At 33.1% G+C, this 142,174-nt stretch overlaps 15 protein-coding genes, 1 long non-coding RNA gene and 1 pseudogene across 30 annotated transcripts in view; 6 read left to right on the forward strand and 11 right to left on the reverse strand.

The window, feature by feature from the left end:
* Positions 10,917-15,074, forward strand: LOC109355231 (fasciclin-like arabinogalactan protein 15). Of its 2 annotated transcripts, none has more exons than XM_019598262.1 (3): positions 10,917-12,417; positions 14,094-14,170; positions 14,675-15,065. In XM_019598262.1, exons 1-2 carry the CDS (start codon positions 11,133-11,135, stop codon positions 14,165-14,167), a joined length of 1,359 nt encoding a protein of 452 aa, XP_019453807.1. In that variant the 5' UTR covers positions 10,917-11,132; the 3' UTR covers positions 14,168-14,170; positions 14,675-15,065. The 2 variants fall into 2 exon arrangements, with proteins under 2 accessions (XP_019453807.1, XP_019453806.1); XM_019598261.1 differs by having other exon boundaries at positions 10,920-12,417; positions 14,094-14,207; positions 14,677-15,074.
* On the reverse strand, positions 16,966-19,725 carry LOC109354028 (annotated as a pseudogene).
* On the forward strand, positions 24,768-31,339 carry LOC109355553 (putative axial regulator YABBY 2). 2 transcript variants are annotated; one of them, XM_019598768.1, is made up of 6 exons: positions 24,768-24,959; positions 27,245-27,370; positions 27,479-27,605; positions 29,209-29,257; positions 29,641-29,716; positions 30,954-31,339. In XM_019598768.1, the coding sequence occupies exons 1-6, from the start codon at positions 24,888-24,890 to the stop codon at positions 31,065-31,067; spliced, it is 564 nt and encodes a 187-aa protein (XP_019454313.1). In that variant the 5' UTR covers positions 24,768-24,887; the 3' UTR covers positions 31,068-31,339. The 2 variants fall into 2 exon arrangements, with proteins under 2 accessions (XP_019454313.1, XP_019454314.1); XM_019598769.1 differs by having other exon boundaries at positions 24,769-24,959; positions 27,485-27,605.
* On the reverse strand, positions 36,812-45,955 carry LOC109355235 (ubiquitin carboxyl-terminal hydrolase 8-like). Of its 2 annotated transcripts, XM_019598269.1 has the most exons (13): positions 45,751-45,955; positions 45,267-45,512; positions 44,172-44,313; positions 43,862-43,921; positions 43,651-43,743; positions 42,534-42,854; positions 42,282-42,422; positions 42,007-42,177; positions 39,983-40,246; positions 39,723-39,871; positions 38,208-38,744; positions 37,547-37,817; positions 36,812-37,129 (listed from the first exon to the last, which is right to left on the reverse strand). In XM_019598269.1, exons 1-13 carry the CDS (start codon positions 45,840-45,842, stop codon positions 37,013-37,015), a joined length of 2,604 nt encoding a protein of 867 aa, XP_019453814.1. In that variant the 5' UTR covers positions 45,843-45,955; the 3' UTR covers positions 36,812-37,012. The 2 variants fall into 2 exon arrangements, with proteins under 2 accessions (XP_019453814.1, XP_019453815.1); XM_019598270.1 differs by lacking the exon at positions 36,812-37,129 and having other exon boundaries at positions 37,588-37,817; positions 38,167-38,744.
* Positions 47,175-50,323, reverse strand: LOC109355236. Of its 3 annotated transcripts, none has more exons than XM_019598272.1 (4): positions 50,211-50,323; positions 49,645-49,911; positions 48,911-49,160; positions 47,175-47,777 (listed from the first exon to the last, which is right to left on the reverse strand). In XM_019598272.1, exons 2-4 carry the CDS (start codon positions 49,896-49,898, stop codon positions 47,415-47,417), a joined length of 867 nt encoding a protein of 288 aa, XP_019453817.1. In that variant the 5' UTR covers positions 49,899-49,911; positions 50,211-50,323; the 3' UTR covers positions 47,175-47,414. The 3 variants fall into 3 exon arrangements, with proteins under 3 accessions (XP_019453817.1, XP_019453818.1, XP_019453816.1); XM_019598273.1 differs by having other exon boundaries at positions 48,911-49,155; positions 49,649-49,911; positions 50,178-50,305; XM_019598271.1 differs by having other exon boundaries at positions 50,178-50,305.
* LOC109355240 (putative phosphatidylglycerol/phosphatidylinositol transfer protein DDB_G0282179) lies at positions 51,417-57,859 on the reverse strand. Of its 2 annotated transcripts, XR_002108639.1 has the most exons (5): positions 57,672-57,859; positions 57,212-57,313; positions 56,545-56,705; positions 55,215-55,448; positions 51,417-51,531 (listed from the first exon to the last, which is right to left on the reverse strand). XR_002108639.1 is itself a non-coding variant. In XM_019598278.1 (4 exons), the coding sequence occupies exons 1-4, from the start codon at positions 57,772-57,774 to the stop codon at positions 55,341-55,343; spliced, it is 474 nt and encodes a 157-aa protein (XP_019453823.1). In that variant the 5' UTR covers positions 57,775-57,859; the 3' UTR covers positions 55,155-55,340. The 2 variants fall into 2 exon arrangements, 1 of the variants encoding a protein (XP_019453823.1); XM_019598278.1 differs by lacking the exon at positions 51,417-51,531 and having other exon boundaries at positions 55,155-55,448.
* LOC109355239 (putative phosphatidylglycerol/phosphatidylinositol transfer protein DDB_G0282179) lies at positions 51,443-54,121 on the reverse strand. The gene is made up of 4 exons (XM_019598277.1): positions 53,934-54,121; positions 53,474-53,575; positions 52,807-52,967; positions 51,443-51,710 (listed from the first exon to the last, which is right to left on the reverse strand). The coding sequence occupies exons 1-4, from the start codon at positions 54,034-54,036 to the stop codon at positions 51,603-51,605; spliced, it is 474 nt and encodes a 157-aa protein (XP_019453822.1). The 5' UTR covers positions 54,037-54,121; the 3' UTR covers positions 51,443-51,602.
* Positions 59,221-64,950, reverse strand: LOC109355237 (dnaJ protein homolog ANJ1-like). 3 transcript variants are annotated; one of them, XM_019598276.1, is made up of 7 exons: positions 64,684-64,950; positions 64,093-64,264; positions 63,860-63,998; positions 63,609-63,761; positions 60,189-60,312; positions 59,903-60,101; positions 59,221-59,785 (listed from the first exon to the last, which is right to left on the reverse strand). In XM_019598276.1, the coding sequence occupies exons 1-7, from the start codon at positions 64,831-64,833 to the stop codon at positions 59,463-59,465; spliced, it is 1,260 nt and encodes a 419-aa protein (XP_019453821.1). In that variant the 5' UTR covers positions 64,834-64,950; the 3' UTR covers positions 59,221-59,462. The 3 variants fall into 3 exon arrangements, with proteins under 3 accessions (XP_019453821.1, XP_019453820.1, XP_019453819.1); XM_019598275.1 differs by having other exon boundaries at positions 60,189-60,281; positions 63,578-63,761; XM_019598274.1 differs by lacking the exons at positions 59,221-59,785; positions 59,903-60,101; positions 60,189-60,312 and adding exons at positions 62,517-63,081; positions 63,199-63,397 and having other exon boundaries at positions 63,485-63,761.
* On the reverse strand, positions 60,507-61,164 carry LOC109355241. The gene is made up of 2 exons (XR_002108640.1): positions 60,968-61,164; positions 60,507-60,609 (listed from the first exon to the last, which is right to left on the reverse strand). It is a non-coding gene; the product is annotated as an uncharacterized LOC109355241 (long non-coding RNA).
* On the forward strand, positions 69,131-70,447 carry LOC109354030 (AT-hook motif nuclear-localized protein 9-like). The gene is made up of 5 exons (XM_019596382.1): positions 69,131-69,302; positions 69,489-69,616; positions 69,713-69,838; positions 70,015-70,161; positions 70,319-70,447. Exons 1-5 carry the CDS (start codon positions 69,131-69,133, stop codon positions 70,445-70,447), a joined length of 702 nt encoding a protein of 233 aa, XP_019451927.1.
* Positions 71,656-75,376, forward strand: LOC109355243 (GTPase LSG1-1-like). 4 transcript variants are annotated; one of them, XM_019598283.1, is made up of 8 exons: positions 71,658-72,025; positions 72,059-72,076; positions 72,320-72,421; positions 72,505-72,591; positions 72,784-72,877; positions 73,345-73,401; positions 73,751-73,830; positions 73,946-75,376. In XM_019598283.1, exons 1-8 carry the CDS (start codon positions 71,841-71,843, stop codon positions 75,087-75,089), a joined length of 1,767 nt encoding a protein of 588 aa, XP_019453828.1. In that variant the 5' UTR covers positions 71,658-71,840; the 3' UTR covers positions 75,090-75,376. The 4 variants fall into 4 exon arrangements, with proteins under 4 accessions (XP_019453827.1, XP_019453828.1, XP_019453829.1 ...); XM_019598284.1 differs by having other exon boundaries at positions 71,658-72,021; positions 72,058-72,076; XM_019598285.1 differs by having other exon boundaries at positions 71,658-72,021; positions 72,061-72,076.
* Positions 76,655-94,902, forward strand: LOC109355244 (serine/threonine-protein phosphatase BSL3). Of its 2 annotated transcripts, none has more exons than XM_019598286.1 (21): positions 76,655-77,663; positions 84,421-84,481; positions 84,589-84,667; positions 84,771-84,850; positions 84,943-85,037; positions 85,145-85,244; positions 86,231-86,300; positions 86,960-87,061; positions 87,150-87,231; positions 88,965-89,144; positions 89,953-90,226; positions 90,299-90,548; positions 90,648-90,818; positions 91,416-91,654; positions 92,423-92,507; positions 92,593-92,691; positions 92,770-92,969; positions 93,055-93,130; positions 93,668-93,803; positions 93,887-94,026; positions 94,210-94,902. In XM_019598286.1, exons 1-21 carry the CDS (start codon positions 77,231-77,233, stop codon positions 94,291-94,293), a joined length of 3,036 nt encoding a protein of 1,011 aa, XP_019453831.1. In that variant the 5' UTR covers positions 76,655-77,230; the 3' UTR covers positions 94,294-94,902. The 2 variants fall into 2 exon arrangements, with proteins under 2 accessions (XP_019453831.1, XP_019453832.1); XM_019598287.1 differs by having other exon boundaries at positions 76,656-77,663; positions 90,311-90,548.
* LOC109353338 (protein FAF-like, chloroplastic) lies at positions 97,373-99,596 on the reverse strand. Its single transcript, XM_019595569.1, has 2 exons — positions 99,429-99,596; positions 97,373-99,244 (listed from the first exon to the last, which is right to left on the reverse strand). The coding sequence occupies exons 1-2, from the start codon at positions 99,573-99,575 to the stop codon at positions 97,598-97,600; spliced, it is 1,794 nt and encodes a 597-aa protein (XP_019451114.1). The 5' UTR covers positions 99,576-99,596; the 3' UTR covers positions 97,373-97,597.
* LOC109353619 (E3 ubiquitin-protein ligase PUB23-like) lies at positions 114,541-116,047 on the forward strand. The gene has a single exon (XM_019595951.1). The coding sequence runs from the start codon at positions 114,772-114,774 to the stop codon at positions 115,996-115,998; it is 1,227 nt and encodes a 408-aa protein (XP_019451496.1). The 5' UTR covers positions 114,541-114,771; the 3' UTR covers positions 115,999-116,047.
* Positions 126,668-128,331, reverse strand: LOC109354140 (E3 ubiquitin-protein ligase PUB23-like). The gene is made up of 2 exons (XM_019596489.1): positions 127,858-128,331; positions 126,668-127,448 (listed from the first exon to the last, which is right to left on the reverse strand). Exons 1-2 carry the CDS (start codon positions 128,312-128,314, stop codon positions 126,694-126,696), a joined length of 1,212 nt encoding a protein of 403 aa, XP_019452034.1. The 5' UTR covers positions 128,315-128,331; the 3' UTR covers positions 126,668-126,693.
* Positions 131,786-135,804, reverse strand: LOC109353265 (coiled-coil domain-containing protein R3HCC1L-like). Of its 2 annotated transcripts, XR_002108438.1 has the most exons (8): positions 135,355-135,804; positions 135,142-135,236; positions 134,973-135,038; positions 134,559-134,807; positions 134,100-134,261; positions 133,153-133,242; positions 132,315-132,660; positions 131,786-132,225 (listed from the first exon to the last, which is right to left on the reverse strand). XR_002108438.1 is itself a non-coding variant. In XM_019595470.1 (7 exons), exons 1-7 carry the CDS (start codon positions 135,621-135,623, stop codon positions 132,461-132,463), a joined length of 1,131 nt encoding a protein of 376 aa, XP_019451015.1. In that variant the 5' UTR covers positions 135,624-135,804; the 3' UTR covers positions 132,274-132,460. The 2 variants fall into 2 exon arrangements, 1 of the variants encoding a protein (XP_019451015.1); XM_019595470.1 differs by lacking the exon at positions 131,786-132,225 and having other exon boundaries at positions 132,274-132,660.
* LOC109355247 (BEL1-like homeodomain protein 1) overlaps positions 137,486-142,174 on the reverse strand; it is a 5,199-nt gene continuing 510 nt past the window's right edge. For both annotated transcript variants that reach the window (XM_019598292.1, XM_019598293.1), the window contains exons 2-5: positions 141,127-142,174; positions 139,426-139,799; positions 139,200-139,260; positions 137,486-138,723 (exon numbers count right to left, since the gene is read on the reverse strand). The exon at positions 141,127-142,174 is cut by the window's right edge and continues 27 nt beyond it. In XM_019598292.1, the coding sequence (XP_019453837.1) occupies positions 137,908-138,723; positions 139,200-139,260; positions 139,426-139,799; positions 141,127-142,038 (2,163 nt within the window). In that variant the 5' untranslated portion in view covers positions 142,039-142,174 and the 3' untranslated portion in view covers positions 137,486-137,907. The remainder of the gene's footprint in view (positions 138,724-139,199; positions 139,261-139,425; positions 139,800-141,126) is intronic.

Raw genomic sequence — 142,174 nt, forward strand, 5'->3', positions numbered from 1 at the left:
ACTAACAAAACACATAAAAAACGCGGTGACACCTTTGTTTAGTTAGAGTGGCATGATTAATGAAAAATGATGTGACTGATTGACAATGATAAAACTAAACAACCCTTATCTCCCTTGTTTGTGTCAAAATTTTGTTATTTTTGTACTCCAAAGTCCAAACTCATTTCTACGTGCTTGTAGAGTTGCAGCTGTATGATACGGAAACAGTCCACAAAAAACTCATGTGGGCCCATAAATTTCTTTTACTTCGTTCCATCTCTTTAATTATTATGTATAAATGAAAGATAACGTGAGTGCCTCGAATGGCTGTGATGTCAAATAGCAGGCCATGAGTGTGTGATAAAACAATTAGGAAATACGTTTTGGAACTAAACAGTTTAATGCTCAAGCCAGCGGAAAAAGAGTTATGTAATAAATTGGTCTTATAAATTCTTTTTACAAGCATCTTTGGTGCCGTGAGAAAGGAAATTAACGTGCATATAGTATTATATATATACATATTATAATGTGAAATGTAAGAAAATGATAGAAAAAAGTGTAAAATGACTGAAGGTATTTGTCTTTTAGTAAAATATATTTTGATTTGTTTTTTCTTTATTCATTCATTCCCTTGAGCCTGATGCCTAAACTTCATTAGGAAAAAAAATGCAAGTTTTCACTTGCTGTTCACAAAAATTCAGTCATGGCGTCATGGGTATAGGTTATTACATTTTATGAACAATAATTTTGCAATTTTTTTTTTGTTTCATGGCTACTCTTCTTAAAAAATACATTTAGACATATTAATCAAAACCCACTTTACAATATTAAGATTATGTTTAATTACATCCGAAACGAATTTATAAATCAGTCAATTAACTTATTTTATAGTAAATAAGTTATGCCTTCTATTTGATTATTTTGATAGGCTTGTTTTATTCTTCACTCATAATCATATTTATTGTTTTATACTTCATTTGTTTCTGGGTTTGAAGTAAGCCAGAGACCCCTATTTGCAATATTTTGAATCTCACAATAAATTTGGTAAGTCATCTATTCAAAATAATAAGAATAATATCTATATATTTTTCGGTGTAAAGATTTATACACACTATATTATCTATCATTCATTTAAATTATTTTTAAAGTCAATAATAATTAAATATGAATGATTAATAATATAATAACAGTGTATAAAACTCATATATTGTTAGTATATATTTTTTTCTCAAATAATAATAGTCCAAAACTTCATTTATTCTTTCCAATTATGCATTTCCCTTAAACTTATATTTTGATAAATAAGAAATACAATAACAACCAAATTTTTATTCTAAATAAGAAATAAGATGTTGGAACAATAAGATAAGAGACAAACATATATATACTAATAATGTATGAGTTTTATACATTGTCGTTGTATTATCCAATATTAATATTTAATTATTGTTGATTTTTCAAAAAACATAATTCAAATAAATGATGGATGATAAAACGTATGTGTATATATCTTTATACTGTCAGAGTGTAAAATTTACGCTCAAAAGATAATAAAAGGGTTTAGTTTTCCTAAAGAGTATATTTTGAGAAATAAATCCTAAGGAAATGGGCCGGGAGTCGGTAATTAGCCCACCCAAGTTAACACAATATATAATGAGAAGGTCTCTTATAGGCACAACTGAACAATAAAACGACATAGAGTGTCCACTAGAGAACAAGGGTTATATGTTTCAAGAAGTTTTCATCCCCAAATCTAAAGTCAATCCTATCTTAATTATTTTCTATTTTTATAATTTTTTTATTAATTAGTTGATACTATTTTATTGGATTGTGACATCATAGAACACCAAATATTAGGACAATGATCTCCATTCTCTAATCGACATCATTCAAATACCCATTTTTGTTATAAATTTTCACTTGTATTAAGTTGATCTCCAAAAAATAAACTAATACTTAAAAATCATAAACGAGAGTCAAAATAATTACTATCATACATCATAAAAATGCTAAAAATAATTATTTGATTCATATTTATAATTTTTTGGAATTATTTTGAAGTTTTCAAGGGTTAATGGACCAAATTGTTATATGCAAATTTTTGAAGGATTAAAGTAATTTTTACTCTAAATATAGTATCTCAATACTTTATCAATTATGTTATTCTCTTATCAGATAGAATACATTTCATTACCTTCTTAGCAATTATGTTATTCTCATATTAGATAGAATATATTTTATTATCTTTTTATATCACATTCGCCTATAAAATATTTTTCTTTTTTAAATAACTCATAAACACGTGTGATTGTTTTGTATAAGAAGAAGATAGTCAATGTGCAATAGTTAAAGTGATTCACAAATAACATAGTAGACAATTTTACATGTTTTTGATACTTTGATCGAATTGGTTTGAATCTTGTACTGTGAAACTTACCAATCCGTGGCTGAAACAAATGAACCAGTATGCAGAAACTGAATTGCTGCTGTATATCCAAGCATGAAGGCTTTAAGAAGGAACACTCTTTGAATTCAATGTATAACCTCTATGAATTGTTTTATTGAAATTGAATTGGATTGATTACAAAGGGAACATAATGAACATATACTATAAGGCTCTTATGCAAGAGATCAAGAAAAGAAAAGAACAGAAAAAGATATCCAAAACTGGAAAATAACAGACTTAACAGAAAACCGAATTTCAAAAAGTTTCTAAAACGGGAAAGTTTTGTTGATCAGTTGTGCAAGTGTTGCTTTGCCTTGGGCTTGCTCTTGGGCTTGTTCCTGGGCTGATTACATCACTGTTAACTTCATCATGGTTAATTTCAACACACCCCCTCAATCTTGGCATGTGAATATCAAGAATGCCAAGTTTGGAAGTAATGTATCGAAAAGGTGAAGGTGAGAGGGATTTTGTGAAAATGTCAGCCAATTGTAGAGATGCGTGAATTGGAAGAAGGTGGATAATGTTGTTGTTCAATCTTTCGCGAACAACATGACAATCTACATCGATATGTTTTGTTCTTTCATGAAAGATTGGGTTAGCAGCAATGTGTAAAGCTGAGTTATTGTCACAGAAGATGGTAATCGGTTTGGGGTGAGGAATTCCTAAGTCTCTAAACAGAAACAGAAGCCACTGAGCTTCACAGGCAGCCATGGCAAGGGCCCTGTATTCTGCTTCTGAGGAGGAACGAGATACAGTGTTTTGCTTCTTGCTTTTCCACGAAATGAGGGCAGTTCCTAGGAAGAAGCACCATCCAGTTACTGATCGTCTTGTGTCTAAACAGGTGGCCCAATCTGAGTCTGAGTAGCCTTGAATGATTGTGGTGTTTTGACTTGGAAAGAAAATGCCTTGAGCAGGGGATGCCTTGAGGTATCGAAGGATATGAGTAGCATGCTTGTAGTGTTGGTCAGTTGGAGATGCCAGGAATTGACTTAGGTATCCCACTGAGAAGGATATGTCAGGACGTGTGTGAGTCAAGTATAATAGTTTGCCCATCAATCTTCTGTAGGAGGTGGCATCATGAAGGGGAGTGCCTAGTTAAGAATGGATGGGCGTATTGTAAACCATTGGTGTAGAAGCTGGTTTTGCTGCAAGGAATCGTGTTTCTTGAAGAAGCTCCAGAGTATACTTTCTTTGGTAAAGCATTATGCCCTGTTTGGATCTTGCCACTTCCATACCTAAAAAAAATTTAAAGTCTCCAAGGTCTGTGTTGCTGAATTTGTTGTGCAAAACAGATTTGGTGTGATTGATCTGATTTAGATCATTGCCTGTTAAGATTAAATCATCAACATAAACCAAAATGGCTGTAAAGCCAGTGTTAGTGTTCATAATAAAGAGAGAATGATCAGAGAAGGATTTAGAAAAACCAATTTGGATCAATGTGTTGGTGAGTTTGTCATGCCATTGCCTACTTGCTTGCTTTAATCCATAAATGGATTTCTGAATTTTGCAAACAAGGTTTTGATCTGGAATGTTGAGACCTGGTGGAGGCTTCATGAAGACAGTTTCTTTTAAGTCACCATGAAGAAATGCTGTGTTGATGTTCAACTGTTGCAGATGCCAGTTATTCAAGGCAGCAAGACATAGGAGGACCCTTATAGTGGTTGTTTTCACAACTGGACTAAAGGTGTCTATGTAGTCTACCCCCTCGGTTTGAGTGAAGCCTTTGGCAACCAGTCTCGCTTTGTATCTTTCTATATAACCATCTGCATGATGTTTGATTTTGAATATCCACTTACACCCTATAGCCCTTTTGTGAGGTGGTAGAGGTGTTAGGATCCAAGTATTGTTCTTGGCTAAAGCATTCAGTTCAATGTTGATAGCATCCCTCCAACACTCAGACTTAATTGCTTCAGTGTAATTGGTGGGAGTTTGGTTGATGGTTATTGACAGGGAAAATTGTTTGTGGTTGAGTGACAGATGATCATATGAGACAGAGTCACTGATAGGATATTGGCTTCTGGTGTCAATGTGGTTTGCTTGGTTTAAAAGAGAACAATGATAGTCTCTTAAGTAGGCAGGAAGATTCTTGATCCTTTGGGATTGTCTAACTTCTGTAGTTTGGTTTTGAGGTGTGCTCATAGCTCGGTTAGATCCAGGGTCAGTAGTGATGTTAATGGGTGGATCATTGTTTATGGTTCGGTTGGATCCAGGGTCAGCAGTGATGTTGATGGGGTGGACCATTGTACTCAGACACTGAGTATGAGAATATGTCTGTCTGGCTAATTGGCAGGATTGGGGCATCATTGTTGTTAACAGATGATTCAGTACTAGGTTTATTGTGAAAGGGGAAAATGTGCTCAAAGAATGCTACATTTCTATATATGAATACCTCATTGGTCTTGATGTCCAGTAGAATAAATCCTTTTGTTCCCTGCTTGTAACCTATGAAGATGCATTGTTTGGACCTAGGAGCAAACTTAGTCCTATGAGATACTAAGGTTGAGGCATAACACATGCTACCAAAGACCCTTAAATTTCGAATATCAGGTAAAGTTTGATGCAGTTCTTCAAAGGGTGATTTGTTGGACAGAAACTTGGTGGGTTGCCTATTAATTAAATGTGTTGCATGGGCTACAACATAATTCCAAAAACAGGTTGGTATGTTGGATTGAAAAAGAAGGGCTCTAGTCACTCCAAGTATGTGTTGGTGTTTTCTTTCTACAATGCCATTTTGTTGGGGGTGTTTCAACACAAGATGTTTGGTGCTCTATTCCTTTGTCAAGGTAGAAATCCTTAATTAAGAACTCTCTTCCATTGTCACTTCTAATGGTTTTTATCCTATGATTAAATTGGTTTTCAGCATAGGATACAAATCCTTTGACAATGGGAGTGGCCTCAGTTTTCTGTCTCATAAAGAAGATCCAAGTGAACCTAGTCTTATCATCTACTACTGTCAAAAAATACTTGTGTCCAAAAATAGATGGGGTAGATATAGGTCCCCATATGTCTATGTGAATCAAGTCAAAAGCAGAAGTAGATTTAGTTGTGCTAATAGTGTATGGCAATCTTTTCTGTTTAGCTAAGTAACAAATATTACAAGGATCAATTGTTTTATTACAATGTATGAAAGGAAAAACAGATTGCATATGATTCAGTTTGTCATGAGACAAATGGCCTAATCTAGAGTGCCAAACATTACAATCATCATAGATAGTGTAAGCATTGATATTGTGAGGTGCAGTGTAATTTTTGCTGGAGTCATTCAACACATACAAGCCTCCTTTAAGATCAGCTGTACCAATCATCTTCAAGGAGTGTAGGTCCTGAATTTGACAGTGATTAGTTGAAAAGGTTAATGTGCAGCCTAGGGAGGTTGTGAGTTTTGATATTGATATAAGATTGAAATTGAAAATTGGTACATATAGAACATTGGTAATGTAAAGTGAGTCAGAGAACATGATGGTTCCAGAGTAATTGGCAATCACATGGTTGCCATTTGGTAAAGTGATGGAGAGAGGTTTGATCCTCGTGTAATTGTGATAAAGTGAGAGGGTGTGACAGACATGGTCTGTTGCCCCTGTATCAAGAATCCATGAGTTAGACTTACCTATGTTAGATAAGCAAGTGAAAGTTTTACCTGAATTTGATTGATCACTGTTGGACACAGATGTTATGGTGGAATTGATCAAGTTTGTGCTATGTATTCCTTGAGTCAGTGATTCTTGAATCAGGTCTTTTAATGCATTGTGTTGGGCTGGTGTAAAGAGGGATCCTGAGTCAATTTTGTCTTCTTTCAAGTCTGTCTTTAATATGCTTTCTGGCTCATCAATACATTGATCCATGCCTGAATAGCAGTTAACATTGTTTGACCCTGTTGAGTAGCTTGGGGGGAAGCCATGCTTCTTGTAACACACATCAATGGTGTGTCCTGTCTTCTGGCACTATGTACATATCTTCTTACCTCTTCCTCCTGCAATAGTTCCAAATCTTGTTTGTGTGTTGAATCTTCCACTAGACGATCCTCTGATGTTCCTTCCCCTGCCTCTTTGTCTACTGTCATAGTTGTTACTAGACAGGTTAATGGAAAACCTTGGTTCCTCAACTAGCATTTGTCTTTCCTGTTGGATCAATATTGAGAACACCTTGTTGATGGGGGGGGGGGGGAGGATCCATGAGCATAATTTGTGACCTTACTGAAGAGAATTGATCATTCAATCCTCTGAGAAAGCAAATTATATTTTCATTTTCTCCGTATGTCTTTATAGTGGGTATTAGTGCACAATGACACTTAATTTCACAGCAGCAAGGTGGTATGGGCTCATAGTTATCCAATTGTTGCCATAGTCCTTTCATTTGTGTGTAGAACTTGTCAATAGAAGCATTTCCTTGTTTGATGGAATGCATTTCTCCAATGAGTTCTGAAATCTTGAAGATGTCTCCTTGGTGATATCTTTCCTTCAAATCATTCCAGATCTCTTGTGCACTGTCCATCCACAGAATGCTTTGCACAATGGATGGTTCTATTGACCTATTAAGCCATGATACTACTAAGTTGTTGCATCTTTTCCAAACGGCATACATTTGGTCATGTAGAGGTGGTTTGGGCAATGTTCCGTCAATGAATTCCATCTTGTTTTTGGATTCTAGGATCATGATCATGGCTCTTGACCAAGAATGGTAGTTTTCTCCATTCAATAATGAAGATACGATAACTGCTCCTGGATTTTCGTTGGGGTTCATGTAGTATGGGCTTGTAGGGTCAAGAATTGGGTTTATGAGTTGATTAGCCATAAAGGAGGTAGGAGATCTGAAAAAAGAAGGTTGCTATTGATAGGAAAGGTACTTACAAAGAAGGGAACTCGATAATTTTGGGTTGTAGTGATTTGCACAGCGTGATTCTTTAGGGTATATTGCTCTGATACCATGTGAAACTTACCAATCCGTGGCTGAAACAAATGAACCAGTATGCAGAAACTGAATTGCTGCTGTATATCCAAGCATGAAGGCTTTAAGAAGGAACACTCTTTGAATTCAATGTATAACCTCTATGAATTGTTTTATTGAAATTGAATTGGATTGATTACAAAGGGAACATAATGAACATATACTATAAGGCTCTTATGCAAGAGATCAAGAAAAGAAAAGAACAGAAAAAGATATCCAAAACTGGAAAATAACAGACTTAACAGAAAACCGAATTTCAAAAAGTTTCTAAAACGGGAAAGTTTTGTTGCCGAGTTGTGGAAGTGTTGCTTTGCCTTGGGCTTGCTCTTGGGCTTGTTCTTGGGCTGATTACATCACTGTTAACTTCATCATGGTTAATTTCAACATGTACATATGGTTAAGGTTGAGTTTGGTCGGATAGAGTTAGAGAAAAGATGGAGAGAGAAGTAGAAGAGAAATGGAGAGTTTCTCCCCTTTGGTTGAGAGGGGAGAAAAAAGTGATGGACCCATAAAATTTCTTTCCCTCCATTTATGAGGAGAAAGTGAGAAGAGAAAAAGAAGCCTTAGTTGAACAATGATACGTTGTTAAATTGTGTCCTAAACTATGTCGCAAACCATATCAATTAAACATGTTAATTAAAATTACAATAAAATTTATAATTTAAAATTATAACATTTATTTTTAATTAATAATAAAACAACATTTTTCTGTCTCTTTTATTTATTCTAGAGTCATTTTTGTAATTTGAATGACAATATCATTACTTTCTTCTCATTTTCTATCCAACCAAACAAAAGAGAAAGAGACGAAAATATTTCTTTCTATTCATTTTCTCTCATTCTTCTCTTATACCAAACATCACAAAAATCTAATATATTTCTCTTTCTCACATTTTTTCTTTCTCGCCTATTTCTCTCTTCTCATTTTCTCTTGTCAACCAAACAAAACCTAAATGATTATAGGTTGTACATTGCAAATCCCCTCTCCCCCTAAACCTTCTTTTTAATAATAGAATAAAATATTTTATCATATTAGAAGATAATTTATTTCTTTAACTCTACTTAGTACTTGACATGTATTTTATTTCTCTTCTTTTAAAAGTTTTTATTTTAAAATATATTATAAAAATAAAAATAAGATGCATGTCAAAAACTAAATGAAGTTAAGGAAAATTATCAACTCTAAAGATGAGATACTATTCTCTTTTACAAAAGCATTATAGAGTGGGGGGAAATCGCATAAGACAAGGCACACGGCACACCTAAACAAAGGCATATATAAAACAAGTGAGACGTCCATTCTCACAAAATTATAAAATACATAGGTATAACACGACAATCAAAAGTAAGCACACTCGTTTTGACGAAGTATATTGTTTATACTTTATAGCAAAATGATATACAAAAATTATTTAACTTATAAGTGTGTGAAGTGATCTAAATCAGGGATAATTTTGTTAACTGGTTGGTGTTGATGAACTTTTATTAAAAAATATCTGTAATCCTCCAATGATAAAAATATGCAATGGAGTCTCAAAATTCTTAAATGTAAAAAGATGCAAAAATATAACAAACCGTGTGATACTTTTGGTTAAAGAATTAATGTCTGTCACAGTTTTATACCATTAATGTAATAAACTTTTGAGATTAAAAATAAAACAAAGGACCAAAATACATTTATAAAAAAGATAGAAACATATAAGACAGAATTAATGGGCATAATTTCCACTTCTCTAAAATGAAAACCAAATATTAAAATGATTATAAGTGTCTAAATGATTAGTGGCACCGACAATTTTGCAAGAGGAGGGATGAGATGGAACAAGACACACATCATGAGAAAGGAAGAAAAAGATATGTGTCCCAAATCATTTTCCAATCAATCCTAATGAAGGAAAACAGAATTTTTTTTTATAAATTATATATTATATTTTCATTGATTTTAAATATAATTTAGAATATATTTTGGAACAATAAATTATTGATGGAGAAGGGAGGGAACAGTACTTTATACTTTCTGCCTAAGCACCTCTCCTACCTAACTGTTGAAGGCGACAGAAGACCAAACTCATTTAATATTGTGATAAAAAGAAATAATTGTTACTGAGACTAAAATATAATGAACTCTTTTACCACACCCCTTAACTATACTGATTATAGAAATATAAATACCTGTCTAATCTATCCCACTCGTCCTTTATATCTAAAATCATTACTCATTTTAAGCACTTTTTAGGTACAAAGTACTTATAGTATAGTCATTCCAGACACTCTTTCTTTCTCCTTTCATGGCATGTGCATACTATATTACTATTGTCTTCGCTGTCTTACTTCTACTTTGAACTTATGGTTAATGTAAATGGTAATATCTTTACATTATTATAATTAAGGTTTAACTCGAAACAATAAATAACTATCAGTTAAGAGGAAGGGAAAGAAATGTAACCAGTGGGGACTAAGCATGTATATATGATGGGATATGGTGCTGTAAATAAATAACTTGATAAACCATGCATATATTATCTGAAAAAGATGTATATATTGACAATGTATGAGTTCTATACATTGTTACTTTATCATCCACTATTAATGTTTAATAATCTTTGACTTTTCAGAAAAAATAATCAAAATGAACAATGAATGATGTGTGTCTTGTATAAATCTTTACACTAACAGTATTAGATTTTATTAATAATCCAAAGATTCATTTTCATTAATAATCCAAAGATTTATAATTTCCACATAAATCAAATTTCGAGCTTTTTAGAGATTAGGACAGGACCTCTTTTGAACCTTTCATAAGAAAGATAAAAGTGAAAACGAAGTAAAGAAAGCTCAAATAGATACACTAACAGCCCTATGGTAAGGGTGGGAGATATGTCACCCTCCATATATTTAACATTTTTGTTCGATATATCTTTAAATAGGTGAATCCTTTATTTTCTTTCCAACTTCTCTACCAAATCTCTTCAACTTTTTATCTAAAGTCTATTAAATAAATTCCCACAAACAAATAATATTATGTATTGTTTGAATGGTGGGACCCATCTGCTACCCCACTTCGATTTAGTTCTTGCTTCTGGCCCCACCATTCCCTTCTTCATGTTTAATAAAATAATGCCACGTGGTCAATACTTCCACAGAGCAACCGACACTCATTGATTTACCCAGCTACAACTAGATATATAGTAGCATCATACCTGATTTACTTAATTGAGTAACACTTCTTAATATCTTCATAATCAATTGAATAATATTAGTATAAGTTTGGTATAAGGATATAATGTTAGTGGAATAGTAGTGTTAGAGAATGAGATGTTTTGAAATATGAAATGGAAATGTAAGTATTATAGAATGATTGATGAGAAATAATATTAATATATTAATATTTGTCAATAAAAAGAATGAATCATAAAACATGTTTTACTTGAAATACAATTTACCTAAATTTTTCATTAGCATGTGAGCAAGTGTGTTAGTTTAAGACAATTGCGATTAATGATTAGACGCTTAATCATAGTCCAATTATGAATGAATTAACAAGAAGACAACTAAAAGGCTTTGAATGTGATTAAGAGAGCAAAAAACATGAACATATTATTAACCCACCAAAACCAAAGCAAAAACTCAAAGTGCACATAAACAAAGCAAGTAAGCAAAACAGTATCTGGCAGAGACAAACACATAACATACGTAGTTAGCTTTCTTGAATTTGTCTCTCTGTCTATTTACCTTGTTCTTCTGCTGTGTCCATTTCCTGAAAATGGCCATGGATGCCATTACCATCATCCATGCCATCTTCACCATTCTCTTCTTCCTTCCCATTACCACATTCTCAATCTCATCATTGTCTCAGTCTCAGTCTCAGATCAACTCTAACTCTATCCTTGTTGCTCTGTTAGACTCTCATTACACTGAACTCGCTGAGCTTGTAGAAAAGGCCATGCTGCTTCAGAAACTTGAAGACACTGTTTCAGCTCACAATATTACCATTTTCGCCCCCAAAAATCAAGCTTTTTTTGACCCAGATTTCAAGCGTTTCCTTCTAGAACCTCGAAATCTGAATTCCCTCCAAACTCTTCTCATGTCACATATAATCCCGACCCGAATCGGATCCAAAACCGGGTCAGCCCGACACCGCACTCTCGCCGGCGATCACCACCATCTCCGCCTTCAAACCAATTCCACAACCACCGACACTCAGTGGACTGTCGACGGCGCTTGTATTACACACCCCGACGCCGTGACTCGACCCGACGGAGTTATCCACGGCATTGACCACCTCCTTGTCCCACGCTCCGTCCAAGACGACTTCAACCGCCGCCGTAGCCTACGGTCAATATCCGCCGTGAAACCCGAAGGAGCACCTGAAGTGGACCCGAGAACCCACCGCCTCAAGAAACCAGTCCCACCGTCAAACCCCGGTTCTCAACCGGCGCTACCAATCTCTGACGCATTAGCACCAGGGCCAGCAATATCTCCGGCACCTGCGCCGGGTCCCGGAGGGCCTCACCACCATTTCAACGGCGAAGCTCAGGTGAAGGATTTCATCCAAACCCTACTCCATTACGGCGGTTACAACGAGATGGCGGACATTCTCGTAAACCTGACATCACTCGCCACCGAGATGGGGCGGTTAGTATCGGAGGGTTACGTTTTAACGGTTCTGGCTCCTAACGATGAAGCAATGGCCAAATTAACAACAGACCAATTGAGTGAACCGGGTTCACCCGAACAAATCATGTATTACCATCTCATACCGGAGTATCAAACCGAAGAGAGCATGTATAATTCTGTTAGAAGGTTCGGGAAGGTTCATTATGATACACTCCGTGTGCCACATAAGGTGGTAGCTCAGGAGGCTGATGGGTCGGTTAAATTCGGAGACGGTGATGGTTCGGCTTATTTATTCGACCCGGATATTTATACCGACGGCCGGATCTCTGTTCAGGGGATTGATGGGGTGTTGCTTCCTTTAGAGGAGGTGAAGGATGTGACCCGGGTTAAAACGGGTCAACCCGCTAAGGTTGTGGTCAAGCAGAGAAGAGGTTAGTTGCTTTTGATTCACTTTTACTTTTATTGTTTCTTTGGGTGTTTTTTAAGTCATGGAAAAAAGGTGATAAAGATGTGGTTTGTTTGGTTTGATGCAATTTTCTTGAGTTTAAGTTTGATGAATTGTTGAATTATTTGCTTAGATGATTGTTCATGCCATTGGTTTTGACTTTTGACAGTCAAAGTGGATGTTAGTTCTTATAGCCTTGTTGTTGGAGCTTGGAGGTTGAAATTGTAATCACTAGAGTTACAACTTACAATTGTTTAATTTGACCTTGGATTCTTTGGAGGAGAATAAAATTACAGAGTATTGATATATAGGGTGTTTTCGAATAATTGTATATCTGAGAATTTTTTCTAAAGTGTGGAGACTTGATGTATCGTTGAGGTTGTAGTGTTATGTTATTTTGCTTGTTCTCATTTGGTTCATTAGGTGTGTTAGGCTTGATCGTTAGAAAATGCAAAGAATTAATGTGGAAACTACAATTCTTTAAGAAACTGAGTCAAGACTTTAAAATAGTGGGTTTGGCTTCTTTAACGAACAAACTATAAGGAAGTGGTTTCCTACATATGTTCTATATGCTAGTTGGTTGTCTGAGGGAAAGTATCACAAACCATGAAATATAATTATGAGATGAGTGAAGTTTTCCCTTTATCTTTTCCTCCAAAATCCAAGTCCAAATAGACCTATAATGAATTCTTTTGAATCAAAAGTGGCACCTAGAAAGTTTGAGCTGATCATGATGGAACAAATGTTAGTTGGCTCTGATAATGAAATTTTATTGTCCTTTGTTTGCTTATTTTTCTCACCAGTGACAATTATCTTTCATTTAGTAACTACAAATCATATTTACATGGTACTCTCATGGTTATAACTTCTTGCTTCTTCTAGGTTCGTTTATGAGTTGAGTTTTGGACAGGAAAAAGCGAAAGGTGAGGCTTAGAGCCATGAAATACATATGGGAGATTGGAATGTGAGATGTCATGCTTTCATAGAAAAATAGGTTTCACTAAGAAGATTGGAATGTGAGATGTCATGGTAGAAGATTTGAAAGAAAAAAAAATCGCGGAGGAAAAATAACAGTCTTGAATATGAAAATATAAAGTAGGGAGTAATTTTGGATTTCCACCTTTTAGGTGGGAATTGTGGATAGAGTGATAGACATTTCATACCATCCTCCTTCCTTCTATTATTTTTCATTCAAGGGTATTTTTAGATGATCAATCATATTCCTTCTAATATTTTATAACAATCAAGCATGGTAACCAAACATTGAAATAGTACTTACCATGCATCACATTCTTAGGAATGTACTCAAGTGGAAATTAATTGAAAGTGATGGCATTCCACACAAAAAATGAAGAGGAAAGTGGTGAATGACATATGACAATAATAGATACAAAATTAGCTTAGCTATGTGTTAATCATCTTGTTAGAATGAGTCTTACGTTTGTTTTTCTTGGTAGATAAACATCAAAGTCTATCTGTCTTGTTAAATAATCCAGTCTTCTTTTTTTTTGTATATCTCCTTTGACATGCTGATATATATAATATAAGAAAAAAATATGTGAGATTTGGTAAGGTTTTGTTGCTTTTTTTATTCATTATAAAATGGTAAATAAACATCACTTCCCATAGTTTTTTTAAGCTCAAGTTTGTTTGAAATCGCAGGAAAATTGATGGAAGCAACATGCTGGATGCTAGGAACCATTGGACAGCATTCTAGCTTCACCTCTTGCCAATAAAGAGTCCCTCATATGGATGCTAGCAAGACTCGTTAAAAAAGTGAGATTTACTTCTTATTTGAGTTATTTCATGTTCCTTTATAACTAGTTCTTCTTTACTTTGAGTAAATGATTAAGTATCAAAGAATATTTTTATTGCTCGTGCATGACAACTTTCATCTCTTTCTCCGTATGTTCCACATAGACACATTTATGTGGGTTTGGTGGTTGGTCTGAAACCCCAATAATGCAGGCCATTAAGTCTCTGAGCTAGTGACTGTGACACCCACTTGGTATTTCTTTAGGTTAGGGGGTGTTTGGATTAATACATTTATGAGCTTATTATTTGCCATCAAATTTCTGTAAACAACCTCACCGCTTACGGGGTAAGGCTGTATACATCTACCTTCCTTAGACCCTACTAAATCTCGTGTTGTGGGCCACCCTTTTTATTATTTGCCATCAAATTGAATTTTAGCTTTCTTAATTTACTTTAAGATTGTTTATTTACACACTTTGTCTTAATGCAGATACACATGTTTAATGGAAATTCCAAAGATGTAAAAAGTCAACTGAATATGAAATCTATGTTTCTTGAGTGTTTAGCAGATGCTGCTGCTAAGGGTTTGGTTTTCCCACGTTTTTGTCATGTTTTTCTTTCTTTCTATCTTCTTCTTAATGAAATTGGGACATAAGCTTCTCAAGTCTCCTCATAATGCAATGCATATATGTGTAATTTAGATTCAATTCTTACCACCATTACAATTTGTTAGGTGATTGTGTTGGTGGGGTGAAAAGGTTGTGTATTCAGAAAAGCAGGGAACCTGTATCAATTCAATAAGTACTTTTACGCAAGAAATGGAAATGGAAACACATTATAATAAAATGATTCTTTACTGTAATATGACATTTTATGCCATTCAATTCATCTTTCTCTTGACCCTTTATTGTTCCTCTTTTTATCGAGACCACTCATTAATGTGAGGATAGTGCATAGATATTAAACTTATGATAATAATTAGACTCAGAAAAATAATTATTTCATATAAGGGACATGATTCAAGGATGTGTTCATGGGTTTATGATCAACTACTTGCATATATAAGTAGAATAATGGTGGTAAATGTGGTAAGCCAACACATTGATGTCTCTGTCAAGCTCAATAACATCACAAAGTAATGGGAGGGGAATTTACACATGGCTTATAAGTAGCTTAGGAAAAAATTCAGGCAATGTTTGAAATAAGATCAGGGATCAGATCAACCTACATAGATATTGATGGTTCGGAATCAAATACTTGCCATGTGATAAATCAACCCTTATGCCTAAGAAATCATTTAGGATGATTCCCATATCTACTTCTGTCTATTTTTCAGTTTTATATTTTCTTGGTGAGTAAGAAAGATTTGGTATCATTCAGTAAAAAGAAATCACCTTTTTCTGCCAATGTGGAGTAGTTTGAATATGCCATATTTCTCTTCCCACTTAGTAGTTAGTAGGGCTAAGGAATCACAAATATATGCAACCTTACCTCCACAAGCAGAGATATTATTTTCAAAATTTGAACTCATAACCTCGTGATCACTAAACAACAAACTTATCGTTATATCAATTTCACCATGCACTTGAGTAATGATCCTAAAGCATATTGGAAACAGTAAGAACTTTTCTTAATTTTGGATAACATGTAGAAGGTAAAATGTTGCATTATAATCCAGCAAGAGGCCAACTGTTTTAAGAACCTTCAATCTTCTTTTTCTTTTCCCACCTAATTAACTTAGCCTCTAAAGCCAATGTGGCCAAACTGTAAAATTGGAATGAGAGATTTCCTATTTCCTGCCCAATATCCTCAGAAGTAGTACACCTCCATTAAGATAAGACAGAACAACAACTATTTAATATAGCAGGTGAAAGTATTATTAAAGAAATAAAGTGGATGAAAGAAAACTAAATGTTTATGACTATACCGGGTATTTTCATGACACCAATCAAACAAACCAGTATAAAAGCTCTCTACATTACGTTTTATATGGTTTAAGACATTAGCAAACTAATTTAGGCTTGTCCAGGATTAATTATCCCAAAATCTTACAGTATTAAGTAAAGGAATTTGAATAGTTTTATATATCTAATATGTTCCTTCACCTCACATATACCTAGGATATTCTATGCAAATTTTTGTTTAAAGAGCAGACATTGAAAATTGAATTCCTGATCACAATAAAAGATTTGATGGCATGTGAAGAATGAAAAGGATTATAGAAGCTATGATTCATTATTCAACACAGAATACTGGTACTTGTGTCATAAACCTGGAAACTGTTGAGCATGGGTATACAGAAAACATTCTGGAATAAAATAATCAAGTTGAAAACAACAGCATAGTGATGTACAACAACGTGGGTACTTGCTATAAACTCAATCAACATTTCCAAAACGGATTTGTATTGTGTGAAGTCAATGAAACTGTATATGAATTCAACGACTTGTTTGTTACTTGTGTTGTAATAAAATAGTAAGAAACATAATCACAGTAGGTGAACTTGATAATGAACCCAAGCATATGCCTCCTAACTCCTAAGAATATAAGTGGAATTCTTGTTCAATAGAGAAAATTAAAAGCCATGAATATGTGTTTTTCAAGAACTTTACACTGAATACAATTGGTTACCTGATAATGTGTATACATTATTCAAAACTGGAAATTTTTGCAAGTACTGTATGTCCATTGCGAGAACTTATTAAAATAGGTATATATATATATATATATATATGTATATATATGCATGACATCCATATCTTGGTATCACCCCAGCAGAAAAAAAGAGCTTGCCTTAAAATGGGTTGGTGGGGGGAGAACTTAGTTGGTTGATGTCAAGTTGTTTTCCTATCCAAAGTTTACCATCCTTCTCCTCCACTTCACTCACTGCTCTAACAACTTTCCCCTGATTGTCCTCTAATATCTGCACAATTTTACCTTCTGGGCTATACTTAACAATGGCTGCATGTGGCCATCCTCCGATATGAAGCAGGTATTGAATCTTGGCTGCTATAGGGAGCTTCAATATGGCTTTCCTAATCTTTGGGTAGAGACCATGAAGGTAAGCATACATATTCCTTCTACAATGAAGTGCCACCCAAAAATCACCATTTTCATTGACTCTCACATTGTCAGGATATCCCGGGAGGATGGCGAAAATCTCGGAAGTCCCAGCTTTATCTCTTTTCAGCCAGTATCGACGCAACCTGTAGAATAAGAAGTGATGTAGAGAAGGAAGTTTTACATTAACATGAATTCATGACATAAGACTTCTAACATGGGAAATGATAACCTTCCTCATGCAGACTATAACATTACAGATGGTTCAAATATGGATAAATAGGAAAGAACTATGCAAAGGGGTGAAACTCTTAAGTATCCCGTGAAGCAAGCAAAATCTCTTGCTATTTATCAATGTATATGTATCACTTTAGCTATAACATTAAGGAGAATGTTAACAACTGCTCTTGAGGCATTGTTTAAGAAAGCAAAAAATAGTGATTTCGCATTGGGAAATGATATGTTTAACATAAGAGTGGTGCAAGACTTTGTTTTCCAATGCTAATTCACTCTTCTTGTATTCCTTAAAGAGTGACCTTAGGGCACTCTTTAACAAGACCCTAACATTAAATATGTAGTAAAAGTAGGAAATAGTGATTGCCGACATAAGTAGGGTGATAGTGTGAAACACATCTGTAGTATAAAACAAGAGATTTGGCTTGCTCTGTGACTCTGTGAGCACCTAAGAATTTCTCTACAAAGAGTCCTGCATTATACATAAAATCGAATGCCCATTACAAGATTTACCTGCCAACAACCACTTCAGAAAAGACAAAGAAGGACCCATCCTTGCTCAAGGAAATTCCATTTGGAAATTGAATGTTCCTTTCAAGAACTGTGGTTTCCTTGGTGGCAGGGTTGTATTTCAAAACCCTGCCACTATCATCCCCGGAGAATACCAGCTGAATGAAGTCCCTGTACAGATGAAACAATAATATTCGTATTTCAGAATTCAACAGCCCGAAATATGCATCTGCAATATATAAATCACCTGTTTTCTTGTCAAATCTGAGTCCCAAAGGTCTTCCACAGATGTGCTCAGTTTTCACATAACTAAATGGCGATGCATTCGCTACACGACTACATAGTTCTGACCTGTGTTTAAAATGGAGATAGAAGATAAATCATCACCATTCAATCATACGGTATTGCATACATATGCAGACACGAAATCGATGAAGAGAAAATGTTTAGAATAGACATCACTCAATTGATCCAAAATTTAAAATTCAATAGCCACGAAACACACTATAAAGATTCGTGCTCAAACTTTTTATGAAGTAGAGACTGTAATATGTAAAGTCGGTCAGTTATATTACAAGGAGGCTGCATCTTGCAACAATATGACAGAATATGAAGTGAAAAGTAGAAAATTAGAGTCCAACAAAGAGAAAAAAAAGACTGGAAGAATTGCTTGTGTTCATCATTCCATTAGCATCTTCAAATTATGAATATAGGGATCAAGTAAAATTATGAACACAGTTATGATGGATTTGAAATAGTCTCTATACTGATTTACTTTTCATCCTTAATAATCTGATTTTACCATTTGATCAAAGAAGAACTCATTTTACCAAATCAGCAGATAATTGCTATCAGAAACCAATGAATTATTTTAAAACGTTATTGTGGCTAAGAGCCTAAGGCACTAAGATAAAGTGAAGTCTTCATACGATTTAACGAACTCTTGCTAAGCTAAGTGATTAGATTGCTCATCCAACACAACTGATTGTGGTATGATCAAACCAGAATTATAAAAGCTATAAAGACTGAAGAAATGCAGTATCTTAATCATGGAAGTAACATATATCACCATATCTGTAACAAGTTAACAATGTTGTTGATTTCAACCTTTTTTTACATTCAAATATTTCCCACAACAAGTTTGATATCGTCATTCATCTCTTTTATTCTTTACTTTCTAATAGTCAAGCCAATAAATGTATATATACATATAAGTAAGCCTCAAGTTAATTTGAGTAATGAATTTATGACCAAAAGCAAATAAGGCCAGTACTATGACAAGAAGAAATCGTAGTTGATTCTAATAGACGTGAAGAATGAAAAATGGAATGGAAAAATATTATATTTATCAAAGAGAAGAGAAATGTGACCTGTTGGGAGAGGTAAAAGCAAAGGGAAGCCAAGAGTTTCCATTCCAGAAGAGAACTGTGCTATCAGCAACACCAGTGTAAGGGCCACGACCAAGAGGGTCAAAGACAAGGCTTTATGGTCCATGAACTTGGTTAAGGAACTTAATCTCTGACTTTTGCAACAAGTTATGTTTGTCTTGGTCCGTTGGAACATGGGACCATGGGGGCATGTCAACCTTTTTAGCCTCGAAATTAAGGAAGTTGGTTATGGGGCTGTGATGAAATGGGTCAAGGCCACAATAGAGAGCGAACAAGAGGGACAGAATGGCTAGAACCCGAGGGAAAGTCGTGGCAGAAACAAAGAAAGAGAGGGGGTTAAGGTTGAAGTGATGGGTGTGTGAATGTTAACGGTTAATATTGTTGCACAGAATCCATTATTTGATGAATATGAGGCAAATGAGAAATTTATTATTATTTTATTCAAAATAGTATAAAATATTAGCCGTTAAAAATATACTTATGATACTTGTTTTATTCCCTCTAATACTCAACCTTCTAGAAAATCTAGATTGATAAATGAGATAAATGGTGGGTTGGTGATGTGAGGCATTTGCTTTGTAAGCCACTGCCATCTATGGTCAACAATGACTCAATGCTCATGTATTTAATTTAAGGAAACTTGTACTTTTCACTTAATCATCACTTAATCATCACTTAATCATCACTTAATTCAGTCATTGCCTAAAAAGTCAAGCTTATAATTTTTAAAAATAGAGCTTATAATGTTGAAAAATTAATTTTAAAAATCTATTTCAAGTATTTCAAATATTTCAAGTATTTCCATCAAATTTTATTAATACATAACACTAAAAGTCTAAAATACATACTCGTAATTATAAATAAAAAATTATAATTAATTAATAACAATTCTACCATGTAAAATAAATAATTATAAATAATAAATATTTGAAATAATCAATATTAATTTCACCAAATTACATATATAATTAAATAAATAACTATGAATTTAATATTAATTATTTATTTTATTACAAGCTGTTATATTTAATAATTTATAATTGTTTGTTGCTTAACAGTGTGCTTATTTAATTACTATAATTAATAATTTTATATTGATAAATAAATAACAAATAAAGTTAAAATTTTATTAGGTTAGTAATTTTAAAGGATTTCAATAAAATTAATTAAAAGAAAAATTAATATTTATATATTATTAGTGTAAAAAATTTATACGGTCATTACATAATCCATCATTTATTATATATTATTTTTTTATAAAATAAATGATAATTAAAAGTTAATAATGAATGATGCAATGTAAATGTATAAAACTTTTGCACTTTCAATAAAAATATTTTTTCCTATTCAAAGAATGATAGCTAGCATAGAAAAAATTCATTTCCTACTTATCTAATTAGTTATAATATGTAATACTTATGCGTAGCTTAAAGATTTAACACAGGTTGTACGATAAAACCATCAATATAAAGATATGTGTGTTTCATACACTAAAAATTTGATTGGAAAATATAGTCACCGTATCAAATACGCAAAAGACAGTATATGGGCTCTGATTAAATACGATCAGTTTCAAAATCCAAAATGGGCTTGGGTCTTGAATCAAATCGGTCACTCATTTTAATCCTACATTTCTACATGTATTATAAGACCCACACTTCATAATGAAATTTTATTTTGAAGCTTCTCATATGGATCACCTTTCCCGAAATGGTGTTCCCAATTCTGTCCCACATCATTTATATTTAAACACATGGATTTAATATTTATTTTTAAAAAATAAAATTAAAATAAAGTGTTATTTTTATTTGTTAATAAAGAGTGATTGGATTGAGATATAGAGACAGGAACGGAGAAAGTAGAGTTTTGAAGAGCTTTAACGACTCATTTGGTCAATTTTCTTGGTAGACTCTTTTGTTTTTTTTTTAAGTATTAGAGTCATTTTCTTAAGTTTTGTGTGTGTTTAAGTTGGTCTTGTATGTTTTTCTTAAAATAAGTCTTCTATGTTATTTTATATTTTCAAAATGATCATTGGGATTATTTCCCGTTTCAAATGATGAGTTTATTTTCATATTAAATTTGCAGTCTAAACTTCATTTTTTTAATGCTGTAGTTTCACAAAACTAATAGATTGCATCACTGAATATCCTACATTTTGATTACAATTAAATTTAAAGATAATGATAACTTACATAAAGAAGTGGTGCATATTCAATAACATAAAATAAGACATTAGTTTCTTCTTCTTTTGCAAATAATAGATGTTTAATGTCTGAAAGAGTGAAACTAAACGAAGAACGTGTTGATGAACATGGTTTAACGTGTCTTGTACCCATACATAGCGGGGGAAAGGTATCTATCTTCTTCTTAGTTACTCTTACAAGTTATAACTATATATAGCAAAACCCGGAAATTCTTCTAACCTATTTCTGTCTGCTCCTAACTTTTGTCACATAGGAAGTATAATAGTTGTAAATTTATAACATAAGATGTTGATTTGACAAGCTTATACATGTTGTTCTTCAACTATATGCCATCTCTAACTCTCATCAAATACTAATTTTCAGCTCTATACCGTTTAGGTTTGGATCTAAATTTCCTTTAAGTTGGCATGATTATACATCTGATCCCTTACTTTTATGACAAACAATCTTATTTTTCCCAAAAAAAAAAGTTATAATTTTTAGTCTTCAAACTGTTTAATTTGTGTATTAATGTATTATATTATTTGTTTCTTCATTAAATTTAAGTTAGTTAAGTCACATATTTTGTTTATGAATTACACTGTCAGCATATTATCAAGACTTATATTACTTTTGTTTGAAAGTTAATTATAGTTAATAAATCAATGGTAAATGATTTACTGACAATATAAAAAACAATTATACTGTCAATGTATACATATTAAATCATTTGTTTAAATGCCTAACATACTATCCTTTGACATACTAGCAGAGTTTGCTAATTAGCCATAAAATGAAATTTGACATACCTACCATAAAATGGGTAGAGAAATTAATGGTGGTTTAGTTAAAAATTTGGAAGGGTAAAAATAAAAGAACTGAAGTGTGCCCTGGTTAAAAATTAAGCTTATTATTGGAATGAAAAAAAAGCCTAAACACGTACTATTTAATGAGGATGCATGAATCCCACGTTTAGGACACGTCCATTTGGAAATGCATGATTGTGTAACAAATGTCCTTCAAAAATGTTTAAATAAAAATGATATATTCTCGTACAAATCATATACTATACAAATCATATACTATAAGAAAAGTAACATATGTTATAAAAATCTAATATTGATTAGTTTATAATTGACATATGTCACTTTCTTATAATGTACAAAAATATAATTTAAAAGTAAAAGTAAGTTTGTATTGAAAAGTGATGAATTTAATATTTTGAGAAGTGCTAAATTTGGATTTTGAAGTTGGATTTGCTAAACTTGTCTTTCTTAAACAATACTACGTACTACAGTTGTTAACACAATGAATGTATAAGTTAGGAACATGTTATTTGCAAACAATACACAATCATCACGTATAAGCACGCACAGAAATGGACTAAAGTCATTTTCCATAGTTTGCCATTTCTACTGTCTTTTCAATGTCATGAATAGTATCCTTAATCCTTATATAACTTTGTTGACTTAGCTACCATGTAATTTAACATTTGAATTTTAGAATAATTTGATTTAGACAACCTTAGTCGGCGCTCAAACTTGCTGTTTCTTAAACCCGAGCTTGCATCGAAAACTATTTTTAATCCTTTTGGATTGGAGAGATATTATACAGATACATCATAAGTATGTAAACAAAGAATGCCATATTATTAAAATAATACATAAGGGGTACTTGAACCCTATGAAAAATATGTATTTTTATTGTATCATTACTCACAAAACTCTGAAATACCTTCATATAATTCTTATGCATAAATCTAAAAATAATTCATAGCCTCTTCCAATCCCCACTCTCCTAGAGTAATTCAGTATCAAGTGTATTTTATTCAATATCAATACAATAAAAATTAAGGGTTTTTTTTTTGTCGAAAAAATAGTATCATTCCTTTGAAACCACAAAGGTCACACCACATGAAACCATATAGTTAACTCGTCAAAAGTAACATCATTGCCATGATTTTCTGAAAGTGTATAAATATTTTTTGGTAACGCGAATAATATCTCTTTACTTTATAGATAATGAATTAATTCCTTTCATAATGCATGAATGCTCATGTTCACAAGTATCATTTACATGAGTCGAACTATTAACTTTTTAATCATCTTAAAAATTTAACAGACCTTATACCACTATACTAACATATTTTTCATATTTATTTTTTCATATACAAAACAAGATAAATGTATTATGAATCTAAAACTGGAAGCATTAATATCTTGCTCTACTCGTCAAAGCTAGTTTGGTTAGAGATGGGTCATTGCCACCCACTCATTCTCTCAATCATCATATCCATTCCCTTCTTCTTTCCCTTTTTCCCCACTCTCTATTCCTTATGTCTTTCACTTACGCGCTCTCACACGCTATCTTTCTTAGCAACATTAATTCCAAATTAAGATTTCCCATAATCAAAGTTTTAATTTAATACCCACTCATCTTCACTTCTTTCTCCCGACCAGACTAGTCCCATCCCAACCTTTGAAAATGATAACACATCTCCCATACTTTCTGTAGTTTAATTTCCCATGTTACAGATTAATTATGATTCATATTTAAATCTCTAATACTAGATTTTATGTAATAGATTATGATTGCATTGTTGACGTCGGTAGAACTATTGTATTTTTCATTCCAATACTTTTAATATTTAGATTATTTTAATGTTTAGATTAGTAAAGGATGTATTTAGATTATTTATTCCTATAAATATTCATTAACCTAAAGTAATACTCTTGTAATTTAAGATTGTAATATCTATATACTATCAGGATAAATATTTATATAAAGTTAATATATTATCCACTATTTGTTTATATTTTTTGAAGAATTAGTAATAATAAAAATGAATATGATTGATGAACCAATGTCAATGTGTAAAACTACTCATATATATTGAATAAAATATCTCTTTATCATAAGATATTATTTTCTTAAAACAACTCATTATTTGACATATGTCTTATTTCTTCCCCTAGAAAATAAGTTAATACACATGTCAAATAGTTATTCGATTATAGAAGATAAATTATTCCTTATGAAATGAGATATATACTTTATTATCATATGTATTATATTGTAAGCAGTGGTCTTATCACGTTTTCCCATCACAAATATGCATATCTCCATCTATACATAAAAGGAAAAGGAAAATAGATAGTTTCTTTTTCTCTTATTTGTATGCTAAATCTGTATCTTATTTTCTTCTGTAAAACCATGATCATTATTTTTCATTGAGATAAGTAAATTCCCTCTTCCCTCGTGATCTGCCTATAAATCTAGTAGCTAAGCTAACTCTTGAGAGGACAGTCACAAAATAGAAAACAAAAATGTCAATGGACATGATGGCAACTGAACGTGTTTGTTATGTTCACTGCAACTTCTGCAACACCATTCTAGCGGTACTTACTTACATCATCTCAATTCTCTTCTTCCTTCTCTCTCCCTCTTTTATTTTTTCTATATTACTTCCTCTAGTTTATTTATTTATTTATTTATTTATTGTAGCATCTCTTTCATAAGCTAATTTGGCAATAAGGGTATTCTATATATCTTGTATATATCAATCAAGATCATGAGATGAGTGAAAACAAAGTATATAAGGAAAAGCTCTTGTGGGTAGTAGCCATGAAATTAAAAGCAAAATTCACCTCACATCTAATCAGAGTGCATGTATAAACTTCACTCTTTGGAATGCAACTCTTAATACCCCAATTAATATAAGGGTAACTTCCCTAGCTAGGAATTAATTATGGAATATTATCACCACTGAAATGAATTTCTTCACTGGTGTGTGCTTTAAACCAATAATTCAACCCTTATCTTATATTTTATGCAAACTGGAGCTGAGTTTTCTTCTTGATTACTACTACTATGACAATTAGAAGTTGAAGTTCATATGCAGCCCCAAGATACGTTGAACAAGTTAGGCATATCATAGTTTGAGAGGTTAACCAAGGAATTGTATGAGCCAGGAAGAAACAATTTAATTAAGATGGTTATGAACAAAATGCATACACAGGCATAAAAGCTTCAAGAAAACTGAAGGCTGTGATATTACTAGGGCTATTCCCAGATATTAGGGTTCCCCTCTTCTCATCTACTTTTAAAAATAAAATCTAAAACATGAATAATAATTTGCACAATATATATATCTTGCTAGCATCATGTATGATCTTCTATGCTATATTTTATATAAAATTTATTTTTTATTTATCAGTTTTTTTTAATTGTTTACTTTCTGTACTTTTGTGCTGGTACACACAGCTCACAAAGATTAAATCTGTATATGAATCCATGTGGTGGCAAGCAATATAGTTTCTCTCTCTTTCTTCATCAGTCTTTGATCCCTTAATTTCTTCTCATCATGATTTTCCAGTGAAGCAACTTCTTTTATGATCGTACACCATCAAGTTCTTTCACAATTTCGGACTTGTTGGTTCCCTCAAGTACAGAGGCTGTGTCCTCTCTTTCTTTCTACAAGAACTTGTGGACATTGTTAGGAAACCCATTTCAGCAACAAAACAAGCTATATTCATCCTCTCTTTCTTTCTCTCTCCTTTTTAACAGTTGAAATAGATCAGCGATCTTTGATATTCAGAGATCAAATTGGACTGTAATTAATCTGAGTAGAGATGAAAAACTCAGTTAAGGGGTCCAAGTTAAAATTCTAAAAACGCCAACTTTTATTTTATTGACAAGGTTACTCTGAACACCTTTTTAAAGGGAACCCAACTATTTAACATTTAGGTTTAGCTATGTTTTTATTTATTCTGATAGACAAATGTTAGTATGTTAGTTTTATGTTATGGATGAGACTTAAATCCACAATCTTCTTTACTTCATTCTTTAAACCTTTCACCCTAACCATAGACTACCGTATCACTCCCCATGTTTCCATTGAAATTAGCCCTTTTTCTTTCTCTTCTCCTCAAAGGGAGATCTTAAAACTGTAAAACAAAGAGCAGTGAATTTAGTCTGCTTCATGATAATGATCTCACTCTTCCCTTTATTTATTCATAGCATACAAAACATTTGTTGATAGCACTAAGTGGTTAAGAGTGTGTGATGGCCTTTATGGTTTCTGTTCCAGTCAAGTCATTTTCACCCTCTCTCTTTCCACCTTGCTATGATATACAATTTCTATCTTTTATCATCCTTGCCTTGCAGTGTCAGCAAAAAGTGATGCGCACCAACACCAAGGTGTAACATTGTGAGAGTATCCTAACTTTTAAAACCATTACACGTTAAATGTATTGAATATGCCACACCACACTGATCTCAGACCCCATAAAAGTAGACACCTCTCAGAATGAAATGACAAAAGATTACTGCACTGACTTCCCTAATTAGCTTCTTTATTTATCATCTTCAACCTCTTTCTTTTGGCAACATTGCATTTTGTTTTACCCCCTCATTGCCTTCCTTATTGCAAAACTCACTTCTCCTCCTGCATAAATATGTTCTACTTTGACAATGAAGCTCTGTCAGCTCTTACTGCTAGTCCTAATTATATAAGAAATTTAAAGCAGCATCAAGTGTGTGACAGATCACTGTGTTGTATATATATGTGAAGGTTATAAACAAACTTGAGAAATCATATTCTTCTACTGATTTTCTTGCTAGTGAAATTTGCAAGTGTGATGTATATTTGTTTTGTTTGGTATTTGAAAATGTGTAATGGCAGGTAAGTGTTCCACATAGCAGTTTGCTAACCATAGTGACGGTTAGATGTGGGCATTGTTCCAATTTGCTATCAGTTAACATGGGAGCATCACTTCAACCATTTCCTCTTCCCCAAGACCCTCATCAGGTACTATTTCACACTCTTTTTCTTGCTCTCTTTCTCTTTCTGCACATATTCATACATATAAGGGATGATCCTATACTGTGACCTTATTGCACTTAATCTGTTGCTAAGTCACAGAAACAGCACCTAAGCATTGATGAGTCAAGCAGCAAGGAACTGGGATCATCTTCAAAATGTAACAAAATAATGGCATTTGAACCTGTAGAGCATGAACAACCTAGGATTTCTCCCATTCCTCGTGAGTAGTCACACAATCTTTCTCAAATTATGTTATCTGTACATCATATTACATTAACCCATACAACTTCTTTCATACATCACAGTTGAATATTAGCTCATACAACTTCTTGCTTTTGAAAAAGACACTATAGATAACTAGTATGAGAAATTGTGTTTCTCTCCTTTCTTTTTCAAGATATGTTGTTGAGTTTTGATGTATAAATGAGATGTAGAAATGCCATTACTCATATTTCTCTCATTTTGTATTTAACTTTTTGATAGCCTCCAAAATCTTATCCGAATGCACCTATGACTGCATCAGTCACATTTTCCAATAATAGTCCACAATTTTAATAAACATAACCGCAATTTAAAACTTCAATCTCAATTTGAGTGAACAAACTACAAGCACATAGCTATGTAGGCTAGTAGGCTACCCTGAACATTTTAGTTATACACGGCCAGAAAAGTTTAAAAGAGTGGCAGAAGTTAATTAATATAAACAATCAGAGAAGAACAATCTCATGATTTAGGCAACTTGTTTTTTCTTCTACATAAGAGTGGGTGCCCATGTCTGAGTAGCAAGTTTTATTAGGTATAAGAGGTTCCAATTTTGAGCATCTTTATTTTATGTTCATCAATTTATATGGCCCACACCTAGATGGTGACCTTTCGTAACAAAATTGACCCATCCTTAATTCATTGCTGTCATGCAATGCCCTAGTTAATTAGAACATCATGCACTTATCCAAATGTAACTTCATTTTACAGTTACAAACTGCAGTCACCATGTATAATAGCTCATCATGGTAATAATTGTTATTGGTAGTTTGGTACTAGTAGTAGAAGTACTGCACTCTCCATTATCATCAGTTATTTAATGGGTCTAATATTTCGCCCTCTAAAGTGACATGTAAAATGATGACAATTTTCCACAGAAATAAGAGCAAGATAACTCAAACCAAACCTAGGAAAGCAAATAAAGGAGACCCTTAGATAATAAAAGATGGAAATGTGGAATTTCAATGTTATTTGGGTGCCACAGAAACATAAATATGGTCCTATTTTTAATATTAAATCAGATCATATATATGGTCCTTAGTACCCGGTTGTACTGCCAGCAAGTCCAACTATGTAATTGTGTTGGATTTGGAGTTGAAAACCAAAATTCACAGGTTAGGAATAAGCTTATCTTGTTCACCATGATAAGTTCATGCACAGGACTCTTTAACAAATTTCTCCTATAAATAATACTTAACAACCGTAAGCATAATAACAACATTAATCATAACTTGTGCAGAAAAACCAGGTTTAGCAATTTTTGCATCCAATTAATTTATATTTGCATAAAATTGCAATATGGTTTAATTTGTGATAATCCTAATAAAACAATTCTAACAAAATGGTTTTTATTGATGATTTATTGTGTTAAATAATGTTCCTTAATTTTTTTGGTGTTAAGTAAGAAATGAATTCCTTTTGAGTGTGTGATATCAAATATTGTCCTTTAACTTTGTATGATATATTGGATTTTACACCATTTGATTAACTCATTATTTATGATGTTCTATAAATTTTATTATTGTAATATTCCTAAGTGAATGATTTCATAATTGTCGCAGCCCCTGAAAAGAGACAACGTGTTCCTTCTGCTTATAATCGGTTCATCAAGTAAGTAATCTTTTGAGTTTACATGTTACTAGGTATTTATTTGATACATTTCTATAAATTGAATATTAAAATAATTTAGCTACTCGATTAATTGGCTACTTTATTTTCATGTGAAGAAAAAGAAAAACTTAGTAATAAATAAATAAAAATGACGTTTTGAGAATAAAGTTTAATTTGTTGAGGAAATTAAGGTGGTGTTTGGTAGGAGGAATATTTTTACATTCACGAAATCTCACATGGGAATGAAACATTATCTAGCATTGCATTTCCAACAATATACTAAAAAACCATTAACCTTTTGCATATATTTGTATAATCTGTATTTGGTTGATTCCATTGAACAAACACAAATAGCAAGGCTTCTATACTGTATGGTTTTGCAGGGAAGAAATCCAAAGGATTAAGGCTAGTAATCCAGATATCAGCCACAGGGAGGCTTTCAGCACAGCAGCCAAAAACGTGAGTCTATTCTTAATTACCATTTCACCATTTCTTTGTCCTCTAAGGATGTTGTAATTAAGTAATATGTGCTGACATAAAACAATTTTAGTAATACGTTCATAAATATAAACATGCATGAAAGCTGAAAGATAAACTATAAAGTACTCACATCTCTCTCAGGAATATGTGAACCGTGTTCGACACATAATACTAACACTCCTTTTAACACATGTATGAACCAATAAGGATTTGTTGTCTGTCTCGAACTATGTCTTGGATTAATGAATATATATCATTTACAAAATTAAATATTTTTTATTTTTTATATTTTTACTTCAATATATTAATCTTGAATATAGTTTGAAATACAGTTTGGGACCCTATATCCTTCTCCCTCCCATCCAAGTAGAACATATTATATTAGGTGTTAATTTAAATAATTTTTTTATTAACTCTGATATTTACCCTGCTGACATCCCAAATTAGCTTGGACGCCCCCACAAACACTTGTATAATATGTTTTTTAATTGTACAACAACATTAAACATGTGAAAAAATGATGCACATAAAAAATAACAGATAATCACACTGTTGTTTTCTGATATTCTTTATAAAGAGACAAAATGTCTTTCTTACACTATAAAATGACATCTCTAGGTTTGAGACTCTCATTATCATAGGGACATATTAAAATATTGACTTCTAATTTAGATATTTTATAATACTCATCTTTATAGAATGATAGGCCAATTCCCTAGTGTTATTTTGAGTTAGAGGATTCTCTCCAATATTTGAAAGGAAAGTACATCAAAATCAACATAAAACACAAAAGAATGTGACGTTTTTATTCTTTAGATGTAATTATATGTTACTTTTATCCTTTAATACAAGCGTAAAGAGGAAAATTATCTATGCAATGCTGTTGAAGATTCTGAATTTTAGGGTCACTTTCTTGCCCCAAACATGAGAGAAACACCGAGGCATAAATTGTCTTCTATAATTGATACACAATACATTATATCCATTCTTGCATTGTTCATTATAGTATCAACCCACAATTTCCAATTAGATATCCATGGCATAAAAATAGTAGCTACTGTCTAGTCTTTTAGATGTGATTCTATTAGATATAAATATATTTTCCCTTGGTCTATCAGATAGTTCCTATATATGTGGTAAAAGTAGCTACACTGTATTATCCTTTGGTACCTTGAGAAGTGTCTCATCTTATATATATGTATGTAAATATATGCAGTGGGCACATTTCCCTCATATTCACTTTGGATTAAAGCAGCTGGATGGTAAGAACAAGCAAGCAAAGTTGGACCATGGAAGTGAAGCAGCTCAAAAGTCTAATGAATTCTACTGATATAAATTGGAAGATGTGAGTATAGAGCTTCCTTTTTCTATGCTTGACCTAAATCAGTGAAAATTTGAGGCTGAGCAATTTTCTCAATCGTAAAACTGGATGGTGGGATGATACTCTTGCAAATTAACTTCATCCTCTCACAAATATTGAATAGTAGTATATGTATTTCTTTTTCTACATAGCTGTGATGAAATGACATTGCTATTCTTGTGATTGCAGTTATTAGGTTGAAGAACTTGAACACTTCAACCTAAACAATACGTTCCTTCTATGATTTTCTTGTGCGTTTCTGATGACTAATTAGAATCCTCTCTAGTAACTGAAAGAGACGATAATGAAAAATTCAAATATAATAACAATTAGAACTTCTTTCTCCGATATGAGAAAGGATTTTGACATGTTATATATATCAATCAACCATTTTAATCTGAGTGTCAAACAATGAACCAAGAGTATTTATCCTTTACAAGTGGTGGAGATCTCTAACATTTTTTCTTTCAAATAAATGCAAACATGTGAGACATTAAATGAAATAAAAGTAAATGACCTTTGAAATTGTTCACATCATTAGGTTTTTGGTCGCTTCTTTATGACTAATTAATTAGAGTTATTTTTTTATAAAAATCAAAATAAATTATTAAATAAGAATAAGGGAATTCAAACCATTATATTTCAAATATTTCATTCACAACACAATTATATATGTAAAATTTTAAACTAAGTGTTGCATTTTATTAATTTTATTGCATTTTGATTTATGTAGTAATAAGGGAAGAAATCGAATAGTTCATAAGCTTAAATTTGCATAAAATTAAGTTAAAGCTAAAAAAAATAATTCATATTAAATTTGATAAGCTTGAGTTTCAAAGTAAAACAACTTTTTATCTAGTTCAGTTTCAAAGTGAATCAACTTTTATTGAGTCAAGTCCAGCATTATTTAATGTAACTCAACTCAAACTTATTGTTTACCTATAATATAATAGTTAGATATAACAATATGTCAACATATTTCATTTTAATGACTCGTTTAATGAATAGATAAGAAACACAAGATAGAATAGTTTGTCATATCTTATCGCTATCCAAAGTTTGGCAAACCTAAAAGGATGAAGGATTTTGTTTGCATTTCCTGTCTTATTCACCTAGTAATTTTTTTATAAACCAAGTTAGAAATGAACAATACAATAGTATAATATTTCCTCTCCTGTCATAGTTATCTGGTGAGCATCAACCACCTAGAAGTAGGATACCCTATCATTATCCTATCATTTACTCATATCCTATCATCTATCTATCCCACTCTTTTTAGTCTATCATATGATGAGTATCAAGATTATATATCCCCATTCCATCTAATGCCTCAAGCCAATAAGAAAACTTCATTCATATAAAAAAAATTATAAAAACATAAATTAATATTTTAATATTATTTCGTAAAGTTTAATATTGTTCATATTACACTCATGCGGCATGATGTTCCAAATGAGTGTAATATCTAATTAAAAAATAGCTTCAGATTTTACCATCTCCATCTAAGAGGAGGACCACATGGACAGAGTATTTTTTTCATTTTTGGTTGACGTTTGACCATTTTTCAGTCACCCCGAGGGAGTACCAACCATGCTACATGACTCATTAGGTGCTTAAATAAATGAAAGGGGTGAAATTTTATTTACCTCTTTCATCATTGGTTCTTTTTCTACTTTCTCTTTATTTTGAGTCCTGGACGGTGAAGTGACCATCTTGATCAGTTAATGGTGCACAGCCCTATTAAAGGAGCAACAGTGTAGTTGTTGCATGCATGCCAACCCAATTGTTTATACAAGGGAGTGAGGAAAATGTCTAGAAAACCCTAATTTCCTTTCAATAATTCAACATCCTAGGGAGTACAGTGAAGATTGAGGACTTAATGAATGAAGTTCAGGAGGTTGTGGGTTCGAGTTTCACCATCGACAAAAAAAAAAAGGAGTTATAAAATTGTTTGATAATTAGGATGAAGGAGGTTGAGAGTGAAATCTTACACACAACAAAATACTAACATATTTACAATGGCTCTGATAAAAATAATAATAATTCAACATCCTACTAAAGTCAAACATGACCCAAGTTAAATGTAGCAGTAATTAATAACCATGAGCCAGGCTAGAAAAAGGCAGAAAATAGTATACTACATGCATCAAGAAATATATATTAATTATAAAACGAGTTGCTTATTAAGAGTCGAAGGTCTTATAACCTACTATCTTAAGTTTTTAATTTAGTGTGATAATAATGGACTTTTTTTAGTATGATAAGGGTATGTGCGTTATACACAAGGGAAAAAATTTCAATGGCAGAGTTACAATCACTGAAAATCTTTATTTAGTTGTGTATGTTTTCAGGGGAAAATTAAAAGTCTTAAAATTTATAGTAAAACACAAAAATTCACAAAATCTTCATCAAATTATTTAAATTTTCAACTGTGTACATTTGTAGAAGTTGAAGGCTTGTATCTATCGTAAAATGTCAAAATGCGCGTGACTCTTATTGATCATTGTTCCAAGGTAGCAGAATATTGAGTGGCACCTGCATATAGAGTTTGTTGTTTCCAGGACACCAATGAAATTATGAATTACTACTATTACTACTATTACTAATACAGTGTTTGCTTCAGTACTTGTGGTGTGACATATACAATGTTTGACACACCACATGCAAAACATGCACTCTAGAGTGAGTGACTAATATATATAGTACTATTTAGTGATGTCCTAAATCTAATGGGTCATAGTTGTCTGTTAATGATGATGCTTGGTCCTTAATTCAAGGGATGCACATGATATTAGATACATGTTGCTGCAGGTGTGTTCTCCGTATTACTAGCCTACAAATTCTCTCTCCCTTTTGTGAGTGACATGTGGGGTTTTACGTTATGATCAGATCAAAATGAAAGAGTCTTGACAAAACACATACAAAACTTAAATATTTTTTGTTTTTCTCTTATGGGTACCCTTCACATGTATCATGATGAGATTAATTTTCTAACTGGGATTGTGGTTAGATAAGATTCTTATGGAATGCAAATCTCTAACCTTGCAAATTTAATTGTCCAAGGTTGCAGCAATTAACCAATTTTAAGTTAATAACAAGTAACTAACATTACTGATATTTACATTGATTATATTCACTTCCCTAATGTTTAAAACACAAATTGTATAAGTGTATAAAAAGAATAAGTGATTTGTGTAACTTTCAAGTAAATCTCAAAAGAATGTTAATATAATTTACTGAAACAATGTTGTTCAAATTTTAAAATTAGCATGGGAAGATAGAAGGAATATGTGATAATGAAGTTGTAATTGTGGGGCGAGAGAGAAGATAAGAAGGAAAATATAGTATGTAGTGTAGTGGGAAGAAGTTAAAAGCAGAGAATCTGAAAGGTCAAATCAAAGAGGTGGATCCATGTGTGAGTCTGAGCAAGTGGGTCTTGTCTGAAACAAAGAGAGATGGGTGACTTAACTTTATCTTTCACTGCACAAAACAATAAATCAATGTCTCTAAACCTATTCGGACTGTCATGTCACTTACAACCTTGCCAATTACGATGAGGGCCATACCCATATCCCAATCATTTTCCCACAATTCTTACATTTCTTTAAATATTTTCCTATTATATTCTTTACCATTTTTTACTTGTTAGAGTATATTTTATTAGATATCTAGTTAGCTTCTAATTTTTTTTCTACCTAACCCTATTAATAGTTATTCCAAGGAATAAATTATGCTCTATCCTATAGTTTTTATATTTTGATATATGATATGTTTGGATCCATGAATCATTGAAAAGAAGGTTTTGAGTGTTGTGAGTTTTCTATAGTGTTCTTTTGCCTAATAGACCAGAGACTATTTTTTTTACAAATAGTCAATTGAAAATCCTTCTATTTTTATCATGCACATAATAATTCAATGGATCAAAATCCGAAACGTTATACTTAGTTAACTAAGAAAATAAAACGACTCGACAATGATATTTGAGCCCAAAATTTGAGGTGACAAATATAAATTTGAGTGCCACACACATACAAGTACACTCCACTCATACATTATGATCAGGAATTATATGTGGCATTGAACTTTGCCAGTATAATACTTATGGATAAATACAAACTTTGATCTGGTAACCTTATAATCTATTTATATATTACAAAATAATTAAATCTTTTGATCAGTTATTATATCGTTGTGAAATTTTCATTTTAACAATACCTTATTTTTTTAGGAGAGAATGTTTTAAAATATACCATAACTATTAAACAATATTGAAAATATAATGAAATTATCATACTTATAATATAGAGCCAAAGTATAAAAATAAACAAAATAAAGAAGAGGTGAGTGAAACAAACTGGGCCCATAAGAAGCCATTTAATTTTAATTTGGGGATTAAATTTTACCCAAAATACTAGCTTTAAATCCCAACTTTTATGGATTTTATCAAAATGTTCTTAAACTCCCTTCTACTTTCTTTCCAACACCACTATCTAGATTCTAGAGTGAGGATATTCTACCTCATCCGAGAGGGAAGTACTTCACAAACAAGGGGCAAAAATGGTATGATGTGTCATTTTTAACCATTTAGGTATAATGTGATAATATATTCATCATTAAATATAAAAATAAAATAATAACTTATATTTCCAATACATGAGATGATCATTTTCCCACTATCTGCCACACACTCAATTCAAACTAATCAAAGCGTATCCCACTTAAAGTCATTGTATGTTTTTTCCTTACATGCTTGTAGGGAATGTCACTTTTACCCCATACATTATTTCCTTAGGGTTAGTTTGGGAGTTGGTTTTTGGAGGGGAAGGAAGGGAAAGGGAAGGCTAGGGAGTCATCTCACAAGTGTATTTCATGGCTCTCAAGCCTTCCCTTTCCCTCCAAAAGTCAACTCCCAAACTAAACCTTAAGGTTATTTGCGAATTGAGTTTATCCACAAGTGGATTTCAAGAGTCACAAATCTTTCATTTCCCTCTAAAGTTCAACTCGTAAACATATTCTTAGATGCACGAGGAAAGCTCTATGATTTATCCTAAAATGCGAAAATCAATCCTCAATTACATACATGGTATGCAGATGAAAGATATACTTGTTTGGCAAATGAGGCTCCTATACTATGAAAGAGGAACACATGTTTTCAACTTAGAGCCACAGAATGTTGAGCAGAAAGTAAAGTCAGTGGTCCAGGATTCGTGCCCTAAGTACTTTGGTACTAAAACAATGAAAGAGAGGTTCTGCCACATCTTAACACCAATTTAGAATGAATTAACACTTGTCAGAAATTACAGTACTACTACTCAAAATCCAGTGCTTCTATAAGAATGGCAATGTCTGCATTTTTTTTTCTTCTTCTTTTCTCCCTTAGATGTTCTTCATACTAGTGCTTTCCAACTAATAGGTAGCTGTAGCAAGAGGTTGGTGACAAATTTCCAAGAAATAATAAAACCAGCTCTTTCTTATATTTAGTTTTTGCAACTCAATAGTTTTTTTCATTCTACAACAATTATGGACATCAAATGGTGACCCTTTCATTTTTATGCTATATTTTCATTACACAAGAAATTTAAAAAAATATAGAGAAATGTAGTGTCACATATGATGTTCATAGCAAATGTTCAAATTATAGAACCCTTAGCAACTTTTAAAGATCAATTATTTAACCCAATGTATTATTTAACCTCTTTGGTTGTAATCCTTACTTCCTTAGCACTCCCTCTTTACAATATCCCTTCTTCCACACTCTACAGATCAATTAGTCTAGAAATTTAATAAAATGAATGACAAAGAATGCTAACTTTGTTAGGTATAGGTATACTTTGTAAGACTACCAAAAATAATGTTAATCAATGGTACCTAGCTTCAATAGGGTGTTCCAACTATTTGCTACTCTACCTTTGTGTTTAAATTTCAGAAACCCTTCTGTAGAAAAGAACATAGGCAGCTCCAGACTTAATCTTTTCCTTGCTGATGGGATGAACATGGCCATCGTCAAAGTCATACCATTGGTCGCCACCATGCTACACGAGCACAGGAAATGCAAGAGCGTAAAACAATGAGGGTGAACATTAATTACAGCAAAAAAATGTGACCACTCACATAAAACAAAAACCATACACAGTTTCATAATGATAATAGTAATGTCTCTACTAAATAAGAACAACTTTTCACATTGTGAAATTTGCATAACAAGCCAATCGATAGAGGGATAAAAGTCAATCAGCATTCCACTTTAACAGATATTTTTATGTCTAATTTAATCCAAACACAATTTAGATCACCTTTCATGCAATAATCAAAAGATTTTTTAGACCACTTCAATAGTTTTTATTGTTCACCAACTTTAGTTTGTTCTATGGGTAAAATAAAAATCCTTATAACAAGATTATAAGCTTAGAAACAAAAATGGAAGTATTGAAAAAACGAACAGCACTTACATGGACAAATGCTGTATAATGACCACCTCCCATACTTCCATAATGATTACTGATAGCGTAAAGCGTGTAACGGTAAGATTTGCCATTCCCATAGGCAATATAAGCTGACAAATCGAGATTATCCACAGGGAAATCAACATATGTCTCCAGCTTGTTCTTCATGAAACGACTGTATTGAAATCTCTTAAGATGAATGACCAAAACCTCAGGAAGTCTCCAAAGATCCAATTTCTTACTAGCTTGACAAGGTTTTTTACAGCTGGGACAGTACCTAACAATACATAAAAAAACCCACCTCAGAAAATAGTAACATTTCAGTCAAAAAATACATAAAACTAGATGCTGTGAACTTGAGAATGCCATGCTGAATATATGGAAATTCTAGAGTCTATACTTGGATACACAGTATCCAATTCTAACCTGAGAAAAAGGTATAATCTAATGACTACTGCAGTGATAAACGACGACGACGATGATGATATTACTGAACTTCACAGATAATATAAGCTAAATATAAAATGTGTTAATGTGCATTGACTGATTAAAAAGCCAGCTAAAGCTTAAATGCATAGCAATCTAGTATAGAACCTCTATCAGATAGAGCAGAGTAAAACTAACACCGATTAAAAAGCTTTTGCCTGATTTTGCAATGGGAACTAACCACATGTCTTCTGGTCCAAGAGGTTCCTTTTGCAAGAATGCTTCAAGGCAATTGTATAGTGAAATTGACTCTTGAGGTCTTTTTGCAAAAAAGCTAGACTTGAAAACCTCGGGCAATGGACTAAAAAGTTGGGGTTCATATTGTTGAATCCGTTTATCTGACCAACCTACAAGCATGTGCAGCCTCCTTGACTCCGCATTTATTACAAGTGGTTCGTTCATTAATATCTTGGAACCCTTCACAGTCCCCTTTTCATCTGTTATGTAAAACTGGAATCCTTCATCTGAAGGAGAATCTGACCCTTCCTCATTTGGACCTAAACTAGGAGTTGTGATCCCCTCCATTTTTACAATTTCTTCAGTTTTTATAGATGCGTCAAAATCTTCGGATGTCTCTTCAGTTGAAATTCGAAATAGACTGAGAAACTTTAAATAGAAATTGTGGAGATCAGATCCATCCGTAATATTGCACAGCCTTACCACAATAGGAATTCCAAATGCCTTCCAATTTGGAGTCAATTTCCCATGGATGTACTGTCTGACAAAATTAGGTTCGAAAATTAGGAGGATTGTTGGTTACAGATTTAACAAAATTCAGAATAAACAAGATTAGGTTCGAAAATACAATGAAATTTTCAAATGTACTGAACTTAAACAAACATCATAAATACCTAATATTAACATTAAAATTCATCTGGACAAAAATATTTACTTCAAAAATAAATTAAACAAATTCACTCAGTTTTTTTTCGATGCCTAATTCCGACCAGATTTGGTTCATAGAAAATACAATTCGCAGATTGTTCAAGAATCAAGAGACAGAGTCATTATTATACAAGCCTTCTTCCATGAAAAATAATTCATGATGTCCCCATATGAATTACCAAACCCAAATGGTGGATTGACATAATTTAAAAACAATAAAAAATGCAAAAACAAAAAACCCAACAAAAGCTGAGAGCGACAACTCGCCCATCAAAATATGCCTAGATCAAATTAAATAACCTGGTTTGTCCTAATCAATGACTTCAAAAAATTATTGGTGGCAAGTGTTCAAAACAGTTACTAACCAGTGTGTTTGAGGTATTTTCTGCACCGCAGTTGTATATGTTTCCAGTTTTCCTATGAAAAGATTTGGCTGGACAGTTTCTAGGAATTTGATATTAATGCTAGCTAAAACAATTACTTTGGGGTAAAACTAATTTTATAGATGTTAATAGAAACTAGCTGATTAGACTGGACTAGTTTCAAGAAATTTGATTATAATGCTAGCTAAAACAACTTAGGGTAAAACTAAATTTATAGATGTTAGTAGAAACTAGCTGTTTAGAGTGGACTAGTTTCCAGAAATTTGAATGTAAATTTGTAATGCTAGGTAAAACAACTTAGGGTGAAACTAATTTTATACATGTTAATAGAAACTACCTCATGTCACTCCCGAACTCTTTAATTTTGTATAGCAAGCAAGAAAAGTTAGAAGAAAAACACTAATGAAGTATAACGTGTATTAACTTACTCCTCCAATCGCTGATTCATAAAAACAACCAACGGAGCATCCCCACTATCTTTCTTAAATCGGTAGGCAACTAGTCTGTCAGCATCTCTGATTAAATACAATGAATCAGATGGATCTTCAAGAAAACGTATAATGCAGTTGGTGAATACCTGCAGCATGGCCCTAGCTTCAGAGGTATTCTTTGATAGGATTGATACATATTCGCAATGAAACTAGAACGGAACTAGCACCAAATTTGAGTTTAAACCGAAAAGATATACCTCAGCCACTAATATGGTCTCATCAGCCCCCAAAGAACATGCAATGCCTAGAGCTCGAGTCAAATCTTCAAATCTTCCATTTTTTGGGACAGAAATGGTATATGGTGATAATTGAGCAATACCATCAATGCAACTATTAACAACAGTCAAAGTCATTGTTCGTATTGCTGTGGAAGGCAGAGGTAATGATAAGTACATGAATGGATCAAATGTCACAGAGACCTTTCTACAAACAGGACAAACTAGCGTTGATTTATATTGACCCTGCATAAAATGATGAACATGATCAGTGAGCCAAAAAAATTTACTATTACAAATAAAAAGGCAACCAGTCCTCTTGACCACACCAAAAACGAAGTTTCATCTCAATTGCAAAAATAAAATATAAAATGAACTAGAAGGTTTTAAGTAATATCTCTTGGAGTGTGGCAGCTCCGGGTAAGCAGATTTGATCTTTGATCAGGAAAGATGAGAGTCTATGGATCAAGTGGGTTCATGGCTATTACTTAAAAGGCACTGATGTGTTGGAAAGCTCTTGTCCAGTGACTGCTTCATGGCGCCGGAAAGAGGTTCACAAAGTTAGAGACAGTCTTAAAGATAGTTTTCAAGGTGATGGTTGGAAAATTAAACCAGATGGAAAAACACAGTATCCTCTGGATATTCATGGCTGAAATAAGTAGTAGAAAATGCACTTATCAAGTACGATTTGGGCAGGGAGCAACATTCCAAGATACTCCTTTATGACTTGGTTAACGGTAAGGGCAGGATGCTCACTAAATGCAGAATGACTAGGCTGAACATTGCTATCAGTGACAATATGTGCCCTCTACTTGGAAAAGAACAATGAACACCTCTTCTTTAAGTGTGAATTCTCTGATGGTGTCATGACCCAGATCTTTGGAAAACTTGGTATCAGAAGCTGGCATGCTGGTTTTCGACTTTGGAGAAGACAAATACAGCATATTTGGAAGTATAGGAGGATAAGAAGAGTGTTATTTGCTTACATCTCTGCTGCAATCTATCACATTTGGAAAGCAAGGAACAGGAAAAAATTTCAGCAAATGTCTTCAAAAGTAGATGATATAAACAGAATGGTTGATGAAGATGTTAAAGTACGGGTCTGCTTCACTGATATAAACAGAATGGTTGATGAGAATAGGATCTAAGTAAAGAAATTTTTAATGTTTCTATGTTGTAATTGACAAGGTATGCCTTGTTTGTTGGATGGAAGGGAGTTGGTCTATTTACTGAATGGTGAATAGATTCTTCATACCTTCCAGTCCTCAATTTTATTTGTTCTTGGTAGTATAGTATATATTTACCTAAAAAAAGGTTTTCACATTATTCTAATTCTTTGCAATTAGCTGGTACTTGCTATCATGAATTTTAATCTGTTTTAGATGCCATCATTGGTCAAGATCAAAATATCACATAAAGGTCAAAATGACTATCACAAGGACATTTTAAAATAACACATGACTTGATCTTTTATTTTTGAACAGTTATCGAAGATCCAATGGATTTGTTTCTCTCACCTCTCACGAAATTCCACTCCTCTCGCTATATACATGCACAAAGAAGGAGGCTGATGAATATTTTCCAAAGCAATTCATATTGTACCTCAACTAAATTCACTAATTAATGTTGAAAATAATAGAATTGAAACTTCAACCTGGATTTCTTTTGAATAATTTTAGTTGACCTGTAAGTGTTGCCCTAAATAATGTTATGTCTGAATTCATTACATATATTTTAGGGTATAGATACCACATGCTAAATATTGTAAATTCAAATCCATGACAGACGACAAAAACCTGTTACTTATTCCAGTCCAATCACTTGAATCACTCGTTTGAACTATTTTAAGTAAATGTCTATACTACAATTGTAAATTTGTGAGTAAATCATAAATGTTCAAAAGAAGGTTCTATAAATATTTACTTTATAACCACCAAGAAACTATAAGGTTACAAACATACTTAAGTAATTAATCCTGCAATCACAATAATGAGATGGATACATACTTGACACACATCAACAATTATAGAATCATTGCGAGCCAGATGATTATGCCAATATTCATCAGCAACCTCTTCATCGGGTCGACCATCACCATCCTTGACTTCAACATAAGGCTTGCGTTTAACACGATTCAGATCTTCATGAAGTCCGTCCAATAAGAAAGCAAGAAGCTCCTGCAGTTAAAAAACATTGTAGACAGTGGGAGGGTGTGTGAGAAATGAGTCTTCTAAATATAAAAACCTGTTGCAAAAAGAATGAAGGAGCTAGATGCACTAACTTGGGAATCATGCTGATTAAATCCACTAAATTGAGGTGCAAATCTATCAAGCTTTGATTTGAAACTTTTTGGCACCAAGGGACTCGCTCCTGGAGCCCATAACTTCCTGAGTAAATCTCCGAATGCCAAAGCTATCTCACCCTGTCAAAGAAGCATACACCAAGAAAAGAATAAAAAAGTGAAAGATATCTTATGCACAGAAGTTTCCTGAAAGAAAATTTAGAGATATGAAGCTAAAAAATTATAACATACTTTCATGCCCAATGGGTTATCGTGATTTATTTCTCTTCCATAATCCTCAACAAAATAGTCAACAAGCTTTGGTGTGTGCGCTAAGCACTGTAGGGCACTGTTCATGAAGCAAGTATTTCCTAGGTTCTGCAATCCTGTTAATCCCAAGGAACCAGCTTCACCATGACGTAAAGAGAAGGTCAAAGAATCGCCATTCATAGCACCAGAACTACCATTCATCTTCAGAGAAGAACAGCCATTAAAGCTTGCTATTTCATATTTTTTCCCTTCCCTACATCTCAATGAGTCTGACAACCCATAAACTTGCAACTCAAGAAAAATCTGTACATCATGCAGTCACATTAATATGAAGCATTTATTTGAAACATACCCAATGACTCATAAATATTAACTGCAGGCCATAGTGAGATACAAATGACAAGTTATTGTATTGAAAAAATGAAAAGAAATAAAAATTCTGAAGAAAATTAACTTACGTCATTTGAAGCATACGTAAAACGACACAATACAAGAAACTCAACTTCCAAAAGAAATATGATTTTTGACCCTAACATTTAACACATGATAAAAGAACAGTCACAGACTAAGGATTGACACCAAAGCAGGAAACCAACAAGAAATAATTTAAATCACAAATATCAATAGAGAACTTCTGATAAAGGGGAAATCTTAAAGGGAAGCCCAATGCATGAGGCTCACTCCTGGCAGGGATATATATATATATATATATATATATATATATATATATATATATATATATATATATATATATATATATATATATATATATATCCCTGCCAGGAGTGAGCCTCATGCATTGGGCTTCCCTTTAAGATTTATATATATATATATATATATATATATATGCAGCCTTACCCCCACAAGTAGAGATGTTTCCAGGATTTGATCTCATGACCTCCAAACAATTAATCATGTGAAATGAAATAAACGAATAGACCACAGACAAAAACGAAACAGAAAAGAAATACAAGAGGACCAGTGAGTTGTTAGATAAAACCGTGGCAGAATGCCTTTCTGCCTATCAGAGTATACCACAGCCTTAGGATCCAAAAAAACCATCCGTTTTAATTAAAAATTATAACATAACGACACTTACCTCCTCACATTGCCTTTGAAAGTCAGTTGGGGCCTTGCTTATGTCATTCACAAAAAATAAGGTTGTCTGGCCTGAAAAGTCCCAAATACGTATCTGTGCAACAACAAGGAAGAAAATTATCAATTTCATGCAGAATCAATAAGTTTGCTAAAAAGTATATACGCTTTTTAAATATTTGAAGATTGGAACTGCGAATGGATAATTATATTACCATCTCGGTGTCCACGCAGAATATTTTGCAGGACCTTTTAAAGAGCTCAACTGCATTGTCCTAGAATGAAGGGGGAAAATAGTTAGAGTTATTAAGATTTGAAACATCTTCCGTCTCAAATCAATCAAAATGATTATAAAACAAGAATGATGAAATGCATTCATTAAGTATCTATATAAGCATTTCATGAAAAATGTAATAAATATTTTGACAAATAAATGAAGATGGTCAATCCAAAGGCCTTACTTATTAGATACCTCTTGGACAACAGCAATGCTAAAAATAATAAAAACATAGGAGAGAGACTTACCCTTTTGCTTATTCTTACTCCCAAAGAATTAGTTTCTTTCTGAACAGAAAGCCTGAGTTGTAAAGGATAGACATCTGACATATCATCAGCAGTAGCTGAAAACCCTTTCTCATCCTTCGTAGCATTTTTTGAATCACTATGCCTAAACCAAATATCAAAACATGTGATAAAGAAGATACAACTAACTATATATTCTGAATGCCAAAAAAGATTCACGAATTGCATCTAAAATCATGAACTCTTCAATGCTAAACATTAAAAATGAATACTAGCAAATTATTAATAGCAATAAACCATAAATATCTGAAATACTTGCACGATAAACATACCATCCACTACAGGAAATTCTACTTGAGTATGAAGCATAAATATTACACTAAAACAGAGACACGTGAGAAAATAAAAAAGGGCCCCATTCCTTAACTATTATCCACCAAAATAAAGGGCCCATTCGGCATGAAATGGGCATTTAAAGAAAATATGTCATTATAATTACAGTTTGTCAGCTTAATCACGACTCATGCCACAAAAAGTAGTCATCAATATGCAAGCACCGTAAATAAATTCTCAGATGCTTTTACGTTATAGTCCCAAATAAATGCACTCTAATTAATGTTTAATGGACAAAGTAGACTTGTATCCCATAGCAATAAAGTTGTGATCGAAAAGGCCACAAAAGTAACATAAACTTCTGACCACCTTACATATACTATTTCGTGTGTTATCAAGTAAAAACCCCAATTTGATCAAATATTTAATGGAATCATATGCTTGAATTTCAAGTATGGTAAACATGAAACTATTTTGCCACGTAAACAGAAATCAATGAAGGCTTGTACATCTAAGACTTGAAATTGCATGTAACTTTGTCTCCCACTTAAAACATAATTGATGAAAGACAAATGTCAAAAGTGGCATAATCTTGAATACACAGCACAAAATTGTACCAAAACAATGAAAACCACATCTGATACCAATAAATTGCATCAAAGAACATTCTAACTAAAACATAATGCAGATACAGTTTAATGCTAATACCATCATTGCTCATAGCCTCAAACTGAATTTAAATAGAGTTTTTCAGAAACCACTCACCACTTAAGTGCCTGCAACCACATTTCCCCAGAAACCAAAGCAAAATCCTGGCCAGAGACACCCACTTCGTCATTTTCGCGATTGTTGGGCAAATCCTCCTCCCTCCTCAGATTGAACACAATATCTGAGCTAAAAATGTTATTAATGATCTTCATAGGACCTGTCGAACCTGGCGAAGCATTATACAAAATCCCCTTCTTTTCATTCAAATCTGCAGGCACTGAATCCTGCGCATCCTTCCACCACCTAAATTACACATAAATCATCCATCAAACTATATTCAATATTAATACATTTGAATGAACATGCCCCAGCACAATTCCTATCACAGAAAATAGGTGGGGGCACAGCAAATACATTAAAGAGGTGATTTTTAGCATCAGAAAATGGTGGGTCGGTTTATTAGAATTGAATTGTGAAATTTGGAATGAGAGAAACAAAAGTTAGAAATGGGGTTTGGAAGAAAATGAAGAAGAAGAGTGACCTGTGAGGAACCAAATAGAGTCGTTGGTCATTGGGAGGTTGAGTATTGTTGTTGTTGTGGGAACAATCTTCGGATAAAGAAGAAGAGTCCATTGAAGAGGGAGAGAAATGAAAAATAGAAAATGCTTGAGAAAATGGAGAACATTAATACTTGTTGTTCATGATGGAATTGCAGAGATATGTGAAGAAGGTACAAAAACGAGGATAAAACGAGGAACATTAAATAATATATAGTATTATATACTTAGGCTAAAATGACATTGCACATGATATGTACAATGTGGAACACATGAATAATCACCCCAAGTCAAAACAAGCATCCAGTTGTTTTAATTTAATTGGTCTGGTGTAAAATTTTATTATATTATGCATCTATTTCTTTAACTCTAGAGCTAATCATTATTAACATATATGAATAATAAATAATATGTTAAATAAATTATTCATTTATGTTATTTTATTTCAAAGTTAATAATTATTAACATAAAATAATGTATTTAGCATATAAATCAACTCTTTTTAATAAATAAAAAATAGATATTGAAAAGTTGTACTTTCTAACCTCAACTCAATTAAGTCGAATTCAGTGTGATTTTAGATACCAGAAGCTTTCGGTGCTAAAGGGGGAAAAACCCCTTAAAACTATGGGTTTTGTTATTCTTGAATCTTAGAATCATTATAAAGAAACTAAAAAAGATATTATTCATACGAAATTGATGTAAGTACTACTCTTAAAAAGTAACAAAACCCTAAAATTATCATATCAAGTACTACTACTAAGAATATGCTGAAATTCCTAATAAGTTGTATATCTTAGAATATTCTTAAACCTTTTTTTATTATTTGAAGAGGGGGAAATGGTGAATGAAACCAAACATGGTGAATTAAAAATCAGATGAATTGCAGGTCCTATACTGATGTATTAGCTGTTCAACACTTCAACAAACTTATTATTTTAACCTTAGATTAGATCCATGTATTAGTTAGTTCATAGTTGTCCACGTGTCGGACAAACTCTTGCTAATTTATAATTCAACCCCATCAACTACTCTAGGACAATATTATGGACTTTCATTACACATTTAAACGTATGATACTCTTTAATGTGCTAAAAGTTTAAGAAGCTCAGTTATCTATTAAGTATGTTCAACCTCGTTATATAAATTTAGATCGTGTATCATGAGGATCAAGTACCTTACAAGAGTCAAGACATTAAAACACAGGAAAATGCATTAGAATCTGGAAGACTTCCCAGAGATTCACCACCACATAGAATATTCTACTTTCATGCTGGTACATCCTACCTATATATCCATATATTTCAATCTATGTATCAATATCCAACTACAAAATCATTCTGTGATGTTTCAAACACAGTGGTGCCAGCCATCCTGTGTACTGATTAATGTGGTTAAATGGGGTTGGTCTCAATTGGAGTATTGTTTTTCATAGGTATGAATGCTATTGTCTTTCTCATAAACACAAAAAACAGCTAAGACATCTCACACCTTTAACAAATGCATGCACAACACCCATGTAGATGTGTGCAACTCCAAATGTTGATTTATATAACAAAGCTACCAAGAAAAGTTAATTTCCATAGATATGATAACATAAAGATGATGATATGACAAGCATTGATGTCAACATAAGCAATTTAAAAAGTCAATTGTAGTAGCGTGAACCAGTAGTATCATAGACTCGGCCACCCGGATATGGGCCTCTAGGCTCAAATCCTTTATCTCTTGCACCCCCAAGAAATCTGGCTCGCTCTCTGTAAGGATCAAAGTGATCAGCAGAATAGCCTCTTGGCACTTCTCCACCACCAGCTGAAGCATTCACAGTGTTGTAACCATGAGGGTCTCTGGGCGTCATGCCACTGCCGGGGTAAGGATCCCTTATGCTTTGCTGGTACTGCTGTTGTCTTGCTTGTGATTCCCTTTGAAGAAATTCAGATCTGCGACTCGCATGCTGAGCTCGCAGTGCTGCCAGTTTTTCTTCATACTGAGTATTGATTGCATTTATTTTCTGAAAATGAAAAAAAAAACATATGGAACTGAGATATGGTTTTTGATCAAACTTGGGAATATATTTGGAACTAAACATCAACAATATTATTTGGTGATGTTACCCTTAGTGGGCTGTGAATATCAAGTTTGAAAGCATAGAGACAGATTTCATTAGCAAAACAAGGCAGGAGAGATGTGGATCACAGCACTAGATTTAATGCTGCCAGGTGAGTTCAACTGAAGAATAAAAATGCAGCACTTATTCAGAAGTGATTGATTTCATACACCTAATTCATATTCAAATTGTACACTAAAATGGATATGAGTCACATATCTAGGATAGAGTATCAACTATCAAGATCCAACTACACTAAAAGTTGGTTCGTAATTCAAATTATGCAAAAACAGTAAAAGTTTGGGGGCTGACATGCATTGTTTGAATAATAGTAGACACTTTTAATTAGCCACACTTCCTCTTCAAAACAAGCAAAAAGCTCAACAAATCCCAAAGGTGTTTTACCAGAGTACAATTAAGTTCTGAAAGAGAAGTGAATATAGAGAGGTAAACATTCATAAAGGAATGAATACTGTAGGATAGAGCAGGCATGCATTGCTCTTCTTTTTCCTTGTTTGTATTTTGTTTGGGGGTCATTGCAATATTGCTCTAATAAAGTAGACTCAACTTCTAAAGACTATCATGACTGCACAGTAGCACAAAAACATGTATAACAATGCCTTCAACAAAGCACAACCGCCTAACCTCTCAGCCAGGTAAATGTGCACCAAGTCATGTAGTAGTCTATAGATACGGCAAGTTAGGAATACGCTTGCACTCTGGAATACAACTGATTATATGTTATGTGTTGAAGTTAAACATAAAATCTTCAATTAAGTAGTTTATACAAATCTGGATACCCACAAAGCAGTTTAGACTCCAGATGGCTCATTGTGTTTCTACCCTTTTCAGTGTGCTGAAGCCAAAAAGGTCAGTCAACCTAGTGGGGTCTAGATTGAATACATCAAGGATGTTGCATGGTTATGGGCTCATCAACCGAGAAAAGAAAGAAAAAGACAACGGTTGAAGGATGCATGAAAGATTTTGGGTAATTCAAAAATGCTAACAAACCATTATTGTGAACGCTTAACACAAACCTCTCTGTGCCTGGCCTGTTCTGCATCTTCAGCATCAGTCAGCTCTTTGGCTAGTTTAACAACGTCATCATTAAAATTCTTCTCAAGACCTTCAAATTGTGATGAATAATTTCCCTCATATCCAACATCCCTATCTCCCTCACAAGCCTGAGATCTGGAATCACTGTTGCTCTGGTTCTGCAAAGCCAACTTAGGATCAGGCCTCTGCCTCTGATAATAGGACCTTGAAGCATCACCCCCCTGACCTACACTAGAACATGCAATGGCTCCATGAAGTTTAGCAGTTCAAAAACCATTTCCATGATATGAATGGAAAACCAAGATATCAAGTTATAACCTCACAAGATTTGTATGAAACAATGAATCATATGAAGAACTGCTTCACTAATAATTGTCATTTTTATCTAATCCAGATACATGCCTAAAGAGTGGATGCTTGGAAGAACTTCAACAGAATTTTGAGCTTATGATAACAGCTTATTTCAATTAGAGAAGCTTATGAAAATAACTTATGACCTTCAATAAACTCTTTTTAACTTATTTCATAAGTTTAACATAGAAGCTTATGAAAATAAACTCTTTTTAACTTATTTATAAAAAAAGTATTGAATAGGCACTAAGCTAAGCCATTTACCCAAACAAGCCTTAGATGATTTAACATAGATTCATAATGTGTGTATAAATAGGCCTTTAATACGAAGGTTTTACAAGCAAGGTGATGATATGAATAGCACCTGCCTTCATTATACATAGAAGACGGCATTGAATTAGCCATCTTTGATTCATCCACTTCCCATCTCCACTGACCCTCTGGCTTGGAATTGGCATATGGATTCTCTCTCTCGGGAGTGAAGGCCTCGAGCCGTTCTTCAAAATTACCACCGGACTTGGTTTCCACCCTTTGACCGGCCATATGCTGCTGCATCTGAGCAGCAAAGTAAGTAGTATTCGAAGACGGATCACTATACTGCCCCTCCTGCTGTCTCATTGTTAAACAAGTCCTATGTTCCAAAACACAATCATGCCACAATAAACAAAACCAATCTCAACCACACCAATCACACTGTAGAATAATGCAGAGTTTCATGCAAATTTCACATGGTAAGTTATAGAACCCTAGAGATTGAGAAACTAATTTAAATAAAGTCACAAACTTTTGCAAGAGCAAGGGCGTGCAATTCAATGGTAAGAAATTAAAACCAAAAAGGATGTAATATTTGAATGGAAAATAAGAGAAATCTTAGCATATAATCAAAAAATAGCGTACCGAATCTCAAAAAAATGTGATTTCGAGAGTTACCCAAACGAAACTACAGAGGGATTATCGTTCGGCAAAGGAATCAATTGAATCCCCAAACCCTAATCTCGGTACTGGAAGCACTTATTCTATTTCGAATGTTCACTGCTGTAATTTTATTTTGAATAAATAATTTGGCAAAGAAAATTATATTTTTTAATTTTAAAAAATGTGACAATTTGTAACTTTCAAAACTTTCATTGGAATATTATAAAAAATTAGAAAAGTAGTTGTGCCACAATATCCATACGTCATTCGTTTAATTAAAAATCAATTTGAGTAATGCACTCAATAATACACATATTAAATCATAAAAATATATTTGACAATAATACTATAAATTGTTCTCATAAATTGCCATTTTTGTTTAACTCTTTCCCAATAGGCTACAACAAGTTCTAATAATTATTTGGTTCAGGTTGGTTTCCCTCCACGTGTAAAACCATTGCCTATATGAAGCATAATAATAAATCTAGACAAAAAATCAAATGAAATTATCTGACATAAATTACCATTATTAATCCATTTTCTACAAAAAGAAAGTAGGTTGAGGTAATAAGTAACTTCTACTTCTTAAGTCAAGGAGACTTTTGGTTGTTTAGATGTTATGATCATCTTAAGGTAGATTCACAACAATTCCAAGAAAAACCTATAATTGCAATAAGAAAAGTTCAAATCCTAAAATAAAATACTATATAACATTGTGCTCTCTGATTGTTTCACTATTTTTTAAAAAGAATTAACCATGTGATGACTATTGAAGAGATGTTAATATCATAATTGTGGTAATTTTGATAAGAATCTTCATTTTTTTAATATGTTAAGACTACCTATTATAAATATATATAATCACATATTACAATTATCATTTCATAACAATCATAAGGTCACAGATCTATCAATTGTTTGATAATTTTCAAAGTAAACATAATCTTTAGTTTGTAATTGGGCCTCTAAACCTAAAAATTGTTCATAATTGAGTCATTGTATAAGGGTTCAATATTAGGGTAAGATTTCAAATGTTGAACTTTACACATTAATGTTGACCTATAATTTCTCATCCAAGTACTTTTTTTCCAAAAACCTTCTGAAATCCCAAGGGAAGTCACATTTGATGACCTTTCAATTTACATCTTAAAGATTAATTTTTCAAGTGTCAACCTTTTCTTATTCAGTTTATACAATCATATACAAATTATAATTCTAATCTGAATTCATAAAAAGGTTTTCTGTCATTGACACAACATATGTTTATGTCATTGATATGACTGTTCATGTTCATTTTTATTCCAAAGATTACTTTTGAAAGATGACACACAACATACTTTACAATAACACAGTCATACAACGAAGCAAAGTAGGCACCAGATGAAGATCAACCGTGGAAATGACACTTCAGATATCAGACACTAATGATCCAAAAACAATTTTGAAATTAAACTTGATGCAAGTTAACAACTCGCCATTGTCATCCTTCAGCGTCATCTTCAAAGCATAGGGTCCCTGCAAAAAACAAATATTAAGATGGAATCAAGGATATGTACTTAACCAAAACAAAAATTGTTCTCAGATACAAGAATGATTGAAACAAGAAAACACAGTTCAGGAAAATTTTATATCATGACTATAAGCCCAAAGGCTTCTGTATGACATGTGGCGGCAATAAGCATATATTGCAGGATTTTTCTTAGATATCAGAGTTTAAATGCCTCTTGATAATCAACTGTAAGAATTATCAAACCAATTGTAAATGGCTAATAAAATGGCTAGAGATTAACACTTCTAGCTTAGCTTCATGAAATTCCATAACAGGATTCCGAACCATAAAAAGAACGGTAGATGGAAGCATGAATACCTGATAATAACTTAAAAAGGTAATTCAAGTATAATCAAGTGTAAATGTATCACAAAAAAGGGGTGTTCAAGAATTTAATATTGATTTAACGTCTAAGAAGAAAATTGTAAAACAAGGTTGAAGAGGTAGGGTCTACTACATAGATCAATCTACAGCATATATCAAGTAAAAATGACATGAAACTGAATCAACAACATTAACCAACCCTTACTCGGCATTAATCAATGCAACTGGATTTAAAAAACAATTCTTTTAGTAAAACCGTTCAAAAGAAAAGGTCATTTATACTGGTTTCTCCTAAGATTTAATAGGTCTTCCCTTACCACTCTTAATAGAACTATTTTAAGCTTTTAAGTTTAGGAGAGTTGTTTTGTTCATGACATGATGTCAGAGCCTCAGTGACCATGAGTTCAATCCTTATGGCCTCCATTATTCCAATAAAAAAGTTGAATTTCAACATGTGGTAAAATGAGATTGTGCATTATCTACACTGCATTATCTACCGGATGCATCTTGCCACCAAGATTTGGTAATTAGCATCAGGAAAACTCAGCACCACAGTAAAGTGTGCAGCAAAGGCAAACAACTTAGTGAAAAAGAAAGGGGGTTACAGATGATATGATTGGTCGACTCAAAGCCCACCCCCAAGAAGGGTGGGGTGTAAAGAAGGTTTATTTCATGATAGGATATATTTAGAATGTCTTTAGCATTGCTAAGAGTCTGTACTTGACAAGAGAAACTAACCGGTGGAGTAATTGAAGGCAATGTTTGGGAGTGAGAAATCACAAAATTGCCATTAGAAACGGGACAGGTTACTTCCTGACATAGATCAATTCTTTCAGTGTGGACAGGCACCCCAATGTATGAAACTCCGATTACCACCTCCCCACCAGAAATAGCTTTTCCTGCATATAAGATAGACATAAACTCCATTTATAATTTGTTAAAGCAAATAAGTGAAACACTAAATGATGAAGCAATAAGGAACAAATACAGTACTAGGATCAATGTATATGAGAACCAAAATATTGTGAATAGATGGATTATTATGTTCATAAAGTTCATTAGTACAAAAAATAAATAAAAAAAACAACAATCAAATGTAAGGTGGTCAACTAAAACAATGTAATTATGCATGTACAGTAATCATTAGTCACCACATCAGACTACTATCATGCATTTAAAATAAGAGAATATAAGTTATCTCCTTCTAGTGAAAGCAGGACATATGTCCTATTTCATCATTTTCTATAAAAATATTTCTAAAACAAAACAAAATAATACACATGTCATACTTGTATTGACCAGATGAGATAAGTTATTTCATTGTATGAGGAGTTTATTGTCTTAAAATAAAGGGTGAAAAATGAAAAATAAATAGAAAAAGTAGATTAAAAAATGGAGAGATTACCCGAAGAAGCTGAGATCTTGAAGTTAGCCGGGTTACCACTGACAACAGGATTTGGTGATATTTCAATTCCAGACACTTTCACATCATAATTTCCCTTCTTATCTGCATATACATTTTTTTAGCAAACAAATAAATAGACAAAAAATTACCAAAATCTAAATCAAATCTGAACAAACATGACCCCAGCTTCCAGCACTGAAGCACACACATGACACCACAAAATCACACAAAAATTAAACTCAACTTAATAGAAATCCACTACATAAGAGTCAAATCAACTACATAAGAGTCAAATCCACTAAAATCCCTCAGAATTGAAGAACTATGCAATTTCATAAAAATGAAATTAAAGAAACACAGTATAAGATCCTAATGTTGAGTTTAAGGAGATTAAATCCCACAATAAAAAATATAAAATTAAAATAGTAATAAAAAGAGTGAAAGGTAAGGGTGGAAGTACCGCAGTATTTGAAGGTAACCTTAGCTTGAGCGAGAAAAGAAGAGAGGAAGAGGATTGAGAAGGATAGAATAAGGTAGAGGTTGGGAAGAGAGTGAAATGCCATCGATTGCACGAAGATGAAGAAGAAGAAGAAGAACAACGGAGAGAGTTTATGCTAACTGTTCTTACTAAACTCCAACACCAAACATACACATAGTCAAATAAGAATATTAATAATTATTTCAAAGTTAAACAATGTGAGGATGGGAGAATAAGACTAGTCTCAGTCTCTTATTATTAATTTGAGTATTTAATAAGTAATTAATCTCTAGGCATTGTTCTGAATTAAAAATTTGACATTTTGATACTATAAATTGTTCTCATAAATTGCCATTTTTGTTTAACTCTTTCCCAATAGGCTACAACAAGTTCTAATAATTATTTGGTTCAGGTTGGTTTCCCTCCACGTGTAAAACCATTGCCTATATGAAGCATAATAATAAATCTAGACAAAAAATCAAATGAAATTATCTGACATAAATTACCATTATTAATCCATTTTCTACAAAAAGAAAGTAGGTTGAGGTAATAAGTAACTTCTACTTCTTAAGTCAAGGAGACTTTTGGTTGTTTAGATGTTATGATCATCTTAAGGTAGATTCACAACAATTCCAAGAAAAACCTATAATTGCAATAAGAAAAGTTCAAATCCTAAAATAAAATACTATATAACATTGTGCTCTCTGATTGTTTCACTATTTTTTAAAAAGAATTAACCATGTGATGACTATTGAAGAGATGTTAATATCATAATTGTGGTAATTTTGATAAGAATCTTCATTTTTTTAATATGTTAAGACTACCTATTATAAATATATATAATCACATATTACAATTATCATTTCATAACAATCATAAGGTCACAGATCTATCAATTGTTTGATAATTTTCAAAGTAAACATAATCTTTAGTTTGTAATTGGGCCTCTAAACCTAAAAATTGTTCATAATTGAGTCATTGTATAAGGGTTCAATATTAGGGTAAGATTTCAAATGTTGAACTTTACACATTAATGTTGACCTATAATTTCTCATCCAAGTACTTTTTTTCCAAAAACCTTCTGAAATCCCAAGGGAAGTCACATTTGATGACCTTTCAATTTACATCTTAAAGATTAATTTTTCAAGTGTCAACCTTTTCTTATTCAGTTTATACAATCATATACAAATTATAATTCTAATCTGAATTCATAAAAAGGTTTTCTGTCATTGACACAACATATGTTTATGTCATTGATATGACTGTTCATGTTCATTTTTATTCCAAAGATTACTTTTGAAAGATGACACACAACATACTTTACAATAACACAGTCATACAACGAAGCAAAGTAGGCACCAGATGAAGATCAACCGTGGAAATGACACTTCAGATATCAGACACTAATGATCCAAAAACAATTTTGAAATTAAACTTGATGCAAGTTAACAACTCGCCATTGTCATCCTTCAGCGTCATCTTCAAAGCATAGGGTCCCTGCAAAAAACAAATATTAAGATGGAATCAAGGATATGTACTTAACCAAAACAAAAATTGTTCTCAGATACAAGAATGATTGAAACAAGAAAACACAGTTCAGGAAAATTTTATATCATGACTATAAGCCCAAAGGCTTCTGTATGACATGTGGCGGCAATAAGCATATATTGCAGGATTTTTCTTAGATATCAGAGTTTAAATGCCTCTTGATAATCAACTGTAAGAATTATCAAACCAATTGTAAATGGCTAATAAAATGGCTAGAGATTAACACTTCTAGCTTAGCTTCATGAAATTCCATAACAGGATTCCGAACCATAAAAAGAACGGTAGATGGAAGCATGAATACCTGATAATAACTTAAAAAGGTAATTCAAGTATAATCAAGTGTAAATGTATCACAAAAAAGGGGTGTTCAAGAATTTAATATTGATTTAACGTCTAAGAAGAAAATTGTAAAACAAGGTTGAAGAGGTAGGGTCTACTACATAGATCAATCTACAGCATATATCAAGTAAAAATGACATGAAACTGAATCAACAACATTAACCAACCCTTACTCGGCATTAATCAATGCAACTGGATTTAAAAAACAATTCTTTTAGTAAAACCGTTCAAAAGAAAAGGTCATTTATACTGGTTTCTCCTAAGATTTAATAGGTCTTCCCTTACCACTCTTAATAGAACTATTTTAAGCTTTTAAGTTTAGGAGAGTTGTTTTGTTCATGACATGATGTCAGAGCCTCAGTGACCATGAGTTCAATCCTTATGGCCTCCATTATTCCAATAAAAAAGTTGAATTTCAACATGTGGTAAAATGAGATTGTGCATTATCTACACTGCATTATCTACCGGATGCATCTTGCCACCAAGATTTGGTAATTAGCATCAGGAAAACTCAGCACCACAGTAAAGTGTGCAGCAAAGGCAAACAACTTAGTGAAAAAGAAAGGGGGTTACAGATGATATGATTGGTCGACTCAAAGCCCACCCCCAAGAAGGGTGGGGTGTAAAGAAGGTTTATTTCATGATAGGATATATTTAGAATGTCTTTAGCATTGCTAAGAGTCTGTACTTGACAAGAGAAACTAACCGGTGGAGTAATTGAAGGCAATGTTTGGGAGTGAGAAATCACAAAATTGCCATTAGAAACGGGACAGGTTACTTCCTGACATAGATCAATTCTTTCAGTGTGGACAGGCACCCCAATGTATGAAACTCCGATTACCACCTCCCCACCAGAAATAGCTTTTCCTGCATATAAGATAGACATAAACTCCATTTATAATTTGTTAAAGCAAATAAGTGAAACACTAAATGATGAAGCAATAAGGAACAAATACAGTACTAGGATCAATGTATATGAGAACCAAAATATTGTGAATAGATGGATTATTATGTTCATAAAGTTCATTAGTACAAAAAATAAATAAAAAAAACAACAATCAAATGTAAGGTGGTCAACTAAAACAATGTAATTATGCATGTACAGTAATCATTAGTCACCACATCAGACTACTATCATGCATTTAAAATAAGAGAATATAAGTTATCTCCTTCTAGTGAAAGCAGGACATATGTCCTATTTCATCATTTTCTATAAAAATATTTCTAAAACAAAACAAAATAATACACATGTCATACTTGTATTGACCAGATGAGATAAGTTATTTCATTGTATGAGGAGTTTATTGTCTTAAAATAAAGGGTGAAAAATGAAAAATAAATAGAAAAAGTAGATTAAAAAATGGAGAGATTACCCGAAGAAGCTGAGATCTTGAAGTTAGCCGGGTTACCACTGACAACAGGATTTGGTGATATTTCAATTCCAGACACTTTCACATCATAATTTCCCTTCTTATCTGCATATACATTTTTTTAGCAAACAAATAAATAGACAAAAAATTACCAAAATCTAAATCAAATCTGAACAAACATGACCCCAGCTTCCAGCACTGAAGCACACACATGACACCACAAAATCACACAAAAATTAAACTCAACTTAATAGAAATCCACTACATAAGAGTCAAATCAACTACATAAGAGTCAAATCCACTAAAATCCCTCAGAATTGAAGAACTATGCAATTTCATAAAAATGAAATTAAAGAAACACAGTATAAGATCCTAATGTTGAGTTTAAGGAGATTAAATCCCACAATAAAAAATATAAAATTAAAATAGTAATAAAAAGAGTGAAAGGTAAGGGTGGAAGTACCGCAGTATTTGAAGGTAACCTTAGCTTGAGCGAGAAAAGAAGAGAGGAAGAGGATTGAGAAGGATAGAATAAGGTAGAGGTTGGGAAGAGAGTGAAATGCCATCGATTGCACGAAGATGAAGAAGAAGAAGAAGAACAACGGAGAGAGTTTATGCTAACTGTTCTTACTAAACTCCAACACCAAACATACACATAGTCAAATAAGAATATTAATAATTATTTCAAAGTTAAACAATGTGAGGATGGGAGAATAAGACTAGTCTCAGTCTCTTATTATTAATTTGAGTATTTAATAAGTAATTAATCTCTAGGCATTGTTCTGAATTAAAAATTTGACATTTTGAATCTTTGATATATGAAATAATATACATATAAATCTTTGATATATGAAATAATATACATATAAATCTTTGATATATGAAATAATATACATATAAATCTTTGATATATGAAATAATATACATATAAATCTTTGATATATGAAATAATATACATATAAATCTTTGATATATGAAATAATATACTTATAAATATTTTGTTATTAAGCATATATTGTGTTATTGTGGTAGGAGAGGAGCGTGAATAAATCTGATGTTGAATTAATCTCGTTTATTGATTTGTAGCCACATTCTCCCATAGATAGCAGCTAAGTTAAGGACTTCATATCTTTATTCACCATCAAGTATTTATGGTAGAGACTAGAGTGCATAAAACTCATTTTTTTTAAGTTTTTTACTGAACTATTTTTTCTTCAAATGCCTCTTAAATTTTATATGTTAATTAATAAAATTAACATGTATAAATTTTATTATTAATATGACAAGAAAGAAACTGATATTATCAGGAAGAGCAATGCAATAATGGATGTTAACCCAATAATGATGATTTGAAGAAAACCAGTATCAAAATATAAATAATTTGAGAAAATAATAAATAAATTGAGTTAAAATGTGTCACACAATAATATTAATATATAAAAAGTAAAATTAAATAATAGGTTAAAATAAAATAGATGTATCAAGGCCAAATTTCATCAACAATTAAGATTTAGAGATAATTAGAAAGAGAAATAGATGGTATTTAAGCTACGGGTGCTGGGACCTCTCTTGCATAACATGAAAATTTAATTTAGAACAAAACCTTCTTTAACGGAATTTTTAATTGAAAAAATCATTCGAAAATAATTGATTTTTTTTCTTGAAGATGGAACATAATGTAACTTTGAAATACTGTTTAATGAAGAAGAAGAAAATCATCTATATCGGAATATATAAGAATTGAAGATAACTTATTTCCTAAAAAATATGAGAAATAATTTATTTCAACCAGTAAAAGTATACTATTTTATATTATTTTAAAAATATTTTCATAAAAATAATAAAATATAACATTGTGTTATGGTCCTTATAAGAAGAGAGTATTATTCTCTAAGCACCTGCAGACACCCCCAATTATTACTTAATTTTGCTTCAAAAGCTTAATGTTTATTGGGAGAATATTCCGGGATTCACTTCCATTTCCCCTGGAGAATAAATTTAGTCAACTGGAATAGCTAAAACAGGAATGTTCCAAAAAACCACCAAAATATGGAAAATATAAAATGAAGTATATAGCATGTCCTAGAAGGAAAATATCCCTTTTTGACAACAAAATAAAAGAGTTACAGGTACACTCTTCACTTTCTCATAACCATATCAATCAAACACTACTTATGTTGTCCACACTACCGTTAAAAAAGACAGTAACATAACATCATCATTATCTGAAATTCTACTTGTGCCACAGATGTCACTACTGCTGGGCACACTGTACCCTCTGTGCACCACCAGGCATATCATCATCCTCATCATATGCTTCCTGCTGAGCTTGTTGCTGCTTCCTCCTTGACTCCTCTTCCATGTTCACGTCATTGAGTGTGGTCTCCTCACATTCATCTAGCTCCATGTCTGTTAATTGTGATGAAGGCTTTGGTGGCAGGACAGCCTCTAAAGCCTTAACCTGATCGAGACTTAGAGATTCAGGGAACTCCACGTTGAAGTGAATGTAAAGCTTCCCTTTCATGAATGGCCTCTGATACAATGGCATTCCTTCATCGTTAATTGCCTTGTATGAATCTGCATACATAAACAAGCAAAGCATAAGAAACTCTTCTCTAGCACATAATTGAATTGCTATTTTAATCACACAGCAAAATTGAGCCATGGGAATGGCAGATGAAACTATTTTCATACCAGGCTTAATAACTTCACCAGGGTTGGATTTGATAAGGAGCTGACGGCCATCCAAGTGAGACAGCACAAATTGGAAGCCACACAAAGCATCGGTGAGGGACAAAGTGTGCTCCACAATGAGATCTTCGGCCTTTCTCTTGAACTTGGGATGTTCCTTCTGCTGAAGCACAAAGACAATATCCCCAGTAACTGTGTCTGGCTGCAAAAACACAAACAGCTCCAAGTCAGTCTAATTTCATCTATCGAAGCAAATTAATGTCAATTAACACCAATACTCGCAACATACCGCTTCATCGGCTTCACCAGGGAATGTAATCTTCTGGCCATTCTGCATCCCCTTCTCCACAATAACTTCAAGTACTTTCTTCTCTTGAACAACCTTTTCTCCCTTGCACTGAGGGCAGCGGTCCCTGTCATTGATGATGTCCTATTTCATCATTTTCTATAAAAATATTTCTAAAACAAAACAAAATAATACACATGTCATACTTGTATTGACCAGATGAGATAAGTTATTTCATTGTATGAGGAGTTTATTGTCTTAAAATAAAGGGTGAAAAATGAAAAATAAATAGAAAAAGTAGATTAAAAAATGGAGAGATTACCCGAAGAAGCTGAGATCTTGAAGTTAGCCGGGTTACCACTGACAACAGGATTTGGTGATATTTCAATTCCAGACACTTTCACATCATAATTTCCCTTCTTATCTGCATATACATTTTTTTAGCAAACAAATAAATAGACAAAAAATTACCAAAATCTAAATCAAATCTGAACAAACATGACCCCAGCTTCCAGCACTGAAGCACACACATGACACCACAAAATCACACAAAAATTAAACTCAACTTAATAGAAATCCACTACATAAGAGTCAAATCAACTACATAAGAGTCAAATCCACTAAAATCCCTCAGAATTGAAGAACTATGCAATTTCATAAAAATGAAATTAAAGAAACACAGTATAAGATCCTAATGTTGAGTTTAAGGAGATTAAATCCCACAATAAAAAATATAAAATTAAAATAGTAATAAAAAGAGTGAAAGGTAAGGGTGGAAGTACCGCAGTATTTGAAGGTAACCTTAGCTTGAGCGAGAAAAGAAGAGAGGAAGAGGATTGAGAAGGATAGAATAAGGTAGAGGTTGGGAAGAGAGTGAAATGCCATCGATTGCACGAAGATGAAGAAGAAGAAGAAGAACAACGGAGAGAGTTTATGCTAACTGTTCTTACTAAACTCCAACACCAAACATACACATAGTCAAATAAGAATATTAATAATTATTTCAAAGTTAAACAATGTGAGGATGGGAGAATAAGACTAGTCTCAGTCTCTTATTATTAATTTGAGTATTTAATAAGTAATTAATCTCTAGGCATTGTTCTGAATTAAAAATTTGACATTTTGAATCTTTGATATATGAAATAATATACATATAAATCTTTGATATATGAAATAATATACATATAAATCTTTGATATATGAAATAATATACATATAAATCTTTGATATATGAAATAATATACATATAAATCTTTGATATATGAAATAATATACATATAAATCTTTGATATATGAAATAATATACTTATAAATATTTTGTTATTAAGCATATATTGTGTTATTGTGGTAGGAGAGGAGCGTGAATAAATCTGATGTTGAATTAATCTCGTTTATTGATTTGTAGCCACATTCTCCCATAGATAGCAGCTAAGTTAAGGACTTCATATCTTTATTCACCATCAAGTATTTATGGTAGAGACTAGAGTGCATAAAACTCATTTTTTTTAAGTTTTTTACTGAACTATTTTTTCTTCAAATGCCTCTTAAATTTTATATGTTAATTAATAAAATTAACATGTATAAATTTTATTATTAATATGACAAGAAAGAAACTGATATTATCAGGAAGAGCAATGCAATAATGGATGTTAACCCAATAATGATGATTTGAAGAAAACCAGTATCAAAATATAAATAATTTGAGAAAATAATAAATAAATTGAGTTAAAATGTGTCACACAATAATATTAATATATAAAAAGTAAAATTAAATAATAGGTTAAAATAAAATAGATGTATCAAGGCCAAATTTCATCAACAATTAAGATTTAGAGATAATTAGAAAGAGAAATAGATGGTATTTAAGCTACGGGTGCTGGGACCTCTCTTGCATAACATGAAAATTTAATTTAGAACAAAACCTTCTTTAACGGAATTTTTAATTGAAAAAATCATTCGAAAATAATTGATTTTTTTTCTTGAAGATGGAACATAATGTAACTTTGAAATACTGTTTAATGAAGAAGAAGAAAATCATCTATATCGGAATATATAAGAATTGAAGATAACTTATTTCCTAAAAAATATGAGAAATAATTTATTTCAACCAGTAAAAGTATACTATTTTATATTATTTTAAAAATATTTTCATAAAAATAATAAAATATAACATTGTGTTATGGTCCTTATAAGAAGAGAGTATTATTCTCTAAGCACCTGCAGACACCCCCAATTATTACTTAATTTTGCTTCAAAAGCTTAATGTTTATTGGGAGAATATTCCGGGATTCACTTCCATTTCCCCTGGAGAATAAATTTAGTCAACTGGAATAGCTAAAACAGGAATGTTCCAAAAAACCACCAAAATATGGAAAATATAAAATGAAGTATATAGCATGTCCTAGAAGGAAAATATCCCTTTTTGACAACAAAATAAAAGAGTTACAGGTACACTCTTCACTTTCTCATAACCATATCAATCAAACACTACTTATGTTGTCCACACTACCGTTAAAAAAGACAGTAACATAACATCATCATTATCTGAAATTCTACTTGTGCCACAGATGTCACTACTGCTGGGCACACTGTACCCTCTGTGCACCACCAGGCATATCATCATCCTCATCATATGCTTCCTGCTGAGCTTGTTGCTGCTTCCTCCTTGACTCCTCTTCCATGTTCACGTCATTGAGTGTGGTCTCCTCACATTCATCTAGCTCCATGTCTGTTAATTGTGATGAAGGCTTTGGTGGCAGGACAGCCTCTAAAGCCTTAACCTGATCGAGACTTAGAGATTCAGGGAACTCCACGTTGAAGTGAATGTAAAGCTTCCCTTTCATGAATGGCCTCTGATACAATGGCATTCCTTCATCGTTAATTGCCTTGTATGAATCTGCATACATAAACAAGCAAAGCATAAGAAACTCTTCTCTAGCACATAATTGAATTGCTATTTTAATCACACAGCAAAATTGAGCCATGGGAATGGCAGATGAAACTATTTTCATACCAGGCTTAATAACTTCACCAGGGTTGGATTTGATAAGGAGCTGACGGCCATCCAAGTGAGACAGCACAAATTGGAAGCCACACAAAGCATCGGTGAGGGACAAAGTGTGCTCCACAATGAGATCTTCGGCCTTTCTCTTGAACTTGGGATGTTCCTTCTGCTGAAGCACAAAGACAATATCCCCAGTAACTGTGTCTGGCTGCAAAAACACAAACAGCTCCAAGTCAGTCTAATTTCATCTATCGAAGCAAATTAATGTCAATTAACACCAATACTCGCAACATACCGCTTCATCGGCTTCACCAGGGAATGTAATCTTCTGGCCATTCTGCATCCCCTTCTCCACAATAACTTCAAGTACTTTCTTCTCTTGAACAACCTTTTCTCCCTTGCACTGAGGGCAGCGGTCCCTGTCATTGATGGTTTCTCCAGTACCCTTACATTCATTGCAAGCATGTTGCATTTGCTGAATCATGGAAGGACCAAGGTGTCTGATAGAAACCTTCATACCAGTTCCTTGACAACCAGCACACTTTGTGGAAGCACCAGACTTAGACCCTTTCCTGCAATCAATTAAAACCAACCACTAATGTAATAAACCCTGCATTTAAAACAAGCAAAGACTATACAAACAATGAAATTAAATCTCAGAGATACACACCCACTGCACTTTGAGCATATGACATTTCTAGAGAGGGAGAGCTTCTTAGATGTCCCACTGTAAAGGTCCTCCAAGCTGACCTTGAGAGGGTGAACAACATCTTCTCCACGTCGCTGCCTCCGTCCTCGGCTGCTACCGCCTGTTCACAGAATCCATAAATCCTCTAAGACATCAAAGTGTACAATTTTGAAGAATCCAAACCTCAACCAAAAGAGAATTAATTGTAATCATACCACCAAATGGATTTCCACCTCCACCGAAGAATGAACTGAAGATGTCAAAGGGGTCATGTCCACCGCCACCGCCACCCATTCCTTCCTTAAGAGCATCTTCACCATATTGATCATAAATCTCACGCTTCTCAGGGTCACTTAGAACCTCATAAGCTTGGGCCAGCTCTTTGAACTACATTCCCAAAAAGTAAAATTAAAATTGAAAAACAGTACAATAAGAAATATGTAAACCCTAGCATCACTGGCTATTGAAAGAGCATAGACACTGAAACTAGAAACTAGAACCACCTTATAACAAAATAAAAAATCAACAACATGAATTCCCACAACAACATAAATAAGCACCACCAAATGCCTATTACTTAATAAACAAGCACAAATTCTAAAATTGCCAGCATGTTTAAGACAAAATGAAAAGTTAACCCTAAATCAGTCACAAAAACATTAAATTGATTACAGTATTCAACCACGATTTGCAGTTCATCATTGGGAATCATACAATAATGCAATTAGCTGAATAACTAACCCTAAATCACTAAATTTACTCAGAATATTAAAAAATGAAACGAAATTGAGGTAAAAGAAATACACCTTTTCAGGATCACCACCCTTATCGGGGTGATTCTTAATAGCGGCTTTCTTGTAAGCTTTTTTGAGATCATCCTGAGAAGCACTTTTAGCAACGCCAAGAATTTCATAGTATCTACTGTTATCGCTCTTCTTCGGTGCTCTCCCAAACATGTTTGCTTGATTGAAAACCCTACTTTGGTGAAAGGATGAAGATGATGAAGAACAAGAATTCTAGATCTAGTGATTATAAGAGATTGAAAAAATGAGATGAGAGAAAAAGAGCCATTGGACGCAATTTAAATGAGTTTATTAATTTGAAGGTTTTATTAGTGGACGGCTGTGATTTCATCATTTGCTGAAGAAGAGTCTAGAATTTTTTGTGTGAAAAAGGATGGACCGTTGGATGTGTACAATTTCGGTTTGCTAAGAACTTATTCTAGATCCTTCCTACCAAGCTTTTCGAATTTGGAAACCTGGATGCAATAATTACTGAACCATTTAATATTTATCGTCATAAAATTTAGAATACACTAACCATTCTCTCAAAATTTTAGTAAAATTAAAAAATCACCGTTTGAATATGTACAAACTAGTTAATTTTTATACTTTCATTCATTAATCTGATTATGTCTGGATAAAAAATAAGTGTAATCTTTTAAATAAAAAATATAATAAATGTAATTTAGTTAAACAAAATATGGCATATTGTAGAGATAAGTCCAAATAATATATGAGTTAATACATCTTTATTATTTTTGGTTAATTACGATATAGTATATGAGTGATTTAAACAATATCTTTTCGAAATTATTAATGCATTTGTAACAAAAAATAATAAAGATACATTGATTTGTATATTATTTGGAATTGTCTCCACAATATACCATTGTTTAACTTAATTGTATTTATCATATTTTTTGTTTAAATAATTAAACTTATTTCTCATGCATGGATGATCAGTGTAATGCAAGTATAAAAAATCGGGGTTCATGTAGCCGTAGAAAAGTGAGGGGTGGTTGGTGTAATTTCACTAAAATTCAGGGAGTGTTAGTATAATATACTAAAATCTAATAGTATTTTTACACTATCACCACGTCATTACTATTTATATTAGAAAAATGTATATATTAATAGCATAAAAGTTTTATAAGATCTCAATCTATTATTTGTTTTTATTATTATTGACTTTTCAGAAAAAGTAATAAAAATTAATATTTGATAATATTGATTGTGTATAATTTTTTATATTGATAATGTATAAATATTACACTTTTTATATTAATTATTATTGACTTTTACACAAAGATTGTAATATCTATGCATTGTGATTATACGCAGTTATTATTCATTTAAATTATTTTTTGAAGAGTCAAATAAATAGTGAACGAGGTAGTGATAATATACAAAAAGAAAAATATATATACACTAATAGTGTAAGAGTTTTTTACATTGTCATTACACTATTTATCATTATTTTCGATCATCATTAACTTTAAAATAAAAATAATATAACTGAATGATACATTAACTATATATAAGATTGTAGCACATTTTTTCTCTTATGTTATATTAGATTATAATATTTAGTTTAAGGTAAAAGATGTGGTTAATTAATATGTTGGTGGTTGTTAATTATGATTATATGGTTTTTTGTAAAAATTAAATAATATGAAAGGCAAAATAGGAAGTGAAAATTACACCATGGTGAAAGTTACTATAAGAAATATGCCTATTGTGACATGAATGAATGTATTATTTCATTCTTTGAATGACATAACTCTTGAATGAAGAGTTATCAATGAAATGTTAAGACTCTTGGGAAATAGCTTATATATACTACTTGATGGAAGCATTATACTAACAAGAAAAATGACCAGAAATATTGTACATATCTCTGTCCATAAAGATTGTTCTATTAGCCATCACTTAAGGAAGAGCATAGTAAGAACGGGAGTGAGATAGAAGAGTTACTCTATAAACCAAGAACATCAAACAACAATTAAATGGAGGATCGTATCGCCATGGGTAAATGTTAATAATCTGTAACTATTCTTATGATGTGAAAACTATGATTTATTAAGATCCATTTACATATGACTTCAAATAAAGTTTACAATTACACCATGTTTTGCTTTTATATATAGTACATGTTTTACCTTATATATAGTATAGATATATATAAATGAGATATGTAAGAAGTAATAAATATAGTATAATTATGTAGAAATATATTTAATACATATATATTAAATAATGCTAGATACTATAGAATGGCTTATATTTAAGAATAAATAAACTTTCTAAATATAAAGGAATTCATTCCTTACATTTTATATTTACAAAAAAATAAATTTTATAAATATAAATTATTTATATTTAATATAAATGTTCGATTCCTAAAAGTAATATTTGTTGGGAGAGATACTTACATATTTTGAAATGAAAATGAATTAATTTATTATTTGATATAGTATTGTGATACCATTCATCATGCAAAACATAGTATAAAATAACTAGGAATAAATGAACTATCTAAAATTTAATTTATAAAGGGACACAGAAAGAGTATATGATACACACTATCATTGTTCTTATTTTTTTTTATGGAGTTTTCCTAATATGTGACCAAGACATGTAACTTTTAATGTGAGAATTAAAATTATAATATTTCAAGGTATTAAATGAACCATTTCTCCATGAAGTTTACTTTCATGACTGAAACAAACTTTCATTAAATTAAGCTTGAGGGTCAACAATTTAATAACTTAACAATGATTGAATGTATGTAAATATGAAGTGTTGAAGTTGTCTATAGCCAAAAAAAAAATTCTTCATAACCTACTAGTTTGGCGATTAATAACTTGGAAGTTTAATTTCGTTGGCAATGTCTAAAGTTTTGCCATATTGTATTTATTGGCAATTTGGGCGATGCCCATGGCAAGCGGCCCACCTTCATGTTTTGGGCGAACAGGGCACGAAAAATATGTTATTTTGCTTTAAAATGCCTGTCAAACATGTCTTTTTTGTTCACGAACATTATAAACGGGCGGACAGAGTGACCCATAGGCATCAATGAATACTACATTAAAAAATTGATGAGCAAAATATAACAAAAGAATTCATATTTTCACCACTCGAGTACAATGTAACAATTTTCTAATATATAATATCTTACCAATTAACTACATTTTCAGTCTATGCAAAACAATGTGTTATGTTTTGAATCACACTATGCAATCATATAATTTCAAATACGATAACATGAATATTGCAATGTTTGAGTAGTGAAATAAAAAATAAGAAAAATATATAATATCTTACAATGTTCTATGTACTAAATCATTTTTAGTTTTTTTTTTAATTTAGGGCGGCCTGCAAGCCCACCATACCCACGTTTAGGGCTGACATGACATAATATTTTATGTCCTATTTGGAAACGAGCATGCTCATGTCCACCCTAATTTTGATGAGTATTATATAGACATACGTTGGATTAGATAAAACAACCCTAATTGCCAATGCTAATTGTATCCAATACCAAGAACTAGAAAAGCGTAATGTTAATGACTACTAGTTGATGGCAGTAAAAGTATAATACAACAGTAGTACAACACAAACATTAAGAGAGGTTGTATGTAATTTGTAAAATACGATAAAAATGTGTAACAAAAAACTACAAGAATGCGGAATAAAATAATACAAACATGACATGAGAGCGTAATTTCCAACTAATTATTTTCTTTATTTTCATGAAGAAAAAATAAAAAGAAAAAAAATAGAAAGAGAGTATTGAGAAAAAAGAATAATTTGTATGTGATGTTTTTTAAATTCATGCACTTACGCTTAATATCTCGCGGATTTAGCAATTGAGTTCTACCAAATTCGCATTTTGTTTTCTATTAACCTAACCACTTTGTCTATGTGCATGTGTTTGTTTCAAAGTAAGAAATTTATGTTTGTCTTTAACTTGTGTCTAAAGTAATTATACTAACCTTAGAAAATGGCAACTCCAACATCTGATACATGTGATTAAATTTGTATAATATCGTTTAATGAATATTTGATATTGAGGTTCTTAACATCTTTTATGCTCGTGGATAAGGATAAAAGAAAATGATTTTTTTCATTAGATTTTATTGAAGAAAAAATATATTGAAATACAGAACATTTTCCTCAATAGAATCAAAATACATTAGAGGATAAGAATAGAAGAACCGTTTTTGTCAATACGTGCAGTTATTTAACTAACTCTATTAGTTAGTTACAAATAGTTAGTTAGTAGTTGGAACTCTGTTAACAGAACTAGTTATATAAATACCCTATGCTACTCATCACAGTGTTGTACCATTCAGAAACTTGTCTGTTTTTCATAGCTTCTCTTACATTCTCTAAGATTCAACCTTCACTTCATTTGATGGAGGAAAATCAAGACCATTCACCCACTCAGCCGAGGAACTCTGCTGCGGGAATGGCGCCGGAGGCGACAACTCCGGAGGTGGTGGTGGTGGTGAAGGAGGAAACAAGAGAGTACGTTGTTACTCCACCCGGTTTGTGGGTTCAGCCTCTTCCAACCGTTGAAAGGAGGGGAAGAGGAAGGCCTCCTGGTTCTAGAAAATTTCAGAGGATATCTTCCACTAGTGGTGACTTTCTTTTTTCATTCTTTCTTTTCTTGGTTGGTTTCAGTTTGCATTCACTTTCATGCATTATCTTTCTTTCTTTCTTTCTTTCTTTCTGGTTGAAAATCAATTAGTAAAATGATATAGTGGGATTGTTATTCATGTGACATATTTCTAGTTAACAAATTATCTTATTTTTCATATGCTCAGTTTCTCATGTTTGGAATTTTGATCAGTTTCTCATGTTTGATACTTTATTGGTTGAAGCTGGTATTTGGGCAGAAACATCTGTGCTTGACTTAACAGCTTATTATATGGTGACCGTGGTTCCTGGGGAGGTACAATTGTTGAAACTTCAAATTTATTATCTTAACTTTTTTCATACAAATTCTATCTTCTATTGACAAAGAATATATGCTTTTGGTCATTTTCAGAATGTGGTGACCAAGTTACTCTCACTTTTTGAAGAGATGTCCCCTGATACTGTTTCTGTACTTTCTGCTACTGGTCAAATATCATCTAGTGTCTTTAGCAGATTTGGTGGTACTGTGACATATGCGGTACAATTTTACCTTCTATCTCTACTTTGCTTTGTAACAAATGAAAAAAAGTTGAATCATCTCTTTTGTATGTGTGTAAATCTTTGTGACAAATCTCTTTCTTTTTTTATCTCTACTTTTGCTTTATATGTAAATCTCTGGTTTCATTTTTTTAATTTCTGTTATTGCATATGCAGGGTCGCCATGAGATTTTATCCTTTTCTGGACAAGGTAATAGTGTACCAGGCGAAAATGCCTTGTTGATCTGTTCACTGGCTGCACCAGATGGAACTGTTTTTGGAGGTGTCATTGAGAGATCAATGATTGCGGCTACCCCTGTTAAAGTAAGAAATTCATGACCTATATATATATGAGATATCCATATAAGACTGAAATAGACAAGGTTTAATGTATGTATACTTTTAGAAGTGATGCATCATTGTATTGGATTATTCCTATAATCATTGTGGAACTTAACCGGAGTCTCTCTTGGTCCATCAGATTGTTATAGCCGTTTTCAAGCAAATGGGCATCTTTAAACAAAGCAAGAGAGGGGACACATCTGGATCTCCAAAAACAAGAGCTGATCAAGATTCAGCCATGGCTCCACCAAGATCAGGATCTGCATAGTATAGATACAGGAATTTTATTTTCTTTCTTGCTTGTGTTAGGAGACAAAACATTTGTAGTGTTTGACTTTAAAAGGGCAAAGTTGTTCATCTAGTTTTGGTTGGTGGCACATAGAGGACCACAATTGCTGATAAGGAAAAATTCTACAACAGAAACTTTAACTGTGCCATTGTTTGCAAACGGAATGATGATTGGTTTTTTCTCATTTTGATTGGTACAAAGAATGATGATTCCGTGGAATGACTTGTACTCTGGTGTGTAAGTATGACAAGGTGTGTTTACTAAGGTCTCGTCATTTTAGTTTTTGGATCATTTATTCTCACTACATAGAATTATAATTCTATATGAATGACAAATGACTGAAAGTATATAAAATTTATAAACTATCGGAGCAATTTTTTTTGTCAAACTAAATATAATGATAATAACGTCCAATAGTAAAAAAGAAGATCCTTATCATAAATTTATTATTTTTTTTTGCTGTTTGTATTGTGAAATTTTTTTATACTTAATACTGTAGTAGTTTAGTGTGGGGAGGAAACGAGCTGAACCGAGTTGAACTGAGTTGAACCAAGCTCGGTTCAACTCGATAAGGATTGACTCAGCTCGAAACTTAACTCGAGTTCAATACGAGTTATTTTTTAGATTGAGTTTGGCTTGGTTAAAATCCGTGAATTATTTGGTTCAGTTCAAATGGTTTATTTGGACAACTCAAATATTTAATTAAAATTTGAAAAATAAGGTTATATATATATATAAATATAACCTTTTCTATATATATAATAACAATAAATATAAAAAATAATGCATGGACCATAATAAACATAAAAATTAGTTTATATATATATATATATATATATATATATATAAATCTATCAAGTCAAACTCATAAACCGAACGAGTCCAACTATATCCAACTCAAGTTTGACTCATTTATTTGATGAGCTTAATTTCCAGCTCATTTAGTTCAACCAAATTTATCAAACTAAATAACGAATCGAGTTTCGAACGAATACCGAGTTGATTCAGTTCGTTTTCGGTCTAGTTTAGTGAATGTGTAAAATACTCCATTGTATCAGCTAGTTACAATAACATAATAATATATTATATAAGCTATTATCTGAGGTGAGCATTGTTAGTTGTTAATATAAGCTCATACATCAAAACATGCTTAACACATTAGGCTCTTTGGTATGTTGTGTTGGTTTAAGTTAATAATTGTTCTGTAGTAAGAATCTTTTTTGTAATTGGGTAAATTAAATGGGGCGAGGTTGGGAAGAAATATTTGATGTGAGCTAGCAAAACAAAATTAGTGTACCTCGTCGTCGACAGTGGCATATAATATAATAGTGGGTTGGAGAAAGGAGAAAAGGAAGAGAAGAGGTTGATTGCAATGGGAAAGAACCAGAAAACAGGACTGGGTAGGTCCCTGGTTAAACAACACAACCATATGATCCAAGAAACAAAGGAGAAAGGTCGTATCTACAAGAAGAACTTTCTAGAATCATTCACCCAAGTTACTGACATCGACACAATCATCGAACAATCTGAAAACCCCCAACTTCATTCAGATTCCGATGCCGACGATCCTCATCTCACCCTCCTCCCACCTACCCTTCGCATCAATCTGTATCTACTCCTTTCAATTTCATTTTTTAATTTTAATTTACTGAATTTGATGAACTAATATTTTGTTTACGCTTATTTCATCATATCAACATCTCCGAAAGCTAAAGAGAGTGTTTTCCATAAGCTTAAAAGAGCTAGTTTCATCATGGATGTTGCCAATTGCATGATGTATCTGTTCATAAACTAAGTTGTTTTGGTCTTATCCTTCAGCTTTGTGATGATTGTTGTGTTGTGTGAGATTAGGGATCCAGGATCTGGGTCTATTGGTATGACGCCTGAAGAGATGAGGAAGCAGCAGAGGAGGGAGGAGGCATTACATGCTAGCAGTCTGCGAGTTCCACGCAGGCATGGTTTTTTTTCCTTATCTTGTACGCAATCAGTGATCCTTTGATTGGTTGGCATAACTCCTTTGTTTTATTTTCCATTAGGCCCCCGTGGACTGCAAATATGTCTGTGGAGAAGCTTGATGCTAATGAAAGACAATCTTTCTTGACTTGGCGTCGCAACCTAGCAAGGTTAGGTCCATGTTATCTGTTTTTTCTTTTCTTTGTTAACAATTGTACAGTTCTGTGTGCATCTGTGCTAACAGAAAAAGAAAAGAAGCTTTGCAAGTTTACTTTAATGCTGGAAATCATATTTGAAGACCATTAGATAGAAAAAAGTTATGTATACATTTTTTAGTTTATATTTGTAGCGTGATGTTTCAGGCTTGAGGAAAATAAGACGCTTGTCCTTACTCCATTTGAGAAAAATATTGATATCTGGAGACAGCTCTGGCGGGTTGTGGAGCGCAGTGATTTGGTATGTTGATATGGTCTTTGAAGTTTTACCTAGAAAAAAATACTTTTAGGTTGCTAAAGAATTTCTATGTATCTTTTTACTAATTGTTTTCTCCTGAGGTAAGCTACCACTTAACATAATGCCTTTTGGAATGATAATGCATAGATTTTGATGAGAATATAGTTAGGTTACACTACCACACATGCTCACACACACACTCACACACACGCAAATGTATATATATTTACATATATAAATATCTATGTGTAACAATGACGTATTAACCAGAAATTAGTTCGATGAGGATGGGCATGGTACCCCATTTTATGAATGGGAGTTTTGAATAGCTATGATTTTGATGGTCAAACAACTATGCTTATCTATGGATCATTTCTGAATGTAGAATACTCCTTCATTTAGCTGTGTTGATTTTATGTTTTGTGAAATCTTTATGACTGTGATCTCATCCTCTCACACTTTCTTACCAGCTTGTTATGGTTGTTGATTCACGAGATCCTCTGTTCTATCGCTGTCCTGATCTTGAGGTAAAGTGTTTTTCCCCAGGTCTATAGAAAATCTAAGCACTAATTCTTATGGATTAGATTTAGTGGAAATCTATGTACTGAATATTCTTTCACAGCTGCTTTAGCTTACTGCCATTAAAAAAGTCACAGCATCCAAAGGAGTCCGAAGTCCGAACTTCTATTTTTTAAAAGATGGTTACATACTTTAATTTCCGCAATTGTAAAAAGCAAGAGACAGATTTGACCTGATATTACATGTTTATAATCTGTGTAGCTTACTTTGGACCTTTATTATCTATTTTATTTTAGGAATCACTCTATCATGTGTACCAAGCATGATCTGTTTTACATTATTTTTACTCTGGGACAGGCTTATGCATGGGAGGTTGATGAGCATAAACGCACATTGCTTTTGGTTAATAAGGCAGATCTTTTACCTGAATCTATCAGGTACAAAATTCTTGTATAAGGTTTATACTGCATCAAAATCATCACTCATCTTGGTTTGCTATCTTGCTATGATTCTTATTATTTATCCTTTGTTTATCTTCTCTTTTGCATGCAGAGAGAAATGGGCAGAATATTTTCGTGCTCATGATATTCTCTTCATCTTCTGGTCAGCTAAAGCTGCTACTGCAGCTCTAGAAGGCAAGAAGCTTGGTTCATCATGGGAGGCTGATAACGTGGGGAGAACAAATAACCTAGACACAAAGATATATGGAAGGGATGAGCTTTTAGCCCGCTTGCAATCAGAGGCAGAAGAGATAGTTGAAAGGAGGAGAAATTCGGGCTCCTCTGGCACAAGGCATTCTAAGGTTAAATCTCCTGATGAAAATGCTGCTGGTAGTTCGTCATCAAGTAATGTAATTGTGGGATTTGTTGGATATCCTAATGTTGGGAAAAGCTCAACTATTAATGCTCTGGTTGGTCAAAAGCGGACTGGTGTCACCTCTACTCCAGGGAAAACAAAGCATTTCCAGACATTAATTATTTCTGACAGGCTCACCCTTTGTGACTGCCCGGGATTAGTTTTTCCATCTTTTTCAAGCTCAAGATATGAGATGATTGCTTCTGGAGTGTTGCCTATTGATAGGATGACTGAACACAGGGAATCTATCCAAGTTGTAGCTGATAGAGTCCCAAGACATGTCATCGAAGCGACTTATAAGATCAAACTTCCTAAACCTAAACCATATGAGTCCCAATCTCGTCCCCCTCTGGCATCTGAACTTCTGAGAGCATATTGTGCTTCTCGTGGGCATGTTGCCTCCAGCGGACTTCCTGATGAAACCAGGGCTTCTCGTCAGATTCTGAAAGATTACATTGACGGGAAGCTGCCTCACTATGCGATGCCCCCTGCCACGTCGAATGAGGAACTTGCTGTAGAAGATCCTGCAGGGCATGACTCCTCAGATAAGTTGCACGAGCCAGATTCATCTGGTATTGAAGATTCCTCAGATGTTGAGAATGAAGTTGCACCATCTAATCTTGAACATGTATTGGATGACCTCAATTCATTTGACATGGCTAATGGACTTGCTGCTTCGAAGAAAGTTACTATCAAGAAGTCCAAGGAGTCTCAAAAACAACATAGAAAGCCTCAGAGGAAAAAAGATCGCACATGGAGAGCAGGGAATGATGGTGATGATGGAACACCGATTGCGAGAGTCTTTCAGAAACCAGTAAATACAGGTCCTTCGAAGGTCTGATAGGTCATGCCCTTTGGTTTTTATACAACATTTATCTGTTAGATAGAACTATATGTACTCTGTTAATTGAGGTGGAGCAAGTTATAAATGGTGTTTGTTTGTAAGGCATTGCACAGATAGAACATAGGCAGTCCTACTCAGATCACTCCATAACCTGGGGTAAATGTTATGTATTCACAGCTGCTGTTATGGATGTGAGGAAGATTGTCATAATAGGGATTGAAGAATAAGGTTAATATGGTTTTTTTAAAACACTTGATATCTTCAAAATCATCTGAAATTTTGATGAATCTAAATTGAGTCGGGGAGAATCTATTTAAAAAGGCAAAAACTCCTTAGTGTTTTGCTTTTTTAATACAAAACAACCTTCCTTTTTTTATACCTCGAAGGTTATTCTTTCACTCTATGGGTAGAGAACTAACTCCTCTCGGCTCCTTCCCAACAAGTGTCGCTTTCGGGAACCGAACCATTGACCTTTTGGTCATCCCGAGGATCTAGTGAGATTTTACACTACTAGACCAATATCACGTTGGTTCAACCTACCATTTTCAAAAACCAATGCACACCAGTGATCCCATGTTCCTCACCTTCACTAGCAACCCTGGGAGGAATCCATATGGCTTTTTGGCTAGTTACCTCCTCAAGCAGTATATTTCCCAAACGCAACAAAAACTATTCACCCTTTTCTCCTAAAGCTATGCACAGTAGCAAAAGAACATAAATATTTCCAGGAACATTAGTACAACATAAATATTATTTTTCTTAGGGTGGCCTAAAGCATTATAGAACATAAAAGATAAGCAAATTATCCGTAGAAATAAGATGAGAGATGATCATGCTATTTCTATCCACCTGTATCCAAAGATTATTATTAGCCACATAAAAGAATGAGAGAGATCTTCCAAACAATATCGAGTCTAACTTTGATGAAAGTTAGAACGCACCTTCTTAAATCAATTTTATTTTTCACTGGTCATTTTCTTCATGTGATTTTTCCATGGACTGCACCAATTAATGAGCAAAACCTTGTTATCCTAAATATCATTCCGGATTAAAACAGACCTGGTATGGGGATATACACTTCTTGAGCAATGGCTTCATTCCATTAACAATGGATTACATTATGCATTTATAAGAAATGTTCCATTATACAATAGAAGGAAAGTGAGAGATGAATTTCGGTTTGTCCACTTTAGGAATAAGAATCAAGAAATTGTTGCTAATATACTTAATTAGGCTTAGCATTCTCCACATCTTATGAATAAAGTTACAAAAAGTTGTGCCCACATTTTCTATAAGGAAAAAAAGAAGCAGAATAACCATCTTCACCAGAGGCTTTTAACTTACCCATTAAGAAAGGTGTACAAAAATTGTTGATTATTTCCTTTTCTTTTCTAATATTTGTTAATCATAAAACAAGAAAGTGTACAATTATTTTTCTTCCTTTTCATTTTTAAGTATTAAAATTAATAATATGTCAAATATAGCGCGTGGTATCACGTGCTTCTGACTTGCTGAGTTGTTGACCCTTCCTAATAGTAGAAGGCCAATATTCCTTTCAATTTGGAGCCGGTAAAATAGCTTAAACAATCCCCGGTTGTCTAGGTTACTCCGTTCTCCGTTCTGCCACCGCCCACAACTTTTTCCTTACGGTTCCACTCACCGGCAGTTTCCGGTCACCAACAACAACAAAAGAATAATCTGAAAAAGATTAGAAAACCTAGACAGAGAAAAACACAACCCCTTCATTTCAGAGAAAAGTAATTAGATTTTTTTTTAAATTTTATTTTTGTTCTTTGAGTTTGTGACTATTGTCCTTAATTATATTCCCCCGTCCCGTTTCGTTTCATTTTCGTTCCTTTCACCGCTTCTTCTCATTGCTTCAAATTTCGCACGGAAATAGAAAATTGAAAAACCTAAACCATTTTCTCTCTCTATTCGGATATTTCAACGTGTTCTTTGGTTTCTACTTTGAATTGAAGAGTAGAGGATCTCAGTTAGGGTTTTCAACTCCGATACCGATTTCGTTTGAGCCGTTTCTGGATTTATTTGAATCGAATCGGAATGTTGGTTCTGGACACGGTTTCGTTGGAATTCTAGCTTCGTTCTTCAGGGAAGTGCTTGAATCTTAGGGTTAAATAATGGATGTTGATTCCTCTATGGCGTTGGAGTCCGATCACGATCCGGCGGTGCTGAACCATGCCGTTTCGGCAGAGAGGGAGAGCCAAGAGGATTTGCCGTCCGGCGGAGGATCTCCGTCGACGCCACAGCTTCAACAGCAACAGCAGCCGCTGGTGCAGCAGCAGACGGGGGCCGGTGGTCAGGTGCAGCAGAATCCGGTCGCTGGTCCTAGGCTTGCGCCAACTTACTCGGTGGTGGATGCGATTCTGGAGAAGAAGGAGGATGGGCCGGGGCCGCGATGTGGTCACACGTTGACGGCAGTGGCGGCTGTGGGAGAAGAAGGCACACCGGGGTACATTGGTCCTAGGTTGATATTGTTTGGAGGTGCCACTGCACTTGAAGGGAATTCTGCTGCTTCAGGGACTCCTTCATCTGCTGGAAATGCTGGCATTCGTATGTATTATAGAATTTTGTGTCCTTTAGTTATAATTTGGAAATGTGTGATATGCATGCTTGATGTATTTTATAGCTGAACTAGATTTAGATGCACACAAAGGCTTTTGGTTTGTCTTGTTATTATATAGGTTTCAATGGAAAAACCTTAATTGCATTTTTGTTTTATGTAATGCAAATATGACACGAGAGAATGATTTTTATGGTCTATTCGTCTTTTGTGGTATCTTTTGGTTTTCGGCTGTAATGAATTGAACGTTTCTGATCATGGAAACTATGGCTGTTATAAACAAGTTTTGGATACTTAAAAATTAATATCGAGAATACTTATTATAAAATGTTGAGATTCTTTAGAATTTTACCAATTTTGTCTGTTTTATGACTTTGTTTTCTATTATGGTTGGTGGGTAAAATAAAAAAGTTTCTAAACTTCATTTTAAAGCATTTCCACACAGCATTACTTTCTGTTTCCCTCCCCTTTTAGTAACAATTAGTCGAGGAAAATTTATGTCATTTTCCATCTTTTTTTGTTTCACTTTGGCGATATTTATGTCATAGGGAACACTTCATTCAATTGGTTGTTGTAACTTCCTTCAATATAACATGTCCAAACAATGAATTTGGTTGTTCTTTCTGTTATTTTCCATTCCATTCCACTTCATTTTGTTCCATTCCGCTCCACTTAATGAAATTTACCGTGTACAAGCTCATATGTGTACCAGAATCTTATTTCTTTATCATTTACGGTTTTCACACATACCTGAGTTGGCCCACTCGACCCCAATTCAACTTGCTGTAATTATCCTTTTCTGAAGTCTTTTTAATTTCCCTTTTCCGTATTGCCTTCCTTGGGTGTTTTATACATTGTTACTTTTTTTGCTTCAGATGCTGATTGTGATGTGTTATGAAAACATTTCTTTAGTCCATAAACACTTTGGATTGCAGCGTGAAGAGTTGTCAGTAGTGAATAAACCCAATCTACTTGATAACATTTGATTCACATAGTTAATACTTAATGGTTGGTTGTTGTGGCTTGTGATGCAATTGATAAGGCCAATAACAAGCCCGAATTAAAACATGTGTATAAAAGGGGAAAGAAGAAAGTTTGGTTGTTAAATAACAAACTTTCCCTCCTTTCCCTTGGTAGTTAAGTTGGTTAGAGAGCTATAAATAGAAGCTAAGCCTAAGAAGGGGGCAGTTATAGATTTGAGTAACTGATTGAGGAATCAGTTTAGGGGAGGAATCGTGGGATCCTCAATCTTGTAACTACACTCATACTATCTTGTAATTCTCTTCTTCTCTCAATAAAATCTTTAGAACCCCACCACAAATCCAATTGATTGTGGGTTAGGGGCATTACTTTCATTTCTGTTCTAATTCTTCTTACATAGATACCAATGTTTATTATGGGTATCAGAGCACCATTCTAGTGCCTGTTGGGGAGGTTCATTGCTGCTGCTGCGTGTTGGGTTTTGTCGTATGGTATCCACTCGAGGTATGGCTAGAGATAACGAAAGCTGGGTACAAGAGAGGGAGGAAATGCACCAAGAGAGGGAGGAGTTACGCATGAGGGTGGAATTGTATGAAGCTCGTACCAAGAAAACCGAGGAATTGCTTGCTGCCATAGCCACCAAATTGGGGGTTATGCCAGGTGAGAATTCTATGGGGGTGAGCAACGAAAACAAAGAGGAGGTGGATAGCCCTAAGCTAGGCCAGAATCATGATAGGTGGAGGAAATTGGAAATTCCCATTTTCATGGGAGATGATGTTTATGGGTGGATGCAAAAATTGGAGAGGTATTTCAATTTATGGGGCATCTCTGAGACTGAGAAGACGAGGGCTACCCTAGTGGCTTTAGAAGGAAGGGCTCTTAGCTGGTTCCAGCGGTGGGAAGGATGCAACCCCTCACCTACTTGGGACAGTTTCAAAATAGCAGCTGTGAGGAGGTTTCAGTCTTCTATGGTGCAAAATCCCTTCGAGTTGTTTGTGTCCTTGAAGCAAGAGGGGAGTGTAGAGGCATACGTGGAAGCATTTGAAAAGTATGCAGAGGCCCTCAAGGAAATTAACCAAGGGTTCCTCAGGGGTGTGTTCCTTAATGGGTTGAAAGAGAAGTTGAGGGTAGAAGTTAGGTTGTGTATGAATTAGAAACTTTGCAAGAAGTGATTCATAAGGCTATGCTCATAGAACAGAAAAATGTGGTGGTGTATAAGAAGACCAATGTGAGTTTTCCAAGAAGTTTTGGTTCTAATCGAGGGAATTCTTATAGCAAGGTAGTGACTTTAGATCCCTCTTCCACCAATACTAGTAGGAAGGAAGGATCTTCTGTGGGTAGTGTGGTAGGCATGGCCAAAAGCAATCAAGAGGTTGACAGTTCTAAATCTATGGGGGAGTACAGGAGGTTATCTAGTGTTGAGATGAGGGAAAGAAGGGAGAAGGGCCTATGCTTTAGATGTGATGAACCCTTTTCAAGGGAGCATTGGTGCAAAAACAAACAACTAAGTATGTTGCTTTTGGCTGAAGAAGAAGTTGAAGAGGGGGAGGGAGCAGGAATAGAGGTGCAAGCCTTCAATTCATTACAACTGTCCTTATATTCAATGAAGGGGCTTACTTTTTCAAGGTCTTGGAAGATAGGAGGAACCTTGAGAGAAAAACCAGTAGTTGTTATGATAGACTGTGGAACTTCCCATAATTTCATCTCAATGGACTTGGTGGATGACTTACAGCTTAAGGTGGAGGGACCAGAGCTTATGTGGTGGAAGAAGGGGATGGACATCACATACAGTGCCAGGGGAAGTGTTCCCAGCTCAGACTTTTTATGCAGAAACTTGAGGTAATTCAAAACTTTTATCTGTTTGAATTAAGAGGGGTGGACATGGTCTTCGGCTTGGAATGGTTGTCTAGCCTAGGGGAGGTAAGAGCTGATTTTGGTAGAATGAAACTATCTGTCAAAAAAGGGGGAACAAACTTCACTATAGTTGGGGATCCTGCCCTAACTAAGGCTGAGCTATCAATGGGGTCTTTTATGCAAGTTCTAATGGAGGAGGGGGAGGGATTTTTGTTGCAGTGTGATGTGTCCACACCAGCTAGGTCAGAGAGGAGGTTACCAACAAAATTAGAGGTAGTATTACAGCAATTTCAACCAGTTTTCCAGGATATTCAGTGCCGTTCTCATACTAGAAGGCAAGATCATGCCATTCATTTGAAGGAAGGAGCAGAGATCCCTCATCTAAGACCATATAGGTGCCCATACTACCAGAAATCAAAAAGCGGAGAGGTTGGTAGCTGAGATGTTAGAAGCTGGGGTTATTAGGCCTAGTATAAGTCCTTATTCTAGCCCTATAATCCTAGTTAAAAAGAAGGATGGGGGTTGGAGGTTCTGTGTAGATTACAGGACCCTTAACAGGATAACCATTCCTAATAAGTTCCCCATACCTTTGATTGAGGAATTACTGGATGAATTGGGAGGGGTCAGGGTGTTCTCTAAATTGGATTTGAAATCTAGATATCACCAGATTAGGATGAGGCCAGAGGACGTGGAGAAGACAACTTTTAGAACTCATGAGGGCCATTATGAGTTTTTGGTTATGCCCTTTGGGCTAACCAATGCCTCATCTACCTTCCAATCCCTCATGAATGAACTATTGGATCCAGGTTTCTTCTAACTCCCATCCAGGTTTTGAGCTAAAGAGGGGGGTATTATACTACAAAGGAATGCTGGTTTTATCTAGAAAGTCCAATAGAATTCCAATGATCCTATCTGAATGCCATGAGACACCTGCAGGATGGCACTCAGGATATCTAAGGACTTACAAAAGAATTGCAAGCTTCTTGTTTTGGGAGGGGATGACTGACATCAAGACCTTCATAGAAGAGTGTGATACCTGCCAGAGGAACAAATATTCAACCCTAGCTCCTGCAGGATTGTTGCAACTTCTTCCTATCCCTCCAATAGGTATGGATGGACATTTCCATGGATTTTATAGGGGGTCTTCCTAGAGCTAGAGGTAAGGATACTATCCTTATAGTAGTGGATAGACTCACTAAGTATGCCTACTTCTTTGCATTAGGACATCCCTACTCAGCCAAGGATGTAGCTACTGTGTTCTTAAAGGGAGTAGTTAAGTTGCATGATTTTCCTACTTCTATAGTCTCAGACAGGGACCCTCTATTTTTAAGTCATTTTTGGAGAGAATTGTTTAAAATGGCTGGCACACAGTTGAAGTTGAGCACTTCTGATCACCCTTAGGCAGATGGGCAGACTGAGGTTACTAATAGGTGCTTGGAGACTTACTTGAGGTGTTTTGTGGGCCCCAAGCCTAAGCAATGGGTGGAGTGGTTGCATTGGGCAGAATTCTGGTTCAACTCAAACTACAACCAATCAGCTAGAATGACCCCTTTCAGGGCCTTGTATGGGAGGAACCCCCTGTGCTAATCAGATCAGGCACTATGCCTTCTAGAGTGGAAGAGGTTAATCAGTTGTTCACTGGAAGGGATGGAATATTAGAAGAATTGAAGGCTAATCTGGCTAAAGCACAGAACTTGATGAAGCAAGTAGCTGATAGCATAGAAGGACAACGAAATTTGAGATATGAGATTGGGTATTCCTCAAGCTCCAGCCATATAAACTGAAGTCCCTTGCCACCAGGCCATTTGCTAAACTCGTTCCTAGATACTACGGTCCTTATCAAGTTATTCAGAAAGTAGGTAATGTGGCTTATAAGTTGGATCTACCTACTGAATCTAAAGTTCATCCAGTTTTCCATGTTTCACTGCTGAAGAAGGCCCTTAAGCCCCATCAGCAGCCTCAACCATTGCCACCAATGCTGAATGAGGAGTTGGTCTTAGAAGTGAGTCAAGAGGACATCACATATTGCAGGGAGGTTGAGCAGGGGAAGCCTGAAGTCTTAGTCAAATGGAAGAATCTCCCTGAGCATGACAACACTTTGGAGAAATCAGCCAGTTTACAAGCAAATTTTCCAAACTTCCAACTTGAGGACAAGTTAAAAAGTTTAGGGGAGGGTAGTGATAAGGCCAATAACAAGCCCGAATTAAAACATGTGTATAAAAAGGGAAAGAGGAAAGTTTGGTTGTTAAATAACAAACTTTCCCTCCTTTCCCTTGGTAGTTAAGTTGGTTAGAGAACTATAAATAGAAGCCAAGCCTAAGAAGGGGGCAGTTATTGATTTGAGTAACTGATTGAGGAATTAGTTTAGGGGAGGAATCGTGGGATCCTCAATCTTGTAACTACACTCATACTATCTTGTAATTCTCTTCTTCTCTCAATAAAATCTTTAGAACCCTACCACAAATCCAATTGATTGTGGGTTAGGGGCATTACTTTCATTTATGTTCTAATTCTTCTTACATAGATACCAGTGTTTATCAGCAATGATTATATCCAGTGTTGGGCGGGCATGGCGGAAAGCGGTGATGGTTCCAGGAAGAATGCCATTCGCCTTTTCGAAAAACCCATTAATTGGCGACGTCGGTCATTTGGTGAATTGGGACCACGATGGCAGTATGGCAGCACATGGCGGATATGGCACTGCTAATGGGCTTTTGAGGGTGTTTTATTCGGGTTTTAAGGATAATATTAGGTTTTACCCAAAAATTGTAAATATTAAACCCTAAATTGAAAAAGGACCTCTCTCTGCTTCAAATAATTGAACCACTCTCTCTTGTTCATCTGCTTCCTCTCTCTCTTGTTTATCTACTTCCTCTCTCTCTTGTTCGGTTGGCGTGACTTCATTCTTTGCTTCACCTGGTTCATTCGTCTGCTTCATCAGCTTTGTTCTCTGCAGTTGCTTCATTTGAACTTCGTATCTGCTTTGTTTCAACTTCATTCTCTCTGCTTTGACTTCATTCTTCAAATAATGCTTCTGCAGTATTTTATATATTATTTATTTTATAAAAGATATGTATTATATTATTTCTCTATGTTTTATATTTTATGTATGTATCATTTTTTCTATGTATTATACTTTCTAATTGTTTTTTTGTCAACTTCCATGATGATGTCTGCCATTTGTCCGCAATGCCATGATGACAGAGTTTTGGCAAAGAGAAAAACTTGCATGAAGACATATATAACACGTCACATTTAGAGACAAGTGCATTTAGAGAAAAACTTGGCAAGATTTAATTGGTTGTCTCCACATACATATGTCTCCATACAAGTCTTTCTCTTTTGGCAAATGCCTTGGGCTGCCATCCGCTCTCACAATACTGGTTATTTCTTTTTGTAAATGCCACTATCATTTAATATACTACTACCAATCAAAGGATACAAATAAGAAAACCAGATTTAGATTATCTAACTCCTGTTTGGCCACAAGTAGCAAGGTTCCACACAAGCAATCTAACTCCTGTTTCCATGTAGTGTAAATGCCTTATATTGTTATTTAACAATTGTAGTTCGTAAGTCATTTGAGCTCCACATGATTTTTATTCTAATTCTTAAAGTCCTAGTCATCCATGTGGGACGCTGTTCTTGTTTATTATTTCTGGTGCACGCCAATATGAGAAACTAAATACTGCAAAATTTGTTTAGGTGTTACTTAAGTATTATTATTCTTTATTGTTCTTGTTTATCCGTGGAATTTGGTATCATCTGCTTATCTCGTGAGTTGTGAGGGACACTGCATGATGAGTAATGATTTCTATAGAATTTATACATTTTTCTGTGGAATTTGGATAAGATGATACTGGTAAGTGTTTATGCTTGAAATCTGACTGCTATGTTTCATTTGATATGCAGGTTTAGCTGGTGCCACAGCTGACGTCCACTGTTATGATGTCTTGAGTAATAAATGGTCTAGGTAAGCTTAGAGCTAGGTTATTCTGTCCATCTGTATTAAGACTAAAGTAATGATTGTGGAGTATTATGTACTTTGCTTTCAGTGCTTATGATTGAAATAAAATGCAGGATAACTCCCTTTGGAGAGCCCCCAACCCCAAGAGCTGCACATGTGGCAACTGCTGTGGGAACGATGGTAGTTATTCAGGTAACATGAAGGTTGTCTCTTAAGCTATTCAAGCATTGGTTAATTTATTTCCTATGTTTGTTGATTAAATTAATTCTTAGTGGAATATTGCTTTGTAAAACAGGGTGGTATTGGTCCTGCTGGTTTGTCAGCAGAGGACCTTCATGTTCTTGATCTTACTCAGCAACGGCCACGATGGCATAGGTTAGACTTGTATTCTATCTTTTTTCGTTTTCTTATTCTCCTTGATGTTTCTAATAACATTTATCTAATATAGTGTGTTCTCATGTTAATAGAGTTGGTGTTCCAGGCCCTGGGCCAGGGCCACGTTATGGACATGTAATGGCTTTGGTAGGGCAGAGATATCTCATGGCAATTGGAGGAAATGATGGTAACTACCAAAATGCGTGCCCAATTACATTGTGTGCCTCAAAATTGGATATTTGCTCTCTGTGTACGTCTATTTGATGTTACCCTTGTTTTGTCCCTGTTTCACAGGAAAGAGACCTTTGGCTGATGTATGGGCCTTGGACACAGCTGCCAAGCCTTATGAATGGCGCAAGTTGGAGCCAGAAGGAGAGGGTCCGCCTCCATGCATGTACTCTTCTCTTGCCCATGGATTCTACCTTTCTTTTCAATATTTTGACTTCACAGTGTGCATCTCACTTAGATCCTTATGAACATCAAAACCTTTTCTTATTCCACATCCTTTGATGTCATAAATTATGTTGAGGGCCATGACAATTGATTGCAAATTGCATTTCAGTGATTCATATGATTGAATTTAAACCTTTCGTTTCCACTTTGTGAATTTATGCTGATATGTTAGTTACTTTGATATTTTTTGTGGATTAACTTTATTTTTTAACTTTCATTTGATATTATATTATGTGATTTTGGATGTCACCAAGAGGGTTTGCTCTTGGTTTTTTAACTATTTTCATTTGAAGATCAATGTCATGGCTTTTTTGTTGTTTGATGTTCTGTTTCTCCCACTCTTATTTTTATTAATAAATTGACTATATTTTACAAAGTCAGAGACCAAATTGATTTATCTGTAATTTTCTTCCTGACATGGCAAGCATACATTGGTTTGATAATGCCTTGTAAAGTTAAGTTGTTTTATTGGTTCTTCATTGCTTTATTCTTTCTTCACTTGGAGCCCGTTTGATAATAGTAGGATTTCCTTTATTATCTGGTTTCATTTGCATGTGAAAATAATGAGATGTCAGAGCTTGAGAAGGGCTCTATGAGTTCAAGTTTGGCTTATCAGATGGAACATTTTGGAAGTAGAGGAGAGAAACTTTAAGTGCTATAATATCCTGTAGTTTACTTGTTAATTGATTAATCATAATCCATTTTGTTAAAGTCTTGTTCCCATGAATTACATGTTTCTGTAATGAAGCAAGCTCATAATTGCTGTGCTTTTTGTGAGCACAAGAGAGTTTTTGAAGTACCTTGGTAGATATCAACAAATAACTTCTTAAACCTTTCCTTGTGTTTATTTAAGTTGGCTATCATTTTGTTCTTGAAATTTTGTACAATATGGTGTTAAGTTGCCATTTTGTCATTTACTTTGAGTAGGTATGCAACTGCTAGTGCCCGCTCTGATGGGCTTCTTCTGCTTTGTGGAGGGAGGGATGCCAATAGTGTTGTAAGTTATCCAATCAGAATTTTCTCATTCTCACTATGTTGATTTGGTTCACCTAGGGAGCTTTTAATTTAGATACAATTACCTGAGTTTGTCATTAATATATCTTTCCATTTATCTCCTTTTTATGGGTTGCCTGTATAGTGGCCCATCCAGTTTTAACATTCTCTGTGAATCTTTATATACAAGTTTAGTGGGTATGTATAAATATAATATAAGTAACTACACTACGGTTGAGGATACTGTATCCTCAAGAGTCCAAAAAACTAAAGCAATACAAAACTAACAGGTATGTTAGGCGAGCCAGCAGGACAACTCTTCTCTTTTGCAAATTGGAGATGTTGACAACCTTAAAACATCCACGGACCTAGTATGAAATTCCAATTGCTCATGCAGGCAACCTGCACTAAAAATTGGTTGCTTTCCTTCTGACCCATGATGTCAATATTTTGGCCATTTTATATTGAGTTCATACATCCGCAGATAGTTATTTTTATCAAACTCTGATTTCTGTTTTACCGGCCTATTTTCTTATAAACAAATACTGATTAGTGGATTCATGTGATTCTTTTTAATTCTATAATGCTGTTAGATATTTTATTGTGGTTTTTGTGAATTGTTTACTTCTAACTTTAGGTTCCCCCCCAAATCCTAAATTGCAGCCATTGGCAAGTGCGTATGGTCTTGCTAAGCATAGAGATGGCCGTTGGGAATGGGCAATTGCCCCTGGTGTCTCACCATCTTCAAGATATCAGCATGCAGCGGTGGGATTTCCTCTCTTTTATTTAACTCTGTTTTCTTGGTTGGTTATATATTCCAAGGATCACAATTCGCCTGATTTAATTATTCTAGGTATTTGTTAATGCAAGACTCCATGTGTCTGGCGGGGCTCTTGGTGGAGGACGAATGGTAGAAGACTCATCAAGTATTGCAGGTACTCGCTGATGTTGTTGTTTAATTTTTTTTCCTATCTGTGGACTGTTACTGGAATTCTCTTGGCCATGTTTGTCTGGATTGCATGTATTACAAATTAATTGTTGGTCTTTGTACCCTTGCTTATATTTTGCCTCCATTCTTGTAACCTTGTATTTTCATGTTTTGAGCGAAGAGTGACCTTTTAAGGCATGGCATAAGCAATAACAAAATACTTTTTACTACTAATGTAGTGTGCTAGTGGCTGTTGGTTGGGTAGCTTGCTGATACCTGTTTGCTGCTGTAGCCTTTATTTTTTGTTTACCAGTAGGCTTTTATTTTTTGCATGTCTTTTATTTTAGTGGAAAGCAAGATTTATTGATATGCTAATCAAAGCTTTACTTTTAGAAATTTTACTAATGCTTCCCCCGTCTGCAGTGTTGATGTTGATTTGGTTCACCTAGGGAGCTTTTAATTTAGATACAATTACCTGAGTTTGTCATTAATATATCTTTCCATTTATCTCCTTTTTATGGGTTGCCTGTATAGTGGCCCATCCAGTTTTAACATTCTCTGTGAATCTTTATATACAAGTTTAGTGGGTATGTATAAATATAATATAAGTAACTACACTACGGTTGAGGATACTGTATCCTCAAGAGTCCAAAAAACTAAAGCAATACAAAACTAACAGGTATGTTAGGCGAGCCAGCAGGACAACTCTTCTCTTTTGCAAATTGGAGATGTTGACAACCTTAAAACATCCACGGACCTAGTATGAAATTCCAATTGCTCATGCAGGCAACCTGCACTAAAAATTGGTTGCTTTCCTTCTGACCCATGATGTCAATATTTTGGCCATTTTATATTGAGTTCATACATCCGCAGATAGTTATTTTTATCAAACTCTGATTTCTGTTTTACCGGCCTATTTTCTTATAAACAAATACTGATTAGTGGATTCATGTGATTCTTTTTAATTCTATAATGCTGTTAGATATTTTATTGTGGTTTTTGTGAATTGTTTACTTCTAACTTTAGGTTCCCCCCCAAATCCTAAATTGCAGCCATTGGCAAGTGCGTATGGTCTTGCTAAGCATAGAGATGGCCGTTGGGAATGGGCAATTGCCCCTGGTGTCTCACCATCTTCAAGATATCAGCATGCAGCGGTGGGATTTCCTCTCTTTTATTTAACTCTGTTTTCTTGGTTGGTTATATATTCCAAGGATCACAATTCGCCTGATTTAATTATTCTAGGTATTTGTTAATGCAAGACTCCATGTGTCTGGCGGGGCTCTTGGTGGAGGACGAATGGTAGAAGACTCATCAAGTATTGCAGGTACTCGCTGATGTTGTTGTTTAATTTTTTTTCCTATCTGTGGACTGTTACTGGAATTCTCTTGGCCATGTTTGTCTGGATTGCATGTATTACAAATTAATTGTTGGTCTTTGTACCCTTGCTTATATTTTGCCTCCATTCTTGTAACCTTGTATTTTCATGTTTTGAGCGAAGAGTGACCTTTTAAGGCATGGCATAAGCAATAACAAAATACTTTTTACTACTAATGTAGTGTGCTAGTGGCTGTTGGTTGGGTAGCTTGCTGATACCTGTTTGCTGCTGTAGCCTTTATTTTTTGTTTACCAGTAGGCTTTTATTTTTTGCATGTCTTTTATTTTAGTGGAAAGCAAGATTTATTGATATGCTAATCAAAGCTTTACTTTTAGAAATTTTACTAATGCTTCCCCCGTCTGCAGTGTTGGACACTGCTGCTGGTGTTTGGTGTGATACAAAATCTGTTGTTACCAGTCCAAGAACAGGTAGATACAGTGCTGATGCAGCTGGTGGAGATGCCGCAGTGGAGTTGACACGGCGCTGTAGGCATGCTGCTGCTGCTGTTGGTGACTTAATTTTTATTTATGGTGGTTTACGTGGTGGTAAGTTATAAGCTTAACTTCTGGTTGATTCATCTTGATGGATTTTGTTTCCTATTTGTTTGATGCCATGTCATATTTTTAATCAATGTGGCTCATTAGACCAGCCTGCTTTCTGATGACAACTTCATTACTTTGTTGTCTTTATTTTACATATTGTAGATTACTTAATAATTTGCCTTTATTTTGTTTTATAATTTTTGGTAGACTTGAAATAGGGACATTTGGATCTTGGTTATTTATTTAATTATTCAGGCATGAGCAGATGGTGAAGATTGTAAGATGTCTTCCATCATAATACGGAAATTCTTAACTGGTTCTCGAAAAGTTGGAAATGGAAACTTATGGAATATTTCAGCCTGGTGGCCATAACTTCCAAGTTTTTTGTATAAGCAAAAAAAAACAGCATGAAAGTTATGGCCATCATCAAGTGCATATGTTAAGAGTGGTGTTTTTGAGGAACAATTGGAGTTGAAAAGAGCAGGTGTAAACTGCTAAGAGAAACATGGGTCTATTGCTTTTCAACTAGGTTCAGTATTGGCTCAGGATATGTCATATAAGTGAACAATCTTGAGAGGAATCCAATTAACACAGTTTCTGAATTCTTCTTATATCATAATATTTTGTTGTTGATCGTAGATTACAGTATCATTTGAACTTTTGTAGATAATTACCACTCAACCCCTGTTCATCTTGCAAGCTGAGCTCTCTATTCCCATTCTCATTTTGGGATTTTATCTTATGCTGAACTAACTAATTTTTCACTTGAGGAGCTGGACTGACCATAATGTATTGTATGGTTATGCTGCAGGAGTCTTGCTGGATGACCTACTTGTTGCTGAGGATCTTGCTGCTGCTGAAACAACTGCCGCTGCTTCACATGCTGCTGCAGCAGCAGCTGCATCTAATGTACAAGTGGGACGGCTACCTGGACAATATGGATTTATTGATGACAGGACAAGGCAAACAATGGCTGAAGCAACTGCTGATGGTGCAGTTGTTTTGGGCAACCCAGTTGCCCCCCCTGTAAATGGTGACATGTATACTGATATCAGCACTGAAAATGCCATGCTTCAGGGATCTAGGTACGACAGTTTTCATATCTCACTGCATGAACTATTAATTTTATATTTCTCTGGCTTCACCATTCATGGAAGAACTTTGAACAGGCGAACTAGCAAGGGTGTTGAGTATCTGGTTGAAGCATCAGCTGCTGAAGCTGAAGCTATCAGTGCCACGCTGGCTGCTGCCAAGGCGCGACAAGAGAATGGAGAAGTTGAGTTGCCTGACAGAGACCGTGGGGCTGAGGCTACCCCTAGTGGAAAACAAACCTCTTCCTTGATTAAGCCTGATTCTGCAGGGCCAAATAATGTCACTCCTGGTGGAGTTAGGCTACATCACAGAGCTGTGAGCAATATATATTTGATTACCAAGGAAAAATTTGCTGTGTCAAGTTTTCCAGAAAATGTTTTAGTGAACTTCTGGTTATCTGTGTGTTTTCTCCAGGTGGTTGTTGCTGCAGAGCCTGGTGGAGCACTAGGTGGCATGGTTAGACAGCTATCGATTGATCAGTTTGAAAATGAAGGCAGACGGGTCAGTTATGGGACTCCAGAAAATGCCACTGCTGCTCGAAAGTTATTAGATCGGCAGATGTCTATCAATAGTGTCCCAAAGAAGGTAAGATTTGTCTCTGTGACTAGTTATAATTGATGCAGAGTAAGGCTTTCATACCAATGATATTCGAGAGAGTTCAATTCTGTTTCTCTATAAAAATCTGTATACCATCATCTATAGTTTCTTGCCACATCATTAAAAGACTTCGTTTTCGTAGGTAATTCTTATCATGGTTAAAGTCTTCAATGATGTGAAACATGATTGAATGATAATGTAAAAGGTTCTACACCAACAGTGGATCAAAATTAAAGTCTATTAGAAAAGCAACACAAATTTAAATTATTCAGGAATGGTAATGTACCAGGCTCTATGGTTCTATCTGATAGATTTTAATTAGCATAGCCTATTAAATGTTGTGGGGTTGACTAACCTACCAAGTGTTGGAACGATGAGCAACGTTTCTAGTGCAGAACATCCGATAGATCATATTTACTGAACTGACCTTCCTTTTCTTGTCATTGTCCATCCTCTGTGAGCCTTCTGGTCATGGCATTGTTATGAATGTCTGTTGTGGTTTGGCTTATTTTGTTGATTGACCAAGCATGTTGGCTTCATCTTATTTCCATTGTTTCTTATTGAGTTTCATGGCCTTCTACACAGATAATAGCACACCTCTTAAAGCCTCGTGGTTGGAAACCACCAGTTCGCAGGCAGTTTTTCTTAGATTGCAATGAAATTGCAGATCTTTGTGATACTGCGGAGCGGATATTTTCAAGCGAACCAAGCGTCATACGACTTCGGGCACCAATTAAAATATTTGGTGATTTACATGGGCAGTTTGGGGATCTGATGCGCCTGTTTGATGAGTATGGTGCACCATCGACTGCTGGTGACATAGCGTAAGTTCCTTCGTTTCCATGGATGATTTTATATGTGAATAATGGATAGTTTCAGCTTGCCATCAATTGTGTCAATTTTGGTGTTTGTTTTCAATTAGCTAACCCCTGGGTTAGTTAGTTATTTATCTTGGTGCCTAAGCATGGTTGTCAATGTATGTTATTAGCTAACCCACTTTCTATAAATATTTTTGCCAGTGGAGTCCCAATTAAGAGAGAATGTTGAGATCATATCTTTGAGCACAAGCTCTTGTCATTGATTATGTACCACTTACATTTTATAGATTCATTACGATCACTTTCTAATTATATATTTATGGCATTGTTTCTTGATCCAATTTGCCTAACTAGAACTTCCTTATGTGAGTACTTTCTGCATCAAGTATGACTAGCCAGCACCAATGTGCATGTATTCCCTTTCTCGGAATGATACTATGATGATATTACTCCATTGTTTATTTTTAGATTTAACATTTTTAATATTTAAATTTTGCTCTATATGGGATTTGGCCTGACTGTTTGCATTGGATAGCGTAGCTTACTAGTTATTAGATTGATTGTTAGATTTAGTGAATATAAACAAATGAGCTGTTATATAACTGGTCTGAGAGTTTTTGGTTATAAACAGAAAGGGGAAAAATGATTACTTGTTCTCTCCTCACCCCCTTCCAAGATGGCTTGTGCTTGATATTTTGTTTGGATTAGTGGATTACTATAACACTACAGGTATTCAATTTTCTCTTTTGCTAATCTTGTGTAAATGACTGTCAGATATATCGATTATCTATTCCTAGGAGATTATGTTGATAGGGGCCAACACAGTCTGGAAACTATAAGCCTTCTGCTTGCCCTGAAGGTAATCTGGATATATGGTTTGTCTGTCTGTGTTGTTTATCAAGTTTAATGGCATGAGGTTTACAACGGTTATGTGAATATTTCAGATTGAATATCCAAACAATGTACATTTAATACGTGGAAACCATGAAGCTGCTGATATTAATGCCCTTTTTGGTTTCCGAATTGAGTGCATTGAGAGAATGGTAAGAAATTTTATATACCTGGCAATGCTTCCTTTATTCATATTGGATACTTAACCAACCTTGTAATTCACTGATCAGGGTGAGAGAGATGGAATCTGGGCATGGCACCGGATAAACCGTGTATTTAATTGGCTTCCTTTGGCAGCTCTGATTGAGAAAAAGATTATTTGCATGCATGGGGGTATTGGTCGTTCTATAAATCATGTGGAACAGATTGAAAATATTCAACGTCCAATTACAATGGAAGCAGGATCCATTGTGCTCATGGATCTATTGTGGTCAGTGCATTAGTAGGCTATCACATGAATGTCACCATTTATTTTGTATCCCTCTGAAAAATGACAGCATGAATTGTTTCTCTAGGTCTGATCCTACTGAGAATGACAGCGTGGAAGGACTGCGGCCAAATGCTAGAGGTCCAGGTTTAGTTACTTTTGGGGTGAGCACGCATTACCTGTTATTTTGCCAAATGGTTAATATTTCAGTAAACAGATGCATGATTCAACGTTTCTTGATGATAAATATAATAGTTTTGGTTAATATCCTAATACAGGTTTATGTGATTGAATTTTATAAATTTAAGATACTCGATATTAATTGTGTCATTATTCTGGAGATCCATATTTGATTTATTGGCAATGTTGAATCTTGAAGCATCATATTAATCTTTAAACCAAATGTACAGGGTTTATCCCTTGAAACTTCTGCAAGTGTAATGTGCATCTGTTTTACTATGATTTTTGTGTGCAGGCTTAAAATTGAAAAGACAATAAAACTAATTAGTTATTAGTTCCATAGTGTTTCAGCTTTAAGTGTTCTAATGCAAGTACTTATTTATTACCTTCCTCTTTGCTGATAAAATGTTAATGGCATCACTTGATATTTCCTCTAATTTGAAGATTGTCTCTTTTGTGATGGGTGTTTTTAAGTTGTATATATGCTATTATACTTATCTAAACGGGGTTTGCTATTGCAGCCTGATCGCGTCATGGAATTTTGCAACAACAATGATCTTCAGCTGATTGTTCGTGCACATGAATGTGTAATGGATGGCTTTGAGCGTTTTGCCCAGGGACATTTGATCACGCTTTTCTCAGCTACAAACTACTGTGGTATATTTTGGTGGCTTCTACATTACACTTCCTTTGTTAGATCATTTTCTGCTCTAAATTTTGGCACATCCTTGTGGCAATAGGTACTGCAAATAATGCTGGGGCGATATTAGTTTTGGGTAGAGATCTTGTTGTTGTTCCTAAACTGATTCATCCATTACCACCTGCAATTTCTTCGCCCGAAACGTCACCTGAACGTCATATTGAAGATACATGGATGCAGGTATTCCTTCAAATATTCTTTCATCGAATGGTTGGCACCCTCTTAATGATGTCTCATTCAACTATCAAATATGCATGAATACATCTAAGAAGTTTTGGGCTGATCTATATATTTTGTGATTAAGCTTTCTTTCTGGACTCTGTTATTTGTATGAATATGTTTGTTGGTTTAAAACATGTACAGGAGTTGAATGCTAACAGACCGCCGACACCGACTAGAGGCCGTCCTCAAGTAACAAATGACCGAGGCTCGCTTGCCTGGATATAGTGATAATTAAGAAAGCCTCTAATATGTATGCCGTAATGGCTTGTGCTATTGCCTTGTTTTCTGGTGTTATGTATATAGCATGGTACCATTCATGGAGTAACCGAGCTTGTGATCTTAATTCCTGCCGGAAACCCGAAGGTTTAGTCTTTGTTCTCACCACTCAGTCAGCAGGCCTTAATATGATACAAGTTCTGGAAGCAAGGTCGATAGCCACTGCTAGGTTTGCTTTCACAAGGCTAGAAGTTGTTGTTTGTGTTACACCCACCTGTTGTAAATTGAGCCATGGGTACAAAATCAATGTAGTGGTTGTCTCTGTCATGGATCGTCAATACTGGCTAGTTTTGTCATTAGTATTTACCCATTTTTAATCATCCTCTAGGTTATTGTTGTTCTGTCTTTAATATTTTAAATCAAGAGGACATGAGGGTTTTTTCCTTGTGATGGTGAGATATATACGTAAAATCTTTCTCGGGGGTCTATGTATCATAGTTCTCATCCATGATCTGTATGATTAAATGTTCTTTCTGTAATTCTTAGCCATGGTCTGTATGATTAAATTGTGTGAATTAACATTTTCTGGCACAGAAATATATGAATTTTGATAGTAAACCTTGTTTGCATTTCACGTTCTGCTGCAAATAGCTTGGAGGATTAAATTCTGGCGGTGTTGGATAGCATAATAGTAGCATATATTAAAAGGTTTCGTGCAGCTGTTGAATTTGGCTAGATAGCGTCCCCAATGTGTGATCACCTGGGTATAATTTTAGGGTTGAAATACCTGCATGTGTGTTTTGATCTCAAATTTGATTTAAGTTTAAACTTTTATCCACCCCTTTGACTAAGACTAGCTGCAAAAGACAACCATCACTTAATTTGGATCTCTTAGCTGAGTTTTGAACGCAAACCATAATACACGTATTACACCCCAATTCCTTTCCACCTTCACCTGGGTAAGCTTACATGTATGTTTTTCGCAGAAAAACACATGTAACCATGGTCACGACTTTTCAGGCAAAAGGATCGATATTTAGTCACACCAATCAAGTGCCCCCTGGTGTATTTATTGAAACATTGGACGTGTCTGTTTAGGGAGATGGAACTTCCCATGAATTTCAGATGTATGTTCCAAATTAGAAGAGAAAGGAGGCACAACTCTGGGGTTGTTTTGTATATTGTTGTTGGTTTATCTTTTATCCTACTCTTGTGTGCAAGTTGTTTCTGCCACTGTGCTAGGATCAACTGCCTGAAATTATACGTGCCAAAAACGTGTGCTTTTTTATGTGACATAAAAAGAACATTTGATCTTGAACACGCATTGTCTTTATGGAAATAAAAACATAAGAGTGTGCTTACATGCACGTGGGCAAAGTTGTATGTGTCTGATGGATTTTTGTTTGTTTCAAACTGATAAATTTCTTAATAGGCAGCTTGATAGAATGAATGAGTGATGGTGAGAATATGGTTTGAATGAGTAGATGATAGTTTTGGGATTTTACAAAAACAAATTTGGGTGTGAAACAAGTAGGACGGGGTGGGAATCTGAACACCCTATTCTGGTTATGTGGAAATGGATCCATGAGATAGGTTTTGGGACAAGTGATCCGTTGTTGAAAATATGGCCTCTAGTGTCATATGTGATAGCTCGAAATTATCATATATACAATCAGCATGGAATTCAACATAAATCTGTTGCAAAACATACATTCCATCATTGTAGCTGCTCCTTTTGACTTAATTAATACATGGCTTTTGACATAGGAGTATTTCCTCAAAATTATGTAACAGTATCATCATATAACTTCAAATTCTTTCCTATTGAGGTGTAACATCTCAAGATGGATTTCATTTCATAAATAGTTGAAAATAGTTTCCTTTTCAAGTAAAAGATCAATAACTAACCCTCTGTTCTTGCTCCTCATGTTCACGCTTTCTTTTCCACTTCTCTTTCTGTTCCCTCTTCATTTTTTTCAATTTGTCTTCCTTCTCTGATATCAACATGATAAGGAATAAACTGAAGGTCAAAAACATGAATTACTACTCACATATACAACTCTCCAATTATCACTAGTACTTCATAATTCACATCAATTATTTCAGAAATTTGCTTTTTCAATTGGTTTGAGATGAAACCTTAATAATTTTGGACTAATAATACAATTTGGACTTCGGATCAAGTGAATCAATCACTAATCAAATGTTCAAAGGTCACTTCTTAGCTCTTACACTATAAATATTGGATAGACCTTAACAGTATTATTTTGCTTGTGATTGTGCCTTGCAGATATGTGTATCCACCCGTTTTTAATTTGAGAGAAACATCTTATAGTGAGAGACCAATTTCCACTGTGGCCTCTGGGCATGAGAACTTCAAAAAAGATTATTAATTACTTTGCTGGTAAGTTTTAAAAAAACATTACTAGTGGAACTAGCTGAAGTTTATTGTTTTTATTTCTGAAGATCACTACATGGTTCGGTTGAGTTATAGTAATCGATGACCACAAATTATTCTGTATTAGAGACATTACAATAACTAACCATAACAAAAACATATACTCTCAATTTTTGTCAGTGTTCAAACTTTATTATTACCAATTCCATGACTGTATCTGGTGACTAACCCAAAAAATGTTCAGGCAGTGAGATTAAACAACACAAAGGTACAATATATGAATAAAAATGACAAATGATTATTAATATGTGATAGGAAAATTCTCAAATTGAGGTGGGGTGTGCCCCTTGCCTCTTATATGTGGATCTGTCTTACCTTAGTTACATTGATATCTCGAACAAATTTTATATAATATATTCATTTTAAGTTTGCAAATACTATAGTAATGTTCAATATTAGATTTCCTATGAGGTAAAATCACATCTTACAAAACAACTTTTTCCTTAAAAGTTAAAACTCATGAGAAGCAAAGAAAATCAGGGAATGATCATGGTGTTCCAAAAAAATAAGACCAATTAAGCATGACAAAACCCATTCTGAAACCCCATTGGCTTGGATTACAAAAGCAAAGAAACTAGAAATTTGAAAAGTTAAGAAACCATGATACTTTAGAGCAGGAGAAGACAGTAAAAAAAAAATGTTCCAAGACTAAAGTCACATAAATATATTAATATACTAATATATGATGACACTGTTCAAGACATTTGATCTGAACATACAAATAAAAATATTCTCCTTCACATTCCCTCTTTTCCCTCTCCCTTTTTATTTGGCTACAGTTCCCTTTGAACTGTGAAGAGATTAAAGGATAAAGTAATAAATAGTGTTTAAGCAATGGATTTTTGATTAGTCCCCTTAGGATGTGGCAATGCAATAAGGTTTCCAGAAGAGGAATGACCTTCTAGAATCCTTACAACTCTGATCCAAATTGTGAACCAATTTGTAATCGCCATTTTCCACTCTGACAACCATCAATTGTTGCCTCTGATCATTAGACATTTTCTTAAAGTCCCCAGAGAAAATGACCTTGCTGGTGCTATTGTTGTTCACCAAGGTTGTTGATGATTTGTTGTTGAGTTTTTGATGTTGTGGCAGTGAGTTAGAAAGTGTGGTTGTAACAACACCTTGTGCTGTTGTTGGCTTGGTCTTCCAATAGTACTCATAAGCATTGAAATTTGTTGAGGGAACCAACCTAGTCACTCTTGGCCTTGGAGGAAGTGATTTTGTAACTGGATTTGTTTCCACTTCCTTCACCACATTAACATCCAATTCATTCAACTTTTCTGACCACTTTGGGTTCCTATTAACTAACCCAATTGCCTTATTCATCACCATTGCTAATCTATGAACACCATTAGTAGTAATCTCACTAGACAAGAAAGGTTCTTTCTCTATCACAACACTTTCTATATCCTTAACATCTTCAACCTCCTCTGTTTCATCACTTTCATCTTCAGCTTCATCCCCAATCTCTTCATCATGAACTTCCTCAAACTCTTCCTCCAATTCCTCCACAGCAACACCATCATCATCATTCTCTTCAGCAACTTCTTCTTCATCATCATCATCATTAGCAGCATCAGAAAACGTGAGGACAAGTCTACCATCTTGGCGTTGAACACAAAAGTTGTTGTTAGAAGGAGCAGAAACAGCTTCAAGGACCAACCTTCCATTGTCACGGTGTGTCCTCATGTGGAGTGAAGGACCAAGTGAAGGGAGTGGTGGAGGGAAAGAGCGTGATGGAGAGTATTTCTTTGTAGCACCACCACCATAATTGTATTTTGGTTCTTCTTCTATGACAACTTTTTCTTCTTGAACTTGTTCTTGTTGCTGTTGATGATGCTCTTCTTCTTTGTCTCCCTCTTTCTCAGAAGAAGGGTGAGAGGAGAATAAGCCATCAGAGCCAGTCTCAGAACCAAGGCTCTCAGTGCAGATTTCAAGGCTCTTCTCACTCAAACAACTCTTTTTCCTTTTCACAAGAGGGTGAATATAAGGACTCGCAGTAAGTGATTTTGACATGTCATTGTTTTCCTTGAGTGACACCAATGAGTTCCACATATCAAATGCACCTGTACAAGATTTCTCTTGCTCAGCTTTCTTGTTCCTTTGAATTGAACTCCATATCTCAAGTCTCTCTCTCTCAGCTTCACCTTCATCTTCAGATGATGATGATGAAGATGAAGACAATGATTCAGCAATGGTTTTGGATGATGAGTGTTGCATGAGTTGTTCTGATGAAGGAACCCTTTTTATGGTCTCGTGAGAGAGCCATTTATGAGAGGACATGTCAGCAGATAGAGTTCTTCTGAGAGAAGAGTGCTCAGAAGGTGTGTTTGTGTCATCACAGTTAGAGCCCAAAATGGTGACTATGCCTTGGTTCTTCTGCATCATCACCATGTTGGACTCTTGTTCTATCCTCAGATAGGAAGATGAAAAACCTTGTTGGGTTTTGATCATGTTGGTCATAATATAATAACCAAAATGAGAGGGGAAAGAACTTGGCTGCATAGAAGAAATCAAAACTTTAGATATAAATAAATAAAAACAAAAGAAAGTGTACTAGTGAAGTGTGCAAGAGAATTAAGCCATGTCAGATAGGTACATGCATTTGGTGGTGTACAAAGCTATAATAGGAAAAATACAAAGTATTTGGAATTGAATGAATTTAATGAATTTAATTAATTACCTGATACCAAACAACAAGCTGATCCAACAGAGACTGATGATGTTGTTGTTGTAAAATGTGGTAAGAATGGTTGTGTTTGATGACAATGCAGTGAAATGAGGAGGGGAATGAGAGTATTTGTAAGGAGCCAAAAGCTTTAAGAACCATGTTCAGTGGACCCTACCTGCGCACCACCAGGGAAATGCTTCTTTATGGTTTCCAGTTTTATTATTATAGAACTGCTTGTGTTGTTATGGACACTGGTTTATGGTGGATTCTGAGTATGAAAGAAAGTGCAATATTTATAATATACACTCCATACATTATCTATTATTTATTTTGTATTACTTTTTAAACGTTAATGATAATTAATTATGAATGGTGGAACTCATATATTATTAGAATATACAATTTTTCTCTAATAATATCACTATTTATTTTAGATAAATTACAATTATAAATTTCTCTTGCATATATGAAAGATCACAAGTTATGAGATGTTCTATATAGTGCCTAAACCATGTCTTAGATCAATAAAAACACTACATTTTATTTCAAAAAATTAAATATTTATTGTTTTTTTTGTTTTTGTTTTAATATTATTGTTTCAGGACATTATTTAAAATACAATTTAATATAGCATAACATTTCCGGTTATGATTATGCTATCAAGTATTGTGGAGTAGCTGTGAGCATGGGCCGGGTTGAGACGGGTTAAAGCTTGTCCTTACCCGGTCCTAAATATTAGTTGTGTCACTTTTTGAACCTGGACCCGACCTTAGACCCGAAGCTAACTCGACCTTAAATAGCGAACGGATTAGCCTTTAAACCCAATCCGACCTAGACCCAATTAAATATAATACATACTCATTTTAGATAAAGACTCCTCAATATTATTTATTATTATGAATATGTAGTTTGATATATAAAATGATATATATATATATATATATATATATTATTAATCATGTATATATTAAAGAAAAATTAAATAATAAATGATACTTTCGACCAAAATAGTATCATTACTTTATACACATTTGAGTAAAAACATATACAAAGCTGATCAGTGAGTGACCCTGAGACGGGACAGACCGGATCATGCTTAGTCACTACCTGACCCTAAATATTGACTGGGTCTATTTTTGGAACCCGAACCTAGACCCATTAGACCCGATCCTATTCGGACCCATCATGATCGGGCCGTGCTGGGTGAGCGAGTAGGGTGGGCACCCCAGTGTAATTTGTTTGTAGAGCTTATATTATATATAGCATGATAATATTAAGGATGGGGAAGGTTGGGTGAAGGATGAAAATTTAGTTAAAAGCTGAGAAGTTATGGCCCAAGGTTAAAGATTAATAAGTTGAAGGGTTTGGTAAGACTAACCGGGTAAGACATAAGTCATTTCGACGAGTTTCTTAAATTAAAGCTCATAATTTTGGGGCTTTTCTGAAAATTTCTTATAATTAAACAATATTATTAATTTATTTTTGTCAAATAAATCTGTTGACTAATATGTAACGCTCACCTACACATAGTCAAATAAACTCTAAATACTTACAAAAAATACTTTAATTTTGTGAAAAAGTTATTGAAAGACAACTAAACAATTCAATATTGACAATAGTTGATCCGGTGTGCTCTGTGGATCATTCTCAATTATGAAATATTGGTCTAAACATAATAATTGATTAGTGATATGGGTGTGCTTAATCTAACTACTAATAAAGTGAATTATGAATTAGTTGTCTTAATTTATAAAGGATAGATGATTTAGTGTAATCAAAGTTGATTAGTCATCTTTTCACCAGTACTGCTTATATGTGTCCATACTCACATCTATTTGCAGGTACTAATGTGATAACCAGTATTTACAAGTACCAAATTGTTTTTGACATTTAATTTTATATTTTATAATAATTAATATATATATATATATATATATATATAAATAATCATTTCATGAGTAACATTACCACATGTATATAATATTTTTATCATTATAATCCAATCACTAAAATTTATTATAAAATAATAATATAATAAATAATCAAACAATAATACACAAATACACAATTGGCCTATAACTTTGGTGTCAATTCACAAATTTAACTACCACATTCTAATACACAATCAGATATTTAACTCCCAACCCTTCCAATGATATTTTTAAATACACTTTAATCAATGAATGAAATCCCAAAACTACATGCTTACATGACTCTAACTTCTTTCACTCAGACCAACAAATTTTGAAAAGGAAAATGAGGTAATTTGCACCATAACCTTACTCAATTCAGGAAAAAAAACATGGGTACTATACACATAAGTAATGTTACCAATTAGGTAATGCAGAAAGTGACGTTGATTAGATGAAAATTGCTTAAGAAGGAAGCAAAGGAATCAACTTTGAAGGAGGCCAATATGAATGGCGGCTAGAAACCCACAACACAATCCCATAGCATGAAAAAGAGGAAGATAATTAATACACCTATTTATATATTATTATTAACTTTAAATTATAATAGTTTGATCAACAACGAATAATGAATGTGGAAACAAATGAACGTGTGACACGTCTTGATTTTAGGGACCCTTTTGGATACACTAGCCTTACTTCATTTGTCTCTCTTTTATAGCCCCCTCTAGTTACTGTAGTTTGCATATTGCACTTATGCAAATGGAAAATGATGTGGTTTAGAGAAATAAGTACAAAGAATTAAAGATCTTAACATAAGATCACATATATTTTACAGCTATATGTTTACCAATTAAGCCATTTATAAATGGCTTTTTATTCATATACTTAAGTATATATGTGTGACTTTATAACATCTGTGACACAAAGAAACACAATAGTGAAGACATTTGCTCACACTAAAGCTTAGAATTTTTATTACATATGATAATTATTCATCATTTTTACGTTTATATATACTTGAATGCATTTTTATGCTCACTGTCTAAAATTTATAATTCAATATTGTTTTTCCTCATTGTCTATAGTTTATGGGTTCATCACCCAAAACGTCATTTATCTCTCTCTTTATGTTAGCTTATGAAGTACTCCATATAAAAAGTTTTGCATGACGGCAATACATTCACCACTCAATGGAAACTAAAAGGTAATGATGTTGATGAGTTCAAATCAGAGTATAAAGAATAATACAACACGAAATACAGTAATATCAAACAGCATAAACAAATTATATTAATTTATGAATGACCGAAAGCCAATGAGAATGCTTTAATTTGCTACCAACTGAGGCACGCAAAGAACGTAACTAGATGCGCCTTGTCTGCCTATAAATCCCATAAAGCAAGAGTGAGATTACTTCGAAGTACTCTTTTTTCTTCAAGTTTCAAGAGTAATAATATAATGTCACTCTAAATTCAAAAGATATAAATGTAAATATACATTGCTTTTTCTTTGGTATTTGAGAGTACTTCCCTCTATATTAATGGAGAGAAATCTCACTCATAAAACAATACCACTCAAAGTGACAAAGCTTATCTACTATGTCCTATGCCATAGGAAATGGTGATTCCATGACCCGAATATAGGGGTGCAAACTATATTGAATGACCCGAAATGTATTAACATAAGATAAATAGAGTTGTTTCATCTTAGTCAATCGAATATCTCATGTTGGTTGAGTTGTATTATTCTCTGACCGATTATGTTGAGCATTTCATCACTAGTATTTAAGTCTACCAACATAATGAACCAGAGAATAATATAATTTGGCCAACATGAGATTCTTAATTGACTGAAATGAAACAAGAGCGATATAAATGTAATTTTATATAATTAAGGTGCAAAAAAATATTAATACAGCTCTTTTTTTCAAGGTGTGAATGTGTACACCTCATGTGGCTCAGCCACTGGCTATAGTCTCTACATTTTTTTTATATTTTCCTTTTCAATTTGAACCATATGGAGGACTTGGCCAATTGCCAATGCATATGCTACTCAACCAAGATATTTACATGGCAACTGGCAAGCACCACTAACTATCCAGCAATAAGCTTCATTTCATGGCTTATCTATGCTCAACTTTCCAACTTTGTAAAATTCTTATACCTCATATTGCGTAAGGTAATTACTTTTAACTATTTATTTGTAAGCAAAGTGGTTTGTGATGTGATTTATGCTAGTGGTCTTACTAGGCAATATTGATTAATGGATTGGATTTTTATTTTTGGTTAGTTGGATTGCTTTTCATTGTTTCAACCTACCGGTTCAAATGCATTGAACCGGACTCTAACAATATATACTACCCTAGAGTTATAGATTAATATTGCTTATTTTAGATGTATAATAGTGCTTTCACGCACTTTCTGTTTGACTGTAATAATACATTGTCATGATTAACAATACTTCTCAAAATGCCCAAGATAGGCTCAAGGTTTAAATCTGACCTTCGAGATCCAATAAGGTCCGAAGTCTACTTTATCTTATAACTTATGGGAAAATATTGCAAGAGAACATATATGAACCACGATATGCTCAGACAAAGGTCTGTCAGAAAGATTGAAAGGATATATAGGAGTGTGGAGTCAATCATGATGTCACTCAACCTTCATTCAGTTCAATGTAAGCTCATCTCACTTAATATGAATAAATGAAGTCATTTACAAATAAATTATTCATCGTCCCTTTGACTTCTCTCTACCTTATTCTTATTATTTATATTTTCATCTATAAATATTGACTTGAGCTTCAAAGTATTTTTTTAGATATAAATCTAAGGTAGTCCAAAGTCAATCCTTAACTCGATTAAATGTTATTCAAGCATTCAAGGTTGACTCCAACCCAATGCCGTGGAAATATCTTTGTAAGTCATCCCTCCACAAGAGTAAAAAAGACATTACATCCTAGCTAGTGATTATAATGTCCTAATTAGTATAAGTAACTTAGTCACTCATCAACCCAAAAATTGAGGGGTGACCCTAAAAATTGATAGATATAGAGATAGTTGGGTACTAATGTGTGCATGATGTTGTTCTACTTACATTATTATTTCAGTATGCACAAATCCACCATTGGATCGATGCTATAGATTGTGTTGGCGACAAATCCACAATTGGGGGAGAGCAAGCAAGTGTCCTTGTTATGCGTTCTCTTGTTAACAAAGTCTAAACATACTTCTTCAGATTAGGTCAATGCACAAATTTACCATCAATTTTAAAAATATATAAATATAGCTGGTCCACTTGTAACTGTCCCCACAGATTTGGAGCAATTTACACATATAATATATCAATTTTAGTAATAATTATCAAAATTGTATACTATATAAAAATATTATATAATAAAATTATAAAACTTTAAATCTATGCATTAGCCGATCTGATAACTAATAATTGAACTATAATCAAGTCTGCGCTTCTTGAAAATCATGAATAAACACACGAGCATATGTTATTCATTAACGCATCTAATGTTTAGTGGAAGAATAAAGTTGTGAATGACATATCATTTTAAAAGCTATTGAGAATCTAGTGCTAAGAAATGTGTGAAATTCATTAGCTAATGAAGATTCACTAATTTAGTCTCTTTATTCCTTATTAAAATATTTTAATACTGATTTTAATAAGATATCTCACATTTTATATATAATTTTTAATTATTTTACATTTTATATATATTTTTTTCTTCGTTTCTCTATAATAAAAAATTATTATCTCCACTTCATTGCCATTAAGACTATCCAATACTCTTTTTTTATATTTTATAAATGTCATTAGAAATTGTTGTTCACAAACCAAGAAATTCAATATTTTAAACAAAATTATTATTATTATTCTTATTATATTCTTCTCAATTCATTTGTCAACTTTATTCAACTATTAATTTCGCTCTTGTATACTTGTGTTGTTGATAAATAAGTAATAATATGTTATGAACAAGGATTTAATAAAAAAAAAAGTTTATAAAAAATAACACTTATAACAGAACGAATAAAGTAAGAATAAATAATAAATTATTATAAAATTATAATCTTATTATTTCTTATAAAAAGTTAAGATAAATAACTAATTTTATTGTATTATAAAAATATAGTTGGAGATGCTTTACAATAAAGATTAGACTATTGAAATAAATGAAAAAATGACATGGAAATATAGACGGTGGCAAAAGATTCAGTGCAATCTTCTTTCGGCAAGGATAGACAGAGAACTAACGAATTGATGGATATACGCGCGTTTAAATAAATTTAATGAGTGACGCGACACTTCATAGAGGAATTTCGATAGTGTTATGGAATATTATTTTAGAAAAAATAACAATATCCGCTCCTCAATTTTATTACATTATTCTTACTAGTGTGTACAGGTATTTCGTACCAGCCGGCGAATATTGTGTGATACTACATATTCAATTTTTATATATTATATTTTGTGTGTGTTTATGATAATGTTTAATTTAAGGTGAGATATGTGGTTAATTAATGTATTAGTGGTAGTTTGTTTAGGATTATATAGTTTTTTTGTAAAAATTAAATAATGTTAAGGGCAATATAGGAAATGAAAATTACACCATAAGGGAAGTTATTTCAAGTTTTGGCTTTATATATAGTATAGATATATGTATGTATTTTTGTGTGGATCCTATATAATATTATTATAGGTATCAGTTTTTTTCCTTCAGAAAGATGGACTTTTAGTTTAAATGTCACTTTATTTGTGATCCAGTGTACCATATGTTTAAAAACATTGGAACTCTCCAGCAAAAGATCCGCACCCTATATTTTATAAGTAATAAGTTTGAGAAATATTTTTCTGCATAGAAATGATTTTATTTTTTAGTCCAAAAATACGTAAGAATATATTAAAAATATAAGAAATGTATAAAAATAGTGCACATATATTTATTACTTAAGAAATGGCTAATTATAACGCTAAAAATAAACAAATAATATATTATACATCTCAAATTTCAATCCCTAGCAGTGTAATCCGTCTCCCATAAATATCTTCAGTATAATATATATGTACTATTAGTATAAATATATATAATAATCAATATAGTATTACTCATTCATTTATATTACTTATATTTAAAAGTCAATAATAATTAAATATAAATGATGAATAGTGTAATGATAATTTATAAAAAATTAAATACATACATATTTTTCCGAACTAAGTGAAGCTATCATGTGAATGTTGAATTGTTCATATGCTACATTATTGCCTCCTTTATCATGTGAATGTTTAATGAAAATTTCTTTCATATCAATTTGTATTTTTAAAAATTATGATAATACAAAAGATGTACACATTGATAGTGTAGGAGATTTTTATACTATTACTATATTATCTATCATTCATATTTTATCATTATTGACTTTTAAAAATAAGTAATATAAATGAAAGATGAATAATATAGTGAATATGTATAAATTATTTTACTGACAGTATATTACACTCAAACACTAATTACTAATGTTATAATTATATGTTTATTTAATTAATAAGAGAGATAATGGATGAACATAAATTATTATAAATTTTATATGCATTTATTTTTGCTATCTTTATAGAAAATAAGATTTTTTTCTTATTTATTTATATCTTTATAAAATTAAGATAACATTAATAATTGTTTTACAAATCTATCCTTATTTAATTAATAAGAGATATAATATGTGGAACTCAATGAAACTGAATAACTATAATTATTATAGAAAGATAAACAATAAAATAATAAAATCGTACATAAAATTAATACAACTAGATATGATAATTATACTTTCTTTTACCTTTTTAAGTTCATTCCTGAATTTTAGTAATATTAGGATCAATTGTATATCATACTGAACAATTGTACATCGTATTTATTATGGAAATGAATCTTGGACTTTTAGCTAACTTATTGCATAACTAGCTAGTACATACTATTATATTTACAGGTGTACTGTTTTTTATACCAAAAAACATATGGAAGTAAAGTGATATACACTACTTAATTTGTATGATTAATGGCCATTTGACTAATATAACTTAGTAATAACAACATTCTTAATTATTTGATTTATATTTTATGGATTCCATCAACTTAGAAGCCATATATTTTTTAAGTCTCACTGGTATTGTATTGGGATTAGCATGCATCCTTAGTGGACCTAAGCACCTAAGCTGGAAATAAAGCTTAATTGACCATTCGGATATCTTAACCTATATATAAAGGTTAGAGATAGTATAGTGTTTGACCTACAAATTTATATTAACTATTCATGTAGCAAATTGTAGGAGACCTTAGTGATCGTTGGTTTCCCATTGTATAATCAATTAACTTGTGTGAGGCACATAAATTATCGATTTAAATATCCTCCAATGATATTCTTTTTCTTTGTGTGGTGTTGTATCATCAAAAAAAATATAATTTTGTAGATTGGATGACTAGTCACTAGATACTACCCTGCTAATTTATTATTTAATGTTTTATTTATAAAAACAGTTGAGAAGAATGATTTGATCTTAAAATACAATTAAAGAATGGTTAAAACAGTAAGACTGCAATTTTAGTAAGGATACTATACTCACAACAATTAAAAGAACAAGAATAAGAATTTTGCCAAGCTTAGGAATTCGACCATTAATGTACTTTTTGTTTTGTTTATTGAATGGAACAATTGTCGTACTTTTTTATTTAGTGCAAAAAGAGCTTTTGCTCAACCCCCTTTCTAATACTTTATTTTAGTTATGCGAATTTACGTATTCCTTAAAATAAAATAATACAATAGACATTTTCCTGTTTTAAGGGCTACTATGAATATAAGCTATAATGTATATTTATGTAGTGATGCTCAAGCAAAGATTCTGCTAAGTTTCCTCTTTCTTTTTTCTGATTTAATCTTATATGGAATGCGGTGAACACCTCTTATCTTCGACTTTTAATATATATATATATATATCCCCTTTTGTTGATGTCAACCCTATGCATACTAGAGTCAGAGCAATTATAGAAGTTTTTTATTTATATAAAAACTCTTTCTTTAACTAGAGCAAATATAAAAAAAATTATATTTTCATTTTTTAATTGTTAAATTATTAACTAGGTTGGTATAAAATCTGTTAAGACGCGCAATTGCAATATTTTCTCTCTTCTAAGATATCACATATGTCATTTTCTTAAATCAAAAATCGAATTTGATGATTTATTAGCTTAGCTTTTATACTTTCACATATTCCATGAGACGTTTACTAGTATAAACAATATGTATGACTGTAATTTTGTATTTTACATATTTATAAGATTAACAATAATATACACGAAAAATTATTTAGTATTCGGGTCATGATATTAAGTCAGTATTGTATGCTTTTTGTAATGAATTTTTTTCAGGTGTTTTATAAATTGATAGAAAGAAATGAGGAATATTATGTGACCATCCAAAACTTTCCTTAAAAAAATCATGAGCATTTTTTCCTCATATTGGCCCAACGCGTAGATGCCCGACGGTAAAGATCTCTCAATTAATGGAGAGACAAATACCACATAATAATATACAAAAAATAACATGTAATGATATATTTATTTTTTTGTTTATCATGAAATTATATTTTTACTATTAAAAATATGAAGAAAAAAACAAGTACTTATCTTTTCATTAGTTGAGTGATCCTTATTCTACAAAGGGATGATGGGAGACAAGAAAAAGTGAAAAGGGCAAAAGCATAATACAGGCTTTGAACTTTGAACATCAACGTACATTCATTTCTAATTCATTAGGGGCAACTTAAATACTCGAGCTGAATTTAGAGGACCTTAATTTTTTTAACCTTGGAATATTAATATAATTATATTATGCAGCATAGAGTTGAGGGGTGAAATTCGTTTTTGGATATAATAATAAGGATGTTATAAAATAAATAACTTGAAGTCACAATAACAATAACATTATGAACAGCTTTCATTCGAAATTATTCAAAGAAGAGAGATGACTTAGAGAGGAAAAGTGTCCCTAATGAAAATGGAGATATTCGCAGCCAAGAAGTGTTGCTTTCTATAATAAAGTGGCTCTAATATTATTCTCATCAGAAAGAAGATCTCCCATTAACACATTGATTGGTTGATACATGATGATGGCACAGGAACAAAGAAAGGAGGGAATTTAAATGCGAAGTTGAATATGTTTGGAAGTATTCCATTTTCTATCCCTTAGAAAATTACTCCATTATATATCATTGGGAATTTTAGATGAAGACTAAAAATGGAAATGACCCTGTACTACCAATGACAAAATGACACGTTATGACATGCCCTTGAGCTAAAGGCTTTTATTTGTCTAGGTCCAAGCCAAACCCAATAAGGATCACACGCAACAACAAAAAATTATTATCAATTATAACCAAGTATCTCCCATAGATTCTATTCCTAATTCATTATATTCCAAATCAATTATATTTTATAAAGTAGTATGAAAAAAAAAAATTATTTTAATAATTTTTCTTATTAATTATGTAATACTTTTTAATTGGATTAAGACATAAATAAAACATAAAAAATGGAACTTATAATCTCCTTTCACCCAAACCCTTCCAACTCCTTTAGCCCAATATGATAATGAGACCAGCGGTGGCTATAGGTTTGCCTTTTTCAGCATTGGCCATGGCGTGGTATTGAATGAACCACCACTTGATATTTCCATTGTTATTGATAGACAGCCTAGCAGAAATTTTGACCATTCCTAGGGTTAATTTTTTGTACTTGTAATTTGGTGACAAGTGTTGGATTAGGCTCCTTTTCCCCTTCCTTGTACTGTTTTTTAGGATAGAATCAAATGGGCATGTCTAAGAAATTTTGAAGCATGTCCACGGAAAGATTAATTCTTTATTTTGGGAGTGATAAAGTAGTTTAATAAAGAGAGTAAAAGATAAATGTAAGAAATGGAGTGAAATAGATTGTGAGTTCGAATTTCATCCATAACAAATTTAATAAGAGTGTAATATTGATGCATTGACAGTGTAAAGAATTATGCATAATCAGTGTATCATCCACCATTCATTTGGATTACTTTTTGTGAAAAATCAAATATAATTGAAAATGAATGGTAGATAATGAAGTGACAGTGTAAAAAACTGTTACACTGTCGATATATACATCTTTTTCTCATTTAATAAACAAATAATGATAATGTGGTTTGATGGTTAAGGTGAAGGCCGATGACAAATTTAATAAAAAAAGTTATAAAGTAATTTAATGGTTAAAGTAAATAATTTGAGTGAATGATGTTGAAGGTTAGAGCTTATCTATTTAGATAGAGCTTATCTAATAGATACAACATGAAATTGTGTTCAATTTTAACACACGAACTACATCACTCCACATATAGTAGATTTTGGTCTTCCAAATGTGTAACTAAATCCTCCAGACTGTCTCTCAACAAAGGCTACTATTGTTTTCTTACCTTTATTCTTCGACCAAGCTTTCTTGTGAAGATTGGTTCAGCATTAATTCGTTTGTTTGTCTTATATATCACTGTGATTTTGACAAGACCTAAGCATATCCCCTAACTATGTATTAGGCACAAAAGCTTGTAAAATTAATACTTGTATATTATATGTTCAAAACCTATCATAGCTAGATGCAAATCAGTAAATGTTCATCTTCCACTTCAATTTCAATATATAAGTATATATGCCAACATATTATATATGCCGTTTAGTATCTGAATTATATAGAGAACAAAAAAAGATGTATACATTGACAGTTTAAGAGTTTTTTATATTGTCACTCCATCATCTACCATTCATTTTCAATTCTGTTTGACTTTTCAAAAAAAAATAATCTAAATGAAGGGCAAATGATGTACTTATTGTGCATTCTTTACACTGTCAGTCCATTAATATTATACTCTTAATTGTATTGTAAACCTTAAGAATGTCGTCAATTGTATGTATACTCTAGTATTATTACTTCGGCTTATAATTTGTTTTTAAAATTAAAAGCAAATTTGTTAAATTAATAGTGTATTAAGAATAATCCTCTTAATGTAAGTAAAAAGACCACCAACACCTAAACAAATTAACCCAAAAAAAGTATAAGGAATATAAATACACATGAAAGTAAGAGGTGGAAAAATTAAATACATAAACTAAAATAGGGTAAAAATGATTAAGAACACATTTAGGTCCAAGAATAAATGATCTTAGTCAACTTGAGTTATACTTACACATACGGAAATGAAGGAACGCATACTATATGGACCACTTCGTAAATTAACCTATATAGAGCTACTTGTAAGAATAGAGAATATAAGTCACTGAAAAGTTTAACACATGCAAGGATATATACGCATGTCCACTCATTTACGTGAGACAACAACCACTTTGGCTAACCACCTCAACAATCGAAGTGCAGTGTCATAGATATATAGTGATTCACTAATGCACATCTTTATCCAAAAATGTGGCAGACAGTAGGATTTTATTTGGTACTGATATGTTCTCACCTTTTTGGATAAGGAATTAATCCATTTTGAGGTTCGTGGTTGTCCATCTCAACGAGTATTGCTCCCAGAAATTGAACTCTCGACCTTGAGGATCCGGTGAAACCTTACCCCACTAGACCAACATCTTGTTTAGAAAAAGGAGGATATTCATTTAGCTATGGTCATTAGCATTGGTGAAATTGACCACAAGACTTGGTGTAGGATAGTCCCTTAACGTTAAAAACTAATCTCCTAAAAAGGAGGATATTTATTTACTTTAAGAGTACGTCTTAACATTGAAAAATATAATGATTTAGATTTAATCATTAATTGAAATCATTGGAGTTCGGTGCTGTCTTACTGTTGCTAAACTGGCTGAGAAAATGATGAGTTTGTCAGGGGGAAATCTAACAATATCTGGTGTGATTATATCACTCGTGAATAAAGTCATTGACTAGTGAAAAAAGCAATGCCATGAAATAGTGTAAGAGTTCTTTACCTTAGTATTCGTGAATCTCTCTAACTCAGTATTTCTAAATTCTAATAATTGGATATTGCTTTTAATGGTTTAGACTTTAGTTCTGAAATGGAGAGAATAATTTACTTTAATTCTTTCACAAGCTGAAAATTATGAAATAGAAACATATGGAGTGTGAGATTCCAAGTCCATGAAATAAGCTAAGAAATGGGGTAGTCGAGAGACCACTTTTACTTGGACAAGAGACTAGGAGAAATTGTGTATTATGGGTCGGATTGTGGCAAGCAACAAGGTTTGTGATTGAATACTTTTCTTCTCAATGTTGGCCCATTATTACCTTTAATTAGTTGTGATACTTTGCTTGAGTGTAGGATTGTTAAGAGGATTTTAGCCTTTGTAGTTGTTAAATTTTGTTTTTGTCCAAACCACATATATCCTCCACCAAGTCAAGATAATTAGATAATCCTGATCAAGCTGTGAATAATCATTATAGTGGAAAAACATCATATTAATTAATTATACAAGCTATCATCTTCATTAATGAAGAGACAAATGCTTTTAAAAAATAAAGGAAAATACAACTTTTATTAACACATATATTTCTTTAATTATAATAAAATTATATTTTTGTCATTAAAAACAAAGAGAGAAAGATACACTTATCTCTCCATTAATAGAAAAGATTCTTCACGTAGATGTGTTCTCAAGGACCCTCTTGTTAATATAAATCAGACCTTAGAGAATGGGGTGATATGGACTTAGTCTCCTATAATTACTTGTTATTTTGGTTGTAAAATAAGTGTATGAAAGTCAACCATTAGCATGAAGTTTATAATGCCATGTGAGCAGTGACGATCAAAGGAGGCAGGCAAGAGTAGGAAGCCACCCCTCCCCTCCTTACCGTATTTATTTATTGTAGTATCATTTATGTAATATTTTTATAATATTTCTTACACTTTAGTTTGATTTTGGGGTATAATAAATGTAAAAAATATTATACTCAACCAATTTATAAATCATTTTAAGTAGTTATTGTAACAAGTAAATATTTTTAATAAAAAACCCTTTTCTATCTAGCAATTCATTATAATTAAATCCATATCTTATTTATCCCAATGCCTTTATATAAGATAATCGGCCAATACATAAAAAAATATGCCTTAAAATTGACAAATTTAACTATTCAATGTCAAATTACTTATCAGATTTAAAATAATTAATAGAAATATATAATACAATTATATATGCTAATCTGTAAGGTTAATATATTTATTAAGAAGTTTGTACCATTATATTAAATAAGTTTTTAGAAGTCTGAGTTTTATTTCTATATTAAAAAGTGTTAACATTAACTTTCCTCAAGTAAGTATTTATTATTGCATGTTCAGAGAGATAGTAGAGTTGTAATGCTTGTCATCTCTTTATTATTATTGACTTTAACTATTTATATTATAGGGTGAAATGGTTTATTATCATTATGGATGACATGACTTTGTTCTTTGCGGCCTATCAGATTATCATATAGGCAATATGAACTAAATATTGACTTGATCTAGCTTTTACCTGCTCATGTGGTGTGATCTTATATTTGGTGTGAAAGAAAGTTTTTTGACACAATAAATATTGACTTGATCTAGCTTTTACCTTCTTTCCTTTTAGTTGTATCAGCCTTTAAGGTGATTATGATGAAGTTAAAATGTTTCAAAATTAAGGCTTTAGTTTTTCAAGGTAAAATTATTTTCTCTTGAATCCAATTGGCATGACCCTTTTTTCTTCTTCTTGAAAAAAGACAAAAAATGCAAGTCAAATGCCTCAACATCAGGCTTTATAGCAATTTGCAATACCAAAGGTAGCTCATGAAGCATATTGAAGATCTTATAATTCATCAACCATTATTTTATCTCTCTCACTTAGAGATGGTAAAGCCTAAAACTAATGAAAGTTATATTTTAAGCATAAGATTAAGGGTTCAAATTTTCCCATATATATGCTATTCTTTTGTTGATATAGGCAAGAAAAACTCACTTTAATAGTCTCCATCTTTCTCGAAATTATTCAAATGTCTAGTGGAAAATGGACATGTAAAATAAAAACATTAAAGAAATTAAAGTCAATAATAATTTCTCTCTATTATAAGCTTTTAGTCCTTCCAAAACCTTGGAAAAAGTCCTAACTGATAACTAAATTCACCATCTCTATCTATCAATTTCCGTGTGTTGACCTCATTGTTCAGAACAACTTGTACAAAAAAATGCTGTCATTTCTCCACCACAAAATTTGCTGCTACAACGTGCCTCAAACAGCTTCTTCATAATTCAACCGCCTCAATCTTATAGTTCTTTTCTCAACTTGTTTCTAATTCATAAGGATTATATATGACCTTGAGGGTGTAATAAAACTGTTGTTCTATTTTCTCTCTATGTTCAGTTCATCATTGTAAACATGAATGATCATGAAACTGAGGTTCCTGTCCTTTTCCTTTGTCCCATTTCATTGCAACTTATGAGAGATCCTGTCACAGTGTGCACAGGAATTACATATGATAGAGAAAACATAGAAAGATGGCTAATTTCATGCAGGAATAGTATCTGCCCAGTTACTAAGCAACCATTGTTACACACTGATCTTAGTCTTACTCCAAACCACACTCTACATAGGTTGATTCAAGCATGGTGCACAAGCAATGCCAATTTTGGACTTGAATACATTTCAACTCCAAAGCCTACTATTGACAAAACTCAAATTGTTACACTCCTCTCTGAAGCAAAGAGTTTCCCTGATAAGCTTCTGAGATGCCTTAAAAGGCTTCAATCTATTGCTTTAGAAAGTGAAAGTAACAAAATATGTTTGGTGTCTGCAGGTGTAATTGATTTCCTGGCTTCAACCTTGAAGAATAATCACCAAGAGGACTTGACTGATATTATGATCATTGAAGCAGCTATTGAAGTCTTAGTTCAACTAAATCTTTCTGCAGCCCAGCTTGAACATCTGATGAACAATGAGGGAATTCAATTTATTGAGTCTTTGTTTCAGGTTTTGAGGCTTGGAAATAACAAGTGTAGAGGTTATGCAACTATTCTATTGAAGTCAGCATTTGAGGTGGCTGGTCCAACACAATTGAACAGTGTCAGAAAGGAACTATTTGTAGAAATAATAAGAGTTCTAAGCGATCAGATTTCACAGCAGGCTTCTAAAGCTGCATTGAGGCTTCTCCTGGAGCTTTTTCCATGGGGTAGAAACCGAATCAAAGCGGTTGAAGGTGGCGCGGTTTTTGTCCTCATTGAGCTCCTTCTTGGTGTCAATGATAGAAGAGCGTGTGAGCTGATGTTGATGGCTTTGGATAAACTTTGTGACTGTGCAGAAGGAAGGGCTGAGTTGTTGAACCATGGGGCAGGGTTAGCAATTGTGTCCAAGAAAATTCTAAGGTTTTCTCATGTGGTAACTGATAGAGGGGTCAGAATTTTGGGCTCAATTTGTAGGTATTCTGCAAGTCCTAAAGTCCTTCAGGAAATGTTGCTTGTTGGGGCTGTGAACAAGTTATGTTTGGTTCTTCAAGTTGATGGAAACATCAAGGCTAAGGAGAGGGCCATGGAGATACTCAAGTTGCACTCTATGGTTTGGAAGAATTCCCCTTGTATTCATTTTCCTTTGCTTTCACTCTATCCATGATAAGATGATCTTGTATATCTTATATCTAATGGATCATAAGCTTTTGTTACAATTTAATGATGGAGTTATGCAAATCAATCTCAAGTGTAGTTATGAAAGGAAAATGAATCACTAAATCATTGTTCTTGTGAATATTATACTCTTAACTATGAGTAAGTATCATCTCCGTTAATAAAGAGACAAATACTATAAAAAACAAATGAAATAATAATATGTTAAGACATTTTTATCTTTTTATATACAATAAAATAACATTTTTATCATTAAAAACATATATAAAAGTCATGTACTTGTCTCTCCATTAATGGAGAGGCTAACTATATAGATAATAGTAAGCCCTATATAGTTAAGATTTATTTGGCTTGTCATGTGTAATTGAGATATACTGATATTCCCTTTATTTGAGCAACCATCCTTCTTATTCTCATAAACCTTACTTTGATGTCGGCTGCTGAACAATATGTTTAACCTAAGAGTTTAAAATTCACTGTATGATAATTAATAAATTAATAATAGATGATTTAGTAACAATGTAAAAAACATTTACACTACCAGTGTATACATATTAAATCTTTAAACTAAAACTCATCCAATTCCATTATTTAGACAACTAAAATGAACACATACACAACACAAATATTTATACATGTCATATTAATTTATCTGAAATATGTAATACTTCAATATTTATCTTTTTGATAAATATATTAATATGGATACAAGGAGTGCCAATCCATTATATGTTATAAGTAATTTCAATATAAGAGGTAGGGTCAATGCACTACTGTGCCATTTATCTGTACTCACATCAATTTAATTATGGTGTGATTATGTTAATATCTATTTCAAGGGTTTATTTTTATCCTAAAATTTGTTTTTAAATTAAGTTTTGGATTTGAAAGAATAATGAAAAAAAAAAGTATAATAAAATATTGTTGTGAAATAGCTCTAAAGTAATGTATTTATTTTATTATTATCCAAAACTCAAAGATATTAAGTTAATACATAATTTGCAATTTATTCTCAACTTATAAATATTAAAATTATTAATTTAACGACCAAATGGATAGCATTTTTAACTAATAGCTCACCTTCTTATTGAATATAGTGTACAAGAAACATTTTTTCTATGAAACTGGTTAGAGTAAAATAAATAACAAAGATATGTTTAAAATTTAAAATTTTAATAATGTTTTTTATGTTTATTTTTTAGTCCAAACCCCCTCCTCTTTACCTCTTTACCAATCTAATTATTATGAGTTATATGCATTATTGGAAAAAAGATGAAAATAAATTGTGAATTAGAAGATGTAATGCAATGAAAAACGAATGTAGTAGATTAGAAAGGTGATTTCAATGTATAAGAAACATGTATATTGATTGAGAAGGATGAGTGAAGATTACAAGAAACATACTATTTATAGTAGCTATTAATGGAAAGAATTAACAAAATCCTAATACTCCCCCTTAATTCATACCTATTACAAACATACTACATTCAATAGCCTTCTTGGACTTCTAAACCTTTCTACTCTTAATGCCTTGGTCATTACATCAGCAATTTGAACTTTCGTTGAACAATGTTTCAAGTTGATCTTCCCTCTTCCAACTTGCTCTCTTAGAAAATGATATTTTCTCTCTATGTGCTTGCTCTTTCCATGTGCAACTGGGTTCTTTGCAAGATTAATAGCAGATTTATTGTCTACTAATAGTTCCACTGTTCCATCAAAATCTATCTTCCACTCTTCAAGCAAAGAGATAAGCCATAGAGCCTGACATGCCGCATTGCAAGATGAGATGTACTCGGCTTCACAGGTGGATAAAGCCACCACTTCTTGTTTCTTGGAGCACCATGAGATAGGGGAGCCAAACACCAAGAAAACATAGCCCATAGTGCTCTTCCTCTCTAGTAAATCATCACTCCAATCAGAGTCAGAATAAGCTACAAGTTGTAGACTCCCTTTTGCTGTCTTGTTTGAAAACAGAATTCCAAAATCACATGTTCCTCACAAGTACCTTAGAATTCTTTTGGCTGCTACCATGTGTGACTTCCTTGGATCACTCATAAACCTACTAACTAAGCCAACACTGTATGAAATCTCTGGCTTCGTGTGGCGGGTAAACCTTAGGTAACCAACCATTTGCCTATACAGAGTACTATCCGTTGTTGGTTCATCTTCACCCTTATCCAACTTCAAGTTTACCTCTGTAGGTGTTTCAACAGCATTACAGTTCAACATATTGAACTTGTTCAGAACATCATGTATATACTTCTTTTGGTGCATAAAGACTCTACCTTCAACCAGTTTGAACTCCATGCCAAGAAAGTATGCCAATTTACCCAAATCAGTCATCTCAAACTCTGATTTCAGCCTCACTTTCACTTCTTCTATTCCTTTTGAGTTGTTTCTAGTAATGAGTAGATCATCTATATATAGGCATATGATGAGAATATCAAGGTTACTCATGATGTTGATATACACACCATATTCCATATCACACTTCTTGAACCCTAAGCTTGATAGAAAAACATCAATTCTCTTCTTCCAAGCTCTTGGTGCCTACCTTAGTCCATACAAGGCTTTCCTCAACTTGTACACTTTGCTTTCCCTACCCTCTATCACAAATCCTCGAGATTGAAGAACATAAATCTTTTCTTCAAAAGGGCCATTGAGGAAAGCATATTTCATATCTAGCTGCCACATTGCCCAATTGTTCTTGTTTGCTAGAGCCACAATCAACCTTACTGTTTTTAGTCTTGCAACTGGTGCAAAAACTTCAGAAAAATCAATCCCTTCTTTCTGCATAAAACCTTTTGCAACCAATCTGGCCTTATGTTTTACATTGGTGCCATCAGGGTTCAGTTTGATTTTGAACACCCATTTTACTACTATGGGCTTCTTGGCAGTTGGAGGTTGAACCAATTTCCAAGTTTTTTCTTTTTGATTGATCTTAATTCCTCCTTCATAGCTTCTTTCCATACCTTGCTATTTACTTCTTCTTCAATAGAGATGGGATCTGCATCTGCAAATAGAGCAATAAATTGCACTAACTCTCCTTCATTGTTAACAGCATCATAAGGAGATATCAGGCTATCTCTTAGTCCAGCAGGCAAGTGTCTCATTCTTGTAGGCCTTCTTGTATCATCTCTATAAGTTGATGTCTCCATTGGAGGCTCAATTTCATTCATCATTTGAGTCTCATCATCACTGTGATTATTATCTATCCATTCAAGTGCGATTTGAGCATTAGATTTTGACCATATTCTTCCCTCCTTCCAAGAGCTTGATTCAATAAATTGCACATCTCTACTGAACATTACTTGATTTGTTCTTGGGTTGAATAGATTGTATGAGCCTATAGGGTGATAGCCAACAAAAACCATTGCTTCACTTTTATCATCTAGTTTTCTCCTTCTCTGATCAGGAATATGTTTATAGCATAAGGATCCAAAGATCTTGAAGTTCCTCACTGATGGTTTCACCCATGTCCAAACTTCTTCAAGCACCTTGAATGCAAGTCTCTTTGTTGGACAATGATTCAACACATAGGCTGCTGTAGTTGCAGCCTCTCCCCATAGGCCTTGTGACAGATTTATACTCTTTAACATGCTCCTCACCATATTAAGAATGGTTTTATTCCTCCTTTCAGAAGCTCCATTATGTTGAGGGGTGTATGGAGTTGTTACTTCATGTATTATCCCATTCTCTTTGCAATAAGCTTCAAACTCTTTGGAAGTATATTCACCCCCTCCACATGTTCTCAGAATTTTGATTGATTTTTTTGATTGCCTCTCAACCATACACTTGTAGGATTTGAATGTTGCATACACATCACTCTTAGCCTTCACTCTTAGCCTTTAATAGGTACAACCACAATTTTCTGTTGTAGTCATCAACAACTGTCATGAAGTACTTGTTTCCACCTAAAGAGAGAATTTCCATTAGTCCACATACATCTGAGTACACTATATGCAATAGTTTGTTGGCTCTGGATGCAGTGAAGTTACTAAAGGATGATCAAGATTGCTTGCTGACCAAGAAACTATCACACACTTCCTTAGGCATGTTGATTGTAGGTAAGCCAATGACCATTTCCTTGGTTTTCATGAGACTGAGATCCTTGAAGTTAAGGTGTCCAAATCTCATGTGCCACAACCAAGTATCATTTGACAAAATTTCTATACTGAAGCATTGAGATTCAACTGCATTGAGGCTTACTTGAAAGGTTCTATTCTGAGTTAATGGAGCTCTCACGATCTTTCTTTCTGCATTATCAAAGACTTCCAAGCATCCCTTCTGTATATTCACTGAGAACCATTTTTCTAGTAACTGTCCAAGACTTATCATATTGTTTCTCATGTTGGGTACATACAATACATCTATTATCATTTCCTTTCTGCCATCATTCTTTTTGATTAGTACATCACTTGTGCCCTCTGCTTAAATCAATCTATTGTCTACAAATCTGACCTTGCTCTTCTTGCTTGGATCAAAATTAACAAGCCAATCTATATGGCCTGTCATATGGCTAGAACAACCTGAGTCATTGTACCACATCTCTTCACCTCTTTCTCTTTGGTATGTTGTCATCATCAACAACACAAGGCTATCATCATCTTTGTTTTCCATTTCTTCTTTCACCATATGAGCCTCACTGTGGTGTCTGCTATCAATATGTCTTGGCGTTGCTTGACATTCTATGAAAAAATGTCCAATCTTGTTACAATGGAAGCACTTGATTCTCTTCATGTCTATCCTTTTCTTGCCACCTATGCTTGCATTGAATCCTCCTCTCCTTGGGAAGTTTGTGGCTTGTTCTTGATCAAATCTTTCTTGATCTTGACTTGTACTCCAAGCTTTGTATTCTATTTCTCTGCCTCGGTTTCTATTTCCACATCTGCCATAATAGCTTCCTTTCGTGGAAGCTTGGGCTTGCAAGGCGTGCTCAGTTGGCCTTTCTATGGTTCTTTCTATGAGCCTATACTCATGAGCCTCGAGGGATCCTTGAAGCTCTTCTACTCTAAGATCTTCAAGCTTCTTGGATTCTTCAATTGCTACTACAATATGATCAAAACTAGGTGATTATGTTGCAAAATTGTGCCACCCTCTCATTAGAATCCATCTGCATAAGCTCATATTGTCTCCTCATAGTCTGTAATCTGACCTTTTTCAGTTGCTCTACACCTTTGTTGCAATTCTCCAAGATTCCCCAAGCTTCATGAGAGAATTTTGTTGCTGCAATCTTCTCAAAATGTGCCTCATCCACACATTGATGAAGTAGGCATATTGCTTTGCAATCTTTCTTCCTATTCTTCTTGTGAATCAACTTCTCTACTTTTGTTGATTCTGCATCAATGCCTGAGTATCCATCTGCAACTATTTCTTCAATTTCTTGAAATCCCATGATGGTTTTTATTTGAACACTCCATTGATTCCAATTCTTTTCCATCAAGAATGGGAAGATTGGTTATAAAGTTGTTGCTTGGGTGACCCATGATTAGTTAACAGAGAAAGAATGGTTAGAGTAGGATGAGGAGAAATAGGCAAAAGAAGAAGGATCAACCTTGTGCTCTTGATACCAATTTGTTGGAGAAAAGATAAAAATAAATTGTGAAGGAGAAGAATATGTAGTGTAGTAACAACAGAGAAAAAGGAATATAGTAGATTAAGAAGGTGATTTCAATGTATAACAAACATATATATTAATTGAGAAGGATAGTGAAGATTACAAGAAACATACTATTTATAGTAGCTATTGGTGTAACTGAAAAAACAGAATTACCTAACTTTCTATTAATGAAAAGAATTAACAAAATCCTAATATGCATCACCATCCATACACAACTTGCATCTTTAAATATTAAGGTACTCAAGTGAGACATGAAAGCGAGAGGAGGGTGAAGCCCCAAATGCCTTAAGGTTAGTTTGAGAGTTGGATTTTGGAGGAGAAAAATGAAAAGGAAAGACTTGAAAGTCATCTCACAAGTGTATTTCTTGGTTTTCAAGTCTTCTGTTTCTCTTCCAAAATCTAACTCTCAAATTAACCCATATGTGAGAGAATCAAAGGGGTTTAGATGAATAAAGAAGACAAAGTATTGCCTAGGACTAAAAAATAAATATAAAAAATATTATTAATATTTTAAATATTTATTATATTTTTATTCTTTATTTTATTTTGACCAATATCACATTTTAGTATATCAAATGACAAAAAGTACAGGACTACACATGTTTACTTATTTATTAATACGTCATTATCACTTGCGAAGGTTATATCCTAAGAAGGCTATGATATGTACTGGAGAAGAAACATTAATAACTTGTTTGGAAATACTTTTCTCACATTTATTTCCTACATCATAATATACTCAATTCAACGGAAATAGCTTGTAAAACTGATTAGTGGAAAAAAAATTATAAATTTTAAAAAGCAAGTTTATTAATTAAGACAATCTAGAGATAAATTGATTTTTTTTGACCTATCCAGAGATAAACTAAAACCTTACACTTATCAATTAGTATTTAGAATAATCAATAATTAATTTATCATTTTTTGTCATTTAGTTTTTAAAAAATAGCAATTCTCACCTTATAATCCAATATAACATTACATATACTTTCTTTAAATTATTTAATAAATTTCAATTAATTGTACATTTAATTTGTTGAAAAACTCAAACTCAATTAATTAATTATGCAGCTGTCAGGTTCTACTTACCATCTCACATTTTTAAGCTTCTCATAACTTCAAAAAAATACTCCATTTCAATATTATCTTGTATGTTTCTTTATCCAATGCAATTGACTTGACTAAATCTGTACACATACCAATGAGGGCAAGTATAAAATACTAAAGCTGGAGTTAGGGATTATCTGGTTTATGCTCTTCCACATCATATATAACTATCCTAGCTTTTGCAGCCATCAGTCAAATTGGGCTGGCCTGCATGCTCAATTAATTGTATATAGTCCTATGCATAAATGGCTTCCCTGTATTGTTCAATTAAAGTATAAAACTGTCAGAGAATCTTAGCCATAAAAAGACTGTTATATTCATGTAAAAAGTTCATGAAAAATATACAGATTTGAATATAGATCACGTGCACTTCCTTTTTGTTGTTTGGTACATAATTTTAGATGAATTCTAGTGGAGGTATTTGACGTATAAACACTAGTCTAGAACGAATGACAATTATATATATGACCATGAGGATTGGTCAATAATGTAATTGTTGATATTTGTTGGTCATCATAATACAAATCATATACACAACTAACGCTAGATAGCATTATCATATAATAACCAAGGATGATACGTGATGCAGGTCTCAGTCAAAGATATCGAGAATAGATTATTATTTGTTGGTCATCATTACTTGTGAAAGCCGTAGGAAAATAACTAGAAACTTCATTATTTGTTACATATTTTCGGTCATCATATCACAACGAAGAAAGGGCCTGTGTTATGGGCTTTGCCAGTTGCTCTATTGTAAGTCCAAGCTCTGGCCACTTTGTCTATTAATGCTCTTTTCATTGGTGAACAAATATTTATTGTCTGCGCCAATAAAAAAATGTCATATCAATTAAAAAATTTAAATATTTATTATTATTGATGATTTTGTTTTTTTATCATTGGACAATAACAAGATTTGGTATTACAAATCTTCGTTATTTGTTTGTGACTTGATTTATGCTTTTTTAGTAGTGATATTGGAAGACAACAATTTTTGGACAACTCCAAATGCACCTTGAGGGGACACCTCTTGATTGGTTGGGTTTGAGTGTTTGGAAGGTGGTTAAGAAAGAAAATCAAACAAAAGATGTTGAGCCACAAGACCGAAAGAATCCATGCAAGGGTGGATGAGATCATTGACACAAACACTTCAAAGGAAGAAAGTAGTTCATGATGTAAAGCTGCTGCGTCCTTTATGGTCAATGTAGGTATAGTGCATATACTATATATATATATATATATATATATGTATATATGTGTATGTATATGTATATATGGAGTTTGGAAAGTGTTGTTAGGGAAAGGACTTTGTAATATTTGAGTGATAATTGAAGTTTTATACTTTCACATAAACAAATTTTAAACCTTGTTCGCTAAAGCTTTCATGAGTTGCAAGCTTTTTTTAGTTAACCTTATACTTAACACCTTTCTTTGAGACTAGTTTTATAGTTTCATGCATACAAATTATAAACCTTGATTGCATAAGCTTTAATTTCACCAGTTTTATACTTTTTTTAATTAACCTTACATTTTACACATTTCTTTCAGACAAGTTTTATACTTTCATACAAATTTTTAAAATAGTAATTTATCCATTTTAATAAATTATTGAAACTTTTAGAAATAGAAAATGCATCAAAATAAAAAAAATCAAATTACAAACTTTTTTCAGCAATAAAATCTTTATTAATCAAAAGATAAATGAATTAGGAGAACAAGTGGTCCTCCTATTAACATAATTCCTAAATTAATAAAGAGATAGACAATTTGATGGGTGTCTCATCCAATCAAAAAGAGAATAAGAAAAGCAAGCGTTAAGAATATTCCAAGAATGAAAAAAAAAATAAGATCCACCACTTCATCTAGTTGGAACCTTCAATTCTAAAATATAAGCTTGTTCCTAACATAACAAATAGTTCATAGTGTGACAAACCAAAGAGCCACCCACAAATGTTGTTTCTTGTTCTCTAGTCATGAAGGATAGATAAGAACTCAAAACAAGAATAAAGTTTTTGTTAAACCAAATAAGAAAACGAGCATGAAAAAAATAAGACTACTACTTCCTTCCACCTTTTATAGAGTATTCTTAACTGAGTGTGGCACACTTGATTATTGCTCAGCTGATCTTTTACTGCAGGCTAAGCTAAAAAGAAAATAAGCAAATAAGTAACTAGACACCTGATCCTAATAAAAAAGCATTAGTTGTCCAAAAACAACATGATCCATCAACCTATATGTTTATTATTTTATCCATGCCTTTTGGATATGACATCTTACTCACATTTGATTCATTAGACTGTCTGAATCTGAACACAAGGCTAAGGCAAGACTTTAGGCTTATTTTTTTTTTAAAAACTAGGTGAAAACACACCCAAATATATTAAAAAGGAAAGTCATTATAAACAAATGAAAGACTTACATGTTCCTAAATCTATAATTAGGAACTCCTATTCTATTCCCTATTGAAATCAATAAGAATGAAGCTAGGCAAAGTATCCATCAGACATAGTTTTTGAAGAAATAGCAAAGGAAGCTAACTTATCGGCACAAGTATTCCCTTCCCTATAAATGTGAGACACTCTAAGTTTCTTTGATGAGATATGGTTTTGACACATATGTCACTTGTTAAGAAGCTTCCAAGGAACATTGAACTTGCCTTTGAATATGTCAACCACATTTGTTGAATCACATTCCAGCCAAACCTTTTCCCAGCCTCTTATGAGCAATCTCTATTGCTAGGATAGCAGACATCAGCTCAGCATAGAGGGAGTCTTTAATGCTGAAGTTAGAAGCAAAACAACCTCTTGTATGAGTAATCCCTACTGCTAGGATAGCAGACATCAACTCAGCATAGAGGGAGTCTTTAATGTTGAAGTAAGAAGCAAAACAACCTAAAAAAGCTTCATGGTTATCCCTGAAAATAGCTCCTCCCCCTGTAGGACCAGGAGCGCCGTGAGCAACTCCATATGAGTTTATTTTAATCCAACCTGACACAGGAGTGTACCACAACACCTCAATGATAACATGGGCACAATTATAATGAGGAGAAACATTAAAGTTCCTTAGAGTTGTGAAATAGTGCTGAGAAGCATTGACACACAACTTAGAAAGATTCCCTGACAGAGAGGTTGTCATTTTAATTCTTGATTTTGTCATGGTCAAGGAAGTCCAATTGTCTTGGAATCTACAACTCACTTCTACAATGCCAAATGGTGTTCACAATATAGACAATTGCAACTGTAAGAACACCCTTAAGTTGAGGACTCGTCTTTAGGCTCAATAACTACTTACCCAGTAATTGCAGTCTAATTTTAATTGTGATATTAACAACAAATTAAGATAATCATAAAATGTATTAATTATAAGTAGAATATTGTATTTTGAATAAATTATCTATGTCTCTCGAAATTATCAATGTACTTTTATTTTCAAGATAAGTACTTTACATGATTAATGTATAACAATACTCAATGTGCTTCATTATTTTTATTATTCCAAATCTTTTAATATTTTAGAAATACAATAAGTATTTATATTTTAATTTCTAATTATATTCTTATTTATTATTCACCCCTTTTACTTATATTAAAATTTCTTTTTCATTTAGTTTCAATGTGCATTAAATGAAAATATTTTAATCAAATTATACCAAATTTATACATCTTGTGCACAAAATGGGATCATTTTAGTCTAACTTTTACATATGTGATACATTACCTTAAACATCAAAAAATATGAAAATGATGGAGGAGAGACAAAAAGACAAATAAAGAAAAAACTAATGTTTCTTAATTTCCTAAAATCCATTATAACATTGAGAAAAAATAAAAAAATGCTGAAGTAACCATTACAGTTTGTCGGAATACTAATTACCATGGATGAACACCGAGTAGATTAATGATTTTCTTGTAACCGTTTGTGTCTAATATTGTAACCTAATTAATCACCTTTGATCTCTAGTTAGCAAATACACAATATGCAAGGAGAATTGTTCCAAACTTTGGAGTGTAACCTAAGGATATCTCTTGCTTTTTCTTTCAAATATGAAGCACAAGCTGCTTGCATCACCATGCAAAGTTTTGATACGGCTCCAACCCTCAACATCTCTAAAATGACTTCATTTGATCCTGGATACTTTGCAATCAATGCAAATATATGAATTGCTCTATCATCTGTTGCTGGAGAAACGCTCAAAATCCTCTTAGAAATCATTGCTATACTCGCTGCATGAAGCAAAAACTGTTTTCTTCCATCAGGACGTGAACAAAGATGTGCTAGAAGGTTAAATATGAGTTCTGTTATGCTCTTTTCCGGTTTTTCTAGCTCAAGCTCGATGAGTTCTTTGACTGCACCAGCTTCCACGATCCTTGTTCTGTTTATACCCAGAGGGCACGTTTGTATAAGGACATGCAAAGCAGATTTTATGGCTTGTTGAGAGAGTGATTTATTATTTCTTAGTACTGAAACCATTTCTCTGAAGAATTCAATGTTTAAACTTCCTGTTGAATCTGCGACTTCCATGGTGGACTTCAATAGAAGCATTGCTTCGTTTACCATCTTTACATTATTATGTACTTGAAGTTTCAACGTCCAAGTCAAAGAGTTGACGAAGTCCATGTTTTCTCCAACAAGAGGCTTCATGTTGTTGATCATGGTTGGAACATTCCAAAGAAGACGAAGAATTCCAATAGCTTCTTCCAGGCATGTTGTTTTACCTGATAGACAAGGATGATTTCTATTATTTGGCACACTTGATATAAGAGTAGAGTCTCTTATTTATACTATAGATTATTTTATCCATACATATTGGTTATCAAGCATAATCGATCCACTATAATATTCTTTTTATAATTAAGTAAACTTTTTATAAAAGGGTCAAATTAATACTTACAATTGAAAAACAAAAACAACAAAATCATAGCCTTGGTAACTAAAGTCATGCGACCATAATTATGATCATGATTCAATTGAGGAGAGGAGACATTCAAAATCATAATGTTGTAGCCTAAACTACCATTGTGATTCTTGATTTAAAACATTGGAAATAAAATTATGTGCCAGATAATGCATGACTTTCTAGGTTCTAATGCTATGTAGTGCATCACAATTTATTCCTAGCATTACCTTCTTTGAAACTCTTGTTAATCACCATAATCATAGCCTGGGTAACTCCTTCCTCAACCATGCACGTTCTCTTCATCTCGCTCTCTATGGCCAAAGCATGCATCTCCTCCAATGTTGTTTGATACAAATGAGGAACCTCAAGATCCCTCACAAGTTTCTGAACATAGACCTTATCAAGAGGGGTTTTCAACTTTTGAATTTGATCTATAGCTTTGGCTTCATTTGCTGAGCACCATGCATTGATTAGTCTGAATAAAGTGTTGTTGGGAATTAAGAACTCTGAGCTTCTTGGCAGTGGTTGTTTGGAAACTGGGCACATGCAATATTTGGACTTGAGCAACCACTGCTCGATGCTTTCTCTGTCATATGTTATGCCTGTAACTGCAGTCACAGGGTCCTTCATGATCTGAAGAGAAATGGGACAAACAAAATATTGAGGAATTTCAGTTTCTGCCATCAATTGTATCAGAAAAATATGAACCAAATTGTATGTTTTTCCAGAAATGAGTGACGTTTTGTAAACAATAAGAACAAGAAGAAAATGAGTTCTTGTTTTGGTAAGAGAAAGCGGCTTTATAAATATGAAGGTCTTAAGGAGACAAATGAGAGAGATCGCATATCATAAAAAGATGGTTCCATGTTAGTAGTCAATAATAAGTGGGAGGGTATCCTCTTATACTCGATAGGATTATTATGATAGGTGTTAAAAAATTCTTTCTAATAATGATATTTCTAGGAGGAGTTAATCTCATAATAAATAATATAAAAATAATAATTTATGTTTTTATAATTTTATAATTTTTCTTTTTAGTAAAATATCATTTTTTTTAATTAGATTGGACACTAGGAAGAACTTTCTATTTCTTTTCATTGATTTTATCTGTCATGGATTTGTCAATGATTCGTTAAATGGTCAAAACCATGACTTTGTAGAATCTGTTAAGTGTTATATATATATATATATATATATATATATGAATATGAATAGAAATCACATAATTTCAAAGAAAAAATATATATTTACATAGTTTAAGCATTTTATATATTGTTACTATATCTTTTACATTTAATTATTATTGACTCTTAAATAAAAGTAATAATATAAATAAATGATAAATAATATATTGATTGTTTATAAAAACCTTTACCCTGACATATATATATTATACTCTATTTTTAATAGATATCATAATTTTATTGGATATAGATAGAATTTTAGGACTTGAAGATCTCTACTCCAAATTTATATTTCAAATAAATTTTTGTACTGTGTCCGGATTTTTATATGTTTTTTTTATTTTTTTAATATGTTTTCCTTTTAAATTTGTAAGGTTGCTATGGGCTTATTCTAATCACTCATCCAAAAAAGTAAAGATATCACCAGTCAAAAATATAAATAGTACATCAATTTATTAAAACTTTTAATATATGTTATGAGGTATACGGTTTAGTAAATATGTTAACGCACATGATTCAGTAGTATGTTCACCAATTATATGTCTTTCAATTAAAAAAAATAATCATAAAAATAAAATTATATTAGTTGGTATAATTTAATTGAGTAGAATAAGAAGAGATGAAATGGTTTATAATAGGTGATCTCTCTTCTACTTTTTGTGTCATAATATGAAGTCTAGATTACCTTTTTTATTTAATGATTCTAAATCATCAAGATTTGTCTTTAAATATTGATAAAATATTGAATCATTAAAAGTATAATAGTTAGAATATAGAAAATAAATTCAAAATAAAAATAGAATATCTTGACATGGGAAGACGTTTCTTCATTTTTTTAATTGTTTTAATGAGTATCTAAATATATTGTTTAAGAATATAGAAGAAATAATTTAATATTAAAAAATTAAGTTTAGTAGTTCTATTTTTTTTGTAGCAAACGTTAGTATGTTGGTAATTGTTGTGGGTGAAACTTGAACTCCTTTCACTCTAATCATATGAATACCTATTATGTTTTTTATTTTTAAAAACATTGTTATAGTGAGTCCCGAACTCATAATCTCATTCACTATATTCTTTAAATTATTCAACGTAACTCTCAGACTATCTTATGATTTTCCAAAGTTAAGTTGGATAGTGCTTAGTATAGGTGATTAAGACTACCTTGTTTGTACTCATATAATGTCATCTAAATTAGATGTCCGCTATAAACATGGTTAAAACAGGTTTGCGGACCTCCCTAAATAAAACTAAAAAATAACAGAAATTTACAAATTTATATGTACCTCATAGAAAAATTCAAAAAATAATGCATAATTTCCATACAAAGATATAACTATATTCATCATAATAAAAAATCATGCAAATAATATATATATATATATATATAATAAAAAAATATGCATAAGACATAATTTACATACAATTTACAAAAAAATAGTACATATATATATATATTATACAAAATACAAATGTATATACATATTAATAAAATGATAGTATTATCTTACATTTGATATTGAAATGCATATGTAACATCTATGCACTGTCAGTGTAAATAATTATGCACAATCCGTACATTATCACCCATTAATTTGTATTACATTTTTAAAAAGTCAATAATGATTAGTCATAAATGATGAATGATATAGTAATAATATATCACACTCATACATTGTAAGTATATATATTTTTTATCTTATTATAAATGGAACACAATTTTTCACATTTGATAAAATACATGTATACGAATAAGGTATATTGAGCTGACTTTAGGATGAATGTGCATATTTTTCATGTTTTGTCTGCCTAATAAGTATGGACAGACGATATAGGTTTTGCCCAAATTAATACTTCTATGATATCTTGCCATCAAGAAAAATCATGATCACGTGCTTAACAAAGCTAAAGTCCTAAACACCTGGATGAATATTTTAATGTACATGCATCATGCTGCCACACAGCATAACTTTATTTTAAACTCTTTATGCATACAATGAACTTAAGTTTTTACACTTTATTTATATATTTTTGTTACAAAAAATAAATATTCTATGCAAGTTTCCAATGCTTTTTCACTTTCGTTTGTGAATTTTTGACCTTGTTATAATATGTGTTCAAATAATACATGTGTATAATGGGCCAGTATGGCTTTGAAGTTTTTGTGCAAGTTTCAAAGCTAAGAGGTTTTAAAGGTGGGGCCTGAATAAAACTGAAGTATGACAATGAAGACCAGAATGGCGGTTTTGGGAAACAAAATAATCAAAGTTGAATACTTCATGGGTGAATGATAAATATTATATGCCAGCTTTGGTGATGCCAGTTAAGGGTGCTGAGCAAAGCTTATACTAAGACTCAAAGATAAATATACAAGCAAAGCCAATTCATGATTCAAAAATAATAAAAATTATGTCATAGTCTTCTTTATATAATTTTGTCTATAATTTTTCAAACTCTTCCTTTATTCATAACCATTGGATTACGCATCATTTAATATGCGTATACACTTTTCCTTCACAAATAACCAAATCACTTAACACAAAACTCTATAATCTTTTGAATGTGTTATCTCAATTTTTTCAGAATACATTATTTATAATTACTCATATCTTCTATAATATAATGGACTATTTTTATTTCTCTGCATTAAATTTATTCTCTTATTGATTTTGTAATTAATCATTACTCAACATTCACTCTCATAAAATATTATAAGTTTTATAGTGGTGCACTAATTATTATTTTTAAATTTGAATGGTACATCTTTATCACAAATAATACTAAAAGCCTTATGCATTACACTATTCCTAGTCTCCCATTTATTTATCTTTGGACTCCCCAACTATAACAATTGCATAGGCAAAAATATGATTAATGGCACCAACCCTTACATTACATATACTCAATAAAGACATTTAAAATCAACGTAAAAATATAAGGGTTTAGAGTTGAACCTAACTACATTCATATAATAATAAGAAAATCTCATTGTCTCCCAGCATTTATGGTCTCATCATACATATAATTAATAATTGTACAAATGTAGAAAATACAGACTCAGAACCATCCAATTGTCAATAGGACAATATCTTGTCCAACAGCTTTTTGATTATCCCATTTCAATGAAAGATTCCTAAACGTGAAGAAAAATCTCAAATTCAAAAAGTAACAAATAATATAAATAATATTCAGAATTATCTAAATAAAAATTTCATAAAATTATTACTACAATTAAAAATTACAAAATAACAATTTATCCTATACTATATGCTTCCATTCTCCAAGAACTTTCCAAGAAACTGATATTGCCCAAGAGGAGTAGTTTATAAAATTGGGACAGCTATATGCATCTGGTAATGTGGGGCTTGACCAATTCAGAACAATTCCTCAGACAGAGATCATATGTCTCCTTACCTGTCCCGAATCAATCAGATTTTAATAAATAATATAAAAACAAAAACATTACTTTTTATTTTTAAGAATTTATGTGGCATTCGACTCACCTAATCTAATTAGTCCATCAATGCAAGTTCAGAAATGAGTGCCTAAACTCAACCAAAGGAAGAGTGATGCTACTTATGATCTGTAAAAATTTGTGGGGTTGAATTTGGGATTAGAAGTTACAACAATAAGCATTAAAGGTTAGAGATTAAACATCTCCCCAAGCCTCCTCTCTCAATTTTTGTCTACTAACAATACGTTCCTTCCTAGCATCTTCTTGCTTTCTATATTCTCGTGGCCCAGAAGAACTCCTTGTTGTGGATGACAATTTTAAACCCATCCCGTGAGCAATCAGCCGCTGCGCTGCTTGGGCCGAGGTTTTGGGCCTTTGACGAGGCGGTTCGAGGTCTGCATGAAAGAAGAACGAAACAGGAAAACCATGCAAGACAGAATCAATTCTTCTTACTGTTGTTCGGTTTGCAAAGAGGAATAAACAATGAGATTTGATTTTGATTCATTGGTGTCAACATTATTACACTACTATCAAACTACTTGAGGCCATTTGTTAATTTTCTTTTCATTGGCAGTGAAAGATCATAGTAACTACATTTGTGCAACAGTTTCTTGTTTAGAGTATTGTTAAAAATCTATAAACTACTAAGTCCTAACAGTGAATCAAATTTAAACAAGAAATAAGGCATGTAGACAAAAACATAACATCTCCAGAACTGCATTTTAATCAAGCAAGCAAGTAGAGATACCAAGTCGGAATGGCTATCCTCATTTCCATGTCAAAAGTAAATGCATCACAAAGAGACTTTGATATACACTAAAATATAGAGTAAACAACCCTTGATCACGTACTCATATAGCATAAAGAGAAAGGAGATAGTAAATTACCTCTTGCTTTAATTGAACTTAGAAGGGCATCCTCTTCATCAAGTATCCTCACAGTGAATGGACAGTGAACACTGTTTCGAGCCTCGAGTGCTGCATTATAAATTTATGGTATTGAATTTTCAAGTAACCAAACTAAAAACTAGACATAGGATAAAAAAAACTATCCATATTAATTCAATATGATACAGAATGGTGACTGCTAAATAGGGGAAGTATTTGACATCAAGCAATCCAATATTTTTATTAAAAAAGTCATGTACAAAACCATTATGAATTCAGTCCTGGGTGATAAGAAAAATATGTCATGTGTTCGCTTTCTATATGTTGGAGTATATCAGATGATCAATGATGATAAAGTTGTTCAAGAGAGCATCTTTCTAGTCTAAGATGATTGCTAACAGAGAGGTTTTTGGATACTTTAGATACATCATATAGGAAAATTGACAACCCATGCCCCACACTGCATATACTGTCTGATGTGATTATGAAAATTAAGGGCGTTGTGGTGTCCAGGATATCTTATTCATTGACATGCACATCCTCTGTTTTCCAATATGCAAAGGCAAGTGGAGTTCAAAAATTCTTTCTTCTGGTTGAAAAATAGCATCAGTTAAATAAAATCCAATTATAGGCTCCAATGTAACGTTGACATAGTAGCAAAATATCAGGACCAGGTATCACCAGTCACAACAAATTTTTGAAGTGATTTATACTACAAGCTTTGGAATTGGCGAACAATGTTGTCCAAGAGAGAACTTTGGAAATTCCATGTAAAAGAGCACATGTACTAGTTTTTTATAAGGACGGACTCGTGTACCAATCCTCCTGAAAAAGTCTAAACTTTTGTTGTATGCAACCATAGTTCACCATCATAAATTCAAAATACATGAACAAATAAACTTCAAAATACGAATTCAAATAACAAAGCCAAATAACTTTGTAGCTACCAGCTGATGGTGTTCGGAATACTGCAAGTGCAACTGTATCATTAACCCAGTGAATAACAAATCCACGATCATTGAAGTCCTCAAAAATCTTCTCCAGCTGTATTGTCCTAGTACTTGGCAAAAAGTCAGCTAGAACAAGAACATGACCAGTCCCATATTTTGCTGAATTGAAAAAACAATAATTAGAATCTAAGTGGTTTCAAGTTTTCAACACAATAACTTCAGCATACAAAGTCTAGCAGAAGGGGTAAGCTATCATTTCAATGCACATGAACGCTGGAATTGAAAATTATGATAAGGTATATTTGAAGCAATCATACCCAACTAGCCACAACACAAGACATAACATCAGCAAAATAACTTCTGGCACAAAATTTAAAAACATGGGTGTTCATTGTACAAAATAAGCACATTACTAGTTTTTATAGGACACTTGAAATTTCAAGGGATGTCACTTACGTTTTCGTATATCTCCTTTATCTTCTGAACTACATTGAGTCTCTTCATCCTCAACATCAATAACCCAGCCATTGAGTAACTGGTCACTATAAAGTTCTTGTTTTTCATAAGAGAATGTTCCTCTCCCACGCCGCTTTGGGGTTTGATTTTTGGTGTTCTCCAATTTAAGATTTGATACTCCAGATAAACAATCTGGGGGTACGCTGGACAGCAACTCGTCAGGTTCACGATCTGCCATTGCTTCCCAATCTGTCATATTTCACAATATCATTCATAATGCATGATAGCAATAATTATCAACATTTGATATCATAGCGTAAAGGAGAGACAACTTAATTGATTCTTTAAGTATAAAATCAAACAGAAGGGCATTAAAAAATAGCAAGTTTTATATGCCAGATAGAGAAAACATACCGTCATCAGAAGAAGCATTGCGAGTCGAAGAGCCAGCAGGCAATTCTGTACGCTTGCCATGATTCCCTTCAGAAAGAACACAACTCCCATCATCACTAATAGAAGAAGATCCACAAATACACAATGCAATTCATTTAATAGCATAAAAAGTTCAAAGACAGTTATTTACCATCATCATGATTCAAATTTCTATTAAAATTAGAATCTTTCGAAGACAATGCAACATCACCGTCCTTCTTCGACTCTTTCACAACTCGTGCCTCACTGAAAACGACAACACTCAGCAAAATTCCTAACAACCCTATTTCCGCAATTAGCCAAATATTTACAAACCCTAATCAAAATCTCGTTAATTAAAGCTAGAGAGAGAGAGATGAATTACGTTGAGAGGGTCGTTTGTTTGATGAGTGAAGCGCGTGATCGAAGTTGGTCGGATTTGAGAGAGAAGCCTTTAGAAGAGTAAAGGTTGGCCAAATCAGAGAGAGCAGAAGCTAATTGAAGCTGGGAAACATAATCGGAAGATTTTAGGGTTTCAAGATTGGAAATCAATGATTCAAGTAATGATATTGCGCTTTCACTTTCTCCTTCGGCAATCAAATCTTCTAATGATTCACTCCAATTTTCGCATATTTCCTCTTTCTCCTTCTCCATTACTCTTTCTGCAATTTTCACCGATCAACACTGTCTCTTCAAGTATCAATGGCAAAAAATAAAGACTAAACTGTAACTTAATCAAGATAAGTATTGATAATTTTATTCATAGGATAATTTGGTATTTTAAAAATAAATCATTAAATAATTTTTCAACTTCTGAGAGCTTATACTTGTTTTCTTAATGTTTTTCTCTGTCTTTACCAAAAGAATGATGTCAAATTTGTTGCACGGGATTGTTTATGAAATATATTTTTGTTACTATGATGACCAAATATATAGGTATTAGCCATTAAGTACTATTAGATATTCAAAACATGCATTCATGTATGGTAGCATCAAGCATATGTAATGTATACATATATGGTTTCTTAAATCCAATTTCTAGATTTTGGATTGGGTGATTTCCTCATACAACCATAGGTTGTCATAAAACATATATCAAATTTTATCTCGCAACAATAATAAAATAAAAATTGGAAAAGAATAATTAATATTTAAATTTTTAATTGACATATCATATTTTTATTGGCGTGACAGAAATTTGAACATGGTTTACCACAATAAATTTATTTCCTATATCTTCAAAGCTAATGCACAAATTAGAGTTATGCCAAAATAAAAGTTAAAAACTTGAATTATACTAAGGAATGTTTTCAAAAAATATAATTAATATGTTTCTATTGTCTAAAACTATAGTGCCCAATAATTACGAATCAAAAGGACGTCAACTTGTGCTTTTTATTTTTTGTCTACCAACATCATATCATTGAGAATTGAATAGTTGGTCTTAATTTTACTATGAATGTTAGTATTATGGCAAAACCAAGAATATTATTTTTGTTAAACATTATATAACTCAGCAAGAGAAAAAATTAAACGATTCATTGAATTGTTCAACTCTCCACATAAGACAAATTGTGTTGATGTATTAGCATCTAAAACACTTCATCATTTAGTCATGTTTGATTTTGTAGGTACTACATTTATGATTATTTAGTAAGTGATAAGCTTTTCTAACCAGATACTGATTTCCCTTATCATTAATTGAGCTCCACCTATTGAAGGGAGCTTGTTTCGCCAATTATGATTCCAGGGTTTTTTATTTCTCTATATTAATTTAATAGAATTTTGTCTAATAATAAATAATATATTATTTAATTTCTTATTCATTATACTAATATTTTTAGGTATTTAGCAAAATATTATTAGATTAATATAAAAATATATAAAACTTTTGATATAGAAGATTTGAATTACTCACAAATATCTTCACATTCTTGTTTCTCTATTCTTAATAATAATATAAATATCACATTATATTTAATTATAATATTTTAAGTTGAAATATTTGCCATTCAATTTATGTTTTGATTGTAATTTGTGGTTCTCCCTATTTTGCCATCGCTATTTTCTAATTTTTACCAAAAAAAACCATATATAAGTCAATGTTCTTCTCCATCCAATATATGTTCTATATTAATTGGATAACTATTTCTTCTTTCTTACATTATAACTATCAATTTTTTTAATGTAGAATATGAATGCTCAATTTAAATATTATATTTGAAATTAAAAAATTGAATATTACACCAATTGAATAAATTCAACTATAGATTATAAATATTTAACACAAAATATTATATTTGATATTTATAACATACGAACTACACATTATAAATAATAAGAAAGCAGATTGAGAGGTGCGCGTCAATACGCTATTAATAATAATAATAATTACACAACAAACAACCTCAGCCATGCATCTCATATAACATATACTAATTAATATTAAATAGCGTTTGAGTTTAACATTTATCTTACCTATTTAATTAATTTTGCATGCATGCAACAATACTGTGCTCTAAATATATATAGTTCATTCAAATCTTGTACATATCTTAATGAAAGCATCCAATATATACGAACATCTATGACTATTCCCCACCACCTACGTATTATGATTTTCTCAAATCCATCTACGTACCTGGCTACTTTCTAATACCATATAAAATATACAGTATAATATACATCCCCAACTCAACTGAGATCTTGTCATTAAATTTAAGCTAACCCAAAATATATAGAACAGAATTCTCTGCAAGCTAAGTATACAGTCTTATACTACAGAATTTACTTCTTCAAATGGAGCAAGTTTTACCTCTTTTGCAAACATTATATAAGCTTCTCCATTCAAGAGAAACACTCTGAAATAAATTGTCTTTTGTGTATTGCATGTAGTGGCAGAAAAAGATGGGTTTAAATTCCTCTTATTCCCTTGTTATTATGCCACGAAATCCCGCAATAACTGTGCAGCAAACCTCTTTCTGTTTTGAAGGTCAATACTCTCATAGCTGGTTCCTGAATGAGAAGAAGGTGGAGTACTATTAATGGCATGAAACTCATTTTCATTGGTTCCCATCTCATGAATCCTATCATCTCCCAAATGTATGTTCTGTGAGAGAAACTCATGCTGTGTTCCAGAAAGAGGAAAGTTCTCACTACGTGGAAGTCCAAGAGTGAGAGAAACACCATTTCCATCAAACCTAGGAGCCAAATTCTCAGTCACATTATTAAACCTTCCAATATCTTCAATAGAAAATGCTCCATAACCCCCACCACTACCATGGTTTTCAATGCCAAACTCTTTATTGGTAATTTCTCTATTTGTCTCTCCAGGTTTCATGTCCATGTCCACTGAAAATATACCACTACCTGGAGAACTGTGTAGTTCAGAACTTCTTCTCTTGTTTGGATTATTTTGCATGTCATGAGAAGACCCTGCAAGATGGAAATTACCAGATTGGGATTTGAGGGTTGTTGATACTCCCATAGGAGATGTTGAAATTAAACTATTAGAGTTTGAGATCTCAGTTTGAGAAGTGTTTTGGTTGTTGAAGGAACTTTCTGCTTTGGATTGGAGAGCATCAGCATTAATTGTTGCTAGTGACTTCATTTCCTTGTTTGATTGATCTTTTGATCTATTTGTGTTATCATGGGAGCCATGATTCTGCTCTTGTTCCTTGACTTCTTCCAAGTACATTTCTTCAACCATTGGTTTCCATAGCCGAACTCGGGCATTTATAAACCAGTTAGACACCTGCAATAAAAGATTGATCATTGATTTTTATTTTATGAGACAGACCTGCATAGCCATTCTTTATTTCTTGCCATGTCTTGGTTTTCTTGTTGGCTTTCTTTGGTGTTTTTAGTTACAATCCCATTATTGCATGGAATATCTCTTATATGAAAGAAAATTTATTTACAGTTATGTATAAGTTACCAATATTTTTTTCATGGCAAGAGAAGAGTGCAATAGTAGAGTTTGAATCCGCATTTTCAAGTTTAATGTCCTACTGTTCTATTCATTAACCCAAGTTACCCAACTCTTAGGATATTATATCTTCTTTTATCAACACAACAAAATTTTATTGAAAGTATATCTTATTAATCATAATTGAAACTGGATGAGACATAATTAATCAAATCAAAAAATGGGGTAAAAATTGGTTTTCACACAACAGAAATTAGTGCCAAATTGATGTACCATATAACAACATTGGTGATTGGAAATACCTGGCTCCGGGTAAGCCCAGTTTGTTTTGCAAGCATAACCTTATCTGAGTCCTTAGGATAGCTGCAAGCCACAATGAGAATCTCTTAAGTTGAAAGCATGTATATGTAAGTTTTGGCTCAAATAATTAACTATTAACTAATCAAAACATAAAAGCTATTAAATATTCTTCAGATATTATAGACAAAAAACTAATTACTAGTTAGGTTGTGAATATTAGATACTTACGGGTGAAGGAAATGCTCAAAGAGCCAAGCACGAAGAATGGAAACAGCTCTTTCAGGCAAACCTCTTTGTGGCCTCCAAGCATTATGCTGGGTCATTCCCAATTGTTGTAATGTCTTTTGTTGTCTTAGATGATGATCAACATACCTAAGCCTTGAACCTTCTACCTTGACTCCTAAGCAATCATCTTCACCTAATGTCTTGCTTGTTGCCCTTATTTGTGATGATATTGCATCCTTAAGACATCTGAATTGCTTTGAGATTGTCTTCAAAGCAAGTGATGTATAAGATTTAGCTCCTCCATAACCAGCTACTTGCTCAAAAGATGATATCACTATTTGCATTTGGTGGTGGTAATGTCGGTACCTTTGCTCCACCTGTAAGTAAGTTCAAAACAAATTAGTAAAACAATGTAAAGTTCAATCTCAAATGATAAGCAAAAAATGTTTTTTGACATTAAGCTTGTACAAAAATGAAAAACTAACAATTTATCCTCCATTATGTTTCTCAAAAATGAAAATGTCTAAGATTTGATAGACACGTATAATGTGTATGAATAACATTGTTGTAAAGATAAATGTTTCTTTATGTTGAAAAAAATCAGACTCTTGAAATGGTGACTATATTTCAATCAATTTTTCATATATCATCCCTCTTTCTTTTTGTTTTTGAAAACTAATATTTTTATTAATGTTTAAGATAATACTTGTGAACAATTTGATTGCAATTAATACAAAATATTATTGAAAACTTAGATGCAAAAAACAAAGCACAACACAGAAGATGAAGAGGGAAATGGTTTATGATAACTGGCTAACACATTATTTACTGTTTACACATATGATTAAGTAGTATATTTTAACTTCTGAATGGTAAATAATAGATTATACTCTAAAAAGCAAAACGGAAAAATACACTTACTATGGATACTCATCAAACGAAAAAAAAAAGGATAACATGGAATGTCTTAATATGGCATAATCATTTCCCATGTTTGAATGGACTTTCCCTTCTTGAAATGACATAGATGAGTAGGAAAATTGGACCCATATGATATGGATATTTAGAAGGACTTACTTTTAAGTTTTAACCCTTTCCCAATCTCAATCAATAATAATTGGTCACTGCCATAGTTCATACTTCAGGTATAATCCTTGAAACTGAACTAAAATGGGTCCAATCTAAATTATTCTCTGACATTCACCAGACCAAGTGACTTTTTTCTTATCACTTTCCTTTACTCTACTTCCATTTTCAGGAGGAAACAAGTACTGATAATGAGTGACAACATTCTTGTCAGTTTCACATTCCAACTGGCAGTGAAAAACACAACTTTCTCAAGTAGTGAATCATATATCCTTGACTGAATAACTGTCAAACCAAACCACACATCTTTTTTGCAATTTAGTGATCATTAAGTTCAGTGATGGACTACACTCTCAAATGAACTTTATGTGTGAGCCCATGCGTTCGAAATCTAAAACCATCACTTTGAAAGAACTTTCTTTTTCTTACCATTACCCACGATCCAAAATTTAGTGTCACAAACTCACAATTATGATTTGTTGGAATATCAATCAAAACAAAAAAAAATATTAATACTTTCACTAAAACAAACATGTATATATATACTGTATAATATATTTAGAGTACTGAATAATAAATTATTCGATATCATATATCTTATTTATATTTATAACATACCTCATCGAGCATGCCGACAAGTTTGGATTTCTTCATCTGAGCCTCTTGTCTTTGTGTCGTGCTGAGTTCAATTCCTTGTTTGCTTTCACTGTTTTGTCCTCCACCACTTGAACCATCACCACCAATCCCAGATGTTGATTCAATATCCGTTTTCATCTTCTCTTTATTTATAACACTGTTTATAGACTCCCCTTTGAAAATTCCCTTGCCCACATTCACAACTTCATCAAGAAGCTCATGTGTTGCTTTCAAATACTTCGACCCCAAAATCCCGTTGTTGTTGTTATTATTATTATTATTATTATTCATACTCGAGATTCCACTGCCACGGGTCGCCGCAGATATCTCTCCGGACAGCGATCTATACTCCGGTTGTTGAGAAGAGAGGCTAAGTGACAAGCCCTGCTGCTGATTATTAGGCCTATGGAAACCAACCTGCTCTGAAATATCCGCTGCAACACTGACGTTAGTTGCATACCCCGAATTGTTAGACGGGGTCGCAGCTATCGTCACTGCTGCCGCAGACCATGGGGTTTGATCAAAGCCCCACATGTTATAATGGACACGAGGGGCTGCGGCCACAAAGTCATGATAGCTGGAGATTTCGTCGGTGTTGGTGGATCCGGTGGTGTTTGAGAGAGGAATGGTCGCACCAGTCATATGGTGGTGGTGGAGATTATGGTTGTTGTTGGGAGGTGGAGGCGCGTGGGTGAAGTTGGAAAGATTTAGCGCGTGAGGAGGAGAAGTAGTAGTTGGAGCAGTGTTGGGATTGATGAATAACATGTTTGGTGTTGGATGTTGCGGCGCGTCAGAGTAGGGTACGTAGTTTGGGTTCATTAGGTAAAGTGTCTGCAACCCTTCTGCAGAGGATTGGATTTCTGAACTGCTGCTACCATGAAAGTACGTTGCCATGTCTTTCTTCACAAAAACAAAACTGTCCTTGCTGAATAAAACAAGATAGAACCTGCTATAATAATGATAGTGAGTGTATCTTTCTTTATCATGCGTCTATCACTGGTACACCTTGATTAGTTAGCAGACTTATTGT

This window comes from Lupinus angustifolius, chromosome LG08 (genome assembly GCF_001865875.1).
Source record: "Lupinus angustifolius cultivar Tanjil chromosome LG08, LupAngTanjil_v1.0, whole genome shotgun sequence".
Taxonomy (NCBI): Eukaryota; Viridiplantae; Streptophyta; class Magnoliopsida; order Fabales; family Fabaceae; genus Lupinus; species Lupinus angustifolius.

What these genes read in the sequence shown, in the direction of transcription:
- LOC109355231 (XM_019598262.1), top strand. Translation starts at nt 11,133, where the DNA reads ATGGCCATGGATGCCATTACCATCATCCATGCCATCTTCACCATTCTC. An exon ending in TGTGGTCAAGCAGAGAAGAG is followed by an intron (nt 12,418 to 14,093) that starts GTTAGTTGCTTT and finishes TTGAAATCGCAG; the next exon opens with GAAAATTGATGGAAGCAACA.
- LOC109355553 (XM_019598768.1), top strand. Translation starts at nt 24,888, where the DNA reads ATGTCAATGGACATGATGGCAACTGAACGTGTTTGTTATGTTCACTGC. An exon ending in GCTTATAATCGGTTCATCAA is followed by an intron (nt 29,258 to 29,640) that starts GTAAGTAATCTT and finishes ATGGTTTTGCAG; the next exon opens with GGAAGAAATCCAAAGGATTA. An exon ending in TCAGCACAGCAGCCAAAAAC is followed by an intron (nt 29,717 to 30,953) that starts GTGAGTCTATTC and finishes AAATATATGCAG; the next exon opens with TGGGCACATTTCCCTCATAT.
- LOC109355235 (XM_019598269.1), bottom strand. Translation starts at nt 45,842, where the DNA reads ATGGACTCTTCTTCTTTATCCGAAGATTGTTCCCACAACAACAACAAT. An exon ending in TGGTTGCAGGCACTTAAGTG is followed by an intron (nt 44,314 to 45,266) that starts GTGAGTGGTTTC and finishes TATTTGGTTTAG; the next exon opens with GCATAGTGATTCAAAAAATG. An exon ending in CTTGGACCAGAAGACATGTG is followed by an intron (nt 37,818 to 38,207) that starts GTTAGTTCCCAT and finishes ATGTATTGTTAG; the next exon opens with GTACTGTCCCAGCTGTAAAA.
- LOC109355236 (XM_019598272.1), bottom strand. Translation starts at nt 49,898, where the DNA reads ATGAGACAGCAGGAGGGGCAGTATAGTGATCCGTCTTCGAATACTACT. An exon ending in TCTATGTATAATGAAGGCAG is followed by an intron (nt 49,161 to 49,644) that starts GTGCTATTCATA and finishes TGCATGTTCTAG; the next exon opens with TGTAGGTCAGGGGGGTGATG. An exon ending in AACAGGCCAGGCACAGAGAG is followed by an intron (nt 47,778 to 48,910) that starts GTTTGTGTTAAG and finishes TTTCATTTTCAG; the next exon opens with AAAATAAATGCAATCAATAC.
- LOC109355239 (XM_019598277.1), bottom strand. Translation starts at nt 54,036, where the DNA reads ATGGCATTTCACTCTCTTCCCAACCTCTACCTTATTCTATCCTTCTCA. An exon ending in CAAGATCTCAGCTTCTTCGG is followed by an intron (nt 52,968 to 53,473) that starts GTAATCTCTCCA and finishes TCTTATATGCAG; the next exon opens with GAAAAGCTATTTCTGGTGGG. An exon ending in TGCCTTCAATTACTCCACCG is followed by an intron (nt 51,711 to 52,806) that starts GTTAGTTTCTCT and finishes TGTTTTTTGCAG; the next exon opens with GGACCCTATGCTTTGAAGAT.
- LOC109355240 (XM_019598278.1), bottom strand. Translation starts at nt 57,774, where the DNA reads ATGGCATTTCACTCTCTTCCCAACCTCTACCTTATTCTATCCTTCTCA. An exon ending in GGTTACCTTCAAATACTGCG is followed by an intron (nt 57,314 to 57,671) that starts GTACTTCCACCC and finishes ATGTATATGCAG; the next exon opens with ATAAGAAGGGAAATTATGAT. An exon ending in CAAGATCTCAGCTTCTTCGG is followed by an intron (nt 56,706 to 57,211) that starts GTAATCTCTCCA and finishes TCTTATATGCAG; the next exon opens with GAAAAGCTATTTCTGGTGGG.
- LOC109355237 (XM_019598276.1), bottom strand. Translation starts at nt 64,833, where the DNA reads ATGTTTGGGAGAGCACCGAAGAAGAGCGATAACAGTAGATACTATGAA. An exon ending in ATATGCTCAAAGTGCAGTGG is followed by an intron (nt 63,762 to 63,859) that starts GTGTGTATCTCT and finishes AATTGATTGCAG; the next exon opens with GAAAGGGTCTAAGTCTGGTG. An exon ending in TGGTGAAGTTATTAAGCCTG is followed by an intron (nt 59,786 to 59,902) that starts GTATGAAAATAG and finishes TTATGTATGCAG; the next exon opens with ATTCATACAAGGCAATTAAC.
- LOC109354030 (XM_019596382.1), top strand. Translation starts at nt 69,131, where the DNA reads ATGGCGCCGGAGGCGACAACTCCGGAGGTGGTGGTGGTGGTGAAGGAG. An exon ending in TGACCGTGGTTCCTGGGGAG is followed by an intron (nt 69,617 to 69,712) that starts GTACAATTGTTG and finishes GGTCATTTTCAG; the next exon opens with AATGTGGTGACCAAGTTACT. An exon ending in TTGCGGCTACCCCTGTTAAA is followed by an intron (nt 70,162 to 70,318) that starts GTAAGAAATTCA and finishes TTGGTCCATCAG; the next exon opens with ATTGTTATAGCCGTTTTCAA.
- LOC109355243 (XM_019598282.1), top strand. Translation starts at nt 71,841, where the DNA reads ATGGGAAAGAACCAGAAAACAGGACTGGGTAGGTCCCTGGTTAAACAA. An exon ending in CCTACCCTTCGCATCAATCT is followed by an intron (nt 72,077 to 72,319) that starts GTATCTACTCCT and finishes GTGTGAGATTAG; the next exon opens with GGATCCAGGATCTGGGTCTA. An exon ending in AGTCTGCGAGTTCCACGCAG is followed by an intron (nt 72,422 to 72,504) that starts GCATGGTTTTTT and finishes ATTTTCCATTAG; the next exon opens with GCCCCCGTGGACTGCAAATA.
- LOC109355244 (XM_019598286.1), top strand. Translation starts at nt 77,231, where the DNA reads ATGGATGTTGATTCCTCTATGGCGTTGGAGTCCGATCACGATCCGGCG. An exon ending in TCAATAGTGTCCCAAAGAAG is followed by an intron (nt 90,819 to 91,415) that starts GTAAGATTTGTC and finishes CCTTCTACACAG; the next exon opens with ATAATAGCACACCTCTTAAA. An exon ending in GCCTTCTGCTTGCCCTGAAG is followed by an intron (nt 92,508 to 92,592) that starts GTAATCTGGATA and finishes TGAATATTTCAG; the next exon opens with ATTGAATATCCAAACAATGT.
- LOC109353338 (XM_019595569.1), bottom strand. Translation starts at nt 99,575, where the DNA reads ATGGTTCTTAAAGCTTTTGGCTCCTTACAAATACTCTCATTCCCCTCC. An exon ending in AGCTTGTTGTTTGGTATCAG is followed by an intron (nt 99,245 to 99,428) that starts GTAATTAATTAA and finishes TCTTCTATGCAG; the next exon opens with CCAAGTTCTTTCCCCTCTCA.
- LOC109353619 (XM_019595951.1), top strand. Translation starts at nt 114,772, where the DNA reads ATGAATGATCATGAAACTGAGGTTCCTGTCCTTTTCCTTTGTCCCATT.
- LOC109354140 (XM_019596489.1), bottom strand. Translation starts at nt 128,314, where the DNA reads ATGGCAGAAACTGAAATTCCTCAATATTTTGTTTGTCCCATTTCTCTT. An exon ending in TAACAAGAGTTTCAAAGAAG is followed by an intron (nt 127,449 to 127,857) that starts GTAATGCTAGGA and finishes CTTGTCTATCAG; the next exon opens with GTAAAACAACATGCCTGGAA.
- LOC109353265 (XM_019595470.1), bottom strand. Translation starts at nt 135,623, where the DNA reads ATGGAGAAGGAGAAAGAGGAAATATGCGAAAATTGGAGTGAATCATTA. An exon ending in CAATGCTTCTTCTGATGACG is followed by an intron (nt 134,808 to 134,972) that starts GTATGTTTTCTC and finishes GAAATATGACAG; the next exon opens with ATTGGGAAGCAATGGCAGAT. An exon ending in AAGTTCAATTAAAGCAAGAG is followed by an intron (nt 132,661 to 133,152) that starts GTAATTTACTAT and finishes TCTTTCATGCAG; the next exon opens with ACCTCGAACCGCCTCGTCAA.